At 43.8% G+C, this 143,450-nt stretch overlaps 2 protein-coding genes across 2 annotated transcripts in view; both read left to right on the top strand.

The window, feature by feature from the left end:
- ATP9A (ATPase phospholipid transporting 9A (putative)) overlaps positions 1-44,117 on the top strand; it is a 63,280-nt gene extending 19,163 nt beyond the window's left edge. Inside the window, exons 5-28 of the mRNA XM_065691468.1 lie at positions 2,799-2,857; positions 3,714-3,765; positions 4,335-4,429; positions 5,590-5,670; positions 6,912-6,987; positions 10,049-10,125; positions 10,712-10,872; positions 11,661-11,803; positions 12,528-12,640; positions 15,058-15,270; positions 20,318-20,479; positions 25,880-25,972; positions 26,815-26,898; positions 27,733-27,903; positions 30,425-30,523; positions 30,804-30,893; positions 31,022-31,166; positions 31,791-31,855; positions 32,641-32,796; positions 34,147-34,211; positions 35,005-35,113; positions 36,388-36,445; positions 38,222-38,425; positions 39,244-44,117. Of these exons, the coding sequence (XP_065547540.1) occupies positions 2,799-2,857; positions 3,714-3,765; positions 4,335-4,429; positions 5,590-5,670; positions 6,912-6,987; positions 10,049-10,125; positions 10,712-10,872; positions 11,661-11,803; positions 12,528-12,640; positions 15,058-15,270; positions 20,318-20,479; positions 25,880-25,972; positions 26,815-26,898; positions 27,733-27,903; positions 30,425-30,523; positions 30,804-30,893; positions 31,022-31,166; positions 31,791-31,855; positions 32,641-32,796; positions 34,147-34,211; positions 35,005-35,113; positions 36,388-36,445; positions 38,222-38,425; positions 39,244-39,380 (2,708 nt within the window). The 3' untranslated portion in view covers positions 39,381-44,117. The remainder of the gene's footprint in view (positions 1-2,798; positions 2,858-3,713; positions 3,766-4,334; positions 4,430-5,589; positions 5,671-6,911; positions 6,988-10,048; positions 10,126-10,711; positions 10,873-11,660; positions 11,804-12,527; positions 12,641-15,057; positions 15,271-20,317; positions 20,480-25,879; positions 25,973-26,814; positions 26,899-27,732; positions 27,904-30,424; positions 30,524-30,803; positions 30,894-31,021; positions 31,167-31,790; positions 31,856-32,640; positions 32,797-34,146; positions 34,212-35,004; positions 35,114-36,387; positions 36,446-38,221; positions 38,426-39,243) is intronic.
- Positions 44,118-64,254: 20,137 nt separating this feature from the next.
- NFATC2 (nuclear factor of activated T cells 2) lies at positions 64,255-121,328 on the top strand. Its single transcript, XM_065691241.1, is given in 10 exon segments — positions 64,255-64,737; positions 72,907-73,933; positions 75,470-75,638; positions 90,754-90,956; positions 92,975-93,147; positions 103,422-103,562; positions 117,755-117,810; positions 118,742-118,868; positions 120,314-121,029; positions 121,031-121,328. Coding segments are annotated over 10 exon segments (2,913 nt in total). The 5' UTR covers positions 64,255-64,595; the 3' UTR covers positions 121,190-121,328.
- Positions 121,329-143,450: the final 22,122 nt, after the last annotated feature.

The raw sequence follows: 143,450 nt of genomic DNA, 5'->3' as shown, positions 1-143,450 counted from the left end.
GTGTTTTGATCTGTACCTTAGTGAAGCTCTGCAGAGCTGTTGTGAAATCTGAAGTGTTCACATGGTGGAAAAAGGCATTTCTTCTGGCTGTATTTAAATAATCTGCTTTATGGTACATCCATCACACTGCAGATTTTGTAATCATTTCGAAGGCCAGAGCTGAAGTTGGAACAAACTGTTTGCGTTCTGTTATGTTTACTCTTTTGTTTTCACTGTCAGGATACAGCAAAGAATGAAGCAAATACCAGTCCCGTTTGAAGAGCAGAGGGTTTTTTTCAAATAAGAGATCAAGACTAGTTGCTTTTTAAAACTGTTTTAATTACCAACTTGTATTCTGATTAACTTCAGAAAATATAAACTGGAAGCATTGTAAGTGCTAAATAAACCTGTGTGTATTTAGAGGAAGCTCTTTAGGTGCATATATAAAAGCAGTAATTTATTACTCCAAAAATACTTAATTAGCAGAGCAGTACTGGGAAATGAAGCAGTTGTGTTATTAGCTAATTTCTTAAACATGCATGAGAACATCTAATGTTTAGGAGAGAGTTTACCCCTAGAAAGAAAAAGGAATTACAGAATTCCCAAGATCAAAATAAAACTAATTCGAGTAAGTTGCTTTATGGGAGTCCTGAGTCAAAGGAAACATCTGGTCCCGCGCCTTCTTAGCAGGACGTGTGCTACATACTGCAGAGATGTCATCCATGAGAGGCCAGGAGTATGGCTGGAAAAGCAAAATTAGCTTTGCTACCCAAATAGGGCATCTCATTTATGCAGGAGTTATAAAAATGTGCATTGGTTAGAAAGGTCCTCTCTTTCTTTTACCTTAAAACAGCTGAGGTTGGAAGGGTTATTGAGCAAGACAAATCTGCTCCAGCTGCTTTGATTTTTCTCAAATTGGAAATATTTAAAAGCAGATGATAATTGCTTTAGGAATAATGATCCAAAAAGCCTTTTATGTGCGTAATGATAGGAAATCATCATGTTGTAGCTTTGCCCAGGTGTTAATTTTTCTTTTCCAGCATTAATTTACATCATTAAGGAAAGCACTACAAAAGTAAGTTTCTATTCCTGAACCCTGCAGATAGTGCTTCCTATACTGACAGTCACCAAATAAATCCTTTCTCTTTAAAAGTAATACATAAAACGTGGTTAAACAAATCCACCTCTCCTTCCAAGAGCTTTTTTGCACAGTGGCTTAGGAATTGCTGTTCCTGTGTGGGGAGAGCACATGGGGGCTTTTTCCCTTCTTTGCACAGGAGAATATTCAAAAGCACTTTTTGTTGTTTTGTGAATAACCGTATTAAAAGGGGAGGAAGAGATGTTATCTGTCAGACCCTTTTAGTGTCATAGTACCTAACTTTGTGTAGCCCATACAGAAGACTGCCAGGGATGCTTTTTTTGATCCTCTTGGAGTGCGGCTTTTCTTTTCAAGCCTCTGCGTAATGGACTCTTAATCCCCGGTATGCTTCCTGCCCCGGCAGAGATGTCTTTAGCCCAGCGTTCATTTTGTTTACCTTTTCTTCTAACTAAAAATCTCGCAAGGCAAAACCTAGAATCCATGGAAGACCTATGAGATATTTGTGAAATGGGCCATGACTGCTTATAATTTGTAGGAATAATTACAGCATGTAAGGAAGTCTGCATTTATTAGCAGCAGTGATGAAGCATGTTGTTAAGCACACAGTGTGTCACCAAAGCAGCAGGCTGCTGGGAGCCCAGAATGGCTTTCATTGTTAATTTGGAGCAGAAACACTGAAGCATATCCTGAGAAGGATGCTAATGAAGGGACTGCCAGTAGTAAAATCCTAGTGACCTTTGTGCTTTGTGCTAATTTCTATTCCCCCTCCCTTCCCCCTTCTCCTTTCCCCCTGAGCTGCTATCTGGCCAGTTAGCCCATGAATTTCGAGGTACAGTAGGGGTGTTGTCCATGCTGGGGTGAACTCCACGTGCCTCCCCCACTTCCACTCAAATCACAGTAGATTAAAGAGGCTTTTGTTGAAATAGAACAGGCAGACACATAGAGGCAGGGTTCAAATTAACTGATTATAAATCACTAGTTACACTGAGAAGCCAAATCTCGAGCTGGCTAATGATTTGAAATTACTAGCCAATTGTTAAATTAATCCCCTGTTTTAAAGCAACTGGGAAATGTTTGACAGCTTGCAAAGACATAAATATTTACGTGTTTTCTGTAGGACCTGTACTCTACAGGGCTTGTTCAGGCTGTGTCCATTGAGAGGCGTCGGGGAGCTGATAGAGCTGAGCCAGATACAAGAGCTGTGGTGTGGAAGGAAATGAGCCTATGCTTTAAGATGGGTCCGTTGTACCTTACAGCTTCTAGGTCGTGGCTTGAGTGTTGAGCTTTAAATTTTCAGCTACTTAAGGAAAAGCAGTTGGGAGCGGATGGTGCCCTGCTGTAATTTTCTTATGGTTGCTCTGTTTTCTGCCTGACACTGAAAGTGCTTTTGAATTCTCGGGTTAAGCAGTACAATGTAAGGGCCTGTTTCAGAGTGGTTGCCAGAGAGTGACTGGGGGTTCCTGCAGCCAGGGGTGAGATCTGGAGCTGATAGATGAGAGCTTTCATTACTTTTCACAGATTAAGACCCAGTGCTTTACCCAGTGGGAGCTATGGGCTTGGTGAGTCTTTACAGGGCAGTGTTGCTGAATTCTTGTAATAGAAACATTACCTGTTTTCTCCAGAATAGTGGGGTGGAAGAAAGGGAGGTAAGGAGCACTGCACAGCACCCACAAACCGTGTCCTACTGCTGCTCTAATGCACTGATACCTTTCCTTTGCAGGTACTGTGAAGGTGAAGAGCTCTAACATACAAGTAGGCGACCTCATCATTGTTGAAAAGGTTAGCCTTTATGTGTATTGTTTCTGTGTACTTTTTTTGCAAGACCATAGAAAATGAGATGTTTTGAAGTCGTATTTATTTTATATAAGCTTAGAACATCAAGTGATGAGCACTAGTTAAAATATTTAATAACTTTTCAGGGTTTCTGCTCCCCCACCAGTACAGCCTTGTCATCTTTACAAATGAGTGCAAATCTGTAGACATGCAGCAATAACCTAATTTTTCCACTTACACTATATCAAGACAAAAAGCCTCCCTGATTCTATCTCTGATTGTGGGACACAGGTTAAACACTTGATACCAATGCAAGGTCCAGATTTTGCTTTGGGTGTAAAAAGCACAAGTATTGGGAGATACAGTGGCTTATACAGGTGTATTTCCTCCTTTCTACAAGTTTGTGTGGGTTTTTTTAGCCACTGATTTTTGTTTTCATGCTCTGTGGAAGCAGCTATGACCTCGAAAACCATCAATATGAAAATATTTAGTACAAAGAAGAGGAGAATAGTAGCTGTAGATTTGAGATACGTGCTTTCTTCTAGCATGGGACTTTTTGAAAGGAAATCAGCATTAGTTTAAAATGTCTTCATACTTCTAGAATTACTCACTAGCCCTTTTGTAAACCTAGTAGCTGATTGGTCTGGTCAGTGGGAGCTGGCCCCAGTTATTATTCTGTACTTGGAATTCTTCAGGGAAGTGATTTTAGGATTCAAAACAAAATGAATACCAAGCTTCAGTTTGAGAAAGAAATCCTCTTTCTCTCCCATATCCCTTTTGCTTGTCACAGTGGGGCTGTGGAAGGCGGATGCACACGCGTGGAGGGCTGTATACACAATAATGGCTTTTCTTCTCCTAACAGAACCAGAGAGTCCCTGCTGACATGATCTTCCTGAGGACATCAGAGAAGAATGGTAAACATCTGGAACCAATTGTCAAAATAGCCATTAACCTTTCACTGGTTGTTTAGAGAAAATTATCTTCTGGAAATGTGAAAGAAATAGATAATAGTAAAATTTTAGCGAGACAGAGAATTCAAATGGTTTTATGGGCCACTGCTTCTTGACAAACAAAAACTCTGGTTTTGTTTGCTTGCCAAAGAATGTAGGTAGTTGAATCCAGGGTAAATGAATCTGGTTGCACAACAGTTTGCATTTTAGATATAAATAATTTTACTTGCCCTTCAGGTTTGTTTTGTTAATTGTGGGGTAAGGAAATGTTTGATCAGAAGGATTGGAAAACACAAAGACTAATGAGAACATTTGAAGTGTCTTAAAGATACAGTGCAGAGTCTCACTGTATTCTGGACCAGTGGAAGGAAATGAATGTGTGATGCAAGAGTATCTTATGTTAGTAACAGATATTACTTGAAATCAGGTAGTGTTGGCAAAGAAAGAAGGATGTCATAGATATAAAGCCATTTAATATAGATGTACTTGAGACAGATCTGGAAAGAGCACTGACTGGAGTTGAAAATCCACAGGGTCTTGCTTCCTTCGCACTGACCAGCTGGATGGTGAGACAGACTGGAAACTACGGCTGCCTGTTACCTGTACTCAGAGGCTGCCAACCGCTTCTGTAAGCTGCCTTCGTACAAAACACTGTACTTGGTAAACAAGTGTATCTGTTTGACCTGAAAAATGCTTGGGTGTTTCGCTTAATGGGCCGTTCTGAGAGACGGGTTAGTGTGGCATTGTTCTGCGCAGGCCTCAGTGCATGCTACACTAATATTAGCTTTGGCAACAAACATAAGGCTGAACAAGCCCTTCCCAAGCTCCAGGCAAGATTTCAGGTAAGGTGAAGCTAGGTGTCTCTGTGCTGCATGGCTGTTGCCACAGAGCTCTGCAGATAGGCACCAGGGGTGGCAGCTAGAGAATGACCTTGCAGCAGATGTTGGCTAATGGTAGGATGCTCCTGTTTTCTCTCTCCAGAGACCACTGTGGTAACTTACTGCAGGTCTTGTAGAATAGGCATCCTTGGTGATGGTACTTCTCAGATGCTCCATTTCATTCCTTGCACAGCAAGATGTTCAGAGGCACAGTTCATGGAATGGCTTCAGAGGCAGTTAAGTTTTCATTGCTTGCCTTTATGAAAGGAGTAGTGTCACCATGGAAGCCCTGCTGTATGATCTGAAATAAGCATCTCCATCAATCATGCTGTTCCCCAAAATCTCCTGCTAAAGTAGATGTGTTTGGGTTTTTTAAAAAGAAAACAAGAAAAAGGGGGAATCGGAGTACCTGCATTACTGGTGTTCTATCTGTGCAAGGTTATTTCATACAAAGGCTTTGAAGCAAGGCATCTTCTCCATGGAATTCGTGCATGTGTAGGAGTCAGCAGTGAAAAAACACTAAGAACTGGTGTATCTTCTTGTTGCCACAGAACTGTTCCTAGTGACAACTGTTCCTTGGTTACTTTAGAAGACTAGTCCAAACCTTCTTTGCTATGAAGTAATAAGTGTCCTAGGCTGTCTTGAGTATTTGGGCTGAAATTTCTGTTATGAGGGCACTGACATTTAAATAACTCTCGGGAGTCTCTCAAGTATCAGTTCAAGAAATATTCTTCAGTGAAGCTGATACACCATTTGTATGTTCTCTTAAACAGCTGGGTTCCAGTAAGTAACATGATTTAGTGATTATCTTAACTTGATAAATAACTCTTGCTCAAAGTATTTTGGTAGAAGCATTTGAACATATTAAAATGTGATTGCCTAACTGTCTGCCGAAACATGACTTTCATAGGAACTACTGCAAATCCGATCCTACATATATGCAGAAGAGCCCAACATTGATATACATAACTTCGTGGGGACCTTCACAAGGGTGAGTCTTGTTGACATGCTTGAAATCATATCTATATGTTCACTATGCAAGCTTGTTGAATGCTACCAGGCTGCCAGGTTTTTTTAGGAGAAAGTGAAGTCTGTATTCCCATTCTTTCTTGTTGGTTTTTTTTTTTTGGTCTTTTTGTCTTTTTTTTTTTTTTTTTAAACTTCATAAAATCCATCAAATCTGAAAGAAAAATACGATTATTGAAGCTTTGACTTGGAAACAATGTCATAGGCTGTTTGGAATTGAGGATCTTACTCTGAAGGTATTAGACCTGAACACTGACAGACCTGGACCACCATGGACTCTGTAGGATTAAAATCCTTTAACTGTGAAAAGACAGAGGATCTTAATTAGGTCAGGCAATAGCAGTCTTAATTCTGAATCAGTTGGGTCTTTGCCCTCAATTGCATGCAAGCTATATGAACTCAGTTATGTATCTGTCCCCTATTTCAGGGGGCAGCAGCTCAGAGCCACTGTGAAGTATCGCTATTAAAATACGTATCTCTTGTGTTGCTGGGAAGCTGCATTGGCTTCTGGGGCAAAAGGTTGGGTTTTCTTCTTCTCGGTGGGATTATGAAGATTTAAAAATGCACCTCAATTCAAGGATTTCCCCTGGGGAGCTTTCAGAGGACAAATCATTTTGTGACAAATTGGAGCTTTAGAGAAGTTGTTTGCTGGTATTTTAGTTCAGAATTGTAGGTTTGGTCCTTTTCTCTTCATGTGGCACAGTTTTATCTGCTTTAATAGCGCTGGCATGGAAGAGGAGTTTGAGTGGCTTGGGGAGGCAGTTCTTGTAAAGAAAGCCTGCACAGACATTAATTTCCTTTCTCATGCTAAAGTAAAATTGTGTAGGATTAATCTTTCGGTGCCTAAGAGCAGTTGTGCTTTCTTGTGGGAATGGTTCCTTGTAGTCCCTGGAGAGCTGCTGACAAATCCTTTTCTCATTTATGATTCCTGGGGACATTCAGCAGGCAGAGGTATCTTAATAGATGGAGGGTTTTTTTGGTTGGTTGGTTTTGGTTTCCCAGTCCTTCTGTTCCACTGCAAGAAAGTGGTCATGTGTTAAACCCAACCAGAGATTTACCTGGGTTTGTCAAAGTCCTCCATCCTATCAAGAAGCCCTCTCCCAACTCTCCCAGTAGCCCTCTCCAAACACCTCTGGGTGACTCTGTTATACATTGATCTTTTGCACTGCTGACAAATCTGTTATTTTTCCTTTTATCCTGGTGTAGGAAGACAGTGACCCTCCAGTAAATGAAAGTTTAAGTATAGAAAACACCCTGTGGGCCAGCACAGTGATTGCATCAGGTAAGATGGAGGCATGTGTAAATCTATTTTAAGGGAATATGTTAACAATTTTTAAAGGTCTTTTTGTAATGGAATAATAATCTCTGTCAGTTGGAGAAATTAGCAGTTGGAATGAGGTTTCCCACTTGTCCTAACACCTCTGGGGGGCTGAGCTGACATCTAATTGCCTCTTGGACATTCCTAGATGAGAAAGAATTGGAGTGGCCTTTGGGCACTTTAGCATCTAGGACGAGAATAGCACTTAATTGCTCTCCACATTGACATCCTAATCTGTAACAGAAATGGTGTCAAATAGATTCTGGTAACAGAAGCTAACATGAAAGATTTCCAGGTAAGTGCTTCCATTGAGTTTGTCTTACATACTCTTAAACAGGAAAAAAAATAAATTCTTTGACAGATTTTGGCTTCTATATACAATAAGCTCCCAAGGCTTGAGATTAATCAGTGCCCTTTTGTAGAGGCTTGTCAGAGTAAAAGCCTTGTTCCTCTCCTGTCCAGCATGTTGCAAAGTTTGCAGGGCAATAGCTGGAGGAGAGTGAAATTCTGTGGTATGGTTCTGGAATTAAAGTTGTTGAATGGAGAGACTTGACAGTGCGGTACCAGGGTGTACATAGAAGTGATAATAATAGGTAGGAATTTGAATTTCAGAAGATGTTTTTGATGCACCGAAAAGGCTTTGGTTTGCTCTCTTAAAAGCAGAAAACAGTGAATAAATTTTATTCCTGTATGTTTCCATCTAATCCTGCTCTGACTCTTCTTTGAAGTGTGTTACAGTGTTTTCACAGTGCTGTGAGCAAAGGATTGTAAAAAAAAAATCTAGTTGTCCAAATACAATTTAATCAAGGTCCAAATAAAATTTAACCAAGTAAATTCTGTTTATAGATTAGTAATTGCCATTCACTAGGTACCTTGCCTTCCTCCCACCTGAGTGCAGCCACATGTAGTGAGCCTGGCAGTTTTTGATACCCATCAGACTGCTTAATACACGAGTCTCAGTGCATCCTGCTTTTGAACAAAGTAGATGGAGAAGTGGAAAGCCATTTGTCTTGTGACTGTGTACTATATGGCTCCCCTCCCCACAGCACCCTTTCCAAAGGTGCTTTCTTGCCTCTTGTATCAGAGCTTTAATTTGTATGAGCTCTTGAACTGTTGCAGATATTAAACTGCAATGGCTAAGTTTAACATGGGAATATATTACAGTGAAGAGCCCTACTGAATTCAGAGGGAAATGTTGTCAAAGCTCTTCCTCTACTTTACACTCAGCTGAGTGTATTATACAAGTGGGTGCAGGTGCTTTTCCCCAAAGGAGGGCGCAGTGCACACTCTGCCTTGCCTGGTCACTACTTCAGTGCTGTGTAGAAGTCCTGGGTGGTCTTCGCGTCTGTATCAGGACATGCAACAACCTCCTCTTTGCCCAAATGAACTTCCTGTTGGAATCCAGTCCTCGTTGCTGAATATGAACAATGTTCTTTGTAGGTGGACATCTTTGAGTTTAGTTAATAGGAATAATGCTTGCAAATATTTTCATCATTTCAAATGCTTTCTGCAATTGAGTCTTTCTGAGTGGCCATAAAACAACTAGAAACATTCTTTATATACATACCGGTTTGCCTTCAAGCTTTTCTAGCCCGGGCAGGTTTTTCCTCTCATTTTGATTGACTTGATCAATACAATACTCAGTTTTGTTTCTCCTATGGCAATAATAAATAGCATGTTATAGGTTATTCCAGTTAGGGAAAAAACATGGATATTATTTTTCTTTAAGTGAAAGCTGTCAACTTGTGGTGATGCCATCTCGCTGGGTCAGCCCTTGGTAGTAAGACACGGCAGAGGTATGTGGCTTTCTCCATCTGCTGTAGTAGGAATGGGTCTGACTCTGACTGTTTGCAGTTGGTTTGGAGTAGCTGTGCCATCTGCTGATTTGAATTGTGATGATCTTACCACCACCTGCCATCTGGCTCCGGTGAATTGTTTTGTTTTTCTAAAGGAATGTTTCCCAGTGTATTATTAGAAACCACCTCTTTTGAATCAGTCTTATTTAAAAATAATTCACTTGAAGCTTGTTGAAACTTTGGAAGCAGGGGAATAGCAGAGCATAAAATAGCACTATATTTGCAGGAATGCTTTTTTCAGTGGTGTTTTTCTCCATTTTTAATGACTCCTAAAATTTTCTAGTAAAACACTAGAATCAGACTTTGGCAATAGCAGCTTTTAAACTCTTGATGGTAAACTCCTTTCTTTTAAACTCTTTTCTTTATGGCTTTTTGCAAAGTCTGTGAGAGAAGTCGGTAGAAACCCAGTAATTTATGGTACTAAACTGTATTATGTTTCTTTGAGAAAAGGAAGAACTTTGTTGCTCTCAGCTGTTTAGCAACCGTGGGACATAGTATTAAAATACACTGGTAAGCTCCTAGCAGCTCCATCTGTTACAGTACGGTAGGAGTTGGTATGATTCACCTTTCAGTATGAGCAGCAATTAAACAAATACCAAGTAAATTGTAGATTTTTAAATAAGGTAATTCTGTCTTTGAAAGTTGTTGGAATTAATTGATTTTACTGTGATTGTGGCAACCTTCACCAGTAAAGAACTGTAGCCCAAAGCACTGATTTAATTTTGAAGGACCACTATCTCGTGTAAGGCAAACTTACCCACACCTAAGTGGGATTCTTGCTGGTGGGAGGAAAACCAAGGAATCCTCCACCCTTACCAACTTCTATTTATATCAAGACAAGTGACATCAAAAGGGGGTCAGGGAAGAAAGAGAAAAGCAGTTGACTTCTCTCTTCATGCAGTCTGTGGTGCTGCATCGAGTCCAGCCACATGGGCAGTGTGGTTGAACACTTAACTGAGTCTTTGTAGGGTATCTTCTGTTCAAAGTCTGTGTTTTCATAGGTTTTATATTCTAGGTACCATTTTTAATTTCTGGTTGCTATTGCTTCTATAATTAACCTGCTAAAAAGCCTTCCTAACTGTCAAGCCTTTGGATCCAACAAGTATTTTTATAGTGAAAACTAATGGAGGTTGTTTTTCTTCTGCTGATGCATGCTCTGTTTTGTTTAGGTACTGTTGTGGGAGTTGTCCTCTACACTGGAAGGGAGCTGCGCAGTGTGATGAATACTTCAAACCCAAGAAGTAAGGTATGGTGAGGAAAGAGTTATATAACACATAAAAAGAGGCAGAAACTTCCAATATTTTAAAGGAAATCCTTCCAAATGCTGTATGTACATGTACATGCTGTAGGGACAACTTCACAGGAATAACGATTCATATCTTCCAGCTTGTGATTTAAGATAGGTTCTGCTATGGTGACTATTTCTCCTTATCTTTTTGGTTTGTTATACATGTGTCTTACCACTTCAAGATTGGTAAAACCATTGTTTTATACAGTTATAATGAAATAGTCCCAGTTAGAATAGGAAAGCTTATTTTGCTGCATTCTTCTATTACAGCAAAGCTAAGACAAGGTGCAGGGATGTTTATATAGAGAGCAGGTTTTGGTAGCAGGAGTCCTCTCGCACCTCTTTATGCATTGCTTTGCTTTCAAAGCCTGGAAGTCTTGTTTAAGAAGCTGGCAACAGTATTGTTTGTAAATTTAAATGTTTGTGGTGTTTTGAGATGTCGGCCAGTGGGGAATGGCTCTTTGGCAGTTGATTCCCTTTGTGAATACTGCATTGAGCTGACATCTTCGTTTGTGTGCTTGAAATGTCTCTCTCATTTCTTTAGATTGGTCTTTTTGATTTGGAAGTGAACTGTCTTACCAAGATCCTATTTGGGGCCCTTGTGGTTGTCTCACTTGTCATGGTGGCCCTTCAGCACTTTGCTGGCCGCTGGTATCTTCAGATCATAAGATTTCTCCTTCTGTTCTCAAACATCATTCCCATTAGGTAAGGCGTTCCCTAATTCTACCCACCAAAATACTTCCTGCTTTGTGTCCTCCTCCATGCTTCTTGTGTGAACAAGCACATAAACATGGGGGGGTGGGTACCCATTGATGATCAGGAACCCGTCAGGGGGGTGTTTGACAACTAAGCAAACCTAAAAATAGAAATCAAGTTACTGTTCAAACATAAGAATTGCTTTGTTGTTCCTGCCTAATGTGGTCAGCATATTCACCTGTTCACTAACTCAATCTGCGGATTAGTCATTTAAGGCCCCTTCTTTCAGTGTCTGGGCTACCTGGTACTTTGATAAGAGCAGAGCAGAAAGTGGAAAAGTGTTATTTACGCAGCACGTAGCATAATAAGACCCAGTTGCCTTTTAGAGGAGATTAAAAATTTAGTGTTTAATTGTACTATATTAACAAGTAGACTTACTTTCACTGTAGGTCTGGGAATTCATTTCCGGTTCCATTTTTAACCTGCTGTCTGTGTATCAGTCATGGTGTCCTTACCTGTATGTGTCCATCTTCCACTCAAATGATATCTGTTCTTCTCAATTCTATCATCTATTTTTGAATTACAGTACCACTGCAGCAATGCACAGTCCTCCTTCCCGTTTGCCACCCAGTCACTGACTTTGAATATAATTCTCCAGAGATACCCTCTCTGGCAGCTCAAATTCATCATGGAGGAAGTGTCCTTTCATTTTCCTGTGGCAGTTCATGATGACTTTTTCCAAAGTTTAACTGGCAATACATTTCCTTTTTCTTTTTCCCCCTCTTCTTCCTGCATAGTTTACGTGTGAATCTGGACATGGGGAAGATTGTCTACAGCTGGGTCATCCGCAGAGATTCCAAAATCCCTGGGACTGTGGTTCGGTCCAGCACTATTCCTGAGCAGCTGGGAAGAATATCCTATTTGCTTACAGACAAAACAGGTATTTCATCTGAGGTTTAGAGTCATGGTATGTTGTTGTTTGGATTTTGTTATGGGTTTGGCCAGCCAGAGAGTATAATGTAAGATTTCTTTGGACTAGAAGAAATATGCATTTCCTGTCACTTTGACAGTATGATTTAATCTGTCTTTGAAAAAAAAAATCACTTTTTTTGTGTTCTGAATGCATTATAAGTAGGATAGGGCAGAAATATTATGCTACTTCAAAGACCACTTGAAGTATGCTATTAAACCAAAAGCTCAGGGTATGAATAAAAGCAACTTTTTAGAGTTAGTTTTCAAAGCCAGATGAAGATAGTTTACACGTGTAGGCAAAAACATACCATCCATCTATCTGCTGCAAGACCTAAGCTGTAATGAAAAGCTTGGTCTGACATAAAATCCTGGTCCATCGAAGCTGTTTCTAGTTGTCTTTGGTACCAACAGAACCATAATTATGCCTACAGCCTTTGCTGGCATCGACTTTGGGGTGAATCTCATTTACTGGCACAGTGATGCGCACCACTACTTGTAGGGAGAATCAGCCCTCAGGCTTGTTAATGTTGTCTTTCTTGGTGGCCTCAGCCTTTGCTGAAAGCCTGGTGCAGTGACTGATTCAGTTTCTGGCTTAGTTTCTCTTGAATTTGGGGTGCAGCAGAGATAGGAATGTCTGCTGTGGAATAGGCATGTTGGTTCTCCCTCCATGCCTGGTGCTGCTTCTGTTACAGGAACTCTTACACAGAACGAGATGGTCTTCAAGCGACTTCACCTGGGAACAGTAGCTTACGGCCTGGACTCCATGGATGAAGTGCAGAGCCACATATTCAGTATATACACACAGGTAGAATTAAACTGCATTACTTAAATCATTGTTCACAAGTTTTCCAGGTCACTGGTCTAATGGTGAGTTAATATGGCGTGGATCTGCTTATGCTTCTTGGAAAAGTCTGAAGGACTCAGTAAGCAATAACAGAGAACAGTAGAACAGTGTATCAGTATCACTGCTTTAGGCCCAATGGTTAAAAAAGAAAATGGTAGAAGTGGGATTCTTTCACTAATACACTAACGATCTTCTGTGGTGCATAACTGACATCTGCTTTGATAACTATCTGTGCCTAAAGAAGGCAGCAAAGTCAACATGTAAAGCACAGAACAGGAAAATCCTATTTTGGGAAGTCTCTCCCTGGCATTCCTCTTCTAGTGTCGCAGATGGGCCAGCATCTACAAAGCCTTCATCTCTATTCATAATTTCAGTTTTTTATGATAACCAGGGAATGCCATGTGACTTGTCTGGGTCTGCAAATAGTATTCCTTAGCATGTTACAACGGACAATCAAAACTTCATATAGATGCATATACTTCCTTTGTAAAACAAGGGATGAGGTTTTACTTAAGAATATTACTACCTTGAGGAAAAAAATATTCAGTTGTCAGTGACTGATGTTCCAGCTGCCTCTCTGTGTGGTACTTACAAAACATGTAAGAATTGTCACTAATAATGTAATCGTGGAAGCATTATTTTCCATGTTCAGTTAATAACCATGCTCTCAACTTCAGATAGAAACATTTATCTTGTGACTTACTATTAGATTTTTTTTTTAATCTTGTAAAATGTGATTCCAGAAATGCAATCTGCAGACATTAGTGATGAGTTACTATTCCCATGTCATATGTGAAGCATTCTCATTTCTTAAGAGTTGTGGAATAGCTTCATTCTTATAGAAACTGCAGAAGTAGTTCTTGAAGTGCCTGTGCCTTGATGATGCACACCCAATGCAGTGAACTGGGTTTTTCACATCACATTGATTTTTGCTTTGCTTTAGAGATTTTAGACTCAAGTACACTTTCCATACCCCCCATGAAGTGAGACATGAAGCCAGCATTCTTGCCTGGGGAAAAGGCACCATGTACTGTAAATGGGATTCTTATTTTTGGCTTTTGTTCATGGTGGTAAAGACACAAAGCAGGTTTCCTGGACCTGTGATCTGTTTGGTGGCATAGCTCTTTACTGGGTAAGCTGTTGGGCTGCAGTGTGCTTTTAACTAAGCGTATGATAGTTGATAAAATACCAGGTATTTTGAGTAATTATCTTATTCGCTGTCATGTGTCTCAGGTAACTTGTAACTCTTGCTATTCCTCTCTTCCTCCCCCTCTGTTTTCACAGTCACCTTAGCATCTGGTTCTTCGCTTGGTGTTGAGATCCTTAAGTGACTGAACTGTACTTAAACAACAACAAAACCAGATTTCAAATCTATTTACTCTCATTTTTTACTCAATCTCCAGAGAAAACTTGACTACTTGTTAATTATTTGCCAAAGTATTCAATATTTGTCAAGAATGTTTGGGTGACTGACAAGTCCAGTATGTGACCAGTGCTTTATATCAGTTTAAATGCACCTCAGCTGAATGTTTGCTGTTGTTTGATTTGGTCAAAGCCTGTTGCAAAAGTGCTGATAAGGGGCAATATTAAATTTTCAGCTCTTAAGTGTTGCAATCACTAGCGCATGGAAAATAGCATGTGGAATTAAACTGGTAAAGGTTATGTCTCATAAAATGTTTATAATTACCAAGTGAGATTCCCTATAATGAGAAGCATTTGCTGGCAGTGATTCATTTTGAACTGTAGTTCTTATTCTTTGCTCTTATTTTTACCATGTTGTGGCCTTTGACCTGGAAATGAAACTTTTGTCCTTTTGACACTAAAGGTTAACAGAGCAGGAAACTAGATCACTGTGTGTCCCTTCTTCAACCAGGATAATTTAGTAATTGTGTAATTATCTGAAGACTCCTGTTCTGATACTAAAAATAGTATTAAAAATTAAATGAATGTAATTAATTCTAGGTCCATACAAGTCATCTGTTTTCTGGTTTTGGCAATTATATTCTCTTGTACATGAAATACAATTGACTCTGAGTTTTCAGAGTCACCAGTCTTTTATGGAGCTAAATGTGGTTTCACTGAGTTTTCTGCCAGTTGGTGTTTGGATCTGCAACAAAGGGTCATCTTCACAGGGTACAGTTCCAAAACCTTAGGTATGTCTTTTGGGGCACTTTACCGGTAGCAATGGTTGCATTACACTGGGATGTGTTCCCAGCAATGGTCTGAGTTAAGGTGTATGAAGAGTGCATCTCATTGCTGGGGATATGAACCTGTGCAGCTGATACATGTATGATCTTCACTTAAGTGAAAACTTAATTTGAATCTTCTTTTCTTTTCTTCCTGCAATAAGACTTTATTCCACTTTCCTTTTTTATAAGCAATCTCAGGACCCACCTGCTGTGAAGGGCCTTACCTTGGCCACCAAGGTGCGTAAAACCATGAGCAGCCGAGTACATGAGGCAGTGAAGGCAATTGCGCTGTGCCACAACGTGACACCAGTGTACGAGTCCAACGGGGTGACAGACCAGGCTGAAGCTGAGAGACACTATGAGGACTCCTGCAGGGTGTACCAGGCCTCCAGTCCTGATGAGGTCAGTATCCATTTGGCTGTATAAAAATATAAATATGACCTTGCTTGCCTCTGGGGAAAAAAAACTATTTGTGAAAGTATTCCTGTCTAGTGAAGGGGATAACATTTTAATGCATTTATTGCACTGACAACTGATAGAGCATGAGTGCCCTCTCAGCTGATACACTTAAGCCAAATCTGCCTGTCTGCCTGAAGCTACAGAGCTATATAATGACTATGATCTGGCTGTTCTGCATCACAGTTTTGCTCGTGTTTCTGCACATTTTGTCCAGGGTATATTTTGCAGTTCAGTGCTGTGAATCCCTTTGACAATGTTTGTTAAATTATAGGTAATCTTGTCTTATTTGTGGGATAATGACTTGTGGAAGGGGATTAGAACACTCCCACAAGTCAGGTTGTCCCTGACCTTCAAGGTTCAGATTTCTGGACCAAGTGAAGAGTTGTACATCACACTGGGTAGCACTGCTAATCCAGGATGCATCCCTTCCCATGGGGATGGGACAGACCTAGAGCCCTGGTTAACTCTGCACAGTGAGTTAAGTGCATGAGTTTGTCTCAGGGCAAAGTTCTCTGCTGGCACTCAGTCCAGCCAGGGCTATGCAGGGATGTACAGTATGGATGAACTTTACAGCTCTCCGGAAGCTCTTACTGACCACCTGAGAGATCAAATTCACTACAGGATTTAGGGCTGAAGTATTCTTTTGCCACCCTCTGCAAAGTTTGGAAAATCTAATTAGTGTGTTGTTTCCTTCTGTGATGAAGACAGGAGGAATAAAATAGGGTTTCCTGTATCGGTTGTACTTCTTGGATACTTCTTTAGCACAACCAAGGTACAACAACTTGTTTTCTGTTAATTCGTACAATTACACTTGCTCTGTGCCATTTGAAAGACTGAAGTTTGAAACTTCCCATACGAATCCTAGTGGCAGCATGAGATCTTATCGTCCATTTGACTGCATTCAGAGGGTTCTTCCATCTATTGCCCCAGATAAAACAGGATTGCCCCCTGTAATAACCTTTTCACCTTTGACATCAGAAAGGAAGCTGGCTTTCCTCATTCTTAGAGGTGAGAAATTGTTTGCATAGAAATAAATTTATTCATTAGAAGCCCAGCTGTGTGAGGATTTAGAGATTGTCGCATGTATTACTGAAGGACTGGCACACAGAGTTAGCTTCCGCATTTCATGTGCATTCAAAATACTCCCTGTAGTGTTTCTTCCAAAGTAGACAATTCATTCATTTCACACAGTGTGTTCTTGTCTGTACTATACAAAGCTGCGCCCTTACTTTATTATCTCCTACCTCTATCTGTGTGCCTATAGTGACAAGCGCTTACTCCTCTGTGGCTTTGGAGCCAGTGAGCAGTGTGCATGTATGTCCTTTCCCACCACATAATCTGGGACAGTATTTTGCTTACCTGCTTTTCTCCTCTAATGTGTTGCTGTCCCCTGTACAGCTTACAGAAAGCAACTGCCTTTGGATTGAAATGAGTTCTGAATGATTTCCAGATGGTATTTTTTGTGATCTCCATTTAAGTGGGGTTTTTTGGTTTTGGGTTTTTTTTTCCAAAGCATTTACTGTCTATTTTTGCCCAGATCCTCTGTTTATTTACATGTATGCAGTGGTATATAGTGAAGTCGGTTATTTTTCTTTTCCTTTTTTGCTTTATACTGTTCTGTCTTTAAAATATTTATGCAGCAATTTGTCTCAGATACCCAAGGGATTATTGTTTGTTTGTTTTACTATAGCATGATAACTAACCTGTGTTTATTGTTTAAATTCTTTTTTCCTTTCTTGTGGTGTCTTAAGTGGTGAATTACAGTGGGTTCAGAAATCAGATAGGTTTTGCTGCTCTGAGGAAATCTTGTCTGTATGTCTTGGATATACAAATATTGTTTAGACATGCTCTGTGTATGTCATACGAGATGGTACAAAATGCAGGATCAGCACAAGTTGAGTCCTTTAGAAGAGAGCGATGCTGTTAAATAGCATTCCCTGTAGAGGAATGGCTTTGGACTCCTGTTAAAGCCAGCCTTTGAAATCCTATATCAATAAAATATTGCCATGGCAGGGAAGGTCAGTTTATGAAATGAGTACAAAAACTTGTATTCTCTTTACTTTAACAGCAAGGGTAATTTCTACCAGTTGGCATAGGATTCATTTCCTGTAACAGAAAGCAGGATTTCCTAAATTTGTTTCCTGTGCATGCTACCATTTAGAAGTCTTGAAGTATCTTTATTCAGATATCAGTTACAGCCTTGGGGCTCTGCAAGCCTGCTGTCAGTTGTAGCCATACAGTAACTAACAGGGGAAATGAAATAGATATAATCTGATCAGAGATAAGAGTGCCTGGGATTCCTGGGCAAACAGTCTTTAACCCTGACAACCCACTGCAGCTGCCAGGACATGAAAGGGTGCACCAATCAATTGGTTTCTGCTTGCTGTCTGTCTGCCTAGGCAACCCTAAATGGGACGTTTGTAGAGCAACTCATGGCACAGAAGGATCAATTTGTCTCTTTAGAATGAAATTTATTAGTCGATATCCACTTCAGTGGCAGCTTGGGTAATTCAATTGTCAGAAAGAGCAAAGTTTGGGGGATAGTGTGTAGCTGCTCTGCTTTGTAATGCTCAGATCTGTATCTGACTTGGCCTGAGTGGAGCTGCGGTTAGGAGAGTGTGGTTAGGGGTTATTCATTTCCCTTCGTCAGTGAGTGTGGGCTCTCTTGAAGGTGTTTGAGGGGTTTCAAGCCTGCTTTTAAATCTAATCGGTTTAAGCTGTAAACGTATTTTTGCATTTTGAATGTTTCTTTTTGCCGTGACTGAGAGCACCTCTGGTTATCTGTTTGGATGGCAAAGAGCAAAGCTCTTCTATCTCACAACTGAGCTGGAATGTGCTCCCTGTCTTGGGGTGCCCAGACCCTGCAGAAGAGCCATCAGCACTTCCCAGAGCCTGCGCCCATTGTGCTGCCTGTTGAATGGGGACGGTAATTTCAATGCTTTTAGTACATCTGATGGGAACACTTCAAAATTTTATCACTTTCACTCCCAGTAATTATTCATTAAGCACTATAGAGGCTGGGAAGTGGCATCCTCAAAGGGGTCAGCCCCACTTCCCCTCTGGTACTGAATGCAGTTCACCTGGAGGGCCATTAAGGGTTGACAGGACCCATGCCTTCTCAGGAGCAGAATGGAAAAGGGGGATATCTTTCATTACTCATCCCTTTCCATTGATATATCTTTTTGCGGTCTCAGGGCCATTGGGAGTGGCTGGTGTTTTTCAGTGCAACACAGTTTGAAGCATGTCATGGGCATGACGTAGCACCTCTGACGTGCTGCTCATCCATTTGTTCCTCTGCACAAGGCTTCAATACTTCCTGACACAGGATTTAAATGAGACTCTGTCAGGGGAGGAGGTGCCTGTGAAAGAAAGTAGCAAAGGAGATGCTTTAACCGGCTGAACTGGGAGCAGAGATTTCTATCCCCCGAGATTCGCAGCTTACCACCATGGGCAAATCAACAGTGCTGCGCACACGGAGCATCACATAACTTCATGCTGTGAAAAATTCCTGGTAATTATTTCTTAACCAGAGTATCAGAGACACAAGCCCCATCTGCTCTGGGAGACTGTTAAGAGGGTTATCTGACCGCACACCTTAATGTACCAAGGATGGCTTGAAGAATCTTTTGGAAATGATAAGCTTGAAAGAGCCTTTGATTTGTTGTAATCTTTGTGAATATGCTTCCAAAAACTTGCTAATATTAAACCAAATGCTGATTCAAATTGATTTAAAGGTCTTTATTATAAATGCTTCCATTTTTATCTGTATCTTATGTATAATTTCCCAAAATAAATTCTATTTTTGTCTAAGGCATTTGTGGTCACTTAAGGCATTAAAGGCAGAACCTGAAAGGCACAAGGGATAATAAACCTTCAAGTCAGCAGCAACCATGTGCCCAGCACTCTCATGCCTTTGAAAATGTCACTGTAAAATACTTCCAGTATTGCATGTCTGTTTGGAGAAAGTATCCCTTGATCCTTTCTGGAAGCCAGTGATATATGGGCTCATGTCAGCTGCTGCTCCCATCTGTTACTGCCAAGACAGCTTCTAGAGTTAAACCCCCATATCTCAGCAGGCTGGATCTTAGATGCATGTGTCAGCTGAGGTGAGGATTCTGGTGGAATTGTCAGGGAAGCAAAATAAAGGCTTGGGTCATCTGTCATGACTGGTTGTAATCTAAGTGAAAGCTTATGATGGATTTATTGTTGTAGGTCCTTAAATTCTAGGAGCTGCAATCAAAGTGATACCCACATAAGTTCATTTAAATTAGTTTTGGTGTGTGCCTTGAACACGCTGGGGTCTGGTTTAGGTTTTTTATTTTGGTGGGGTGTTTTTAATGTTTGGGGAGAAGTGTTTCTCTGCTAATAGGTGTCTGAGCCAGCCTTCAGCTGTCTTGCAGTGCACAGGTTGAAAGCTGTTGATGAACTGTTACTACCAGAGTATGTAACACGGAGCTCATTTTGTTCGCCTTTTCTTTAATATGAATTGTTAATGTGTTCTGCGTTAGTGTTTCTGGCTTTGATACTGTAAATCCAGGGTGAATGCACTGTTTTGAATTCTTGATCTCATAAACAGCAAACTGGGAAATAGCACATTCAAGAAGTGTTTGTAAAGAGATGTGCCTGATGTGCCCAAGCACTTCAGGTCTGGGCAAAGGGTGCCGGTGCCTGCCGTGGCTGAAGGGTTGTCCTTTGGGATGTGGTAGTGAAAGGCAGGGATCTGTCCACCTCCTGCTGATAGTCCATCAGCTGAATCAGGCAGGAGCTGGGCTGCCCAAACACCAAAAACACTGGTAGTAAGCGTCTAACCTCAGGAAGAGCCTGCTAGAAAGAGCCATATCGGAGCATGCATGAACTGATCTGTTCTGTAGTGCCATTAATGACTAATGAGCTTCCCTGCAGCCCCCACCCACTACCCCTTCCCCTCTGGTGCTCCTCAGGGGAGGTATGGCTTGGCCTGGCTGCCCTCACTGTGTCCTTCTCCTTTCAGGTGGCCCTGGTACAGTGGACTGAGAGTGTTGGCTTAACACTGGTGGGTAGAGACCAGTCCTCCGTGCAGCTGAGGACACCGGGTGGCCACATCCTGAACTTCACCATCCTCCAGATCTTCCCCTTCACTTACGAGAGCAAGCGCATGGGGATAATCGTTCGGGTAAGTGGCTTCGGGTAAGCTCTCGTGTCTCCGAATCTCTTGCTAACACAGTGTGAAACCTGTAACCCACTTGTTCTCTCCTGTGCTGCTCTTCCTGGCCGAGTTTCGCAGTCTTTTCTAGCTCAGGCTCTAGATTAGTTCTCTGTTTTGAGCTAATGGCATCTCACTGCTGGGTGATACATCCTTTTGTTGTCTGTATTTCGTAGTAAGTGCTGTAATGCCCTGGAATATCTTTAGTGTATTGATCTTGCATCAGCCTTCCAGTCCTTATGGCAGCCATCCAGTACCTAAAGGGGCCTACAAGAAAGCTGGAGAGGGGCTTTTTACAAGGGCAGGTAGGGAGAGGACAAGGGGGAATGGCATTGAAACTTTAATCTGTGACCCTGGGGTTGTCTTTGCATCTGTCCAAAAGCTCCTACCTGTCCTATCGATGCCACAGTTGTGCTGGGAGTACTGTATGATGGACTGGGGCTGTGAGGTGACCCAGGTCACAAGTGCTTTCCCTTCCTCAGGGTCAGCCAGGAGCAGGAACTCAAACAGGTTCGCAGGTCCAGCTTAAACTGCATCTCCAAAGCAGTCGTGGTGGTACATCAGGGGGTGATGGGGATGGCAGCAAGTAGGAAGGAGGGAGGGGATCCTGGCTGATGCCACAACAAACAACTTTTGGTTATTGTTGGCATTTTTTTTTTTAAATGCTCCCCAGATCTCTGCCAGGCATTGAAAGTCCTTTCACATCCCATGGAACTACAGCACCGCAGCAGGAGGCACTTATAGCTGCAGGGAACATTTTCTGAGCTGTATACCAGAGCCTGCAGCCATGCTGAGAGCGTAGTGCCATGAGCAGGGTTTGAAAATAGCTGAGTAAAGGTAAAAGGGTGCATTTGTGCAAGTACCTTTATCAGCAGCTACAGGGACTGCGCACACTAAATACGTGCCCAGTTGAAATTACACGTGTAACTTTATGGTTCTGTATACAGATACAGTAAAAGATTGGACTTTCAGGAAAAAAAAAAAGTGCTTTAAAAGAAAGAAGAAAGTCTGGGTGTTAAAACCAGTTGAGATCAGTTCTCTGTTCTCATCATTAGTTTTCAAGATAGTGCTGGAGAGTCTGTTAGCAAGGTAAACAAGCCCAGCTATGGTAAGACACTTCCATTTGCCTGTGAAGCAAACAAGGTGAAGCAGTCTGAATATTTCTTTTGGAGATAATTACAACATCCTTGTGATTTTCTACTGAGAGTACAGATAGATAAGTGGTACCAGGAATCTAAAACATGAATATGAAACCTGTAACCCAGGGCAAGATATAATTTGTTGAATCATTTCTTGGGAAGTGCAAGTTTGTTATATGTTTGTTAGGGTGGAAAGGATAGGTAGGATTGGTGGATTTGTAACCATCCCCCCCCCCCCCGCATTTACTCTGTGGTAAAACTGGATGTTTGTTTTGGGGTGTCTGGAAATAGGGTAGAAAAATATCTTCTGCCTTGTGTATTTTAAGTTCTAATAGGAGGAGTTGCCTTTGCTTTTAGTTAGAAGCAATCAGGATCAGGATTGCATGCGTGGCTCTCATCGACAGCAGATTAATGTAGTCTGCTTTATTGGCTGATGTTTGGTAGCTTCACAAATCTCAGCTTCCCTGGAGGCCTGGGAGGGCACAGCCACTGTCAGAAATGAAAGGCATCTTGAAGGGATGACGTAAAATGGAGCAATGCAGTGGTTGTGTTCTACAGCAAGAAGTATTAGAGAACTTCAGTATTGCTGCTACCAAGATACCTGGTGATAAAGATGGAACTGTAATAGGTGCATACAGTTATTTCCACAAACCCATGAAGGACAAGATGTGTTTAATGTGGATTGAACATTGTTAAAGCTCATGCAAGTGGCTGTATTTGTGTTATCCTGAGTATTTTGGGTGTGAATCTACTGTTGTTCAAGGAATTGTTTTTGAGTTCTGGATCACACAACACACTACAGTGTATGGGGCACATATTTGTATTTCGAGTTGTTCCAGGCTTTGGAATATTAAAACATGCTCAAGGGCAGGAATGTTAGTTGAAGTGGGCTGATAGGCTGAGCTTGTGCAAAGTAATCAGTGTGTTCAATCTGTGAATCTAGAGTTCAAGCAAATGCCATTGAAAGTACATAGCCACAATGTTAGTGTTCTCACAGAAGTCTCGTGCTGTGTGGGACAGCTGCAGCAAGTGTAGTGCATATCCATTTAAATACATCAAGTGTCGATCCTTCAGGTTATTTATTTTTATAGTGGAAATTATGAGGACACTTCAGGTAACCTTTTCAAGACCTAGAATAAAAACCTTAGCAATAAAAGATGGAGGATTAAACCATCTCCCTCCACACTGCTTATTGAAAGTGCAAACTTCAGATAAGATGCTGTTTTATCAAAGTTGTAAGAAATGGGCTGACCATCGAAGCCAGGGTGCGCTTCATTAAAGTGTGTTCATATGCTCAGCAGAGAAGTGCATGCTCTGAAATTTTCCATCTAAGTGGATGAGAGTCTTTCCCCTCCTCCCCCACTTTGATTTGAAGCTTATTCATTTTAAGTTATCTGTTATCTACATTCTCCCCCATTGGGAAGAAAAGATTTCTATTTTGCATTTCTGTATTCAGAATATTAATGTTACCAAAACCAGCAAAACTCCCACTTGTGGTCAGTGGGAGCAACATCAGGCACTGATCTTAACTGTAAATACTGTTAATAGAAGCACTGGCCCCTCTCTGGTGTGCTTGTTAATTGAGTATCTATTTTGCAGCCATTGAGTTGCTGTTAAGCCACTAAGATCGGCTCCCTATGTACCCTATGTGGAAGTAGGGTGTGAGTAGCACATGTTGGGTGCCTAGGTATTGCTTTGCTATGTTCCTGTGTACTACCAAAATACTACTTTAAGCAGGGTTTTCATTTCTATTAAAAAGAAAAAGGGGAAAAAAAGGGTTTACAAACAGGTAGTTGTCAAGTTAAATTTTTCTTTGATTAAATATACATGTATGCATGTGTAGGCACGCTGTTTGGTTTTGATCCACAACTTGCAAGGTGTTTACCTTTTCAGAGTATCTTCTAAACCTGTTTAAAAAACAGTTTAAAACTTGGTTAAAAATTTGTATCTTTAAAAACTTATTTAAAAAACAGAAATAAAAGGAAGGAAAGTAGCTTGAAGTATCCAAAAGACGACAGAGTAAGCAACCAGGAAGGAGAGGGAGGGAGAACTGCCGACTTGAGACTGCACTCAGAACTGTAGTGAGTAGAATTCAAATGGCAGTATTTTCTGCTCAGCCAAACGGATATTGCTCGTTCTTATAAACTGCATCTTTTTCAGCTGGCAGGAGCCAGTGGGATCATCCTGCCAGGCTTCCTGTATAGTCTGGGTATGGAGTTTCAGTGAGTGATTCATGTGCCCACCCCTACAGTGCTGTTACTGAACCCTTGGCAGAGACACCCATCTCTCTGCTGGTCCTGTCCGCTCTGGCTCCTATAAAAAGATCTCCTTCAACATATAACTTTTGATAAATAAAGTTGTAGTTAATGCTGGAAACAAGTAGCAGATGTTGCCTTGTTTGGGATGTTTTTGTTGTATCTCCATGTTTGCTAGTTATCAACTGTCATTTCTGTAGCTGATTATTTTAGTTCTGAGAAGTCTTGTTTCTACCAAAGCAGCCACTCTTCACCGTCCTGTTTACTGACTTATCTTCTTGAAAGAAGGCCTGTTTTTTTGACCACAATATTTTCCATTCTTCTTTTTCTTTGTGCTTTTTTCCCCTTACCCATGTGGAGTGATCTTTGTTGTAAAGCAAAGATAGTGCTATTGTCATATCTGTAATTGAAAGAAGCCTTTGAACCGTGGCCAGAGTCAGACCACGGTGGAAAAAGATGCCTCTCCAAAACAATATAACTGGCAAATCTCTGTTTAGATTTATAGTGTGATCTTACCATAATATGAGAACGCACTAACCTCCTATTGAACTCGGTGAGAGGAAATGACTAATGCAAGGAGATAGCTGATACAGTATTTATATTGGACAAAAAATCTAAACTATCTTAAGCCAGTTCTGCAGCACGGGAAGTGGAGTCTTTATTCAGTTTCCTACGGAGATGTTGTTAGACCCTTTTTAATCAAATAATTTAATAGATAAACCTTTACCTTTAGCTACTGCCAAAAGTGTTGTTTTATTTAAGCAGATTCTGGTTGTTTTGGTAGGCTGACACGCACTTTGCTTTGGGGATGTGGGGGTATCAGTATACGAAGGTTTCATGTTGGATGTTTCAGGACACTGAAAACTGTGCTTAAGCTGAATTATAAGAATCTTCCTTGTGAATGTCTCTATGAGCTTGGCAAAAATATTCAGTAAAGGAGTTTCGTTAACTTTGGCCACTCCTAATTTCCCTAGCAAAGGCACTTGCTTCTCATCTTTGCTTTTTTATCCACATTAGCTGCTGCTTTTCTTTTAAGCTGTGGTTATAACCTGTTTTGCCGTTGCCACAGGGTGTAAGCCTTCTAGCTACCAACTCAAACTGTTAGTGTATGAGAACCTTCACCTCTATTTTCTGTAATAGTGGAAGAGATTGCCATGTATATTGATAGTGTAAGAAAAAGTGTCCACTGTGCTTTTCTCTAATACCTTTTTTTTCTCCTCCAGTATTTTCCCCCCTTCATTTGCAGCTGTGTATTTCCAGACCTTCCTGGGCTTTTTGTTTTTCTGTGTTAAGTTTATTTTCTTCTTATCCCTGGTGGCTATCTTGGTTTACAGAGCAGTTTGTCCCTCACTCATTATTTTGTCTCCTTTGAGGAAACTGCCAGGGTTTCCATTAGCTTGTAATACTAATAGCTGTGACCTCCTCAGATATCTGCCTGGTTAGAAGGGATTTTTTAATTTGTGGTAATGTAAATATGCTTTGCTTGCAGCCTACAAATTACTTGTATCGGGTAAGGCAGGCAGGAGTCTAACCTTTCTGTGGCAAGTGTAAACTTTAATTATGCTTATGCTGTATAATGTAACAGAGGGGGTAAATTAGGGTGGGTTTTACTCTGTTAAGCTTCATGCATCTGTTTTATTTTTTCAGGTAAGTATGAAATAAATTTTCAAGGTGAGGACCAGAGGTTATTCCAAAGGCACGGACAATCGGGATTGAGAGGTGTCTGCGTGGAAATGCCATGTTGCAGATTAAAAAGATCATCATCCTTGTCTAAACCATTGATTTCTACTCGGAATTAACCGCGTTGCAGTTGAATAGGCATCTGCTTTTGGCCCCCAGACAGGTGGACCTTCAGCCTGAATCAGTGCAGGCATTTTTGTGACTGGTGTGCAGAAAACTCATCACTTAGTTTGCTGAGGCCACTCCAGATATGCTAATAGTGACCCAACTTAGACTCCTCTGTTTCTTATCTGCAGGATGAATCAACAGGAGAGATCACATTCTATATGAAGGGGGCAGATGTAGTGATGGCTGGGATCGTGCAGTACAACGACTGGCTGGAGGAGGAGGTATGGGTCTGTCTCCCCTACGTATGCAGGGTTTCTCATGCGAGTGCTTTTCTCCTTTCAGGGCAATGCATGACAAAGTTTGTCAGCGTGGCAGGGTGTTCATAACTGCTAAAACATCTGTGAGTCAGAAGGTCACTGATGTCTTGGCAGTTCATTGAATTACACTTCAGCCAAATATATATGTAGGAACAAAGAAGTCAGGTGGCGAGTTCAACATACTTAGTGCAGAAAGTCATGTAAGTAAAATGGATTTTGCTCAGAACAGATTGCCACTCAAGGTCACCACATTTGTCCTGGGCTTGATCCTGTGTTTGTGTTTATTGTAGATTGAAAGGTCTAGTTTCAAAACTACATTGGGCAGCTTTATACTGGGATATCTCTGTCAGGTTAGTAGTAATGCTGCTGCAGAGTTCACAGGAGTACCTTCTGTTACTGATTCTCCCCACCTCCAAACCCTGGTGTTTGAAGAAATAGTATTACCTTTGTCTTATTTTAAAGAGTTGATGGCCAAAGATGTGAAGTGTACAAATCAAAGGCTTGTGTCCATTTACTTACACATGGAGGAAGTGAAATCAGTGGAGTTGGTTTCGTCACACTGGTACAGCAGAGAGAACATTTTTTGTTTCTGATCACTGGTATAGATCGCAAACTATTGAGGGTCTCCGTTTTTCCTCTCAGGTTTGTCATGCACTTTATCAGATGCTATAGACTCACTAGGGTTGCTCAAATAGGATAGTTATTTTCTTAACTTGCTATCTTACATTACCATCTCTGCAGTGCTGTGCATAAATCATCTTACGTGTGTGGAGTTTACGGTCTACAATGTGATGTTTCTTTTCCAGTGTGGTAACATGGCTCGGGAAGGCCTGAGGGTTCTTGTTGTAGCCAAGAAGTCTCTGACGGAAGAGCAGTATCAGGACTTTGAAGTAAGTTTTTGTTTGTTTACTTTTCTTTGGTTTTAAACAAACAATCACTGAAGTGATTCTGACAGACCTCTGGTGATAATGCTGCCTCTCATCTCCCTCCTCCTGCTAGCATTGTCATCCTTCAATGTCAAAGTTGCTTTTTAAGTGATACGTACGAAACTGGATCCCAGCCAGGACCCTCCAAAACAGTTCCTGAATCCTGCCTTATAATCTTTTGCAGTAGTAAATTCTGCAAATCTTCATCATTTGTTAGACAAGTTGTGTTTGTGTGGGGAAATGTGTTGACTTTCAGTTTTCATTGTTGCATTCTGACACCCATGGAAACTACAAACAACCACAATATAACCCAGCTGAGCTTCATGGAAACGCAGGCTTCACACGTGAGGTTTATTAGATGTGTCTTTACACACAGTTGCTTACCCCAGACAGGCAAAATGTGAACCGGACCTGTCAAGTTAAATGCAGAGAGGAGATACTGGAAATGCTTAGGATTCTCCATTGCCATTGTTTGTAGATGTGTTAGTTGTGGAAACCATGGTTAGACCTGTGGTACAAGGGAGTTGCTTCCAGGGTTTCTGTAGATGCCACTTCAGCAGCTGCTGTGCGTTGTTGTGCGCATGGATGTGATGTACACTGTGCTGCCCACCTGTAACAGGACAGGGACAAAATGAGACAAACTTCCTGAAATAATTTCCGCCTTATTCTGTAACACACACCTCGTGTTCGCCAGCCATTACAGGTGGCATCCCTGAATGAGAGTTAACAGCAGGAGGTTAACTGGTTAACCTGCAGGCTGGCTGTGTGAGTGAGTGGTTGCGTCTGCTCTGTCCTCAGGCACGCTACGTCCAGGCGAAGCTAAGTGTGCATGACCGCTCCTTGAAGGTAGCCACAGTCATCGAGAGCCTGGAAATGGAGATGGAGCTGCTGTGTCTCACCGGCGTGGAAGATCAGCTCCAGACGGATGTCAGACCCACTCTGGAGACACTGAGGAATGCTGGCATTAAGGTCTGTCCAACATAGTGTTATTCCTAGCTGGAACACTTAGACCCTCTAGACTATGTGGCACTGTCCTACATCCAGTGAGTCATGGCAATGCGGAGGCCCTGTTAAGCTGCATGCTTCGCCAGGTGTCATTTCTAAGTGGGAACAGTAGGGCTGGCCAATGCATTTTAAACATCACTTTGGGAACAGAGCATGCTGGAAACAGTAAATGTTAACTGAACACATGAAAGCATGTCGCCTTTTGTGCTTCTGATGTTGTTTAAACCCTGCTGGTAACTAAGGACCACACAGCCACTTGCTCACTCTCCCCTTTTCACCTCCCTGGACAGGATAGGAGGAGAATCAAAGGAATGTAAAACCCACAGGTTGAGATAAGAACAGTTTAATAATTGAAATAAAGTAAAATATAGTGATAATAGAAATCATAACAACAATAACAATACTCATTATAATAATAGGGAACAACAAAAAAAGAAATGAAAATTGAGAAAACACAAGTGATGTGCTCACCACCCATTCACTGATGCCCAACCTGTCCCTGAGCAGTGGTCAGCCCCTCCTGGCTAACTCCCCCTACTTTATATGCTGTGCATAATGTTCTATGGTATGGAATACCCCTTTGGCTAGTTCAGGTCCTGGCTGTGCTCCCTCTGGCTTCTTGTGCTCCTCACTGGCAGAGCATAGGAAACTGAAAAGTCCTTGATCAGGGCAAGTGCTACTTAGCAACAACTAAAACATTGGTGTGTTATCAGCATTATTCTCAGACTAAAGCCAAAACACAGCACCGCACCAGCTACTAGGAAGAAAACTAACTCTGTTCCAGCTGAAAACAGGATATCTTCCCGTAACATGCTCTGGCTCCATCTGCAGAGAAGCTGAGTGTGTAGGCAGAGACTTTTGGGCAATTGTTTCAGATGTATGAAACAAGCCTGGTTTGGGTGTGTTGGGTCCCTGGTGCATGAACTCCTGTGCGGAGGTTGAAGCTGTGAATATACAGCTTTTCAGTAGCCACTAGAGGGGGTGTGAGCCAAGAGAATCGGTGACTGGACTAATTTCTAGTTTTCGGGGCTTGGAATGTGAGATTCCGGCAGCTATGGCCTGGGCTGTGCTCAGCGGTGGGGGAACCGGTGGTGCCGCTTAGTTCCCATCTAGGAAAACCTGTCAGTCAGAGCCCAAACTTGAAAAAAGGAGTTAAAAAATATATATAAATGGAGTAAATATTCAGATTTGAGTGGAAAAAGTGGGTAAAAGGTTCTGGTTGTGATTTCTCTGCTGTAAGCAGCAATGGGAGCAAAAATCTTGAGCCATGCTGTGAATCCAGAGCAGGGCTGTGTGTTTGGGATTTAGGTAGGAAGTGGAATTCAAGGCTTGGGACAAGCTTCCAAAAGTGTTTTCTGTTTGGAAACATCCCTGTCAACAGCAAGGGCTTGAGCAGAGAATTGAGATGAGTGGAATCAGACAGCTCCTTAGCAGCACTGTAGCTTTCTCCCCCTGCAGTGTAGCCCTGGCCAGTTATTCCAAAGCTGGTTTTGCTTTTTTTCTCTCCACTTTGGCTGGAGTCAGTGTCAGGGTGTGGACTGTGTCATCACACAGCCAGGCCGGCACTTCAGAGCACTCCTTGCAATGGTATGTTCATTAGGGTATTGCATGCAAGAAGTAAATCAAGAGGGAAGGCGGTCTTGTAATTCATTACAGGGACCATCTTGTTAAGATCAAATCTCTTTCCAACCTCAACCTCAGATTATTAAACAAGTGAGTCTTTGTGTGGTTTGGTTTGTTTTGCTTTGTTTTTCTCTTTGTGTTAGGTATAAATATATATATTTTTTAAAGTTCCGTGAAATACTCTTGCGTGGTGTCTTGAAAGAATAAAACATCAGTGGAAAAACAAAAATCCAACCCCAAGACTCTGGTATATTTACACTATTGAGAGAATTTCCTGTCAGATTATAGCCGGGTATTGCTGCTGGGTATAGCTGCTGACATTGCTTTCTAACACCCCCCCCACCACCAGCACAAAATAAAAGGAGCAGTGTATATTTAACAAAAAAAAAATAGAAAAGCAACAACCGAGTCTGTTCCAGACGCACACATCAGCAGTGAGCTAACCCCAGTTGCATCATCCATATTTCAGGCAGGGCCACGAGGGATCTTTCTGTAGCAGGGCCCGTTTGTTTCAGCGTATGAGAAATAGCTGGGGTGGGACACATTAGCACACGCATACACATTCTTTAGCTTGAGTTTTGTGGGTTTATCAGCAGAATCTTGAAATATTGCAGGTGGGAAAAAATGTTATACATAGTTTGTAACTTTTCCTGCATTTCAGCCTCTTTAAAAGCTTTGCTTTCTTTCATCTGTGAGACTTTTCTTGTATGTTTTAAAATAGGGCTTTCTTTTTAGAAGAATAGTTTGTACATGTATTCTAACAACCGTTTTGTATGCCTGAACTGGCAGGTGGTACTTCTAGGTGTTCTGCGGACGTGGTTGTTAAGTTTTGAACTTAAGACATTAAATATTTGCATTTTAGGTGTGGATGCTGACAGGGGATAAGTTGGAGACAGCCACATGTACGGCCAAGAACGCACATTTGGTGACACGGACACAGGACATCCATATATTCAGGCTAGTGAGTAACACCCATGTACCCCTCAGGACTTATTTGTGACCCCAAATTCTGGGACAGGAGGGGTGCTGAGATCACAACTGTTTTCCAGCAGTAGACTCAGAATATTATTATCCTTTTGACACAGCTTTCTATCCCCTGACCTTCTGTTTACCTGACTGTGTGCTCTGAATAATTCCGTGTGCTGCCCATCCATATTGCTTTGGCTCCCTCCGAGACTTGTTTGTTTGGTTTCTCACCCCAATGAAGCAAACCCTTCCTCAGTTGCCATGTTTTTCCCCAGGTGACTAACCGTGGAGAAGCCCATCTCGAGCTGAACGCCTTCCGCCGGAAGCACGACTGTGCTCTTGTTATTTCTGGTGACTCGTTAGAGGTAGGCTCCAAACACCTCGGGCTGCTCAGGAAGAGCCCCAGATCACTGCGGCTGAATTTGGGTTATGTTATTTTAAAGAAACTTTCCCAATACAAACATCGGTGACGCTTCTCATCTCTGTAAATTAGGTGTGTCTGAAATACTATGAGTATGAGTTCATGGAGCTGGCTTGCCAGTGCCCTGCCGTCGTGTGCTGCAGATGTGCTCCAACACAGAAGGCCCAGATTGTGCGATTGCTCCAGGAAAGGACTGGAAAGCTCACCTGTGCAGTAGGTAAGGGGCTAGTTAGGGAGGAGAAATCTTGTAGAGTGGTGTCTTTACTACTACTACTGCATTTGAGTGAAAAGTCCTGTGTTATCTCATAGTACCCTGAAGTGCTGAGTTAAGAAGCAGTTTTTTGTGAGATGGTGGTGAAGATGAAGTTTTACATATGGGAACTTCAATGAGAAAATACTCATAAATATTTAGGGTGATATCTTTGCAAAACAGAGCTTAAACTTGATCGGGTAAAGTGTCATTGTTAATTTGCGAGCTTTATTTCAGCACTGTAGGTACTTAAAATAAGTGCTTACTTGTAGGTGCACTCACATGACATAAACTTCCTAAAAATGAATGCAAGTGCTTGGTGATAGGCAACCAGAAGTCTGATTTTCAGCCAATAAGGGGTGGGGGCTGTCATCCAACTGCCCTTGCACTGCTAAGGCATCCAGCAAAAATAAATGTCAAATTCAAAATTCATTATTTCTATTTACAATCTTGCTTTTGTTGTTTAAAATCCTGCTTATGTTGATAGGGTTAAATGTTTCTTCTAATATGACAGTCTGGTGCAGATGTCTTCAGTGGATTTGCAAGTTGCCCTTGTTGCTTAACTACTGATGTCGTTTGTCTGACCTGCAGGTGATGGAGGGAATGATGTTAGCATGATTCAGGAGGCTGACTGTGGTGTTGGAGTTGAAGGAAAGGTGAGATTACCTCGTGTTTAATAAGACTTCCCATGGCAATTCAGGAGCTAGTTCACAAGTAACTCTTAAATGAATCTTCAGAAATTTATGCAAGAACATGAGGAGTTTCCACAAGAATAATCATCAGACCAATATCCTTATCATGAAAAATAACTTGGCTGCAAAGGAGAATACTGCTTGACAGAGTTCAAGTTTGTTATTTGATTCTTGTCCAAATTCAGGGAATCTGCCCATCTTAGTTAGTTTTGGAGCTTTTGATCATACGTAAGTGCTCCAGGTGCTGGAGTTGAGTTATATTTACCCTGATAACATCTACTCCACATTTACAATAAAAAGCTGTTTATATTTGTTTAGAAAGCAAACTCTAGGTTAGAGCTCTGGTTCCTGCATGTAGAGCTGCTTGGAGTGACAAGACTGGATTGGAGGCAGTGGAAAGACTGTGCTTGGAGTGAGCCAAAACATTAAAATTGATTGAACTTTTGAGACTGAAAATTTGCATTCAGTACTGACTTGATACGAGTGTCACGTTATCATGCACATTGTGAATCATAATCCAGAGGATTGCTTAGAATTGGAGCCCAGGGTTCAGATGGGAATTATTCTCATTTTTGCTCTCTGCTTATAAGCCATGGTGGAAAGCAGAAGTGCTGAGGTAATACTCTCCTCCACCTAATGTATTGCAAATTTTCTTGGAAATTGTGTCAGCCATAACTAAATAATATGATATTTCTTTGTTTCCAATAATGAAATGATCTCCCTCTGCTTTTACTTGCTGTTGTACACAGGAAGGAAAACAGGCATCACTTGCAGCTGATTTCTCTATCACTCAGTTTAAACATCTGGGTCGTTTGCTAATGGTGCATGGAAGGAACAGTTACAAACGGTCTGCAGCTCTCAGTCAGTTTGTCATCCACAGGAGCCTGTGCATCAGTACAATGCAGGTAAATGGACTGTCATGAGGGTTTTTCCAGTGGAGAGGTGAAAAAGCCAAATCAGAAACTAAAGGTTTTTCATTGTACCCTTTCATAAAGGGTAAAAGTGTTTCATTCTGGAGGCAACTATTTATTTTCCTGCAAATTTTCATGGATTGGAACGTAAGGTTGTTACTTTTATTGAAAACACACAAGAAAGTTACTGGTATTGGAAAAACAATATTCTACCTTAGAAAACACGGCTTTCATGCAGCATGACATTGCTGTTGTTTAGTAATGCTGGGAAATACTGAAAGTCTGAAGCAGGGCAATACTCTTAAGGCCTCTGCTGAGTAAGTGCCCTTATTTTCAGGTGTGTTTTAACTTCAGTTCCACTATTTGAAGCCCTTATTTAAGTAACTGAGGAGGACCTGGCTCAGACCTGATGAGGTTACCAACAGCTCAATCTCGTGTGCTGTGAAGTGTTCATCGGAGCTGTGCTCCAAAGGCTGCTGAAGCTCGTATTAAGCTTCCCAAGTACTCAGCAGCTCCCTGCAGCAGCATGGAGGCATTCTCTTCCTCTCTGTTTCAAAGGGAACCCTAGAAACAGATTTGTTATTAGCAAAATTTACATTGCTCGTGTGCAGAGCCTCAGTGTAACAAATACACAATTGCCAGTTGGCAGGGAGAGCTGAAAGAGATTTTAAGAGTTTTAAGAGTCTTAGCTGTGTGACTTGAGTGAAAGTTAGAGTGAAGGACAGAGATTACTCTTTGGGAGCTGCATTGTCATGCCAGAAAGCACTGATACATTCCTGAAAAATACTACATGCTTTTTGAGTAAAATGCGTCATATTTTTGAGGCTGGTTCTGCCTACTCCCCTTTTTTGGAATAAACACGTTGAAGAGGGATGCAGAGACAAAAGGCTCAGGCTCAGGGGGCAGTCTAGCTTACTCTGCAGCTGAAAGCAAGCACAGAAAACAAACCCATAACTTCTGACAAAAAAGAAATCATCGTGAACTCTTTGGAGTTTGTACTGGGGAGTGTTCACTCTTTTTATATTGTGAAGGCATCGTCCAAGCGTAAATAGGTACACACCTGGTCTTCACAACATCTGGATCAAACCAGTGGCCTGTGGAGGAAACTCTTTCTGTTACATTACAAAAAGTTTTCCAAGTCCAGCTCTCCAGTGTTTGCTATTAAACATCACTTTCATGCAAGATTTGCATAGGAATAAAAAGGGTTGATGTTACATTCTTCTGTCTTCATTTCAGGAATTTGGAGACCCTGCTGCAAATATGTTCCAGTTTGAGCAGAGTATATTCTTAAGCTGTTACTGCAACATCTTAACACCTGAAAACCTTATTTCTTTTATTTTCTAGGCTGTTTTCTCATCAGTATTTTACTTTGCTTCAGTTCCTCTCTATCAAGGCTTTCTCATCATTGGGTAAGAGCTCACTTTTTACTACTAGTGTGGAAAGCCTGTGCACAATGAATAGATTTGGGCTAATTAATACACAGAGCATGCACATCTCCACTCTGCATGTTTCACAGCATTCCTTTAGATGATGTACATGATCCTTGTCCCCCTTCTGCTCCTCTGCACTGAGCAAAGCCACTTAGCCAGTTATAGAAAGCTTTCCACAGGGACAGTTTCTCTCATTCAGAACATGAGAAGCAAGCCATCCTCCCTGAGCTGTTGCCTTGATCCTACTAGAAAGCAAAGGGGCAGTCATTGTGCTTTGGTGCCTGCACAGCAGTAAGAACCAGTGCCGAAACCTCACAGTGTCAGAAGCAGGGAACAACCCAAACTTTTCAACAGGAGGAATGAGTTCCTGTCTAAGACGTACTGGGATTACACTAGTAATCCTATGACTCTACATTTTTTAGTACATAATTAAAAAAACAAGCAGCAAATTCATCTCCATTTCCCCTGATGCAAACAGGATCAAGCCTGAAGTGTAGAGCAAACTTTGGGGTTTGGACAGGCCTGTCCTTGGCTCCATTAACACCAATTGCAATACGTGAACCAGTCATCTGTGTATGAGGGTTTCTAATCAAAAGCCATTCAGAAAGTAAATCCTGCAGGTTTTCTTACATGTAAAACTCCATTTGCAAGTTTTTATAACATGTATGTCATTTGGCACTTCAAGAATATGGTATTTCCTTTCTGAAGACTTGCATTTCTGTTTGCTCGTCTACGCCTTAGATAATTTACTGGTCTTCTACCTTCTTGCCAGGTACTCCACAATTTACACGATGTTTCCAGTGTTTTCTCTAGTCCTGGACAAGGATGTTAAATCTGAAGTTGCAATGTTGTACCCAGAGCTCTACAAAGATCTTCTTAAGGTGTGGGAGACTTCTGTTTGTCTGTTTTAGTTTAAGGCAAGATCTTCATCTTGATTTGAAACTCTTTAAATGTGTAAAGTTAAATATATTACCAATAGATACAGAACCTTATCATGTGTTTTCAAGCAAAATTGTTTTAAAGGCAAATTTGAATCAAGAGATACAACCAGATTTCCTGGCAGTTTGTTATTGAATGCTACATGAAATGCAATCTATTAAAAACGGCTGGGGAAATAGAATTTCCATTCTGTGGGAAATTCTAAGGATTTAATATTACTGATTTGTTCCAAAATAAAGGGGAAAGAGAAATTGTTGGGGATTTGGCACTATCCTGAAGCCAGAGGAGGGGGTGGGGAGGAGGGATACACTCACTTGATGGAGGAAGGAGGTTATCACATAGCTTTTTTTGAAAAGAAATTTGTCTTGTGGATGATCTAAAGGGACCTAAAGGTTTGGTTGCTGTGCCATTTTTTGTAGCTTTAGCATGAAAGTCGGGTCCTTCTCATTAAAGAAAGAAAACTTAATTTGATATTTACCATGGAAATAACAGGAAGGTAAATCTTGGCTTAGGTTCCTTTTGTTTTCTTTAAGGTTCTTTTTTTTCTCTCTCTCCTGGAAAACTGTGAATAACTGGGGTGTACAGACTGGCAACATCCTTCTTAACAGAAGGAAAGGGTGGACTGAGTCTTCAACAGATCCTTTCCCTCAAGGATTTTTGTTAAACAGATACTCTCAAAAGCAAAGCCTGTTTTTCCAGCAGCCTGAATAAGTCTCCATCTGGTTTCACTTGTATGTTGTCTCTTATGTCATAAACCACTAATTCTCCAACCATCCTTAGGCCTGGTCTAAACATAGGGGGGTTTTGTGCTGGTATAGCTGTGTTGGCTGGAGATGCTTTTTTTTAAAGAAAAAACCTATCTGCCTTCAAGATGATGGTGATTTGTGTGTGTGTGTCTAGAAATATAATATTAGTATATTCATATATATGTGTATACACACATCCTATATTTCATAGTACAATGACTAAACTCAAAAGACTTTTGACATTGAATTAATTGTGTGTGCAGTAAGGACGAGGTTGTACTGTACTGTGCAAGCAGTGGGCTTCCACAGTCCCAGGCCTCCTTCATCCATCGTGAAAAATGAGAGTAAAGACACAGTACCTCAGGGCTGGTTGGTTCTCTTTTGTCAAATGCTGAGTTAATCTGTCAGTGAATGTTCATAGAAGAAAACCCCAATGGAGCTTTGTCTTTTTTTTCTTCTTTCCCCCCCAGGGACGACCATTATCGTACAAAACTTTTTTAATATGGGTCTTAATAAGCATCTATCAAGGTAAGAAATCAACTTCTGCTTGTGCCTTCAGATGTTTTAATGAGTACAGAATACTTGATTTCTTTGTATTGCAGGAAGTGAAGTGAGGCATGAAGTGAATTCAATTCTTCCTTGGGTTAATGAATATATATTTTTGTCTCAGAAAATCTTGGTAGCATTACCAAAGGAAGGAATTGTCTGAAACTAAATATTGGCAGCAACTGATCTACCCTATCGTAGGCAGCGATGTAGAAGTTTAAAGCATTGTGCCTCTTTCCATTAGGACCATCCTTTGTAATTCTGTGCACATTCCTTTTGGTGCTTTAATTGCTCCATCGGTAGAGTAGAGCCTGTCACTCTTGCTTTCTTTTGGAAAAGGTTTGCAAACCTGTACATTATACAGGTTAAGTCAGCATGCAAAGTACAGAATCTGCAGCTTTGTGTATTTTTATCTAAACCCTGTGTAATAGAAGTGGCAATAGCTCTAGCAGGTCTTTTATCTATTTTTTTTTTTATCAAGTAACGTCAAAGTCAAATACTTCCTATAAGTATTAATCAGGGAATTATGGAAAGCATGTAAATAACATGGAGCTATAAAGCTGAAATGGCGATATGGTTCTATGACAGTATTTCATGTTTTCCAAAACTTCTTTATGAAAAAGAGTCAGAATAAATGTGCCAAAATAAGCAGATAATTCTTACTGATTTAGTGGATACAACCATGCTCAGTAGGGAGTGAATCCAAGAATATGAAACCTCTGTTAGAATTATTTTCTGAAACCTTAATGTGGTAGAACCCTACAACAGGGATGATGGGCTTCTGGTGCTGTATAAATACGATGGCAAAGCCAAGGCATTTATCGAAAACTCACAAGCGGTGGAAAGCTAAAGCCAGAGGGTGATGCATTGAGGGAAAGATTTCTTCTAGAGCTAAGACCACTATCTGGTTACAATATTTGGTTAAAGTGACTTCATTTCTGATGTGCTAAATAACTAGAAAACAGCAGGCCAAACAATTGGGCTAGTTGCTAGCAGAGATGAGCCTGACCAAAAACTTGAGCAGTCCTAAACTTTGGAAAGTTCACAGCTGGATTTGAACTTTGTGGCTCAAACTCTGGTCACTTGCAGGTTTTCCCTTCCGAAACGAGCCTAGTGTGATGGATGTTGGTGCGGATTACTCATGCTGCTAACATGAGTTATTTGTGCAGGTGGCCGTGTGGAGTGTTGTGAGCATTCCCTGGCCAGCCAGAATAGGAGCATGAAACAATGCATCATTAACAGTGCTTTAATATGTACTCCTTTTAGGGGGAAGTGTAAAGAGGAGAGTTCTTGGCCAAAGTAGTGCAAAGAGGCTAACTTGTATCCACTGAGCTTTTCAACACCTTGATTCCATCTGGGCACTGAGGCAATGCTGTAGGTTTTAGAAGTATTTAATACCTTTTAGCTTCTGAGTAGTGACCAACTGCTTTTCTGGGAGAAAGATAGAGTTTTGGGATGTTCGAAATCTGCAGCTGCCAAAACAAGTGTGTATTAATTTCCTATCTCCATGTGTCTGTGAATATGATAGACTGTTATAAAAGTCTGGGCACCTCTGCTGTAACTTTTCCCTGTCTTCTCATCAGTTCTGTCTCCTAAATAGTAACTGATTTGTTGTCATTACATTAATCAGGTTTCGTGAAAAACAGTCTCAAGACATGTCTATGTTTCAGCCTTTCCAAGAGCTAAGGGTTTTACAGAGGGCTTTAGAGCTTAAACTGGTGTTTGAATAAAATACCCAAATGTTCCATTCCCTTGCAGGCAGCATCATCATGTATGGAGCACTCCTCCTCTTTGAATCTGAATTTGTCCATATTGTTGCCATTTCTTTCACTTCCTTGATTCTCACCGAGTTATTGATGGTGGCGTTGACGATCCAAACGTGGCACTGGCTCATGATAGTAGCTGAGCTGCTTAGTCTCTCCTGCTACATAGCTTCTCTGGTCTTCCTACATGAGTTTATTGGTAAGGTTAAATGCCTTTTCTCTAATGAGTTAGTTTATAACCTGAATAGTAACAGGACTGTAAGGAGCTGAATTGAGCTTAAAGGCTGATTATGAAGCCAAAAATAATTACAATGACAGTATTTCAGACCTGAGTAAGCTGCATTATTTGAATGCTCTTTAAAGGCATTTTATGGTTTCTTCCCACAGCAAAATGCTGCAGGAGGTAAAGGTGGTCAGTAGAGTATGTGCTGCCCAGTGAATGTCATCTGTGCTTTCAGAGCTCCACCACTTATCACCTGTCATACATAACAATGTTCTTTAGTTCCGTAAGGGAACTGAACTTGGGACTACAGATTGAAACCTCTGTTGTTGGTTTGCAAGATCTCATTTTGTAAGTGGGTGAAGGAGCTGCCTCCTAAAACTTACTTTGTCTTCTTCACTGGGCCCCCTCTCTTGTGGGTTCAGTTGTTGGCTGGTGGGGCTTTTTTAGTTGCCTGAAACAGAGCTAATCCTTTTCCCTGGCTAAAGGAAAAGGGTGACAAATTCCAGCTTCCCCCAGTAGCTGTCTAGTTGCAAATATCAAATACATAGGGTTTCTTCCAGTGTTCATGCAGAAACCACAAGATGTCACTGCTTCTTCCATAAAGCTCTTTGCTAACACTGAGGACAATGAGGATAACTTTGCATTGGGCTAGATCTGCATCCCTTGCATATGGGTATACCAGCTTTATTTTGAACAATGCTTCAACTATCTTTGCGAAGATTCTGCGGTATTATAACCTGTTCCCAGGATGTACTTCCCATCTTCCTTGACTTTGTGCTCTTTTCTTTATACAGATGTTTACTTCATTGCGACTTTGTCGTTCTTATGGAAAGTCACAGTCATCACTCTGGTGAGCTGTCTTCCCCTCTACGTCCTCAAGTACCTGAGACGAAGGTTTTCTCCCCCCAGCTATTCGAAGCTCACATCTTAGGGCTGCTCTCCTTGCACACCAGAGACAAATATTGCACATGGCTGAGAGACAAAATCATGTCGTTGTTACTATAATGAATACGTCTGATATTTGCATAAGGATCATGTAGTAATCTCTATTACATGCTGCTTATTGAAGAAGACTTCAGAGCTGCTGTGAACGGAAACCTAATGATAAAAGGGAGTTTTCTGAGGGTGGAGGCACTTGTTAGTTCATCCAGTCCTTACTGCTTTTGTTCAACCTAACTGGGGTCAAATGCATGTAACTGCGATGACGATGGGCTTCTCATGCATGGTTAAAAGTATCTGAAAGCTGCTAACTGACCTCGGAATTCACATTTGAGAAACTTGTTCCTTTTTTAAGTATCTGTGCTGTTCCTTGCATTGTGTTATGTTATTTTATATTATTTATCTTTTCGGTTCAAGTAGTTTCATGCTTCTTACATCTTGGAAATCCCTTAATGTAGGTGACACACTATATTGCTGACAGCTGATTCCTGATTTATGGCATGCTGTTTCCATAATGGGGCTCCAGCATGTTGGATCTACACACACTTGAGAATCTGAGCGTGTTTGAGATCTTCCTTCAGTTGAAATGTGGTCACCCTAATGATTTTGGAGGTATACAGGCATTAATAAATACAGAGAAATGCTAGTCCAAAATGAAGAAATTCAGTTTTGTTTAGCTTTTGTGCTTCCTGTTAAAAGGAGCTGGTGATATAATAGCTTTACTTGCTGTTTATTTGTATAGGAGAAAATTATCCAAACTAAGGCAAATCCTCTTTGGGAAAGAAACTTGCAGTTGATCAGACTTGAAATGTGTTGACAACGTGAGAAGAGACTCGTACTGTTCTGCAGACAATGTGGCAGTCGTGTCTTGAATCCTTGGAGACTGAAAGGAGAGGTCACAGAGCTGCTACTCCTCACAGCTACATGAAATCTGTTTCCTGTTAGGGTGAAACTGCGAAGATGAGCTGCAAATAAGCTGAGGCACTCCTAGGTGGATGTTGTTCATGACATACTCCCTGCGGAGAGGCAGTTTTTTACTTGCTTTGCAGTTTTGCACTTGCTTTGCTCTAAAAACTGAACTTGAATCACGGAAGTGGGATTCATACGAAGGTATTAAGCTCATGTACAGAGCAATTTTATGAATTTATTTTTCATTTTCAAAAATTAAACTCGGCGAGTTCTGTTTTTATAATAAGCTTTGGTCCGCACTATAATACTATAATACTATAAAATGAGGAGAGCAGCACGTATGTAGGCTGCTCAGGAGAAGGACAGAGTTATGGGAGCCTTTTGCAGTTGGGCCCATGCATCAAACATGTATGAGCTTTTAGTGGCAGACATCTTCATCTAATGGCTGTTTAGTCTGTGCTAAATTAGTTGCTTGCTGTCTCATTCCCACATCGTTAAAAACACTGTTGGAGCTGGCACTGTTTGGCACCGTTGTTGGTCGACTGCATGGAGGGACCGGGAATGGCAGAGCCCAGGGCCTGAGCTCTCCTCTCCTTTCTCAAGGCAGCTCTTCCAGGCCAGGACAGTCATGCTGGTGTGAGGAGCCGAAGCTTCATGGTCGTCTGTGTGCCATGCTGAACCTCTTTAATGGACTGCCAGCTTCTATTGCTATTGCTACAGGCACTCCACTGTCGCAAGCAGCACAATGCTGCATTAAAAAGTCTGATGTGAAAATCTGTGGAAAATGGGAGTGTTGTTTTAAAAGAGCTGGAGTCTGTGTTGACCCAGAGTGGGTATGGCTTGAATTTTCAGATCTAAGATAGCCGCGGTTTATGTGGTCAATGTGTGGTAATTGCTCCGGGGGATGTTTTGCACAACCTGACCTGCCTTCCTTGATCTCGGACCCTGTGAGTAAATATCAAAGAGGAGGGGAAGCAAGTTCCAGAAGATTTAGAGACAAATTAGATGTGCTGCTTAATGTGTGTGGCTCAGGGTGAGAGGAAGGTACAAGTCCGTATGACCCTGTTGTTGTTTCATGTAGCGGAAGCCTTCCTAATTCAGAAAATTACATTTCAGAATCCTTCAGGAGTAAGAACAGCAAGTGCTCTGTAATCTCAACTCACTGGTTTTTCTTTTGTGCCACTCTTCTGCTAGGTGCTTGTCTGAAGTCCTGATACATAGCAACCACCTTCAGAAACAACCTGCAGGCTAAGGAAAGCTAATTCTTAGTATTGACTTTTGTATAAAATTTGCCTCTTTTCTTGTCTTCTTCCCACTCCTAAAAAATGACAATATGCGTTTCTACTTGACATATGTGTTCATGTGGGCTCCAGAAGTCCAATATTCCCAGTGATTTGTCTCACAGAGGAAGAGCAGTGCCTGGATAGCCTATTTGCTTGGGGAGTTGGGCTAGCAGCCTTCTGCGAATTATGCCACTTTGCCAAAAAGATACTTAATGTTGTCTTTAGTATGACTTGCTCCAGCTCCTGCGTAGTGTCAGCCATGCAGGTGTTCTGGAGTTCCTCAGTCAGCATTTGGTTTAAGCAGATTTAAATACAAGAATCAAGAATTTCTTTTGGCCACTTCTTATGGCTGAGAAGTCAAGTCCCTCTTGGCTGTCAGCAGACACATTGCAGTACACATCTTTGTAAAGCCCTGTCCCTATCCAGTGTGTATTAGGAGTTAAATGTCCTGCAAGAACAACAGTGCCATGCTACTGTATGTAAATATTAGAGACATATATATGGTAGAATTCACTGTTTCCTGAAGTCAATACAGTTTACACTGAGTGGACCATATTTGCAAAATATTAGCTTACACCAAGAAAGGGAGAGAATTGTGATTTCATTTATATTTATTGAATCATAACTATAAAAAGGAATTCATATTTAGTGAATCAGTAGTAATGTATAGCTGTGTTTTGGGGTGTGAATGTTCCTTTGCAGGTAGTTTTTGCACAGGGTTGTAAATCCAGGAGGTAATTTCTGTCTGGGTGTACACTGCATCTTTTTTAAAGCAATTGGAAAATTGAAACTGCCATTTAACAAACAGCAGGAAAGAGGAATGATTGTTGTATTTTTCAAGTTTAGCACTTTATGTCTGCAATCTATTTCTCTTAAGTTATTTAAAAAATGTTTTTAAAAGCAAAGTTTAATACATATGTTCATATTTACTGTACATTTGAATAAATGGATTCTCTGCTGGAAATGTAATCTTTTTCTTCTAGTAAGCTCCTAATTTGTGCTTTTTGGGAGTGAAGCATTGTTTTCTTCTATGTAGTATCTTGTTTGTAGCCTTACTTAGTATTCTTCCTATTCCTTTTTTTGTTCTGGTTTACGTACTGTAGCAGTTCATGTAACCTGTGTGCTTTGGGACTGTGCTCCAAGTGATGCTGTAGGATAGCAGTGTATGTCTCTCTTGCTTCCCGTGGATGCTTGGGGAAGCCCACGCTCCGTGCTGTGCTGCTGCAGTGGTTAGTTATCGTGGAGGTTTTGTGACATGCACTGTTTTCTTCTTGCATCTCAGCAGTAATTCAGATGTCTCGTGACCCTCTTGATTTATTTCTTTTTTCCTTTAACTATATTTGTTTCCTCCATAGATCTTGTCCTGTTTATCTTGCAAACATTCATTTTGCTCGGCTTATGGTGCAACTGAAAGGCAATATTCTTTGTTCAACAGCAGCAGCTTAAATCTCTGCAGGGTCTTACCAGAACTGGGCTGAGGAGTGATAAGTGACATCTCTGGTATCCCCTTGGTGTTGAGAACTACGTGATCAGAGCTGCAGCTGTGGCTGGACCAAACAGCAGCACCAGAGGTGTTGTTTTAATATGGTCTACTGAACTATCACAATTAAACACTATGACAACCTCATCCTCTGCAATTGCTGAGGAAGAATTTGCTATAGTTGAGCTGTTTGTCAGGGAGGCCCAGAACGTTGGAGCTGTGAAGCCCTAAAGCTTGTCTTCTGGGTTTGTCTTTTAGAGAAAGCTGCTGCACCATCTGATGCATCATAAATCTTTGGTTTGCACAAGCAGTGCTCTAAACCAGGTATGTGAGCTGCTACTGCTTGTGGGTCACCATCACAAGTTCTTTGGATGCAACTGAATGGGGTTTGACTCATCTCCACAGTTGCTGTTGCCAGTCCAGTGCCCGTTAAAATCTCCAGTGTGAGCTGAATATGCTTTCATTTATTATTAGTTATTTCATAATTAATAAACTCTGATTTGCATGAAATCCTGGGTTCTACAGCTTTGCCAATATGGTCCATTACTACTGCCTACTACAACCTGTGTACTTATATGCCTTTGAGAACATTTTTAATTGTTACAACTGTAAAAAAATGTTAATTTCATTTTTAATTGGGAAATGGATTATGGTGTCAAAATTATATTTACTGTGATGCCAATGTTTTGTATCTGTCATCTAGTTAAACAATGTGTACATACTCTTGATTCAAGAGAAATATGAATGCCAATTATTTATTGTTCTGTGGAGTTATATGTTGCAGATGTGTAAGATCTTAAAAGGGAATGTTGTAAAACAAGGTGAAAAAATAAATTTTATGCAACTTCTTTACTTCATCCATATGCACCATGTATGATGCACCTAAGTTAGTCCTGGCATGATCAGGCCAAGCTGTGTGTAGACAGAATTGTAAGTACATAGGTCAGGTTGTACTGTGGCCTGTTAACTTCTCTGTGTGGGGAATGTGTATCTGGGAAATGATCAGTGCTTTCTGCTGATCAGTGTAGACCTGCTTCATTAAATTCTTTGCTATAAATAGTTTCCTAAGAGTCGCTGCAGGAGGGGTTTGAGGGTTTCTTTTGGGAGGGGTCAGTTGATTTTTATTTTATTAAGTATTGGTGTAATCTTTTGCTACCCTTGACTTTATTAGTGGCTTCTTGCAAGATATCATTTTGCCACATCATCATTGCAGTTTAATGGTGTGGATTAGCTCTGTGTGGAGCAGAGGCTGCTGCTGGCCCCCCTGTCATCCTGCCACTGCCCCAGCTCACCCCAGTGAGAGGACATGGCTGTTGTGGTCCATGGGCGGACTGAGCCCCAGGCTGCTCGTTTGCTCCTGCCTTTTCTACAGCTAGTTAGTCCCAGAGTACCTGATTGTCTCAAGGACTGTAAGCCTTGTAATTTGTAAACTCAATTTGAAAAGACTCATTCAGGAAGATTCAGGTCAAATCATCCTTGCAATTTTTGGTGCAACCCAAAGTAGGGAGAAGATGGTCATTCTGCTGGTCCCTGTTGCTGGGAACTAGGAGAAAGTCTTTTGTATGAAACATATATAAGCTGCTCTTGGAAAAGCAATGATGCAATAGTGTTAGGAACAACTATTTTTGGAATGTTCTCATCACTTGAATGTCTGATTTAAGTAACTAGCTCAGCACAACAGCAGTCCCATGGCTGGGGTTGGCTGCCTCACTCCTGGGTCAGAAGCGGAAAGAGGCAGGAGTTTTAACACTTGGGTATTCTTCACAGGGGAAACTGCAGTAACATTGACTGAGAGCACAGTACAACAGTTCTCTACCATAAACACTTGGAACAAAAATAGAGTTTGATAAAATAAATCTATAACTAAATAAATCTGTAACTGAATCTATTACTAAGGCAGTGATAAGCTCTCCGTTAGGTCATTAAACATCTATTAAAGCTTTTATTTCAGTTTCTGTAGGATGCTGCATCTTAACTTTTCCCATTATTAACTTTTTGTATAAAATACTTAATGCAAATATTTAAATAAACAACTTTTGTGATGTTTGCACACATCAAATGGATGGTGTAGACTCCAGAAATTACAGTAACAGACTTCACTCCCAAGTGGTACCAATTTCCCACTCTAAATAGGTTACATAAGCCCTAGTTAGTGGTTCTTTTAATTTATGGATGGTTTCTTTTTAATGGTGAAATGTGTAATTAAAAAAAGCTAGAAATAGTTTTTCTGAACTCACTCTGGAAAGGGAAGGAGAATTTCTGCAATATTTTTTTTTCACCCAAATATTGCATAATAGTAGAAATGTCAAAGATTTCCATGGGGTTTAATTTCATTCTTCATGTGGCTGTGGTCATATAAGAAGTTTGAACACTGCAGGGGTTGGCAGATTTTTGGAAGATCATGCATCCTGGGATAAGTTTTCAGCCTAGGCTTTACCAAAGAATGCCAGTGGCCTTATTTTTCGAATTGTGGTTGTATTATGCACTAGTGTGCCTTTTTCTTCTTCATTTTTTTTTTTTGTCTAAACAAAAGCCCCCCAAAAGAATAGGTGCTGGCTGGTAATTGGGTATCTTACACATGGCCCCGAGCATGACCTGTTTGTCGAATCATATCACAGAATGACAGGTTGGAAGGGACCTCAAGGATGATGTAGTCCAATCTTTCTTGCAAAGTGCAGGTATCCCAGCACCCTGTCCAGCTGAATTGTATCCAACACTGGGGGATCCACCACTTCCCTGGGGAGATTATTCCAATGGCTGATTGTTCTCATTGTGAAAAATTTTCCTCTTGTGTCCAATTGGAATGTCACCAGGAGTAACCTATACTCATCACCCCTCTTCTTTTCCATGTGACTCCTTGCAAAAAGGGAGTCTCCATCTTCTTTGTAGCCACCCTTTAAATACTGGAACATGGTGATAAGGTCTTCCCTGAGCCACCTTTTCTCAAGGCTGATCAAACCCAATTCTCAGCCTTTCCTCATACAACAGGCTTGGTCCGTGGATCATGCAGAGCTGGCTCCAGAAACAGCATTGCTGCAACTGCAGAAAGGTAACACAAGGAGAAACTTTTGAGTGTAACAGCAGTTACTAGCAGCACTAAGTCTTGGTCCAGCACCTATTTAAAGTCAGTATCAAAAATGATACGGTGGTTTCTTTGGGTCACAAGCTAGTGTTTCCAGGCCCTAAAACTCTCTGGGTTAGTGTGGGGCTTTCTAGGCTACATGGCGAATGTCTGAATTTCTGCTGCTTGTAATTAAATTTATGGATGATGAGGATCTTGCAGGATCTGGCCTTCCCTCTGCTGCTCTTCCTCCCTTTGTGGCCTAAGACCTAACTGTTACTGGGTGAGAGGGTTACAAAAAAGGGCTGTAAAATCGTGGCATTCCCACTTTAAAGCCTCCCTCTCTTGGCTTGCTGTAATTGTGCACGTAAGGAGGCATATTTTGTGCTGTTCAGATTCTCTCACAGAAAGAAGTAGTAACAAGAACAATCTGTGCAAAAGAATTTAGCGCATTAAAGATGGGGGCAATAGTCATTCTCATTTGTCCTTTTATGTGAAACAGATTTTATTTTAAATGTACACTCTGAGTAGCTTAACCATATCCAGAAACTTGTTTACCAGGGTAAAAGTAGAATTACCCACAGTATAAATTAATAGCATGAGTAGAGGTGAATTGATTGTACTGCGTGATTCTGCTTAGTCAGCTCAGAAGTACTGCTCACCTTGGGCACGTGGGAAGTGGGTTTCTCCTGTGCTTGAGATTTCATCAGGCAGCGTATTTACTCATGTGTTTCACATCTGCTTCAGCAAAGCTTATGCTGTAGCTCTGCTGTAGGCGTATTTCTGTGCCGTTAGACACAGATCTGTCCTGTGCTGGCTCCTCTCTTTTTAAGATCTGTCACTTTGGATTCATTTTGTGCAGTGCCAGATTTCACCAACGTGTGACTTGTCAAAAAATGGTGCAAATTGAGGGTGATTGGGATTCTTACTTAAAATGAGAACAACCCATTTGTCAGTGATACCATTACATGCCATGCCATATTACATGCCATGTAATGGTCTCCATGAAGCATGTTACCTGCTCCTGCCATAAAAAGAAACACTGCTCAGCATGAGCCTATAGGAAAGGCAGGTGATGCTGCCCGCAGGCGCAGAATTCCTCTGCGCTGTTTGTAAATTTGAGATGAAGGTTTTGAATAAAAGGCACATTTATAAGGATTGGTGTTCCCTCGGTCAGACAGCATCTCTGCTCCAGTGCAGCAGTTTCCAGTGAATCATTGCATCCTGCTGTTTGTGCGACTGTCCTGGACCAGCAGAGCCATCACGGTCACTCTAGAGAGGAAGGTCCCACACGGAAGTTGGCTCTCCTGGGCCAGCCAGGGTGCTGGGACCTCCAATGTGTCATGTTTTTATTACCTTTGGCTTTCATCCTGTTCCAGGAGTTAACAAATAGGACCTTTTAGGGGGGACCTCCGGACCGCAGCAGATGGTGGAGCAGCATGTCATCTTGCTGCAAGGGCAGCAGCTCTGCCAGCCATCCTCTCAGCCCTGCGAGGCAGGATCTTTGCCCTGGAGATGTTGCTAGAAATGTTTATTGCTCTCCAGCTGCACCTCTATTAGGCTCCATCCTGTTCTCCTTATGTTTGACAACCAGCACACCACGCGCTGTAACATTTCAGAGCCCTAAGTGAAGAGCAGCCAGCGTTTTAACCACTCCCTTGCCAAGGCGTCCTTGGCATGAGCCTGCAATGTGAGGAGAGCTCTTGCTGTTGGAGCTGTGCTGCTGCTTAACAAGCCCCAGGAAACCCAAGCACCACCCTGCCCAGCCAAGGTTCACCTCCTGAATTCCCCCTGGGCAGCATCATGCCCGATTTCCCTCTGTGTGCATGTTCTCTGTTCACGTAAACGTAGTTACAAATCACTTGATTTGCACATAAGATCCCTTTCTTAATTTGACTTTTAATACGAACTGGAGCAGTTACATCCTGCTGTTTATTAATGCAGCTTTAATTATGTAGTATGTCATCTTGGCTTTTTTCTAGCCTGGAACAGTTATTTCAAGCCCAACGACAAACAGAAAAATGATTTTAATGTTGATAGTGAATAAAATTAAACAAGAGCATTGAGATCTTTTCACTGAAAGTGTGACCTGGAAACTAACACCAGTTCTTCTTAACTCGTTCTGAGTCCAAGGTAAGTGAAATTCCTGGAGAAAGGGAAGGCAAGTTTTAAATAGGATCTACGCTGTTATTGTCTGCTGTGAGCTACTCCAGAGAAGCCTTTATGAACTGTCGTTTCCAGTGTGGCATACGGACTTGGACCTCCTCCACCCTGTCAGCTGGGCTGCAAAGTGACTGAAGTTTCTAAAAGACCAAGGTTAAATGTTATCAATCCTTCTTCTACCTCGCTTTCTGCAGGTATTCCTCTTTACAGTCTTTATTATCCACTTCTTTATTTGTCAGGATGCATTGCTGCCTTTTCGCTGGATCCGGGTAAACTAACCAAAGTGGCAGTTTACGTTTTAGGCTGAAGCTATAGTGCCAGAATTTCTCAAGCAACTGCCTATAGACTAAAGTTTGATTTGAAGCTGCCCAGTTTTGCTTCTAGGAAGTCTCAAGCCTCCTGCTAATCAGATTTTGATATCTGAACTTTCTTATATAAGAGGAGAAATGGGGAAGAAAACAGACTTTCTAAGTGAAATCACTATTTGTGACACTAACCTGTAAGGAGAAAGTATTTCCTAAATCAGGTGGGAAGAAGTGCACCATGTTAAGTGTCTTTGTGGAATACCCGTGGCTGGTGTAAACAGGTTACATTCATCCACACCCTCACCCAACTCTTGGGTTTTGTTCAAGTCCAAGTTGAATTCTTGTGAGTCCTTGTTACTGAAGTGTGGAACTAATTTTTGCAGGTGCAGTGTTCACCATAAATAGCCTTCAACAGAAAGAAACATCTTGTATTTCACATGTGAATGACAGCTATTTCCTTCCACAGCCTAGGTGTCTTTTGTGATCTTTCACCATCAGGATGCTGTGCAGAGCAGTGATTTATACAGGGTCCCACTCGTCTCTCTTTCAGCTCCTGTTGCCATTCCATCTCTGAAGAACATAATGCCACAAAGCCTTCAGTAAAACCAGAGCCTGGAGGAAATATCAGGTGTTAACATCTAATAAAAAACTAACACGCTTGAATGAGCCAGGATTGCAAAGTACCTCTTGTACGGCCCAAGCAAGGACTGACCTAATGCAGAGGTTTTATGATGGTGGCAGGTAAGGACTAATTATAGACCCTGGACTCCATCATGAACTGACTTGTCAAGTTAACTTACTGACTGAAGTACCTACAATTACATTGTGGGGCTTTCTACTCCTTTGTGTAACTGAATGCAGTTGCTCCTGAAGAAATGTAGCAAGTAAATCTGAGGTGCTGAAAGAAATATTGCACTAGGAATTACACTGTAGGGAGCGCTTTATATGCTTTAGGGTAAATTAATGACCAGGTTTTGGGGTTTAGGAAAAAAAATAACACAACAAACTTTGTGCACAAATACATACTTTAAACTATATTTTCTTTCAAATGCCAACTCTTTTAACAACGGTGTAAATCAGATTTTACAGACCATGTATTTCAAGTCTGAAGTTCATTAAATGTGTGAAATTCCAGATTAGCTGCCGGGTGTGGCCAGAGCCCCAGTAATGAATAGTAAATTGTGTTCAGGATATAATATCAGATTCCCTTGCCCTGGCGGTGATATTAAAGGGATAAAACCACCTTTTCAAAACAGTCATAACCTTTCTTTATTATCTTTATTTAGATTTGCCATCACATGATGTAGTGAGTGACTGCATCAGTGTTTCCATCCTGAACCTAATGTACAGGTGTCCAACTGGATTAGTTTGTGGGTTTATTATTAATAAACCATCTTATGTCCTAATATAATGGAAACAAATGCCATTTACTTATACATGCATTTTTGCCAGTGCCCTCATAGTGGGTGATAGTCTGCCTTTAGATACAATATCACTCTAAACTGCAATTCACTCTCAGCTTCTGTGCAATCACTTTGCTGTATCCTCCAGCTGAGCCAGGAGTCAATAGGTGTGGGCATTTGAGTCCAGTGATGGGTTTCATAGCTGTCTTCTTGGTCCAGGTTTGCAAAGTGCTTCCTGAACAAGCTTTGAACCAGCCATCAATGCTTTCCCTTTCCAAAAGCTTTGCCAACACCTCCCAGAGCCCCCCCAGAGAGGTGGTTGCTGCTGTGTGGAGCTGTCTTGTGATGAGAACTGGGAAGCTGCTGGTGTGTGGACATGTAGCCAGGGGCTGTTGAACCCATCCCCTAAATGGAACAGCCAGGGAAAATTGCTCGTAACCACCAGCAGTCAGAAGGATCTCTGTAAATTTCAACCTTGGTTCTCTACAGTAACTCCTCGGAAGCGGCAGGTGAGTTGGATAGCTGGGAATAACAGTTAATGATGCCATTCTCATTCCCAAAAACTCTCTGTGAGCTGGGAGCAATGTGCAAAAGTGACCAGCTATTTCCTTGTACTGTAGTAACAACTAAAATTTAGGGGACAGTTGTACCCAGCTTCCCAGAACAGAGCAGGCCAGAAAGGATTCCTGGTGCTTATCTGCCCTGGGAAGGGCACTGGGGGGAGCAGCTTGAGGGCTGCTGTAGGCTGAGCTGGCTGCTCCACCAGGTCTTGACCAGCAAGTCTAGTTTCCTCTTCTCCCTTTTTTTTTTCCTGTGCTAAGCAAAGGGAGCTTCATCAGCCGTTTCTAATCCCGATATGGCCATTAATGGGAATTTCCCAGGTAGCAACTTTTTATGGGGCTAAACCCCCAGTGTTAAGAAGGAGAAGAATTGGCACTTCTCATGCATGGCTGTTTGTTGGTGATCTCTTCCCCAAGTGTGGCCTGGTGACTGCACTTACTATCCCCTAAGCTCTACAGCACAGAGGTAAATGGAAACATGCTGTTTATTTGCCTTGCCTACACGGGGAAGCATCTCTCCAACTCCCAATGTGACTAATTGTTCCTAATTATTTGAGTAAGTAATTGCTCTGTTTGACTTTCTTCTTCTTTCTGAACCATATCTTAAAATCTTGGATAATGAAAAACCCCAAACACATATGGGTTTACAATCTTAAGGAGAAAATATCTTTGGCAAGAAACTAACTGGAGTATGTAGCACTGTCCCACAGACAGTAAAGTATCCTAGAATGGGTAGGATTAGAAGGGGCCTTAAAGCTCATCCAGTTCCAACGCCCTGCCACAGGCAGGGACACCTTCCACTAGACCAAGTTGCTCCAAACCCCATCCAGCCTGGCTTTGAACACTGGCAGGGATGGGGCAGCCATAGCTTCTCTGTGCCAGTTCCCTTTGTCACTTTAAAGCTGTTTCCTTTGTGCCCTTGTCAAAAGTCCCTCTTCATTCCCCTTTTCCCTGTGATTATGGGGAGTGCATGTAAATGTACAGGTTTTCAGCCAGACGCTGGGATGCTCGGGTTTGCCTTCCGCCCGGAATCCTCGTTTTCCCTCTCGTGCAAATGAATTTCCGTGCCTCTAAAATTCCCGATCCGACAATCAGCGCGGCTCTTGGCGCAATGCCGGGGCCAGGGCAGAGCGGAGTGAAGGTGCCGGAGGCGGGTGTCGCGGCGGAGGCCGGGCCGGGGTGGGCTGGGATGCAGAGGGGCCAGAGGATGCGGCGGGGTCGGGATGCAGAGGGGCCGGAGGATGCGGCGTGTCCGGGGCAGGTGGAGCCGCTTGGCTTTTCCCTGGATAAACCCCAACCAGGTCGGGCTTCTCAGGTGGCTGAGGCTCGGAACAGGTTTCCCTCCAGCCGCAGGTGCAGCCCCGGTAACCCTTTCACACATAACACGACATGAGGGTGTGGGAATTTCCATGCACGAGTGGCGATGAACTTGGGTGACTACCTTGGGAATGCGCTTCACCGCCAGCAGTGCCCCAGGTTCCTGCAATAGGTAAACCGGGAAACTGCAGCCCAGGGTGGTATCACATCATCCCATCTGAATTAATTACATCCCCTAGTCCCATATGAGGACTCTAATTCAGGAGATGCCTTACTGACAACAGGGAGAGTGGGGTCCTATTGTCCTGTGAGCGAGCTGAAATACGGTTTTTTTTTCCTTACAGGAAATTTTCGAGGGGAGAGAGAAGAGAAAGAATGTTCTCTGCACTTTCTTCAGTATCTTTTTGTATTTGTAGTTTTGTTTTCTGGGGTTGCCTTTGTTGGAGGAAAAGGTAAAATGAAAAAAAAATAAATTGCTCTTCAATTACAAAAAAAATCTTTTAATGTTCCCAAATAGAATCCGTTTTAAAAAGCCAGTTCTTAAGGGCAAACAAAAAGAAAAAGAAAAAAGAAAGGGAAAAAAGAAAACCAACCAAAACCCACCCAGCAAACACACACAACCAACCAAATCTCAGCAACAAAATTACTTTAACTAAAAAAATAGCCTTTATTGAGTTTTGTTGGGGAGGGAGGGAAGGAAAAAATTAAAAAAGAAAAAAAAAAAGAAAATTTCGACCAATTTTCATTGTAGATGAAAAGCTATTTCTCATTTGGAAAAAATGTTTTGATGGGAAAAATTCAAGCAGTCCCAGTTCCAATCTCGGCGAGCTCTATGTGGGTGGATTCCCCTGGCCACGTGGAGCTCATTACAAGATCAGACACTCCGTTTGTAACTTAATTAGGGGAGTGAATATGTTATTTAGACAAGTGTATCGTCAGAACTAAGCCTGGGTTGGTGACACGGAGTCGGGATGCTCCAGGACTGTTCATGGGCTGGAGGGAGGTGCCGGCTCGCAGGACTCCAGGAGGCCGAGCTGCAGCTGGGCAGGGATTTGGTCCTTGCTGGGTTCCGGTCGGGAGCTCTGTGAATGTATAAGTGCAGCCGGGTGTGTAACTTGGTGTTTGAGCACCGATCTGCTCAACGGCTTTAACGCGCAGAGGCTGGGCCGGGGAGTGCATTGTACGCGGTGGCAGACTGGGGGAGAACAGTATTTACTTTGGAAGGGTGAGAAGCTTTTGTCAGAGCTACTTATTGTTACTGTGAGTCTGAAATACCTTTTGCAAGTGGAAAACAGAGATGTCTCCATGAAGTCTATGATGATAAACCCCGCCAGCTGCCCCAGTGGCCCGAGAGCACATCCTCAGGAAGCCTCGATGCCTTATCTCCTGGAGACCATGAGAAATTAAAAGCGGTAGTTAAAAATCAGGTTTATTGCCAATTGACAGAGCGGAGCCTCCCTCGCTGCGCTCGTTCTCCAGCGGGAGGGGCAGCGGTCCTGCCCGGCGGCGGGGCGATGCTGCGGGGGGAAGCCGGCAACTCCCTGAGCTGGACCCCAGGGCTCTTCCCGGAGGCCCCGCTGTCCCTGGCCGCCCGGAGCTCTTCTACCCCGGGCAGGGAGCCCTTCGCGCTGGGGACGGGCTGAGCTGCTCCTGAGGACAAGGCCGGTCTCCAAAATTTCCCCGCCCCGGGCCGGGCCGTGCGGCCCCTCCTCTGTCCCCGAAATCTGGGCACCTCGCTAGCAGATACCTGAGGGTGCCATGGGCATGGAGGGGAGAGGTGGGTCGTGTTGGGGGACAGGGATGCGGTCCAGAATGTGCCCCTGAAAGGAAGAGGAAGTATTCTCCTAAAGAGGGAATAAATAGCTAAAAATATTAGCTATTAATAGCTCCGTACCTCCAAAAATAAAATCCCTTAGTGATACCAAAATAAGAAAGCAAAGGAAAGTCGGAGGTATTTGGCCTTCCTTTGAAAAAGGACGCTAAAAATAACTATATATATATAAAAATCTCTCGTTTCTAGGGAAAGTCTCTGCCCCCGCATCCAGCCTGCACAGTTATATAAGACTTGAACCGCATCCCCCGCTCCTCCGCGGCCGCTCACAACGCGCTGAGGGCCGGAGCCAGATGGAGGAAGGTTCCGTCAGGAAAGTTTAACTCAGCGGGGAAGCTGCAGCCAGTGGAGGACACGATTCTCTCGCTGAACTCTCCAAAAGCCTTGGAAATCTTACAGTTGTGTCATATGCTGGTTTGGGGAATGCGAGCAGTCCGGAGGCAGCCGCCAGCCCTCTTTCACTTCTTTATTTATTTTTTTTCTCTTCGCTTTGCACTGAGTTTAATTTGGGTAGCAGGATTCAGCATTTTTAAGTTGGAAAAAACTTGGTGGAAGAAGATATTTTAGGAAAACCCTGTCATGTGAACTAGCGGGAGCCGATCAAACCGAGCTATTAAAAGAAAGATATTGTATTTTTAAACGGTCCAGACTAGGGCAGCCAACCTGTGTGCCATAACCACCGAGCTGGGGCTGCTCCCCCGGCCGTGGGAGGAGGCGAAGCTTTCCGTCGGGGTCGCCCATTCTCCGCTCGCTCGGGGATGCCCTTTGGCAGGGCCCCGTGCCTTAGGGCCCCGTGCCTTGGGGCCCCCCAAGTCGTGTGTGTGTGTGTCCCTCCCCTGCGCCCAGCTGCTCACCATAAGCCCCCAATTCCCAGCTCCGCTTTAGCGCACCCGCTCCTCTAAGCCTCTTCCCCAGTTCCTCCTCCCTGCATCTCTCAATGCAATTGGTGCTGGGGTGACCAGGTACTGCCCCAGTGAGGAGGTTGGGCGGTGGAGCTGGAAGTCGAGCGAGATTACTAATTGCTCTCTCCTGATTAATTAACAATTCCTTTGCTCTGCAAGCAAAGCAGCAACCTTGGTTTCCCTTTAATGATTCTAAATAGAAATCAGTTCGTTCTGACTTCATTTCACCTGATGCCAATAGCGGGTGCAATCAAGCACCCCAATTAGCCTGGACGGGATACTGCTCCAGGTGAGCTGCTAGCCTCCATCCCTCTTGGGACCGGGTTTTTTTTGCATGATCTCTCTCATAAAGGTTGTAGCTTCAAAGCGCCTCATGATGAGAGCTGTTACCGGGTGAAGCCCCGAGTTGGGGGTCGATGTCATGTGCAGCGTTTCGGCGCTTCGCTGCCCGCCTGCGGCTGGAGAAGGAACACCAAACCCCCCCCCCGCGGGGCGATGCTCTCAAGCGGCATCTCTGCTGGGGTTGCGGGGAACCGGTGCTCAGTCTGCACGGTAGCCGAGAGGAACCGGCTCCCCTCGAGCGCCGGCGGAGGGATGCTCGCTGCCGGCAGCTGGGGGGAGCTGCGGGGTTCCCGGGAGGGGCTTCGGGGGGCCGGTGGAGGTCGGTTGCATAATGGGCCCACGGAAGGTATTTCCGCCTCGGCACGTCCAAAAATGACAAGGGTTAGGAAAGTGAGGTGCGCTGAGTTTCCCTGGCCTGCCTGCAGTTGCTAGCCTGCAGGACAACAAACTCGAGAAGCAGAAAGTTTGATTGCGATACCTCCTTCGAGTCGATTTTGGGACTCAGGGAGTGAAAAATGGAAAAGCCGGTGCGGGTGCCAGCCAGCCCTCCGCGCCGGGCCGGCCAAGTCCCGCCGCCGTGACTCACCCCGCTGCTGCCCGGGGCTCCCGCTGACCCCGGGGCCGCCGCCTTCGGGGGCGCAGATCGGCCCCCGGGGGCCGCGGGACTGCGGCAGCCCCGTGTTTTCTACACGTGAATTCCTCACCTCTTCGCAATAACTGCGTGCAAGCTCTATCGCACGGAGGTGCTGAGCCCAGCGCGGCATCACTGGCACGCTGGTAAAGCTATACATTGCAAGGCAGCGCACGGTTCATGACATCTCCGACTTTATTTTCCTGTTTTCTTTTGCTTTATTTTCCTGTTTATACATAGGACGTGTAAACACACGCGGGTTGTCTTGGTTTCGGAGCCTTCCTTGGCTATTTCATTCTTGCTAAGCTCCACGTGTATCAATGGAAATCCATGGGGTTGCTCCTCTCTTCTAAATGGATCTAAAAATAGAAACAGAGAGAGGTCTGTGAAATGGCACTAAACAAATTAACAGGGGTTCTTTTTTTTCTCTCTTTCTTTTCGTCTTCTGTATGAAGAACTGAGCCAGTGGCAATTAGAAGCCAAAACCTCTGCCAGTAACAAGATGGGTATTAATAGGGTGCTGGCGATTTTAAAAGACATAAATATAAGCTGGGGACTTCGGTTTTCTGAATGATTTATTCAAAGGTAAAGGCAGCAGCAGCCCGAGCTTGTCTCTACTGGGAAGAAGGAAAACTTCTGCACAGAAGCCCCGTTGCTTTGAAAGGCTTTGCAGTTCCTGCAAGTTTTGTTTAAAAAGCACACACTGGGATTTTTAACATCATCCATATTTCTTTCTTTCTCGCTCTCTAACTTTCTGCTCAACAATTAAGTGCTTGTGCTGCAGACTGAGAAAGCCGCAGAGCTGCCTTGGCCCGGAGCTGGGAGACGTCATGGATTCCTGAGTGTGAAGTTTGCAGGAAAGCCCTCAGTTTGGGATATGGAGGCGATCCAGGGGTTTCCATGGCACTGGGATAAACAGGAGGAAACAGTGAGGGAATCCCGTTATTTTACAGCATTCAAAGACTATAAACACTCGGAGCAGGGAAGGAAGTGGCCTTTCCCTCTCTAGTAACCCTCATCTCAGAGCAGAGAACTGACTTCACTTCAGGAACAAGCTCAGCCCAGTTCGGATCCCTCTTTGCACCTCCAAACACTTACGGAGGAGGCGAGCAAGAGGGGTTCCCTCTGTCCGGGCGGCACTGGTTGAACATGGTTTAAAGAAGAGTTTTTTCTTCTTTTTTCTTCTTTTTTTTTTTAATTTTATTTTTCCCTGCTACTGATTTTTTTTATATATATATATATATATACATATATTTTAAATTCCTGATGCAGAGAGAAGCTGCCTGCAGGCTGGTACACTACCACCACATCATGAGGTCTATGGATCAAGGTAGGGTCTTCCTTTCGCGCTGTGTGTCTGTGTGCGTACCCCCTGTGCACTCCCCTGCTCCGGGGGTCTCTCTGGGTCGCTCCCCGGGTTATCCCGCCGGCTTCCCGGGGAGGCGGAAAACGCTTGACGAGAAGGTCCCTCGGGAAGGGACTGGCTTTAGGCTTGGTTTTGAAGCGCTCCGCGACGGCGGGTACAAATCCGCCTGGAGAAACCTTTGAACTCCAGCTAGAGGGACTATCCTCTTCCACGCCGTCACCCCGGGGTCTCGCTGACCGGCAGCTTAACCCCTCCGCCGCCCGCCTGGGTGGGGGGCTCGGAGCGTTGCAGGCGGTTTCCCCGGCCGGGCCCGGCGGCTCTGCGGCCCCGCTGGGCTGAGGCCGGCGGCTCCGCGGCTGAGCTACCCGCGGGGATACGGGAGACTCCCGCCGAGGCAGGCACCGTCGCAGGAGGTGCGGGCAAGGCAAACCGTGGAGGGCCTGGCGGGGCTCGCTCCCCTCCCGCCGCGGTGTGCTGGTGCCGGCAAGAGTTAAGCGCGGCGAGAGGAGGAGTCTGCCCCGCTGTCAGCGCTCGGTGCGCGCCCCCGGCGCCCCGCTCCGCGGGTCCGCTCCGACCCAAACCACCCCCCGCCTCTGCAGCGGAGGTCTCCCCGCTGCCAGCCCGGCCCCACCGAGGCGGGGGGCAGCCGTCAGGAGGGGCCGCGGCATCCCCCGTCCTCCTTAGCCGCTGCGAGCGAGGCTGCGGGCCCCAGGGGAGGGCGCGGCGCCGGGAGCGGCCCCGCGTGGGGACGCGGAGGGGCTGCAGGCACGGCAGCGACCGTGCAAGGCCGGAGCGGAGCCGGGGGAAGGGATATCCCCCGGGAGATGCTGGCAGACAGGGCTGAGGGCTCCGGGCGCAGCCGTGCCTGGAGCTCCCGGGGTCGGTGTGGCCGCCAGCGGCGGGTCCTAGCGGAGGATGCTCCGCGGGAGGAACCCCCCTCGCAGCCCGCAGCCCGGCGCTTGTAAAGCACCCGTGGACCAGCGAGCCCGGCTGCTGCCGCCGGGCCCTGCCCGCTCCCCCAGGGTGCCCGGCTCTGAGCCCCGCGGGCCGGGCGGGAACCGCAGGTGAGTTGCGAGTTTGACAGAGCTACCGGTGCGGGGGGCAGGAGGAGGAGCCGGGAAGCGCCTTTCCATCGACTCGCTCCATCTCAGAGTTCCCCCACCCGCCCTCCGGCGCTGGCCCCGCCGCTGAGTCAGAACCGCCCCGGGGCCAGCGGAGGTGGGGGGGCGAGTATCTTCAGGGCTCCGTCTGACCGGCCCTCCGTAGCGGCTGTTTGTTTTCTCCCACCGTAGCAGGCTCCCCAGGCACCTGCCAAAACACACTCGTTAACACGCACACCCGGAGCGGATCACCCGAGAGCTCCGATTCTAGGACAAGCCAATGGAAAGCCTCTGAGCGGCTTTATACCGCCTCAGGATCAGGCCATTGCCGTGCCTCGTCTACCGCGGCTTTCTCCAGACAGAACTCCCTCTCTCCTGAGCGCTTCAGCTGCTTTTAGTCACTCTCATAACACTCTGGAGAAGTTATTTTTCTGCAGAGAAAGCAGGAAAGGGAAAGATAGGAGATTTCTTTCTCAGTGCTGGCAAGGTCCCACTCTCACCTGCTGTAGCATAGCGGTGGATCAAAGCACAAGGCAGCACTCCAGTGCCAACTGCCACAACTCCTTTGACTGCTCTGCAGCTCTGCTTTCCCCAGAGCTGTGCAGTCACACACCAAAGTGAAAGGCACTGATTTATTTGTTTTCAGATCCAATGTTGGAGACCACAGCAGCCAGATGAACAGGGCAGTCAGCTGCACAGCAGAGCCCAGAGATGCTTCACAAAGAATATGTTCCTGGGCCCCAGCATGCCTTTTTCCCTTACATGAAATACGTGCTTCTGTCAGTGGCATAGGGGGAATGGGAGCAGACCCTGCCACCAACTCGGCATGAAGCTGCTAGGAGTTAATAGCACCTGGCTTTAGGAGGATTTCTGCACCCTTGCACAGCAAAGTGCAGGAGTCTCATTAATGTAGGTTGTGGAAATAATGTGTTAATAATTTTAGGTCCTAGCCCCCTTTTATGATTAGAGCAGGCTCAGAATGTGGAGGGAAAACTTTGCATAGCCTAACACCCTGCTAGCAAAAAGATGCTTCAGTAGCTTTGCTCCCTGAGCTGTGCTTCTGCAGGTTCCTGCAAGATGAACCACGGCAGAGATTTTCATTGGGTCTTTCCCATCAGAGATTTTCATGAGTCCCTGTGTCATCTTCTTGTCCCACATCTGTTACTGCTCTGTTACTTGAGGTAGCCCCTCTATCTGTGAGCCTCCCCTGTCACACCAGCTGACAGTCAGCAAATGATTTCAGAGCCTTTTGTACAGGGCAGGAATTGCATTCACAGATGGGATGGTGACATAATTGGAGCACTCTTCTATAACAGCCCAATAGCTATGCTAACTGAGATGTTTCATCATCCATTTTTTTGAAAATAGCCAAGGATAATAATATCCTAGAACTTCTTTTCCACTACTGGCTTAATCTATTTTTTTAAACTATGATATGTGCATTCCTTTGGTTTGCACAGCAGACTTCAGTACTTAATGGGAACATGGCGATATGAGCAATTTTTCCATTGTCCTTTCTTGCCAAACCGCTTTAAGCCTGAAATTGGGGGGTAATATCTGACTCAACCTGACCCCAAAATTGAATAGTATAGTATATTATGTGTGCCTCTCAAAGGAAGTACCAGGATATTTCTTTCCCCCCTTGCTCCTTTTTTTTTTCTCTCTAATAGCACTCCCCACACACCAGACCAAGCAACTAGTCACTCACAGTCTGAGCTCATTTTAAAGAGCTTGGATTGAGTCCATGTGCAAGTTTTAGTTGCCTGTTAAATTTCTAATGCCTGCCACATACACCCTTAGAACACTTATATTTTTCATTGACTCGTATTTTCTTTGGGTTTCAGCTTCTTAGTTTTTAATCCACTTTACCTCTATTTTAAAAAGTTTAATATGGGGGTATTATAGTATTACAGATGCAGTGTAAATTACATGTCATGTAGGCCACATAATAATTAGCAAAGTCACTGAGAAGATCACGCAAAACTGCCTTCAGCTCAGAGCACCATCTGATCCCTTGCATTAGTGAAGTTGTTAGTACAGGGAGTACAATGGGATAGTCTAAGCAGGAACTGAAAATAGTAAATGACAGATTACATTTGCAGTAAGTTTAAACACTGAGAACTATGTTAAGTGCTTTTAAAATCATAGTTTGGATTACACTGGAAGCTACTCTTTCTTTGCTTTGTTTTTGGATTCCTTGTCCCCTAGTACCTAGGTAGCCCAGTATTCACATACTTTTAAAGTTTATTAAAGCAAAGCCCTGCCAAATGCAAGCACTGATCCAACCATGTGGAAAAGGAGTCCTTCCATTCTCCAGTTCCCTGAAATGGCAGCACAATGTATTTCCAGTTCTGCTCTGTGCAGAGCCTGCTGCAAGTATACGTGGCTGCAATTTTTGTTAATGCTGCCAAGGACAGACTTTGCTTAAGTTCTTGAAACACCTTTTTGGCTCATAAAAACAGCTTTAGAGGGAAAAAAAGGGGAGTTAATGCTGACTCCTAGATTTCTTGGGTGGGTGCTGTGAGTCCAAGCGAAGCTGTGACCAGTTGCCGGGGTTGTGGTCGTGTCAGCCTTTTGATAGTGGTAATGAGAAACAAATGGGGGATCCTTGTAGAAAGGAAGTGTTTCTGATTTGAAAAAGATTGAGATTTAGGGAAAGTAGCTAGTATTTCTAGTCTGTGGACACTGTATTCCAGCCTTTCACTTGAGCCCTAATGGAAAATGTGCATTGAGAAGTGTTTATCACATTATTTGGGTTCTTCCTTTGATTTGGAGTGGTTTGATGCTTTTTCTGAGTGTATGTATTGAGCTGAAGAGTCCACAGTCTGTTCAAGTCTAAGTAGCTTCCCTGCCTTTTCTTCATTGCTAATTATTAATGACAGACTGTGGGCAGTATTTCTCAGTTATGTAGTTATAACAGCTTAAACTTGAACCATTTATAATGTTCCAGTCTCATTGTGGAATCAAGAGCATGTTTTGGGTCTGAACTATGCTCAGCCCTTGGAGGGCTCCAAAATCTACAGCTGTCACTTCAGCTGAATTCTGCAGCTGCTTGCACCTAGTAATGGGTTCATGCATCTCTACTATTTAGGCCAGATCCATATTTTGTGAATTTGAAGCATTTCTGCTTGACATAACACACTGGTAGATTCCAACACCGCCCACAGTGCATTATAACTCACACCTCTGTGCACTCAAAGCATGTGGAAATGGTTATGCCTATACATTATGCCATAGTGGTCATAAGGGACCGATGTCCTTATGTGCCCTGAATGCTGCAGAAGGGAGCAGGGGGAACCCAGTGGATGGTATGCCTGGTGGCTATTGCTGCTTGCATCTGTCAAGTTGTTGCTGGGCAAAAGTGTTGAATCCTATAAGCTGAGCTAATTCCTACATTTCTCTAACACTTTTCTCATTGCTGTCTTGTCAACCTAATTCCTCTCCAGTGTCAGAATTTATGATTATATGTATTAGCAGTGAAACTATTTCAGATGACATGGTCATCTTGGAAAGCAAAAGGTACATTTTCCATTTGTGGAGTATTACTAATTCTAGGAGTAGCTGAGGATAAGTTTGAAACTTCACATGCTTAATGGATTGCAGGCGAGCTAGGAAATAAAGGATTGGATAAAGATTTAGCAGAAGTTGGGGTCATTTCCCCATGCTTTCCTGCCAGTCACCCATTTCTTACTTAAAAAGGCCAATGTTATTGTTCATGTCTTTTCTTTTTCTGGCTAATACAAATGATGCTACCCAATCGTGCTCCATGTGTTGTTAGCTGCAAGGATGACAGCTCTCTTTAGTGCTAAGCCAAGATCAGCAAGTATATTTGGGTTTTCTAATGAATTTTAAATAGAAGGGCCAATGATAAAAGGCTAGCACTCCGGCAAACAGTAAGCATCATTTTAGAACAGATATAAAAATAGGCTGATTTAATATATGTTTTCTTCACATTTAAATAATTCAGAAGGAGTCGAGCTCGCAGACGGAGCAGGATGTGCTCTCCAAGGGGCCAGCAGCCTCCATTTCCTACTCACACTCCTGAGGGTAAGAGCTCAATCCCATCTGCAGCTTTCTGGGGTGGCCTTATTTCTGAATGCTGGTAGCCAAGACCGCTACTCACTGGGTGCTCTGACTTCCTTGTCTGTGCCTGGTGGCAGCAGAGCCCTGTCTCTGGCTGAACCAGACACTATGAAACTACAGAGAGCAAGTGCCTTGTGTAGTATTAAGAATTGCTGCAGCAGATGAGATAGGCTCTAACTGTGGTCTCCAGCTCAATCACAGAGCGAGCACTGGAAACGTTTCATAACAGGCTTCCGCAGTCCCTGCACCGTTGCCACATCAGGTCTGGAAGCAGCATCTCTGAGAGATGATTCTCTGCGAGGAAGAGCATCATCTGAGCCCATGATCTTCTCATGCCACTTCCACACATGTGTGTGTGCACATGCCCACAGGGCCCATGTGGAAACCCAGCAAAGCATGTTTGTTTTTGCAGTGTGTGCAGGAGAAAATTCAAACACTTTGGTCCAAGGAAGCTATTGTGTTACTATGAATATTATGCATTAAAGAGAAAAAAAATTGTCCTTTTAGTTTCTGCCAAGTTAAAGCATGGCATCAATTGCAGTGCAATCACTCATTAATCTAGTGGCTAGGGATAGGGAATAGAGGCTTTTCCCTCTTCATTTAAATTGCATTTCTCTTCAGTGGGAAATGTATAGAGTAAATATACCAGTAGGGCTCATGCTATTTCCTGGCACATCCCATCTGCAGGATCACCTGCCCTTTCTGAAAGACAGGTTTCCTTATCCCTTGGCACTTCCCAGCAACAAGTGAATGCTATAAAGGCCTCATTCTGGTCTGATAGTTCTGCATCTGCCTTCATGCAGCTGCAACAGTGGTTTTTGCAGTCCCCCTACTCCTCTTTCAAAGCACTGTGCACTGTTCCCGCTCACCTACAGGTGACTCTAACATCTCCTGGCAGCTGCTGCAGGGTAATGGCCAGTACAAGGGTTGCTGTTGGGATTCTTCAGAAGCTCAGTATAGAAACGATTTCAAAGCATAGGAAAAGTCTGAATTCTTGCACACTGGACTCGCAAAGGATGGTGTAAAAGGGTGTGATTTCTCATTACTTGGCTGGCCACATCAATGTTAAGGGTGACAGGGTATGAGCCTAAATGTAGATTCTGGTTCGTGTGCGCTGTAAAAGACATTGTGTGACCTTAGACAAGTAACACAGAGTTAGATATGTAACATGGTTAATGCTGTTGCGCTAACAGGCTTAGCAAATATAAACAAATTGAAGTAAACACCAAAATACTTCTTTAATGCTCTTGGTCCATCTGCCTTTGCCTTTCTTCCCTGTGTACAGACTAAAAGCATTTTTCAAACTCAGAGACCCGCTGACAGCCATCAGTACACTAATAAAGGGGACCATACAAGCAGGTAAGCGAGGGAACAGAGTTTTCTGACCACAGATGCTCTAAACACACAAATTTAGGATCTCCAGTTACCCGTGAGTGAAATCATTGCTGGTTGAACAGCCACTGGAGGGGTAGAAGGCTGCTGGGAGGCAGTGACCAGCACTCTGTGTAGAGCCTGGGGTAGATGTTGATGAACAGAACCAATGTGGCTGAAGGTACCTGGGGAAGCTGGCAGGACTGGCACTGTGGTCAGCACGGAGCATGGCAAGAGCCCATTCTATGAAACGCTGTTTGTTAGCAAGGCAGGAGAACAGAGACCTTGTACTCGACGGACTTCATGCTTCTCAAGGTGCTTCGATTAAGAGAGGTTGGCTTGCGGTTGCAGAAGGAGACACACCCAGAAATCTGCCCTCTGCTGCCTTTGCAGCAGCCTGTGCTGGGGTGCAGGAGCACATGGCGTGAGACACATGAAGTCTGGAGAGGTCAAGGGCAGCGCCCGGGCTGCCTGGAGTTTCTGGAGCCCCTGGAAACCTCAACAGAAAGGGGCCCGACTGCTGGGGAGGAGGCGGCTGCATGGAAGACAGCAAGTCATGCTGGCCCTAGGGTAGCAGCGCAGAGATGCTTCCCGAACGGGGGATGATCTGGAGGTTCCCATCCCCATGCAGTCCCGCTCTTCCCCTGTCCCTTCCACCCCAGGCCCTATCCTCCGCTTTGCCCACCAAGACCCCTGCAGGCATTCCCCGGGCACGCTGCGGGGCCGCCACAGGGCCGGTGCGGCCCGGGCCGGGCTCCTCCTCCCGGGGGCGGCCCCGGCAGCAGGTGGCTGCTCGGGAGCAGGAAGCTGCCCGCGCTCGTCGCGCCGGTCCCCTCGCGTGTCGCCGCCGGGCCTCCCCGCCCGCAGCCCAGCCGTCGGGGGCAGCCGCGCCCGCTTCGGCCACCCCCGGGAGATCTTCTCGCTTGTTTCCCCGCTTTGTTCCCTCTTTCTGCCTGCCCTCTAACTCCTCTCCACTTGCACTGGGAAGGATACCAGCGGGCTTCGCGGCGCCGGTCGCACTTCGGGCTCCTTTCGCAGCCGGCCGGCCCCGGGCGAGACCTCGCTCCTGCCCTGCCGCTGCCGGGCAGGCTGAGGCCGGCATGAGCGCCGCCCAGGCCCCGGAGCCCGACCCTCAAGAGGGGGGCCTCGGGCATGGCCCCGATGCGGCCCCGGAGGGCAGCCCGCAGGAGGAGTTTGACTTCTCCATCCTCTTCGACTACGACTACCTGAAGCCGATCGAAGGTTGGTGAGGAGCCGCCGCAGAAGCGGCCGCTGCTGCGCCCCGACGGGGCGGCAGGGCCGCCTCTGCCGGACCGAGCAGCTCCTGGGGCCGAGCGCTGCCTGAGCCCTCCGGCGGCCCTTCAGAGGGCGGTGGAGAGCCGGGGTGCTGCCGTGCCCCGGGCCGGCGCCGCCGAGTCTGCAGCCGGGCCTGTGCCTCGGCCTGGCTGCCGAGGGTCCCGGCTGCGGTGTGGTGCAGGGCCGAGCGCCGGCGTGGCGGGGCCGTGGTAGCCTGCAGGTGCTTGAGAACGGGCAGCAGCACTGTCGGCAAGGGGCCCCTTCGGGCGATGGAGTATGTGAAAGGGGGCATTGCTGTGATGTACAGCGCCGTGCGCACGGGTGTGAGAGAGCTGCTCTGGTCACCTTGTGATTGTCTCCGTGATGGTGGAGAGTGTTCTGGAAGCTCAGAAAGGCAAAGTGAGGGTCGGGGTTGGGAGCCCCAAGGGGTTAGCTACCTGCAGTGTGTCTGACCATCCTGCTTACATGGCAGGGAGCTGCAGAGACCTAGTCTCCAGTTTGGTACCCAATACCATAAGCTTAAGTTAAATTAAAAAGAGAAAGATTTGCTGACTGTTCTCCTCGTTTCTGAGTTTATGCAAGTCTGTGATACCAAAACCACCGCGACAAGTGTTCCCAGACTTCCTAAATGATAATTCTTTTGATACCGAAAAGCGATACTTTCTATTCTGCAAAATACATATTTGTGTAAACCAAGCAAAGCTAAAAGACAGAACATAGAGGAAGGAATTGCTGGGATACTGTTTCCAAGTTACATTGGTTTTGATTCTGCACAGTCAGGAGGTGGCATTTCTCTAGGGCATTTGAAGGAAGAGATATTGTGTTCCTAAGGGACAGTGCAGGAGGGAACCTATTAGGCCTGAATCATGGCATCATTAGTGAAATGGAGAGTTATTACTGAGTTTTATTCTTTGTATACTTTTTTAAATATACAGGATGTGTACCAGCATCAAAGCTGAGTGAGGATGGTTAATGTCATCAAATGTAGAGAGCTCAATTTTCTTTCAAGGTTTAATGTAGCTCAAGCCATGCTGAAATAAATCCATGATGGGGAGCGGTCAATGATTTGTAATGAAAATACATTAAATCTTAGTGAAAGCTGCAGATACTGGGTTGGGTTTTGTTGGGTTTTTTTTTTCACATCTTCATAGTAGAGACTACTACTGTGAAGCCTTAAGTGGGAGGTTCTACAGAATGTAATAGTACGTAGGTGGGGGGTAGAAAGTTTAATCTTCAAACCACATAAATGCAGAGCAGTATATGCTTGTTGTAGAAGTAACTTCCTTCTTGAGCCTGCTTTCTCCACATTTGAGTGACTGGAAACCATAATTAGTAGTAATTTTGTTTGTTCCAAAGATGGAAATCATTAGCATAAAAAAAAAGATCACAACCATATATACTAGCATTGTAATCTGGAGAGCATTCTCCCTCACTTTGAAAAGGCACCAGCTAGAGTCTGTAAGCAATCCAGCATACATCCGTGACCTTTAATGTACAAAAGATTAAAGCATGTTTACATGAGAACAGAAAATGTTCAAATTTTGAGAAAGGGCTTTATCCACATGCCGGTGGTAAATGATGCTTATTGTTCATGTGCAATTCTGGCCTCATCTGAACTGCAGTTGAGCAAACAAGTCCTTTTCAATGGAGGATTCAAAATGGAACCAAAACCATTGGAGTGTCTGTGGATCCCAGCACTTAAGTCTGGTTCCTATATTCAAAGCCCGTTTGAAAGAGGCTCTGGTTTCCTCCACCCACTGCTCACAGCAAGTCCTATAATAACAAATCTTTATAAACATGCTGAAAGTGAGGGTTTTTTTTAATTAGTTTTTTTTTTTTTAAGAAAAAGCAAATTCTGGGAATGAATTGGGATGAAAGTTTATTTCTGATAAACAGTTTTTTAAAAGGTTGGGATTTGGCACTACCCACCTAAGCTTGTATATTAAAAGTAGGATCTATATCACAACTTGTTGCCATGGAAATGCCAGAAATATCCTTACTGAAAGCAGTTGGCATTCAGTAGTGCTTATGTGTGCCTGAGACAACAGGAAGATGGACTGCCATAAAAGCAGCAGGGGAAAAAAAGAGTAAATAAAAATCCTACAGTCAATATTATTAATATTAGATATTCCTCTCAAAGCCAGCCGTTTTCAAAAGGAGGAGTGCTGTACAAAGTGCCATTTTCCATGTGCCTTTTACCCTCACTAGCCAGACTTCAGTTAGCTATGATCATTTTAACATTTGCAAATGAGAAACATCTGCCTTGAACAGAGTAAACTCAAAGCATGCCCAGGTGAACAAGCTTTGGGAGGCTTGGGAAAAGCAGGTGTCCTGTGTTGTTAGTGTGAAGCTGTGATTTTACATGGACACTGAGGATGCTTTCTGTCTCCTTTGGAAAAGAAAAGGGTTAGAGGCATTCCCTAGAGATATGTGTGGAGGTTTTGCTGGTGGTATCCCAAGTTTTAGCTCATTTCAAACTTGACAGGTGCTGAATACCCTTGTTCATCAGTGGAAAAGATTGATAGACAGTTAATGAACATTTGAACTAGCTTCTACAAATATGACTCCCAGATGAGTGAGTTCTGATAACTGCTTTTGTGTACCATAATACTTGTTGGCCACTATGAGAGACAAAATACTGAAAAGCCAGACAACTGCTCTACTTCAGCAGCTGTCTCCATGTATTTTTGTGTTTGCTGTGGGATGATCCACTGACAGGTAAAGCTGCCACACAGTTTTTAATATTTGAGGTTAGCCCTTCTGAGAACTGATCCTCTGAGGTGTATTTTGAAACCTGAAGTCTATACAAAACCCATCTTTAAACAAGAATCCAGACACCCTCCTGCCCTAAGACAGCAGGTGAGAACGGAGATGGGAAAGAGCATTTTCTTGGAGGTTCAAGCCTTTGCTGTAGATCAGCAGACCCTTACATTGCATCTGGTGATATGAATCTGCAAGGTCTATGTATGTATAATAGAGGGGGAGCAGCCATAAATATTAATATTCCTTTAGATGCTTGTTTGTACATAGACAAGCTCCCAGGGATGTTGCCACGTCTTATAGGTGTCAAGCCCTGTATAATTTGCTTCGTTCCTTCTTTTCCTTCCCAATGCAAAGCTATTAAAAGGAAAAAATAAATGCTCGCAGCCCAGTCCTGGTGACTGGCTCGCTAACACAGGAGGCAGTGTTCAGCGGTAGCACTGCAGTGAAGGAACAAATATGCACATGTAACAGAGAATACCAGATTTCACTCAGGAAACCAACTTTCACTTTGAGCTTCCAAGCAGCTAGTGTAAATACCAGACGACTTGGCTCTTGAAAAATGCAAAAAGCTCTGGACTGGTCCCTTCAAGTGACAATAAGCAAATTCATTAAAAACCATTGACTTTTATGCAAATAAGGAACTCCGTTCAGATCCCAGGAGCCGCACTGCAGCAAACGGATGTGAAGTCAAACCCAAACTTCTCCCCCTGCCCTCCCTTGGCTATCTTGAGCTTTTCCTAGATGGTGATTTGTTTAAACCCATTGGGGAATGCAGTGCTCCGGGTGATCTCTTGTTCCCTAATTTCATGCTAATTGGCAAGGTCACATTTGGTTAACTGAAGGGCTTTGAAGTTACTGCCTAGTTTAACAAACAGCAGAGGGTGGGCCCTTGCAGAGCCATGTGCGCACACACTGGTGTGTGTCCTGTCCTGCTTGGGGAGTCTCTGGAGCCTGGCAGGACCTGGCATGGGTTTTCCTCTCTGCCTTTCAGAGCTGTGTGAAAAGGAGCTTTTGAATCGAGGGTGAAGTCCTTTGAAACTTAAATCCCTTGATCCTTCTCACCTGAGTCTTGTCTCTTCTTACTTAGGGGCACTTAGGGCAGCCCTGAAAGCAGGTACCCACCTGGGGAGGCTACCCAGTGAGCAGATAGATGGTTGGCAGAGCTGCCTGTGGTTTTCACGAGCCTGTCTGTAGGAGCTGGTTTGCTATTAGTTTACAACATGGTAGCGTGCAGAGCCCTGCCTCCCTGCCCTGTTGTAGGGAGAGATGGTTTTGTGAACTAGTTACTGGTTAAGGCTGTGGAAAAAGCAGGGAATAAGAGTTGGCTTGGGTAGGATGCTGGGGGGCTTCAGTAGTTGTGGGACTTGGGTGACACAGGGGAAACAGGCTGTTTGCTGAGTGAGAACATGAAGAGATGCCAGTGTTGTCTGGGTGTGAAACTCACTTTCTTTTAACCCCCTGTCAAACAAGAAGGATCTTTTGGTACTGAATCAGAGGATGATTCAGCAGTGAAACCTCAGGCTGGGAAATGCCTGGTTGAAAGGAGGCGTGGAAGCACTGTACTGCTTGTGCAGAAGGGTGTTTGGAGGAGCCATGCTGGAATTGCTGTGCTGCTCACTGAGAAAAGCAGTGGAGCGGATGGTCCTTTGCCAGAGTATTTCAGTCTGTGTTTCGGGATGCGATATGTAGGAATGCATGAACCCTTGAAGGTGGTGCGCCTCAGCCGTGTGGATGCTCAGAGGTACAAAGGTTTCAAAGCAGATTCAGTTCTTAAAAAACACCTTTACTAGGGTGATCTGTCACATGATTATTCTCTTGTAAGGGGGTGCAATGGCCTCTCATCTCCCTGGGGAGCCCAGCTAGTGAGTAACTGGGCTGCTCCCTGCTGTCCCCAGATGTGTAGCAGAGGGCCAGCAGTGTGTGGTCTGCTGCCCTCAGCTCTTGCCACCCTAACCATGCTCCCTTTAGCAACTCAGAGAGAGGCATGGTTATTGCTGGAGCCATCTGCCTGGAGCCATTCCTGTGCCCTGGGCTGCTCCACATTCCCACTGGTATCTGCAGAGGGAAAGCAGCTGGGCTTCAGGGGAGCAACCTCTCCTTGTCCTGTGTGTGTGTCCCACCTCACAAGGGCAGGAGCTTGATGTTTACAAAACCAAACTCCTGTGGTGCTCACCTGGGGAAGCTGGGGTGTTGGCTGTGGTCTGCTCCTTTCTCAAGCAGATTCCAAACACCAGCCTGCCTTAGCCAAGTTGGCTTGGAATGGGGTAGCCGGTCCCCTCCTATTGAAGCAAAAAGCAGAATTTCTCCCGATTTTGATGGAAGAACTGTTTATTTCTGGAGAGCAACATGCGCCCCTTTTCCCTTCCCCGGTGAGGTCAGAGCCTTGGTCGTAGCATCACCGGCATTTCCATGGCTACAGACCTTGACGTTGCAGGCGTAGGCAATAGCGCGCGGGACAGTGATTTCATTGTACCTCGAGCTCTGCAGGGCTGGGACTCTGTCAGGAGATCTCCCCAAACCCCTCAAGCCCCAGGTCCTGACGAAGCCGTGCCGATGAGTCAGGGCTGGCAGCCTCTCCCCTGCCTGAGACGCAGCCTCAGCCTCTGGGCATCTCTACCTGGCGCGGTTCCCCCGGCTCTCTTCAAACGAGCCGAGGTTTTCTTGTCTGCAGTCTTGCCCACATTCCTGTGCTGATGCCTGCTCTATTGATAACTTGCCATGGAGGGGGGGAAACTAAATATTTTTGCTCTGCAGAAGGCTGTGGGTGTTGTCTGCTTGGCACAGGGTGCCTGCCTTGCTTGCTGCCTGTGAGCGCTCAGCTCTGCACAGCCCATAGAGCACTGCCCAGGAGTGCCGTGTGAAGGCAAGGGCACGTTGCAGCTTGTTGTTGTGCGTGAACATGGATCCTTCAGGAGGGTGAATGCCAGGGATGAAAGTGCTCCTTTAAACACAGTATTTCAGGGAAAAACAAAGGAGATTTAGGTTATCTAAACCCCAGTTTTTAGTGGGCAGGAAGTATGGGTGGTGGCATCTGTTGTTATTCAGACTTTTAAAATTGCATGTGCACAATACAAGTATGTGTTTGCTTTTCCCATACCCCTCAATACCAATTTACACATGCTAGCTTTGCTGTGCAGTGTGGTGTGAGGAGTTTCAATTCTTTATGTGTTGTCTGTGTATCATAGATGATGTGGTCTAACGTGTATAGTGAGAGCCGCTTTTACTTAGGTGTGTTGAATGGGGAAGTGAAACAGTCACCTGTTGCTTGATGTGAAGCTGTTCAGAGCTTTCCTGCAGTTGCTGGTCACTGTACAAACCCTGCTTCAAGTCCTGGCATCAAGCCCTGCTTGGCGTGATGCTGATTTTGCTCCTTTGCATCAGCTTAAATCGGAGTGTTTCTTCTGAAGGCAGTGGGAGTGATGTTGTGTGCGGAGGGGTGTGCTGCTCTGTTGAGTCTGAAAGAGTGATGAGTTTAATTCACAGTGAATCGTAGCTTCAGTATCTAGGCTTGATGCGTCAGAGTTTGAGTGATGTGAATGACGCACTGTTCCTTTGAATGCCAAAGCTCTGATATCCGAGATCAACGATGCTAAAAATACGTTCGGCTCAGAACTCAAGTTCCTTGTTGCTGTTTTCCCATCCCCAGAACAGCTGTGTGCTGGGATTAAAAGCCAGAGGGAACCTTAAGAAAACTGCAAGCTGGACTCTCCCATTCATCTCCCATCCCGTCACATAGACACTCTGTGTGTTGGTTTGTTTGGTCGGCTGTCAGGGATTCCTGCTAAAAAAGGCTCAGCAGTTCCTGTTACCTTTTTCTTTTAGTGGAGTTTTCTCCAGGTTGTGCAAAACATTGAGCACAAAAAAGTAGTTGTCAGAAATCATTGAAGAATTTTGCTTTCACACTAGGAAGCATTTCAAACTGAAAATGAAGAGACCCCCCCTGAAATTAAATCACGATCTCTCTGTGTGTAAAAGTTTTACTACAAACTTTGGCTACCTTTGCAGAAAGCACAGTCAGCTACTTCCTGGCTTTATGTACCATATTATTTGCTCATGGGAAGTTCTGCCTCACCTAGTATAGGAGTTAGAGAAATGCTGGAGCAGTTAGTTAAATATTTAAATGAATCTCTGCCTATGACACTTACTGATGTGTGCCCAGGAGCAAGCAGTCTGAATTAATCTCAAACTGCAGAGCTGTTTCAGGTATTCCCTGCTGAATACATTGAAATCTTTCAAACCATATAAAAATCCTAATAACATTTTGCATGCTTTTGTGTAATGACAAATATTATTCAGCTCCCTGGCTGGGAAGCTACAGGAACTGATACGCATCAAAGGCTCTCTTCCAGGGATTATAATACCTGGCATTACCCTGCTTTCTCAGATGCTGCTGGCATTAAGCACCCAATAGGGTGCTGGGATGAGATCAGTGATGCTGGTGGGAATTCTGTGTTGCTTAGATGCGTCCCTGTACTCTACAACCTGGGGATAGTTTGCAAGACTGAGAATCTCTGAAAAATTGAGTATTTTCTGCACCAGGAGAAAATGCTGCGCTGAACACGTACCTGTTACTGTGTAGTTTATAATCCATCTCTGGCCAAAATGTTCCTTGAGCTGAAATTGCAAAGTGATTGCCTGTAACTGTGGGGCTGGATCCTTTCTACTTCTACCTTTTCTAACATACATTTGTGAATGTGTTTTCTGATCATCTGGTGCTTACTTACGTGAAACCTATCACCAAAACTCATTGACACGGAGCCAAACAAATCATCACACAGAGCTGACTTCTTAATTTAATAGTTTGAGCTCAGCTTTGGTTTAGTGAAGCCTTTTCTGGCTGCAATTTACTGTGTAAGAAAGGGTTTTCTCCCTTCACCAAAAGCTGTTGCTCAACTTTTTGATTTTGTATAGACCTCTTTGGAAATGGTTTTGTGATGTGATGGTCTCAGTCCAGCTCCTACTTGGCAAAAGCTGACCAAAGTCACAACGCCCTAATTGGCACTAAGTAGTATATTTAGCAGGAGTAGGAAAGGCAGCATTGGAATGGGCACAGAGGCCCAGTCCTTCGGGATCATTGCTCTAGCTAGGGCTCAGGTAGTGGGAGCCCAGCTGGGCGGTGTGGAGGTATTTACAGTGCTTCTATCCATGCTGCATCTACTCTGAGCACTTGAGCTTCCCTGGCTGTTTAATCCAGTACTTTTCACAGGCATTAATTGCAGTTAAAGGGAATTAAACAAATATTTACCTAATATCAGATCACAACCAGGTTATAAATATGCATTATTTTTAATCCATGATTGCTCGGCTTCTGTAATAATATTTATAGTCTTAAAGAGACCCTTCTTTTTCCAGAAGAACCGACTCCACATAAAACCAACAGCCCACCCTCTGGAGTTACATACGCTCATGATGTCCTGGACTGTGGCCTCAAGCCATGCCCCCTGCCTTTTTCTAGCCTTTCTGCAGATCCCATGGGCAGATATGGACAGCCAGATAGCATAGGGACAACACCTACACACCCTGCCAACGCTGCAGGGGCCTCTGCTCCGAGCCCTAGGATTGAAATTACTCCATATCATGAACTGATTCATTCAGGGGGTCCCTTCCGCAGCAGAGACACAGATGTTCTTTTGGTAGAACATCAGTCAAACTCAGCTACCACTAGCCCAAGGGTTACCCTGCCTGTCCCTGGCTTTGAGGGCTACAGAGAACCACTGTGTTTGAGCCCAGCTAGTAGCGGCTCCTCTGCAAGTTTCATTTCAGAGACAAATGTATCTCCTTGCACATCACCATGTGTTTCACCAAATAATGGTCCTAGTGATGACCTTTGTCCACAGTTTCAAAACATCCATACTCATTATTCTCCTAGAACCTCTCCAATAATGTCACCACGAACAAGCATCACGGAGGAAACCTGCTTGGGACGCCATTCACCATCACCCTGTCCCAACTCAAGGTCTTCATCACCAGGTGCAAAACGGAGGTATTCTTGCACTGAGCTCTACAGTACTCAGCTGCCTTCCACTTCTCCACGACAGTCAAGGACCCCCTCTCCACAATCCTCTCCTCGCGTCCCCTTGAGAGAAGACAACTCTTCAGTTACTTACACACAGTTGCCCAGCGCTCCTCTTTCCATGGATGCTATGAGCAGCCTTCCTGCGGATCCTTCCTGCGGTGTTCCCACGAAAATTTGGAAAACCAGCCCTGATCCTTCATCAATGCCTTCCCACAAAAACAGCATTCCATGTCACGTCTTTCAGACTGTTGACTTCCATGGGCCTTGCGAGCAGGAAGACAGGAGAAACTCAGCCCCAGAATCAATTTTGCTGGTACCTCCATCCTGGACAAAGCAACTCGTGCCTGCAATACCCATCTGCAGGTATGTAATGCTTCTTGTGGCTGTGTGTTTTCTCATGGTGTGATGTCCTCTGTCATGCATGATGATCCCTAGGGAGTGTTTCCTTGGGCAGGACCTGCTGCAGACCAAAGCTAAGTGCTCAGGGACAGCACTGGTTATTGTAAGCCAAATCCATTATGATTCCAAGAAATGAAAGAATCTGAGTTTGGAAGAAATATCATCAAAATGTTCATATATAACGCAGCAAATGATAAATTCAAATTTCCAGGTTATTTGTCTAAAAAGCAGATTGCAAACAGCCTCTGACAAAGGCTGAATGCTCTCATTCCATCTTGCTGCTTTTAAAGAAGATAGTTTGATCGCTTTTCTAAAGTCAGAGAATGTCTCACTTGCAAATTTCAATCAAGGATGAAAATACTTTAAGTGTTTCCTGATTCAAAATAGAGCATGCTGCTCCCAGTCAGACTGAGCATTTTGTCAACCCCAAGTGACTTACTGTTGGTTGTTAATTTGTTAATTGTCGGTTAACCCAAATCTCAGTTGGCACTACCCTCATCAGCTCCCTGCATTGTCCGCCACTGATGGCTGGACCCTGTGCTGTGTGGATCTGCCAGGATGGCGGTTGCCAAATGGGTGACTCCACTTGCAGTCACCGCTGGCACCCTGTCAGCCCTGCCATCCTGCTCGGCAGCAAGGTTGTCCCCATGCTGATGTTATCCTGTGCTGCTCCTGACCCACTAAACACAAATTGTGAGTAAAACAGCATGGCCTGTGACTGTCCTTGGCCTGTTAGATGGGTCCTGGCAGCAGTTTGTACTCACAAAATAGGAGTTGTTTAAAATCCAGTGCAGGCTCTTAGTTGTACATGTCAGTGTATGAATTTCATGTTATAAACTTTTATGTATTTTGGTGACAGGAAAACTAGTAACAGGTAAGAATATTCAGCATTTCATTTGTGTGTATTTTAGTATTTATGGAAATCATAAGGATTATTAATTTACATAGCTCGTAAGGAGAAACGGAGTTACTGTTTCAGGACATATATGAAATGTGATCTTCTTCCAGAAGAAAAGCTGTAAATATAGAGAGAACATGTTTTATCAGTGCTGTAATGCTATAGAGAAAGGGTAAGTGAGTAGTTTAGGCAGGAGCTCTCTCAAGTTTTGGGCTGATATCACTACAGAAATAGAATGTTACATCTCTTTTGAAGTATCAGAAATTCTGTGATCAAAGTTTAAGATGCACAGTGAAAGCTAGATGAGAGGGGGATCTTTGGAAAAATATAACTGCTACAGATATTTCTATGGAAGAGATAGAAATATTCTGTTCTCTTCTAGAAGGATATGGGCCCACAGAAATTATTGTATTCATCCTGAATTTCAGCAGAATTTGTAATCAAGTATGAGCAGGATATCATGTTCTCATTGTAATTAATAGCAGACCCCTAAACATTTCAGTGAGGGCAGCCCCGCTGGGGCAGTTGGAGGAAGGAGGGGTCAGGGCAGTGAGAAATCAAGTGCTAAAGCATCTCAGCTGATGTGGTCTCTCTCTGCCCAGCCTGCCCGTTCAGTCGCTCCCGCCGCTCGAGTGGCCCCTCTCCAGCCAGTCCGGCTCCTATGAGCTGCGGATCGAGGTGCAGCCGAAGCCCCATCACCGGGCGCACTATGAGACGGAGGGAAGCAGAGGGGCCGTAAAGGCACCGACCGGAGGCCATCCTGTCGTGCAGGTAAGGGCTTGGAGAACAGCTCCATAGAGGAACAGTGGGAGGGTGAGTTGTTTTCTGAAAGCTGGGGCCCGAGCATGAAAGAGGAGGACCATGTGAACCTGGGTGTGTTTGTAGATGTGCATAAAGTGTCTGAAGTTGGACTGTGGTGAAGTCCTAGGTGTTTGGAAAGCTGGTTTGGATTGATTAGCTTGCAAAGGCTCAGAAATTTAGGCAAAGTATTTGCCACCTTTTCTGGACTGTATGTTAAACCTCTGGTGACCCAACCCTATTGTAAGATGCCCAGCTGTCCTGAATTCCAGCTGAGCCCATTTTACCTTGATGAGACTCTTCTGTGTAAACTGGGGCTTTTTGTGAGGTTAAAAATGTACAAATGTCAACCCTGGCATTCAGACTTGGTGTTTGCAGTAACCTGCCAAACTCAGACTAACTAGCAGACGGTGTCAGGTCTGAGATACCACATCCTCCTGCTGGGGATGAAGGAGGGGTTTGGAGCTATGCATCCTACAGAGCAATTCCATGCAGCAGAATTGCTACTTGTGTTTCTGTATGTATCTAGCCCCTCCTGCTCTCCAGTCTGTAGAGCCAAGTGGTACAAGGCTCAAATGCATTCTCTTGAAGTTTAAAGAAAGGCAAAGCAGCCTTCATTGCCCTGTATAGGAGCTGCATTAGGAAGGTATGGGTATTAAACTGGAGTTTCTCTAGAGTTAACCGCTGCATTTTGCTAGAAATATCTTTCATGCATTTGCTTTTTCCTTTGCAATTTTCCTCTTTTTTTTTTAACTCTGTCCTCTGGTTACGTGGTAGCACTTCTAATTTTAAGCCCATTAAAGTTTAGGTCAGAGAATTTCACCCACATGTAATTCAAGCTCTCAGTACATCCATTTCGGTCTAGTGCCTGGTTTATATGTAACTTGCTGACATTGTGTCCTACCTTGCATGAAGTCCTGCTTGTCATCTGTGGTAATGCTGCCTTTTTGTCATGGATATATACCACCAAAGGGAAACCTGTACTAGTGATAGTAGCCATGTGATAAGGAGACAGACAGCAGGACAAGGCAGTTATATAGCAGTGGGGGTGATCTCAAGAATGGCCTCTCAAAAGCTGTAAATATAGAGAGGACATGTTTTTTCAATGCTGTAATGCTAGAGAAAGGGTGAATGAGTAGTTTAGGCAGGAGCTCTCTTGTGATTCGGGCTGATGTCACGACAGAAACAGAATTTTTCGTCTATTTTGAAGTATTATTTATATTGCTCTAAAGGGTCCAATTCTGGTCCTAGCTATGCTGGTGAGAAGGGAAGTCATCCTGCTGAAACCAGTGAACATAACCCAAGCTCACAGTGATGGAGGTAACAAGCTTTGGCCCTTTGCTGAGCTGAGGGATGGATGAGCTAAACCCTTATTCTGTTGTGGAGGGTGAATTTTCTTTCACCTTTCAAAGGGTAGTGTAAAACAATGGCTGAGTAGCTGCACTGTGGCCACGTGGGGCCACATCAGTCTTTTCACTCATTTCCTCCTCATTTCCTCCTCATTTCAGCCAGTGCCATTCAGGAAGGAAAGTTAGGGTTTTGGTTGGGATTGCAAGGTGTCAGTGTGATACTGCTGTTAATGATGTATGGCAGCTGTACAAATCAGCTACAGCTACACCTTTCACTAAGCAAAGTTAGGGTGCATCCTACAGATGTTCTGTCACTCAGGACTTGCTAAAGTAAGCATGAACCAGGGAAATGTTAAAGTTTATGCTTGATTTTAAGCAGGTGATCAATACCACTAGTTTCACTGGGTTGATTTGTACTTAACTTCAAACATATGTTAGATATTCCCCTGCAGCCTCACTCCCTTATAAAAATCAAGCCATAAACCGTTAAATCAATGAATTTGTTTACTTTGGTTGAGCTGGACTTACATGTATGGACTGGATATTTGAGTAAAGGGTGCAGGATTATAATAAATAGCAATCACATTTGACATACAAACTTTAACATATGCAGTCTCTTTGGTTTATGAATCTGACAAACTCATAGCCTGCTGTGGTGTGTTTGACACTACATGGGTGTATGAACTGCATGGCTAATCAGCACTTGTTCTTTTCTCAGTTTGCTTACAAGTATAGTATCATTTACCTTCCCAAGATACTCCTATCAACCGGATGTTTATTGCACTGGAGGAGTTCCTCGTGACATGAGGAAATATAAGTGCTTTGTTTCCTTCCTGTAATCAGTATCAATCAAAGAAGGATTTATATTTTCTGTTGGGGACAGGAACTGATATCCCTACTTTGTCATAATTTGCCATCAAGCTAAGGATCTTAAACTATAAATTCAATGATCCACGTTAGTTTCCCAAGCAGATGTGTCTCTGCACAGCTGTGCCTGCATCTGGGGAGAATATGGATAGTTTCTTTATGAAGGCTTATTATAAACCTGGAAGTATTTGTTGGATTTGTATTCACTTTAACAAGGTTCATATGGGTGCCGAGCAATGAGATAGTTGCACCTGTATGGTTTATGACATCTGAAACTTGGGAAGGCTTGTAAAATCCAAAGCTTTCATGTCATAAGTCATTTGGCTTCAAGTTTTCTTTTTTTTCCCCTTCTTTCCCCTCAAGAAATTTAACAAACTTTTGTTAACTTTCTTGAATCCAGTGTTATCTCTTAGACATTTGGAGTTAAATATTGAGAAGCCAAGCTTGCCCTGAGTGGGAGAAGCCCACCAAAGCGGTGGGATTTAAACTGAGGCTGAATGTCCCATTCATGTCCCACACATTTTACACCCACTTCCGATATGCTGCTTTTCCACTATTTTGATTACCTTTTCTAAAATAGAATCTTGTAAAAAAAGAAAACCAAACAAAAAACAACCCTCCATATGAGTAGTTACCCAGCTGAACCTTCTGGAGGAAGAGATGCTGGCTAGTTGTTGCTGTGCAGTGTTGGCCTGCACTACTTACTTTTTGTAAGCTGCATTTTGCATGCAAGTTTCTTCTTTTGGGTGCTCTGAAGCCAAAGACCAGCAGATCTCATATCCTCCAGGCCTTATCTTGTGGTTTATCTTTCTGATGCTGCTTCCCCTTCTTCACGTGTCTAGCCCCGAGAGTTTGTGCTGGAGACTGCACCAGTTGTGCACTCCAAGTATGACAGGAGAAGAGTATGGTTAATCAAAACCTCTGGCTAGATGGGACACACAGCAGAGGGCATTTACTTTGTTTGCCTGGGGGAGAAAGAGAGGAGTCCTGCGTGCCATCTAAATCATAAACCATCTAGAGTCGCTTGGAGAAGCTTAGGCTCCCAGTTTAGGTGTTCTGAGTCACTCTGCAGAGGAAACCAGCTTGCTGTTGACTACAGAGAAACTCAAGCTTCTATTTTAGGGATGCAAGTTGAATACCACTGTGAGTACCCCTGAGATGTTAAGTCATTGAGAACAGCAAGGAAATGCTGCATAGCAAGGACAAAGCTGAAGTTTGTATGCACCTACCATCTTGCAGGTCCACCTGGTCACTGAGACCACAGAGGAAGGATAGGCATGATTGGATTCCAGCTCTTATTCATCAAAGTTGAGGCACAGCTGCTTATTTATACCCAACTGCTCCAATGAAGTTTCTGAGAGAGACTGTTCATTAGGAAAGGCAGTGACTGCTCCTATGAGAAGAGCTTATGGATGTGATTGGAATACAGGTGGCAATCCAAATACAGATCTTTCTTTGTTCCAGTTCAGCCTGCGGCAGCATGCCCTGCCAAGAGGAGTAAAAATCTCCATCTTTGCATGCTTTTAGGCAAAGAGCTGCTAGGAAGAAATTGATATATTTGAATTCCGTTTGGGACAGGAGAGATGAACTAGATGGTTCCTTGAGATCTCTCCCAGCATTATTTTCAGTAATCCTTCTAGGAGCTCCTACCTCTTAAAATGAAAGTAAATTGGGGTTGTTGGCATTGCTCAGTATCCTGTTGTCCAGGGGAAACAGGGCATGTGGTAGCACTTGAGTAACACTCAATGTCTCTCACCTACTGCCCACAGGAAAATGTGGTGATAAGAACCTCTGCTGCAAGGGGAGACAGATTTTCAGTTCTTCAGCAAAGGTTCTCCTATCTTTAAGACAGTGATGAGAAGGAAAAACCTTCAGTAGCAAAGGTTGGGTCTAGATGAGCTTCACCCCATGGTCAAGCAGAATCTGTGCTGCCTTAAAAGTCATAAAAACACTATTTTGAATATATTCATTAAACCTAGTGGTTCTGGTTTTGACCTACTGCTTTGCATGAAGCCTTCTTTGCACAGTTGTGTGGTATTTCAGGGAGTTCTAAGCAGAGCTCTTGTCCTTCCTTCAAGGAGAGTGGAGGGGGAAGGAGAAGCTTTTAGGGAAGATGAGCAGTTCATTTATGGAAATGACTGTCCAGCTGTACTCTGGCTAGTTGATCTGTATTCATTTTATTAGAAGTGGTTGCTTTTACTCATGTTGCAGCCCATGGGTATAAATGAGGCAAGCCCATTTCACATCACAGTCTTCCCACATTCTGAAGTCATCAGGGGTCCTTAGAGGTGATCAGTGTGAGATAAAAGTGTAATTTACTGCTGTCTTCACCTCATGTAATTGAGAGCAGTGACACAGGGCATCAGTTTCAGACGTGCATCTGTCACGGGCTGTAAAGAGACGGAGGTATACTTGTTAAAACTCTGTTTATGAGAACTCAGCCAAGTCTCAGGGTCAGAGGGTAAATATATGCTTTTTTACTCTTTGTTTTTCTTATTTCTGGTTTTTTTTTTCCCCAGGCATCTGGGTTTTGGCCTCACCTTGCTGTAAACAATCCTTGCGGAAGCTGCTGTTTTACACAGCTCTTCAGCACAGTAATTTCTAGGCATATTCTCAAAGGACTGTGCCTAACTGGCATTTTTTTATTGCCATCTTAGCAAGTCTTTCTCCTGATGTATTGATTTCCTAACTTATCTTTACAAAAGGCTCAAATGCTTCTGAATGAATACCATGCCCAGAGGACATCCTGCATCAGTGGTCCCTGACTTGGGGTGGGGAGAAACTCACTCCTGAGCCAGAAAGGTTGCACCTCCCTGCAGGTAGAGGTTCAGGTGCTCAGGCAGCCCTGAACTGAGTCAGTTGAGCCTGTGTCTGGGGTATTATTCATGACCTGTAAGTCTTGGTGGCTGGCGGAGCCACTGCCTTCTGCCTTTAGGTGTCAGCTCAGTGGTCTGGGGACTTCTCCAGGAAGCATTCCTGTGACCTGCTTCAGCTGCTGCTGCATTCTGGGGTCTTTGTTTAGTCAGATGTGGCGGGCTAAACTGAGTAACAGGGCTGGGAGAAAGAAGGGAATGTTTCCTTCAAGTCAGAGCATCAGGGACTCCTCCTTCCACATTTCTGCCCTGCAGCAGGAGGAGGGGATACCACAAGTGGACTGAGACTTCAGGCCCTGCCTGTTGCTGCTATCTTAAAATCACCTGGGAGTTGTATTTAGTCAAGAAAAGCCCTGCCAATGCAGATGTCATGGACATCACTGTCTTCTTCAGTCTCTTCTATTCTTTGCACACACAACATCAAAAGCTGTTGACAGTTCCTCTAACAGAGGTTCAGGAACCTTCAGCATGGCAGTAATGGGCAAACTGGACGCAGCTGGCCTTCCATTGGCATCAGTGAACAGCGAAAAGGATGTCCTCCCATGGGCTTAATTTCAGAAGGAAAGGGGAGGAGGTAATTCTTCTATGAGCTATCATCCTACTGCCAGAATTGAATCTCCTTTACTGGCTTCATTGTAGTGGTAAAAATTAAATACATTACCCAGCTGTTAACTTAGTACAACATCCAAACATAGACCAGGTCTACAAAAACCTGGTGCTCAAGTGGACGACAGTGGAGGGCACAGGGTACCCCAACCCATCACATGCCTGTGTGTGCTAGTCTGCTCACTTCTCTTTGAAACAGGAGAGGTGTATGGAGGGGGGCTCCTGTCCAGCACAGCCACCCCAACTGTTTCCATTGGTTTTAACTTTTAAAATTGTGGTGACTTCCACTGCCTTTGTTTTTTTTTTTTTTTTTTTTTTTTTTTTTTGTTAAAAAGAAGCTGCAATAATAGAGTTGTCAATGGAGCACACAGGAGCTGCTTCACAATAACAAGCGTATGTTCTACTTTCCTTTTAGATTTGAATTCTGCCATGTGTGTTTTCTTGTGGTTTTGAAGTCAAAAGAGACATTGTTTTCTAGCCTAGGCTTCCCATGGGGCCCTGATTTCTAACTGTATGTGACTTCCAACATTCAACTAATTCCTTTGCGTGTTAGTGAAACCAGAACCTTTGATGGAAACTCAAAACCAAATCACAGCTTGATACCGTGATTCACACTCTCACAAGTTGGGCTGGGCTGGAGATGTGCTTCTACTGCAACTCAGACCAGCCTGCCTGGGAAGGTTACTGTTGATACATCAACATCAAGGGAGTTGAACTGGTTCTTTTCTGCCCATCTTCAGCAGAGGGGAAGTCCAAGGGATAAAGCCCTGTGCGTTTGCATTTCCATGGGCAGACTGTGCTGGACTTGCATGATGGAGGCAGCCTGTGCTGTGCAACTAAGGTGCAAGAGAACTGCTGGGTAACAGTGAGGATAATTAATTACTGGGAGATTTTAACCAGAGATAAGTAGCATCCTCTCTTGCTTGAAGTCTTTAAACTGGGTCTGCATCCTTCTGTGTGAAAGGGGTGCTGTCACCCAGATGTTATGGCTGAGTGAGTGCAGCTTGCTCTTAAGGGAAGAACAGGCAGGATCGCGCTAGGGTGCTGGGCAGATGAGCAGTGAACCAAGTACCTCTGGGATCTTCCCATGTGCCAAGCTGCTTTGGGTGAGAGGTGAGTGATAAGTTCTCACTGAAAGTTTTGAGCCCATTTCAGAGTATGATACTTTTGACAAAAAGTAATTTTGGCAGAGGTATGAGGAAGGAGGATTTACCAACTGGTTTGAGGATGATGCCTGTGCTATGCAGAACGCTTGGGTTATTCCTTGGATTAGAAAGGATTAGAAATATGCCTGGATTAGGCAGATGTAAGATTTAGGCTACTTTTTCGTGTATGCTGTCAGTGCAGGAGTGTACATGGGGGGGGTCTGTGTAGTAAACCCAAGTTGGAATTTGTGGCTGTTTGCCATGAATGTGGATGCTTCCAGCGCAGCAGTAACACTGACATAACTCATCCTGTTCAGGATGCACTTGAGTATCCACAGAACTTCATGCAGGGTAGATAGTGTCCTGTAAGCTCACATCTGAGCTGTCTGTTCATGGGCTTTACCACGCAGCTAAACTGCCAGTGCCTCCCTCCCTCTCTCAAGACTAGTGTTTGTTGAATTGGAAGTGGCTCATGCAAGTGGTGACTCGTGCCTGGGTCTCCTGTGTTTTGGGCAGTGTTGTGCTCATCGGGCTGATCGCTGTTCAGGGGAAAGGGACTGGACTCCTCCTGCTGCTGCTCCTCAGTGAAAATTTTCTAGGGTCTCTATTTCATTCTGAAGCAACTGTTGAAACCCTAATGCTTCCAGCAGACCTGAGTTATTCTCCCTCTTGAGCTTGCCTTGTGTTATGGGTTTCAACATGAGGAAGAAATTGGGGAGGAGAGAGATTCCTGGGGCTTGCTTTTTTTGATTCCTCTTTCTTTCTTTCTTTTCTCTCTAAAATGCTTTTTGGGCTAGATTCTTTCCAAAATCTGGCTGACATTCAGTCAAATAGCCAGTGCTTGGCTATGGTTCCTGGACCCAAACCCGCCTCTCAGGATGCCCAGCACTAAGTCCTGGCAGAGGACTCGGCTCAGGGGATCTGATTCAGTGCAGCCATATAAATTATCTCAGGCTGAACTGAATAACTGCAAGATGCTCTTGCTGCTGTCCCATCTTGTCCATTGTCAGCGTGGTTGCTCTCAAACTTTGTGCCACATCTTGGTTGCGCAGTGTGATGCTCCTGGGGCTGCATCACACCCAGCTATGCAGACTTGATCTCTGAATCCCTATATATGTACATATGCAGCAGTCAGATGCATAGTGTTTCTTTTAAACTTTCAGCCAAGGTAGTCAAAGCATCTATTAAACAGGATCAGCTCTTCACAGGGGTAGAGAAACTGAGGCACAGAGAGGAAACAACTTGTTTATGTTGCAATGAGGTCAGTATCAGGACAGTTGGGAACAAGCCCCCAACTGCTTTCTCCCAAGAGCTGCCATCAAAGCTTGAGTCCTGCATTTTAACCCCATCTGAAAGCAGAAATCCCAGTTAGGCGCTGGGAGTCTGATTGTCATTTACAGTAAGGAGCAGCAGAGCAAATGAGATTCAGTCCTTGGAATTTTGACAAAATTGTCACCAAAATAAGAAACACTTAAAATTGAGTATAATAAAAACTCATCATTTAGCAGAATCAGATGTTCAAAGAATTATCTTTGGAGGCCTTCTTAGACTGCTTTGGTAAGGAGCAAAAAGAACCAAGGCAGAGATTTCCTTCTGGTTTGCGTTCTTTTGCTATGTCCCAAGTACATTAAATTGAACAAAAACATGTGACAAGATTCAACTTTGTTGCTCAATGTCAGCTCTAACTGAAGCAGGCAGGCAAGCTGCTACATGATATGGTGTCTGGATGAAGTCTTTCTCTTAATTACTGACAGCTATTGATATACCAGTCTTCCTGAGACAATACAGTGAAATTTTCCATCTTGGTAGGAATATTGTTGTCCCCCCAAAATGCTTGAAATTGCTGCAATCAAAGGGTACTAATAATGAGAATTAATGATCAAATCCGAGATGCAAAGCTGCTTCCACCAGGAAGGGAGTAGAGGGGCACGACAGCAGCACTGTCCTAAGCTGGGGCACATCTTCCTCTTGTCTGCTGTCTGAAAATGCTTTTTGGCTCGGAAAACAGCCTTAGGGCTGATGAAGAGTCTGAGCAGGGCAATAGTTTGTGGTGTCAAAAGCTTTGAGACACAGGTTTAACTCTGTAACCTCTCGCTGTTTGTAGAGGAAGGTGGGCGTTGGGTGAGCTGGGGCTCCTTGCTAGGGCAATGGTGCCGCAACCACATGCCGCTCCTGGTGAGCTGTTCAGTGCTTTCTTATCTCCTTGTGTACAGCAGGAAAAGGGAAGCAGTAGGAGGAAGTGATTTCTCACGCGGCTTTGTATTTGCTTCTAATTAAACGTTGCTGGTCGAACTCTGTTTTCCCACTTTTCACTACTGGCCTGGGATGGTCCATCTGAATCACCCCGGTGCTGTTCTCAAAGCTGACCACACACATGCACGCCCAGTCTGGGGGCAAGCTGGAGTGACTTCCACAGGGAGATAGCAAGTAATATGCAGCAGTTAATGGAGTAAGCCTCATGTTACAGTGAGCTGAAGCAAGCAAGAGGGCTGATTACTTTCAAGCAAATAAAATCACCAAGACTAGAGAATTCATTCTCCAGTTTTATACTTTCCTTCTGGCTGTAGCTTGCGTTGTCTAGACAGGAAGATGTGTGCAATCAACTTTAAAGATGCAGCTTTATACCTCCCAGGGGAGAAAAAACTAAATTCCTGACAGACAAAGCTCTTTTGGGATGAATGGGAACCAAGTTCCTCTCTTCTTCTCTCTAAGGAAATCAGCCTCTGTGTTACACAGGTTCTTGTTGAGGCTTTTCTGAAACCTGTCTATTGAAGAGGCAAAGGCAGAAGCTTGCAGTACCAGTGGAAGCTGAGGTACTATGGCTGGTGAGATGTGTTACCATGCGCTCGTGCTGTTTGCAGAACGAGGTCAGCAATACCTGCAGGAAGACAGAGCACAGGGGGACAGAGACTTCTGGTTTCTCAATGCACTTTGGCTGCCCATCCCCTGTGGGGACAAATCACTGCGCCTTTCTGCCCTTGCTTCCCCATGTAAGAATAAGGGGTTATCTCCTGTGAATCCTTCTTTCTCTTGCTAATAATATAATTTGGTATAAAATATTATTTAAATTCAACTAAATGTGTCCAAGATTCAAAGATCTAAATTCTGCATGTTTTACTAAATTCACTCTGTATATACATATGTTGTATCTGTAGGTGACTACCTATGGAATCTTTAAGGAATTAGCATCTCTTTCTGCCTGTGCTGTCAATTTATGACTTGATTATAACTAAGCAGTGTTGCAGGCTTCACTTGTGCAAAGGGATTTGCTGTTCTTGCAGCCCTGTGTTTTTAAACCTCATAGCCAGAGGCAGTGCCAGCTGCATGGGTGCAGGGTTTAGTTCATCTGAACGCTGAAGTAGGGAATGATTTAGATGTGAATTTTAAACTCTGGCTTTAAGTGCTTGTGCGTTTTGAGCTGGGGTCTTAGTTTGTAAGAACTCAGTTTTGAAATAGCACAGGGTTAAAAAAAAAGTGTTGTTTCATATGCCTAATGTGTGGTCTCGATGGCTGCGGTTGCTGATACTGTCACAGGAGCTGTGTTCAGGGGGGTAACTGAGCTGCCAATACACAGGAGCTAAATTTTTTGCATGCAGAATTACACACGTGCCATTCCTGAAAATGGCACTTCAATACCCCCCTCTCCCAAATTTGACTGGTATTGATCCACAGAGGGAGTACAGAATGAATGAATTTTATTTATGCAGAGGTGAGCCAATGATTTTAATCATGCCACACATTTCCATTTTGTTTAGAAACCAAATCGTAGCAGCAAACCAAACAAGAAAAGTCTTGTTTTCTGAATGATGTTATTTGTTTATCTGCCAAAGTGCTTTGCATTTCCTCAGGTCACAGACCAGCCCATGTCTGGCTATGCTAATATTATAAGAGTTATGCAAAAGCAAAGTTTAAGAAAAATCTTTCAACTGAAAGAAATAGGATCTTAAAATCCCAAAATAGAGTATGGAAAGGTACACATCATGTCTGGCTTCTCTTTCCCCTTGTGGCAAATGTGACTCAAAGGAGTTGGGTTTTTTCCAGCTCGATCTGTGTACAGTTTGGGGGAGTTTTATTGTGAATAGGTCACCTTATAATACACAAAAATATTTCCTCCCAGAGTTCTCTATTCATAAATCTCTCTCAATTCTCACTCTCTAGAAACTGAAATCCGGATGGTTTTGTTTTCTTCATGGAAAGAAGAGTGAAAAAGAGTGAAGGAACACCTTGGTGTGGGGCTGGTCCCCTGTTCTTGTCTGTGCTGCATCTCCTGCTGCAGCTCCCCTCAGGCAGCTGCAGGGCAAGCTGCTGTCCCCCTTCTGTCAGATGAGCAGAAGAGTAGGGCTGAAAACCTGAGACTTTAGAGCACTGTGGTTGTTGCTAAAGAAGGAAAGAAAACGAATGTCAAAGTAGTTATTTAAAAAATGTTTTCAGTCTTCACTTCTCTGTAGGATTCTTTAAGGGCCACTTTTACTTCTTTGCTCTGCCAAAGAACAGATTGTCATTATGGTTAAATACTAAAGCAGCTGCCTAGCATAGTGGAGGTGTTTATCGAGAGTACCAGTCTCTCATAGTTCCGTTTTGAGGAGGGGCATAGATCTGAAACCTGCCTTTAATGTGTTCTTTCATTCTAGCTCATGATGATTTTTTTCTATATAAAAATACATCACAAAACACTAACTAATTTCTGTCTCTGCACAGTAGGGTTAGCGTCACTGTAACACTGATAAACAGAGAGGTTGCATGACATGACTGAAGCTGTGTAGTAAATTGGTTGCAGAGCTGGATGAAAAACTGATTTTAAAGTTCCTGGAGCATTTCTGTGGGTTGTCTATCTTTGTCTTTTGTTCCTAAGTCATCCTGATGAGTTCTTAGCAAGTGAAAGGTAGATGGAAATGTTTATGGTTAAATGATCATCTATAATATCCTTTAAAACTTAATCAATTAACTGAAGATAAGGACACACCCTTTTCTTATGGGGATGCTTGTCACTTTTATATATATTTTTCTCTTTGTATTTCTTTTTATAAAGCTCTTTTCATTTGACAGTGAAGTCATCCCAAAGCATAGCCATAATGCCATAAATTACCAAATAATTATATTACTTTCTTCCACTGATCAAACAATTTATTTCAAATCTGGTCCTGTGGAGGACCAGAAATCCTTTTACTCCGTGTTTTATACCCCTTTGTCCAGCAGATGAAACAAACATTGCCATATGAACATGCAATCAATTCCTCTCTTCATTAAGTATGTATACATTTATACAGACACACACTCATGCACATATGTATTATTAGAAGACCATGAGTATTTTTGCCTTGGGAACTCATTCTATACATGAGCAAACACCACTCAAAATTACTTTTAAAGGTGGCCAGTATTAAAAACTGTGTATGTAGCCAGTTCTGTTACAGCTGCTACTGACTGTGCTCACTGGGGGCAGATTTTCCTTTGTAATTTATTATCTGTTTTCCTCCATTCCAGTCTCTCACCTAGAACTCTGGGATTTTGCTCTGCCAGGAGGGAGGGTAGAGTGAAAGCTGCTTTGCTGTCACTGTAGTAACTGCTCCAGCCCAAAGGATCCTCTCGTCATCTTAGCTGGATCCACAAAGAATTACTCTGTCAGGCATGACAATAAACATGCTCAGTACTTAAAAAATGCTCTTCTCTCCTCCCTCTCCCCTTGTAAAGACAAAATGGCTTTTGCTCATACAATGGCTTTTTATTGAAGGCCAGGAAATCTTGGATTTTGAAAGCACCATGCTTAGGATGAGTTTCAGTATGGCTCCCAGAGGACCTGGGCTTAATGTGCCTCCATGGATAAATAGGGGGTGATTCTTGCATTCATGCCTATTCCAAGTAGGTCTGTCATTTTGACCTCTGTTGCCTTTAATCTTCCATACACTCTATACATTTTTAAATCTCCCCATGGCTGGCATTGTGTACATCACATTCTTGGCAGTGCTGCTTCTCCAGTACCAGCCCTTGTGCTTGCTGTCCGACTCCGCTCCTCCAGCTACCTCCCAGAGCCAAGTGGCATGTCTGCACAAAGCCTTGTACCCTGTTTTCCCTCCTCACCATCTCCTGAAGCTCTGTGCGAGTGAGTTATCGTAGGTGTCTGAGCTGCGGCCGGGCTGGATTCTGTAATTCTTTCTTGCACAACTCTCACTTAAGGCCTGTTGACTTCAATGGGGCTATTCATGTAAGTGGAGGCTACAGATTCAGGCCCTTGGGTTGTAAGGTCTCTGGGGCATAGGCCCTGTCTTTGTATGCCTTGCAAATATGTGCTAGATGAGTAATGATAGCTCAGAAGAGTGAGTGTTGCTTTACATTTGCCATACTGGAGGAAGGTTGCCAGGGTTGCACTGATGCTGCTTGTGGTCCCCTTCCAGGGGGGAATTAATCCTTCTATGCAAAGATACCTCCTGCTGACTGGTGAAAAGAAAAAAAACCTGGTTTAGCCATGAATACCATTAGCTTAATCTTCTTTTCTCTGATCTTCCAGTGCTATTTGTTTTGTATGGCTTCATCAAGGTTTTGTATGTGGACAGAATAATTGAAAACAAATATAGCATGTCTCAGACCATAAAGTTCCCTTTCAGCTGGATCACTGGCTGTGCGGTAGATAAATGTCTGGGTTTCATTTTTGGTTATGTGAGAATGGTTTGATTTGTAATTTTGAATGTTAATATAGAAGAGGAAATTTCCTCGTCTCCTGGCCTATGGAGGCATTCTGGCTTTCTTGCTTCTCTTGCAGCAAATGCTGTTTATAAAAAGGTTATTTAGTACAGAAGAGTATGTTTATGTCCTTGAACCCTAGAGGCCCCAGTCTCTAAGGTCAACTAAGACGACCTTGTGCTGTACAGTCACAGAGCGAAAATGCCATCTCTACCTATACAGATGGTATTTCAGTGCAGTGCAAGAGGGATGGCTGGGGGTAAATCAACAACTGGAGGAAGGGTGAGTTTCTCAGAGCAGTGAATCAAGACCAGTCCATCTAAGTGATTTCAGGAGAACAAGAACGTATTTGCTGTTAATACCACTTAAGAATTCTGCAGACAGGGAGATTTTGTAGGGTGGAGATGTAGGTACTAAAAACGAGCATCTTCCCTGGGCAAAGAGGCTGATGAGCAGAGCATGCAATGCTGTGAGTGTTGGAGAAGTTGATGCTGGTGTTTGGGGCTTGATTTAGGAAGTTTGGGCATAGGTGTTGATAACTGGGTAGAAAATGAGACAACAGAGGGCAAAGAGAACTTTGAAGATGAAGGCAGGCAGCTTATGTCTGCTATGAGGGGGATGGAAAGCAGGAGAGATGGGAAGCTTGGTGATATGAGCGAAGTGGGAGGTTGGAAGCACAATCCTTCTGGCTGGGTTTGAAATGGATGTGAGCTGGGGCAAGACTGCTCGTGCCAAAGCCAGAGAAGGGGATGTGGCAGGGATCATTAGTTTCTGAAATGTTTATACATGGTTTAACTTTTCAGTTCTCAAACTCACAGGCACATTCACTAGATACTTCCTGTTTAAGGGGGAAAAGAATGTTACTTGTTCTAACTGCAGCTGAAGTAGGAATCAGAAGCTGAGCTGAGGCAAGGACATTTTACTGAATGTTAGGCTGGACAGAAAGTAGGGTTTGCAAGTTGAGTGTCACATAGGGACTGATTTAAAGCCCCCTGGGTCAATGGGCATCTTCCATTAGCTTTGACAATGTCTGGAGAGGGCGCATATGAGAGTACTATGCGTATAAATGCAAGCCGGAGACTTCTGTCCTTACCGTGTTTCCTGCTGACAGGAAGCAGGAATCACTGCCCAAGGCTGCAGGTGCAGGGAATCAACATGGCTTTGCAGTTTTATCCACCCAACAGAGAAAAATCCTATGAACCTCATTTAGGAATCAGTCACTGCAAATGACACAAGTGTACTCAAAAGTGTATCTTTTGAGGGGATTTATCAGTCTGTTTTGGAGACAAGAAATTTCTGGTAATCAAGAGCTTGTCTGGTACTTTTTTATCTTGATATATTTAGTATAATAACTATTAATTGCATGGTTTCCATTATCTCCCCTCCCTATGTATTGGACTCCAACAAATACTTTTAAGAGAATGTCTGTCTCTGAGAGTAGGAGAGTCTGTACTACAGATAGCTTTATGTTTATCTCCATATCTGTATATATGCCTGTAGATAATTTGGTTTCCTGACATGAAGGCGTTGCAAGTCCTGTGTGATAACAGATTTTTTAATGTCTTGCCAGCTTCACGGTTACATGGAGAACAAACCCTTGGGCCTTCAGATCTTCATTGGGACAGCGGATGAACGGATACTTAAACCTCATGCTTTCTATCAAGTCCATCGTATAACGGGAAAAACCGTCACCACCACCAGCTATGAAAAAATCATTGGCAACACCAAAGTTTTAGAGATCCCACTGGAACCCAAAAACAACATGAAAGCAACGTAAGCACTTTTCTTTTTACTAGCAAAGTTGAGGAGGATTAAATTGTCATTTGAAGTTCCTTCTCCTTGGAAGGAGTCACTTAAATGAATAATGATGCCTGCTCTGGAGGTACTCCCCTTTCCAAAGCATTGGAATGATATGCGAGTGTAAGACCCTTTTTAAGAGCACATGAGCAGCAGTTACAAGCACCTAGGTAAAAGCTGCTTAAAGAGTTACCAGTCATCAGCTGACGATGCAGGTATTTTTTACTCTTAACACCAACTGACTGTATTGCAGTCATGTGTCATCTTCAAAGTTAGAATGGGGCACCAAGGAAAACAAGATTCTGATCTAAAGTCCTTTTGCTGCAGGGACACAGTGAGTAGCAAGGAGCAGTAGGCAGTGGAGGAAAGGTGTACAATTCATTTTGGATTTGAAGAAACAGAAAACATCTCTTCTGAGCTCAGCCAAGTGCTCTGGCCATGAAATCGCAGTCTCCTGTTGTAATAAGTTAACAGAAAAGCAAGTACAGGCACATCTTTTCTGTATTACTCCCTCCAGTTTTATGGAGGCAGAGGGATGAGGCGGGCACCAGACTGAAACTTCAGGCTTGAACGTGTGCCAGGCAGTAAGAGAGTGATTGCTCTGCAGAGGGAAGAGCTGTATCTCCATCCTTCAGAGGATACTGACAAAATTGGCTGAGCAGCTATGTTTTTAAGCCCCCTGTTCCATCACAAAATGCACATTCTTTCTTTATACATAACCTTTTTTTGGTCAGAAAATATACCTCATTCCTAACAAGTAACCCTGGAGTAATAAACCCCTGCACACATGCAATGGTGAGGAACAATGTGGGTGTAGGCAACAGCTTGGGGTTTATGCCTCCCAAAATGTGATTTTAATTCATATCAAAAGAAGAAAAATGGTCTGTCTTTAAAATTGATATCAAAATGGGTTGTCAGTGCCTGTTTAATAACAGTGCTCACTGCATCCTCTGAGGAGTGTTGCTGAGCTTAGATTCTCTAAATATTAATTGCCACATTCTCTTAACATAGGCAAGTGTGTTTGCTGGGTTACACTGGACTCTTAAGAACTTAACCTGCACTTACACCAACTTTAAGTTGCAATGCTGGTTCAAGCAAACCTAATCTCTTTATTGCTGCTCAGCCCCATTCCGCTCCCTACACCCTCCCTTTCTGCAGGGACTTGGTGAATGGGAGCAGAGAACCATTTTCTGCTCTGCCAAGCTATTCTTTGGCTGGGAACAACATTCTTGGGCTCTGGAGGATGACCCAGTGACCTGGGCCAGGGCTGGAGAGCCCAGCTCTAGTGGTAGCTCCTACTTTGTTCCAGAGAAGGAGAGAGCGGTTTGGTTGCTGCTTTGGAGCTGAGTTCAGTGCTTGCATTACAAACTGAGGCAAGATGTGCCTGGGTGGTACGTGCAATTAGCTGGTTCAACTGCTGTGATTCCCATGGAGCTGAACTAATTTGCCCAGGTGCAGGCAATAGCTGCTGTGCAGTCTCTAGACACTGAGCTGTTTGGAGAGTTGGTGGTGGAGGCTTTCATGCTCTCTAGCTCACAGGGGACTGCAGCACAGGCTCAGCTTATTGCCTGCCTCAGTGTGCACTTCTGGTTCTGATTCACCCTCCCTGTCCCAGTGCGCTGGGATGAGCTCTGCCATGTTTTCCCTCCTGAAGGAGGGAAACAAGACTTGAGGGTTTAATGTTTGGAGAGTGGCTTCTGCTGTCGCCAGGGTAAAGGCCACCCCTAGCCCTCAGCTGGGACATGCTTGGGACACACTGAGCCACCAGGCCCATATCCCTTGGGGAGGGATCCAGCAGCATCCCTCACTCACCGTATGTCTGGGATTTCTTCCTCTGGAATTGCTGAAATGGCAGTATCTAGATCCTAAGTTGAGCAATATTTGGAGCTGCTCTTAACACAGGGATCAAACCAGCTTAATCCTCTTGACTGTCACCTATTTCCAAACTGTTTGAGAGCAGCAGAGTTAAGCTAAACAGCATGTGTGTTTGGCAGCATTGACTGCGCAGGGATTTTGAAGCTGAGGAATGCAGACATCGAGCTGCGCAAGGGAGAGACAGACATTGGCAGGAAGAACACCCGTGTCCGGCTTGTCTTCCGTGTGCACATCCCTGAGTCCAATGGCAGGATCATCTCTCTGCAAGCAGCATCAAACCCCATCGAATGCTGTAAGTATCTCCTGAGATTTGATCCTTCTCTGTCTTTGTAACAACGAATGTCTTGTCCCTCTGCCTCAGGCTGATGCAGTGGAAAAAACCCAGTGTGTTCAGATAGACTCAAAGTGCTCTGCTTTTCCTGCACGCTGGGTCTGTGCCACCATTTGAGTGACCTGCAGCTCCTACCTATATGCCCTCACTTGCCTGAAACAAGCTTTGGTGGCAGGTGGCTCTTCATGGTACTTAGAGTTTGTGAGGACGACAAGGGACTTTGGGGCTTTGCAGAGTTTGTGTTGCTGGCTAGCGGGTCTTTTCTCCCTTTGAGAGCAGGAGGCCAGTGTGAGTATGTATATAGGGGCATATATACATTCCCCTTGTTTGCGTATGAGCATGCAAGCTGTCTGCCTTCCTGGGAGGGGATTCATTTTGAGTGGAGGCACAACCAGCACTTATTATCCGCAAGCTGGCAGGTGGTTGAGGGCTTTGAATTCAAACCTGGGCCAGATCCCAGCACTGTGGCCAGTCCTGCCTGCCGAAGGGGTGACCTTTGATATGAGCTATGGCAGGAATGCAACTGAAATGGAGAAACAGGTTTGATGTAGAGGCTCAAGAGCATCCATCCCAGTTATTGTTTTGTGTAGATGTCGGTGCTAAGGGGTGTACAGCTCAGGAGGCTGCAGCTGAAGCAGGGAAAGCCTGGGTTGTTCTGGTATTCCCCTGAGGGATAGAAGAAACTCCGAGGTTTGATTTGAGGGGCAAATCCTATCAGTATGTAAGCTGAGAAACCTGCACCTCCCACTCATTTCAATGTACAGGATCCTGAGAAAGAGGCCTCTGATAAGGTGCCACCTGTGTCACAGTCATTTCTGGAAGGGCTCTACCCGCTTTGCTGGTTCATGTGCATCCTGTGATGCTTTTTGTTGGTAAATGGCAAATTTTCAGTGGTTTGGGGATTTCACAAATACACAATGAACAGTTTTCCTCTCCCTTTGCTAAATGACTCACCCCTTTAGCAGAACCTATCTTGCTGTAAGTCATGTGAAGAAAGTCATTGAAGAGTTTCTTGTGTGAGTTCTATTTATTGAGATGCAGGCTTTACTTAAATAACTGCTTAGAATAAGAGAGGAGCCAATTTTGGATGGGAAATTGAGAGAAATTGTGGTTAGTGAATTACTGATGGCAGCTTCTTAAAAATCAGTATAAATGAACAAAACAAGGCAAGGCTAAGGAGAGGATGATGGGTGTGTATGATCTTCTGGCAATGTTTATGAGAAGATACTGTCAGACCATTTTAGCAGCTGAGTGAAGTCTCTGGGCACTGTGATGGGGAAAGGAGTGGGAGTAGCCACCACCTTTCTCCATAGGAAACAGTTATGATCCTGTATGGGACCAGATGGCTTAAACAATAGTGGCCTCCACCCCAAACGTGTCCCTGCTGAAACAAAGGCCCATTTGCTAAAGGAAACACTCAACAGACTGCAGCTTCTGTGGATGGGAAGGCAACTGCGGCAAAGGATCACCTGGTTTCTCCCTCAGTTTCTTTTCTGAGTGGAAACAGCCCATTCCTGCCTGAAATGGGGAGCTACTTGGGTGGGGAAACTCAAGGTGTAACTCAGACATACAGGAAAACAGCACAAGCCCAGAGCAGAGGGTGGGTGGTCCCTGGCTCATGCAGGGAGCCCTGCAGATCACACCCCAAATTTGAGTTAGCCAGGCATTTCTAAGACCCTTCCACAACTGCGCTTGCTATTTGTGCCCATCACCAAAGATTATTCAAGCAGAAATCTGGTCATGGTTTACAGAATAAGATCACATTTTTCTGAACTGTATGCGCACACCTCATTTGCTGTGCAATGACTGCTATTTGTGGTGGCTTGGTTAAGGTGTCCAGGCATTTATTCTGAGTTGCGTTTGCTTTCATGAGTCTCAGGGGCATAAAAGAGCCAAGTGTGGAGATACCAGGATAAGTGGCTTGGTTTTCTATTTTTTATAATTGGAATATGAAAATGTTGGTTGCACAGAGGACAGCAAAGCTCCTATAGGAAAAAAGCGTTTGTTCCCCAAGTTAAAAAAGCAGTTTTATTTGTGTGGTACTGGGTATAGTGGCAGTTTGGAGAGATAAGTTAAGGACTGTTAATTTCTGAGCTCATGGAAGCAGAGTATAAAGTGATCTGGAGTAATAAGCTGCTTCCATTCAGTGTGTATGTTGCATATTTAGCCACATTTTTGCTTTTCAGTATGACTTCCTGGTCTCAGCCCAGTTCTGGGAAGTTGGTTAAAAACATCAGTTGGTTCAGACAGCATTAGTAATGCAGGCTAAGTCACCCTAGAGATGATAATCTGTTTCTTCCAGAGAATCCGCACATGTTGCGGAGCTGAGACTCAGGTATGCTCGGGTGCTCTGCCAAGAAGGGGCTTTCTCCTTGTGTCCCACTTCCCACCTTTGTGTGCTGCTAGGATTCTCCTTTGTTGCCTTTGTTTGCTTTTCCTTTTGGCCACCTGGGAATCCCTTATCTTCAGGGACTCTCCCGTAAGATCTCTCCTGTCTGGTACTTGTTAATAATATCCCGCTGGGAAAGCCCTAGTAAGTAGCAGATTTAAGATAACCGGCCATTTCCCTACCAGTGGGGCTCCCCTGAGAGCACTGTTGCTACCAACAGAATATCTGAGTGTTCTCCTCAGCAGAAGCTGATCCTGGCTAAAAACTCCCAGTGGTGTCAGCAGATCATTAGCTGCAATGAAGCAAGAACTGTGAAGTATCTGCTTTTCACAGGGCGATTTGGTTCCACCTCATCTGTGTCACATTCAGCACTTGACAGGTTTTAGGAGGGGATTTCACAGGTTCAAAGCATCATCCGGAGCCAGTTCCTCCCCAGGCAGCTGTGTGGGAGGACCGAGGAGGTGATACGTTGTTAAACGATCAGTTACGCCTTAAAACGGACCTCATATCCAGGCAAGCCTGCACATTCAGCAGCTCGCAGCTTTTTTCTCCTGTTGCCTGTCGATCCATTCTGAAGTCACTGAGGAGGCAAAGGCATTTGAAAGCCCTCCGATAATTGTAGCAACAGGTCATCTATTAGTTAGGGACAAAAAGCCACAGTCTTGTAGGTGTGGTGCTGGAAAGGTGAGAAGAATCCCTTCTCCTGGGTGTTGCTCCATACTGAAACGGCAGCAAGCCCTATAGGCACTGTGTGAGATGTCCCTGGGATGCAGAGCTGATGGGTCTGTGCAGCAGCGTGTTGCTCCTCTGCACACTTTGGTGCTATTAGTCACAGTGCAGTTGTGCCTGGCTGGGCTTTAGGCGTAAGCCAGCCTGTGTAGGTGAGCTGCTATCACAGAAGGTGTTGAAATCACATGTGTTCAAATACAGCCCTAATAACAACAAGCCACTTAGCAAATCACCCAAGGAGGGGTTTGCTGTTTGCAGACCTTATCATTGCTTTCAAACCATTAAGGAAATTTCTGTAACTACTAATTTGCTCTGATTTGCACTATGACCTGAAACTTATTTCTCAATGAGTGATTCTCTGGAGTTTCTGTTTCTCCAGAGGAGGAGAGTGTTTCTGCTCCTCAGCTGAAGTACCCATGGACCAGAGAAGGAGCAGTATTGAAGGGAGTTCAGAGTAGCCACATAAGCACCAGGAAGGTAGCTTGGTTTACTCCATGCTGTCAGCAACCAAAAACTGCTTTATGTGTCTGGTGTAAGGCTTAGGAGCTGTCATCCGCACTCTGTGATGGTTTTTATTCTAACGGATCCTGGTTAACTCTTCCCTTGTTTAGTGTAAGCTATGTTTGCTGATACTAAGCTGTGCTCATAAATCTCTTAAAATGCAAACAATTGCACTTGGCACGAGAGATGGAGTCTAAAATCTTGTTCTTATAATAGAATCCCAAGGTGGTAAAAAAACAAAACAAATAAACCTCATTGCTAAAGAACTGTGTGTCCATCTGAGGAATTTAAATAGTTTCTATTATTGACCATATTTTGTTCCACTAAATTGGGTCAAATATCTTATTTCCCTTTAATCAATTTCCCTGGAAGTTTCCTTTATTTTTCTCTCCTTCTAGTAGATTTTCCCATAATATTAGACAATCTAACCCTATGATATGTGACACATTAATAACTACAGAGGAAAGAGCTAGTCATGTAGAAGAATGTTGTCTTGGCAAACCAGCGAGTGCTTTTCCTTGGCTGGGAGTTGTGCTGGTTGGAATACAATGGCAGGCGAGAAAGAGCCCTAGTTTATTGAGACAAAAAAATAGAAACGAATGGTCTCTTTGCACTTGCGAGAGACCCATTTGCAAGTTTAATCATAACCACCATTATTATGTGATTAGAATGGTTTCCAGCTGAACTAAAGGAATTTCTTTTGCCTCTTTTATTTCAACTGCCAGGCAGTCACACAGTTTGCCCTAAATACAGCTGACACAAAACCCGGTGCTTTTCCAAGAGTGAAAATATTGTCTCTTACAGCACAGAATTTGAAAGCTAATTCCGACAGCATGTGCCACTTTTAATGTGCACCCAAAATATTTCAGTCTGGAAGGGCTGAGTCAGACAGAAGGAAAATGCCTGCCCTTTTTGCAGGCTGCAAGCCTTGCTATGAGGATGAGCTCCTGTTTACTTCTTGTCTTTGCAGTACCACAGTTGGTAAAAGCAAGCACCCCAGCATAATACGCAGAGCATGGATTTCTGAGCATAACTGAAGCTCATCAGATCTCCTCTGCAAGGGATTAAGGGGAAATGCTGTGTGTACCCACAGAGATGATTGACAGAGAAGTGAACCGAGGCCATGGTTTTCCTGTCATTAATCACACGCTGGTTTGGTGAGCTGGCTGCAGTTCATAGAAAGTATCATAGTTATCTGACACTGCTGCCATTAATGGTTGTCACTCCTCCTTTGCAAGGGCATCCTAAATTATGTGCAGAGAGAGATGGAGAAAAGCCCTCTATTTTTTGTGCTTTTTTTCTTAGATGGCTCTACACAAACTGCTGAATAAGTCTTGCTGGCAACAAATCGGAAACTGTTGTCATTCATCCTGGGTTCTTCTTTTCATAGTGTTTAGGTTTTCAAGGTTCCCCATCTAATCACAAGGGTTGGAAATTTGCTTTATTTACTTGATTCTCACCTAAGCGTTCCACTGCTCCATATGCCTACCAGGAGGTAAATCATCCCATCCCTCCGATTAGAAGATTGCTGCCCTCGAGGGTGCATTACCAATGTCTGTCTGCCTGCTGGAGATGTCTTCTGTCCTTGGTCCTCCCCTGGCTCTCTTACTGCAGCTCCCCAGCCTTTGCCTCTCATCCCACAAGAGAGCTCAGAGTGCTTCTGCATGTGATGCATGGGATCAAAGTCTCTCAGGACATTAATGTGTTGGATAAGCATTGGCCACACGAGCTCTCCTCCTGTCAGTCCTACCCCAGGCAGGCAGGTTGTGGTAATTAAACACAGTGTGACAGGAGGAATGAAATATTTACTTTGGCTCATTCAGGTTTGCACTGAGGTGGAAGAATTAATCCCACTACAAATTACACCTCTGCTATTGCTTCTAGGGTTTGGGGGGGGGGGGGGGGGGGGGATGGTGTTAGCAGTAGACATCCAGCTCTATCTGCTCGTCCCAGATCCAACAGAAATCAGTGGCTGGAGCCAAGAGCCTTTGGGGGTTTGGAAAGATAAGTCAGGAGTGGTGAGTCACGGCTTGAGGGCTTCCAGCAAGCTGGGATGAGCTGGGGCTGGCCTGGGCAGTGTAAGGGCAGGGAGTGGGTCCAAAGAGGGAACTGGGCATGTGGCCTGGGGAGACCGCTGCACTGGGGTGCAAGCCTGCACCTCTTTTAGGTAGCCACATTTTTGGGTTTACTTGGCTTGTGATGACAGTTTGAGGTAATGAGAGGTGATGCTAGCTTTGATCCCACTGAGCTGCAGGTGGGCCTCAGTCCTCCTTGTGATTGCCCAGGGTAAGTTCCCTCCTGAACTCTAGTCAGCTACGGGAATAACAGGTAAACCTAAGCTCTGGATTCAGTGTTGCAGCTGTCAGAGACTGTGTGGAGCATATTTCATTCTTGCAGCTATTCTTTGGCTTCTGTTTACACAGAGGTTTGCATGGAGGCTTTAAGCCGCTCTGCACAAGGTGGCATGGAGATAGTGCACTGATAGATGGAGGCTGTAGAGTATCTCTGCTCTGGAAGTGTTGGTCAGACGGTGCAGAGTTCACAAGCCTGTTCCTCCCGAGAGGAAGATCACATTAGTGTTTTTGCTTTGCCTTCATTACCCGATCCATCGTTCCTATTGCACATGTGGGGAGAGAGATTGCCGAGACGGTTCCTCTCTGGAGGCTGTTAAGAGACATTTAGCTTCAGCTAAGACTCCTCATAAAACGAGTCAGCTTTTGGGCAAGACAAGGCAGTGCCTGGAAGCCCTCCAAGCCGGTAGGAAGAAACACACTGCTCAGGCAGGACTAGAACTGCTCGTCCCAGGAGATGTGTGCAGGAGGAGCACTGATGGGGAGAGCTGGGCAGCACAGGGGGAAAGGGGCTCTCAGGTGGAGCTGGGATTACCTAAGGAGTACATTAGGGAATACAACCAAGGTTGTCACTCGGAACCTGGTAGCAGCAATGGATAACACTGTCCTGGGGGAGATGTGGAGCTGCAACAGACTTACCCAGGTAATCAGTTGTTTCAAGAGATCCCTTCTTTTCCCTAGAAGCCGAATAGTCTCTCTGCTGAAAAAGGAGCAGTTATGGATGCTGCAGGCAGGTGAGAAGCAAGAAATACTTTCACCCTGCTGTGGCACACTTCCTTACGGTCAGCCTATAGGTTTATGTGTCGCGTGTGAAGAGTTCAGCCTGCTGACCCAGAGGTTTAGGCCATCTTAACTTTTTCCCCACATGCTGGCATAGGGAAAGGGGACAAAGGCTTAACCTTTGGGTTAAGGTGAGCCTGGGTGGGCTGTGGGCAGTGGCTGGGGATGTGGGCAGGGGCAGCAGGGCAAGGGGCTGTTTCCATCCTGGGTTGAGGGTCTCTGGAGGTGGGCAGTGCTCTGAGACAGCAGCTCCCTTTCTTTTGTGTCGCTGCATGCATTGTATTTCTTGGCACCAAGTATCCATGACATTGATTTGCAGACAGTCAAATAAAATAGAAGAATAATGTCCCCTGTTAATAGATCGACACACTGCTTCAGGCCAAGTGTGAGTATTTCTATAGCATTTGCTCTGCTGCCTTATGTCAGTAACTGTTGCCATTGAAAGTAAACACCCCGACTGGTTAAATCAACAGGGTTTTGTTTATTCAATGCTCATAAACTCCAGTAGCTGTAGGTCCCTTTATGAAGTGCCAACCCCTGGGGGAAGAGAAGGAATAGTGTGAAATTACTGCATGCAGTCCACCCATCATGAGCCTTAGAGGAAGGGGATTTATTGGCAATTAATATTTCTTGCAGAGGGCAAAAAAAGTAATCCTATTGAGGCAACTCCATGTTGAACCTTGAGCCTCCTTACTGGTAGAAATGGGATGAAGCCTTCTTATAGGCCTGGGTAAATAAAAAAAGATCTTGGAAAATGAAAAGTGGGTTTGTTTTTTTTTGTTTTTTTTGGGTTTTTTGAGGAAAGGGTTTGCAAAACTGCCTAGTGGGAGAAGATTGCAGGTAAAATGGGCAAAGAAAACCTGGCGCTCAGTAGGTACCCGAGTTCTCCCACCTTTCCCTTTAGCATGCTATCTGCATTGAGAAACTCAGCTGAAACACTTCCAAATGGTATTATTCTGCAGCACATATAAAGCACACGTGGGTTTTTGACACCCACAAGCACAACCAAATTTATGTCAGGGCAGAAGCAGTTTTGGAGATGCCCATAGCCTGCTTGTGCTGTAGCCAAGCTGCTGGCCATGGGGCCGTGGAAGCCCGGAGCCGCACCAGGGAACCCATAGAACGCTTCTGCCCATCACAGGCTTCCAGGCAGCGCTGCTGAGGCTGCCCCAGCTTGGCTGAGGGGCACAGAAGGGTATTTGGCATTTCCTAAGAGCCAGGATGCATGTTCCCGGTGAACCAGCTGTCCTCCCAGCTCCCTGGTAGGTCGCAGTGTACACAAACACTGTGCTCTATGGAAGTTGGACAGAGGCTTGATCTTCAGCAGTCATTTCCAACTTGCTGAGATCCAAAAGTAATTAAGATGAGTCAGACGGTTATTTCCAGGCTAAAATTTGTCCTTCCTCATCCTGAAGAAGCCTTGAGAACCACTGATCTGTGGGATGTCAGCACAAAGCTCTCTATTAAGACACTGAAATCTGAAGGAGACATAAATTAACCTGGAATTTTGATGATTTGGGATGCTTTGGAAGTGAAATTTGGGGACTGAGTAGGAATAAACAGTGTCCGGGGCAAAGCTGAAATACATTTTCTCTTGACTATTGTAGACATGGTTTTGATTATTGCTATTTACTCTTAAACTTTTGAGGTTACAAATCTCTCTTTGTGATAAATCCAATTATGAACTCATCAAAAATTTGAGGACTTAGGGAAAGGAATTAATCAGAGTCCATGTGAAAGAAATTAGCAGCTTCTGTGAAAATAATCTGAATATATATTCTTAATTGTCAGTATCTTAGCCCAGCTGCTGTTATGTATTTGAAGGAAACAACGAGTCACAAGGTTGTCTTAAATAGATTTTTTAAACTGCCTCTCAAATGTCACAAGAAAGTTACAAATACCAAATTATCGATATTTTTAATAAGAGCAACATTTCTGTGTCACGACTGGCAGAAGGAGTTCAGCTGAGCTTGTCCGTGCTAGAAGAGTTGCTCCCCACTTCTACAGACGCCTGTCTGACAGCTTTAATGCTTGTGCTTTCCTACCATATACGCTAGCATTTTCTTCACATGGTGAGAGAATTTGTACAGCTCTCACTGTGGCCAAGACCTGTTGGGTTTCTGGCCTTCTGAAGGTTGCACAGCAGTAAAACAGAGCTGGGCTCAGGTCACAGAAAGCACAGCCTTGTCTGTGTGTGAGTGGAGGGCTAACATATAGGATAACGTTTAATTCTTTTTGGCTCAGCAGCCAACGGTGTTCAGCGAAGGAAGACACAAGTGCTGAGTCTCTCTTGGGAGCAGGCTCTTTGTCAAAGAAAGTTAAAATGCAGCCAAGGCAGCTGTTAAATAGATGAGTGGCATCCTCCAGAGGCTTTTCCAGTTGGGGTGGATGAATCTGGAGGAGTTTGAGTGCAGGTCATGAACTCGCAGCTCACCAGACCCAAACTGCTGCCCACCTGGTCTCGTTACAGGGAAGCTCATGATATCTTCCAGCTGTCTGCATTGCAGGGAGCGATTCTTGCGTCTTCACTTTGGTCTTCTCCTGCCGCTTCTTAGCAAACAGTTGGAAATGGGCTTGCAGGGATGGTGAACAGGACTCTCCAAAGCTTTTCTGACCATGCAGATGGCTGTTTTAATGGGATGAGAAGGTGGAGAGATGGTGCTGTCCTGGTGTTCTGGCTAGGGAAATGGAGGATAACTTGGTGAAATCACACTTCAAGTTTGTGGCCAAGAACAGTAAAGACCCTAGAAAGCCTTGATCACATACATGCCTATCTGGCTTCCACCCTACCTTTTCTTTCTTTGCCTTTTATAATCATACTCAGTCTGTAGCACAGGCCCTGCTCCCCAGATGTTCAGGCCTCTGCATAATATGCTTGAAAAAGCCCTGGCTGCAGCAGTCCTGATGTGACCCCTTCTGCTTGCAAATACAGCTTTGTGATTGCCTCTCTTGTTGTGTGCACAAGGCTCGATGCCTGCACATGGAGACAGTGATTTTGTTGGCAAACATGCTGTTCCAGGCCGAGGGTAGTCCCTGCTCTGTAGGAGGCAGTGGACTTTTGTAGAAAAGGGTTATTTTTACTTTTTTTCTGAAGGAATTCAGTGTTATTCAGTGGAATCCTCTCTGCAGGTGGAATTTTTGGGCTCCAGGGCTGCAGTGTGCCTGCACTTGAAAATTTGGCCATTTATTTGGAAACAGACATGGGCAAGTTCCAGCTCATTCATCCAAGCTGTCCTTTCTCAAGGACAAGGAGTAAGGCCAGCACAGCTGAAACGCTGCAGCCAGCTCCTGAATGTTTCCAAATAAAATGCCTTGAGTAAGTTTATTTTTCCCTCTCAAACCTAAATTTAGCATCCTGGAGAAGCTGCTTTGGCAGTCAGTGGATGGTAACGATGACAAGATCGATCTGTGGATAGTTCTGGGAAGATTTGGAAAGTCCTGGTAAAACAAAGTTGGTTTCATTCATGTCTGCAATTTGTCCACAGCCCAAAGGTCTGCTCATGAACTTCCAATGGTTGAAAGACAAGATATTGATAGCTGCCTCGTTTATGGAGGACAACAGATGATCCTGACTGGACAGAATTTCACAGCAGAGTCCAAGGTGGTGTTCACAGAAAAAACATCAGGTAAGGCAGGGTTTTTTCCTAACTTTCCTTAGTAGGATAAGGAAAATCTGTAGTGCTGATGCATCCCATGGTCTCATCCTAAGGTTTGTGCTCGTGAGTAACTCTACTTGAGTGAGTAATCCCGTTCAGGTTTGTGTAAGTAAAACCAAATCGCTTGACCTAACCATGTGAGTAAAATTAGACCTGGGAGCAAGTATTTGTATTATTGGTTCACAAGAATACAGACACTGGGAATCAGCAGGAACAGGATATGTTATCAAAGAAATTAAATGACCATTGCATGTTTCTCTGTGCTTGTTCAGTCTCGTGTTTAGTGAATGCTGCTGCAGAAATCATAACTGGAGCTAATATTTTTTATTGATGTGAACTCCAGGCAAAGACTGTGTTTTCTTCCATTTAGATGTCTGTGGTGAAAAATGTACATCATGTGTATTTTTATATCAAAGTGCAATTATTTTTTACACATACTGAGATACAAGAACACATCACTTCATCTTCCATGGTGTTTTCAGGTATTTTTATAGAGGCTCAGACTGTAGCAAAACAAATCAAATTCAATTCAAAGAGAACGGCCAAAGGCTTCCTGTTACAGCCTAGTGCTGCTTTTTTCCCAGTAGAGCTGCTTCTTTTGAAACATGTTTTGCCAAAGTTTTCAGGTAACCTTGCAAGCTTTTGAGTAATCATAAAGGGGAAATGAGTGGCAGACTGTAGATTCTCTCTCTTTTTCCCTTTCATATGAGCCTACTTATTTGCTTGACTTACAGAGAGCCAGTACGTGATGGTTCCAAGCCCTGACTGGTGTTGGATGAATGTAAATAAATAATAGGAATGGTTACCAGAAGTTATTTAGTTGCCTAGCGTCACCTTTACTGCCTTTCCTGAGCTCTCTATGTTGTATTTTCATAATGGCATGCTATAATAAACATTACTTGATCTCTAACTAAAAAAGTAACTGACCCCAGAAAAAATACTTAGCATGATCTAATGGTTAAGGTGGGCAGCAGAAATCCAGGTTCTTTTGTTTACAGGAGGAACAAATAAGTCCATTCTGCTGAAGTTACCTGTTTCTTCAGAGCTGAATTGTTTGTAATATCATATGCATGCAGGCATTTCATTTCAGCTCACTAAGCAGTATGTGTATTTTATTGGATTTTCTAAGGCTTTTGCTAAAGGACATTGTTTCTTTGTAAATGGTCTGGACTTGTTTAACTTACCCTTCATTAGGCTTGATTTTTGTATTCTAAATACTGTGCTCTGCAAGGATAATAACAGTGTCCAGGGATCCAAAAAGCATTTTGCAAATATGAAGTGCTGGGCTCTGCCATCCTTTACTCCTGTTGATTCTAGTGAGACAAAGGACTCTGCAGTACAAAAAGCATCAGCCTGTTTTATGTAGACATTGTGTTCCCTTTGTGCTGTTAAAAAACCATGTTGCTCCTAAGTTTTTTTGTCAGTAAACTGAGGTAGAGGCAGCTTCAGTGATAGATCTCATGACTTGCAAGGGATTAAAAAAATTGCATTGCCCAAGTGAACAGCAGCTGTATGATTTATAGGGTAATGCCTTTGGCGAAAAAGTAAGAATTGATCCAAAATTAACATAGGTGGACATCAGCTGGTGACGTGGGGTGGGGCAGGAAGAAGCAAGTTGTGAGTCCCTGTTTCTTCCCACACCACCAGCAAGCCATGCTGTTTTACAGCAAGAATGAAAGGCTCTGGGCCTCTGAATCGTGGAGGTTCAGATGAGCCTGTGCAGTCAGAGCAATTTTCTTGGCACCCTGTATTTCCTTTTAAGCCCGTGTGTTAATTCCTTCCCACTGTGCTGCCACTGTTCCGTCGATGTCAGTGAGTTGTGAAGGTGCATGGGAACATGCTTGGCATCCCGTGACAGTACCTGTCCCAAGAATGTTTTGCAGTAACTAAAGGAGATGATACACTAAAAGGAGGTAGCTTTTAATGCCATTTCGAGGAAACATCCAAAATGCCCTGCCCCTATTTCCATATAAGAGCAGAGGAGGCTCTGGCTGGAATAGATGTTAGAAAGTAAAAAGAACAACAATATTTTCCGCACTAAATCTAAAGCTTTTCTTCACTGCTGGGGAAACTACATTTTTGTTGTTCTTTTTTTACCTCCTGGTAGCGGAGAGCCAGGACTTATCCCAGCGGCAGTGCCCAGTCTGGAGCAGGGATTTGCATGCTGGTGTTCCATATCCGGCTTCCCCACCACCCTTCGGTCTCTGCAGGCAGTCTTAGTCTGCTGGACTTTGAATGAATGACCGGCAGAGAGGGAATTTACAACATGGGAGGCCCAGAGTCAAAACTTTGCTCTGAATCAGAAGTCTGTGTAGTTTGCAGTGGGTTATCTGGGGACTCTCCTGAAGGCAAGCTAATCCTCTGTGTATACATGCACTGTGTTATGCTGCAGCGATACCTCTTACAGATACACTCTGAGGGGCTTTTAAGTGAAGATTGCTTTCTTTAATAGGTATATCTTAAGGTGAGGAAGGTTAAGAAGCTGAGCTGGATATGCAAATTGTGCAGGGACTGATCAGACCCTGGCTGCAGCATAAGCCTTTGTATTTGGGTTGTCCAAGATTAATGAGAGTCCCAGGCTTGCATGAAAATGAAGGTCTTACGCACCTGCAACTTTCAGGTTCCCTTACTGTACATTGCAGGCCATTTTAATTATCACTACCAAGGCCATGCTTCATTGTAATTGCATGAGGCTGCAAGAACACAGAACAAAAGGCCCCGTTTCATCAGCCCAATTTTACAATGAGAAATGTCACTGGGTGGAAGGAGGAGGTGGATCCTGCGCTCGCCTCGGGGAGCTCACTCGCTGCAGATCCAGGCTGCACAGCACCTTGCAAAAAGCGCTGATAAGCTGCTCAGAAGCAAAGCAAGCCACAGTAAACATCCCGGTGGGTGGATAGTGCCTCGCTAGTGTGACCCTGCCATTGTTGCGCTCTCTTCCAGAGCATGACACGGCCCTGGGGAGCCTGTGAAACAATCGCACCTTCGCGAAGGCAGGAAGATGCCCCAAGCTTGCATGGTTTTCTTTGAGTTTCATTTTAACAGCACATAAGCTTTGTCTGTGCTAGCAAGTGGTACTTGATTTCCCACTTCTGCCACCAGTTTTAGCTCTACTGGTAATGACAAGGGTGAGAGCTTGATAACCATCTAATAGCTTTTGGTATGCTGTACTCCACAGAGCTCCTTGACTTGTTTGTCAAGTGTTTAAAGTGAGAGAAGCAAGACTCTTTTCCCCAGAGAACTTTTGTGCAGGTATCTTTGTGCAGTGAGATACTCTCCTGTTAATAGTTTCACAGACTCCAGAACCTGGGTGCACCTTGAACCCCGGGTCTGTATCAGTGCCTGCAATGAAGCAGGTGCTGAGGTGGCAGCAGTCAGCAAAACGGGGGACGCTGCTGTTGGGCCTCACAATTGTAAATTAAGTTTTATCCCTCAGGCGGATGCTCAAAACCTGTTTCAGTTTCCTGTGGATCTTGTAGGCAATTCTTCACTCACTGCTAGCAACACAGAGAAATGTAGAACTGTTCATGTCTCACCAAAATACAGCATGCTTCCATAGATAGGTATATTTTCCCCTAGAAATACTTGGAAAACAAATATGCCCCAAATTTTCCTGGGATGTCATTATAAAAATAACTGTCTTGTATTACATGTACTACAAATTATTGCAATGAGCTCGCCAGTGAGAAGTCTGAAAAAGTCTCTCATTTTAGGCTTGTGACAGGAAATGGCAGCAGGAAGCGAACTGAAGGGGCTGGATCTCAGTGCTCAGTTGTGAGCAAGGGGATAAAGTACTTGCATGTGAAATGCTGATGCATAAATAGGGTTCATTTTCTCAATGCTAAAGTTTACCAACATGCAAGCATTATAGTTTTGAGTTCTCTTTAAGGTTATCTCTTCCTGCTGAACAACTGTAACTTGTAGCTCCTGTAAGCCAGGAGAACTCATGAATTCAGTACAGTCAGCCCAGCACCCAAAGCAGAGTTTGGCTGGAGCAGTTTAAGATCTGAACTCAGAAACACGTAAGCAAGCCCAGCTAAATAGAAATAGGTCAGGGGATGCAACTAAATTGGATTGTACAAACAGAAAATATTGAAGTGCATTTATTCTTTTAGTTTTAATCTGGATGAGAGAGTTTGAAAAGTAGTCTTATGCCTATCAAGGATTTGGAATATGTTAAAGGTCAAGGGTGTTAGTGTTTGGTTGGGGCCCAGATCTTATAATGTAGTTAAAAAAAGAAAAGGTTTGGAATTCCCCTTTTTGTTTTAATTGTTATGTAATAATTTGCAAGTCAGCTGTTGGTGGTTGCATTGTGTTTACTCCCATTTGTGTACTGGTTACTGCTGCTGTGCTGTAAGTGATAGAGGAGTCTCATGTTTCTCTGGGAGAAAAGTGCAACTGGACTGTGCTTTCCTCTGCCAAACTCTTATGGTGGCCACAAGGACATCATGAATCATCGCTAGGGCAATGTGGGTGGTGGAGGAGCAACCCAAACAGAAAGCGCACATCTTTGGAGGAGATCCACCATAAATCTTTCGACCATAGAGTGTAAAGAGAGGAGGTGGTGCTCTCTGTGCCGTTTGAACTGATGCAGTTGTCAAGGCCTCTAAAGAATGGACACTCAAAGTCTGTTTGACAAAATAAATCTTACCAGCTCTAGATTCAAGCAATGGACTTGTAGTTCCTTTTTCCTGTGAGTTTCTGCATGTCTCTCACCTCGGTGGTCTTCTTGTGGTAATGGTTTCCTAGGGTGCTGATAGCTAGGGCAAGTGAGCTTGGACATACTTGAGTATCTACTGATTCCAGGAGAGCCCATCACAGAGCAAGATCAGGACCATTGTGTTCGGTGTCTTGGTAATGAGTTGAGGTTTTCAGCTGCATGGTGCCCAAAATGCCATGTCTAAATGAGGCGCTTGCCTCTATGCCCTAGAAATGAACCACAAAGCCTGTGCCAGGATACCACAGGCACAAGCCTTTCCTCTTCCCTCCCTCTCATTCCATCTTGTACCTCCTCTGGCTCCATCCTGTACCGCCTTTGGAATACATGGCAGCTTTACTAACATATCTGAAATATGATTTATAGAGTTTGTTGCTCCAGGTTGGGCGGTAGCATTCATTCTTCATGCACAGCAGGAGCAGAATCATGCTGCTTGAGGTGTGCATCAGGTGTCCAACCTTTGCCAAACCTCTTTGAAGCTGGGAACTCTGCTTCTTTTTATGTGTTGCTGTCTGTTGGGAACTGCTGTAGGAGATGGACTGTCACTGCACATCCAGCTGTGCTAAGTATAGTGACTCACATGCTCAGAAGCACCCATGGCCACATGTACCCGCAGTATCCCACTATATTCATTTACATTCTTTGCACTGGCTTGCCTATCACTAGAATAGCAATAATGATAACTATTCTGATGATAGCTGTATTACTTCACAGTGTCTCTCTGATTTCCAGCACTTCTGTACATCTCTAATTGCAGAGATGCTTTATTTTAACTCTGAGCAAATCATTTCACGTCTTTGAAACTTACTACTTTCTCTTTTAGAAGCAAACAAGCAGGCTCTAGAGAGATTTAGTTCTCAAGCTTGCACTTTTCAGTATTCCTGCTGTACCACAAGCTAGCAAATAAACACACCAGTGCTTTCTGGTTTTAGAATTTCCGCTTTCTAGAAGAAGTATTGTTTATAAAGCCCAATAAGTTGGACCCAGTGATGCTATCAGTCTTCTTGTACCTCTTCTGCAAAAGTTAAAAGCAAAATCACAGCTCCTAGGAAAGATGCTTCAGCACCTGAAAATCTTGTAATGAAGGGCCCAAAACTGAACATAGTATCTGAGGTCCTTTGTGGGATATGTGAAAGGGAATTGTTAAGACAGTCCACAGCAAAGTTCCCCTTTTCTGCTGTGTCAAGTCTGAAATTTCTCACCGTGCCCCAAAGAGGGAACTTAAAGCCTGTTAGTAATCTGACAGTTTCATGAATGATCCAGAAATTCCCAGGGAATGCAAAAAATGGCAAACTATTTTCAACAATTCTCTCTTTGAACTTAATGATGCAAAATTAAAGATGCAGTTTTCTCAGGCAAAGATAAAAATGATACCAAAAAACACTAAAAACTTTTTTTTCCCAGATCCTTCCCAAAGATGTTTGCTATTTGACCCCAGTCCAATAGCAAGTTTCAAATATTTAATTCAAGCTCCAGTTCCCTCACTGAATTTCTAAATTAATGATCTGAAATAGAAGGCTGCGTGGAGACCTTATAGCAGCTTTCCAGTATCTGAAGGGGGCCTATAGGGATGCTGGGGAGGGACTCTTCGTCAGGGACTGTAGTGACAGGACAAGGGGTAATGGTTCCAAATTTAAACAGGGGAAGTTCAGGTTAGATATAAGGAAGAAGTTCTTTACTGTGAGAGTGGTGAGGCACTGGCACAGGTTGTCCAAGGAAGTTGTGAATGCTCCACCTGTGGGAGTGTTCAAGGCCAGGCTGGACAGAGCCTTGGGTGACATGGTTTAGTGTGAGGTGTCCCTGACCATGGCAGGGGGTTGGGACTGGATGATCTTAATGTCCTTTCCATCGATTCTATGATTCTATGATTAAGCTATGGAGGATTAAGAGGAATGAGACATATCTTAAAACTAGGATCATAACTTAGTCACAGATGCAGTGTACTGCTGAACATGCATTTCAGTATAGTTTTTGAAGTCATTTTAACCTGAGACAAAAGCTCAGCATCTGCGGAAAAGAAGCTATTGTGTGTTTCTTTTAATGGGAAAGGGTAAATTAAAAAACAATAGTTGGGAATAGTTATAGAGTTAGCAGAAACAGGAGTGGTACTGTAATCCTAAGTGATTCAATTTGTTTGCAATTCAGGTTTTTTGCTCTACAGAAAGTATATGAAATAAATTTGCTATCTGGCTATTTTCTTGGTAGTTTAGTTTTCTCTGCTCCACACAGCCTTTGGCTGGAGTGCAGCCTTTCAAGCTGGATGCGTGTCTTCTCTACTGAAAAATTGGACAGCAACGGGATGAACCAGGGGATAAATTACAGCTATCACTGTCAGGAGGCCCACCTGATTTTCACATTAGCTAAAGGTGCTCACTTTCCAGGTTAATCTTCCCTCCTCGTGCCTTGCAGTGCACCAAACTAAAGCGGCTGCAGTGTGGAGCACAGGGCCTGCTTGATAGTTCTCTTTGCAAAAAGATACCAGAACTGGGGCAATCAGAGGTTGTGTTCTCTCAGAGTTTTTCTTTCTAAGCAAAAGAGGAAGGTGTCTCAGCAAATCCCTCTGTGAACCACTGAAGAGTAACAAATATTAATCAAGAGGATTAGAGTTTGCCCTTTTCTGCTGTGCAAATGACAAAGTTTCAGGGTAAATGGGATAACTTCTGCTTTTCCTTGCTGTTATAACTGCTGAAAACCCAGCAAACCTTTGTGCCCCCAGGTTTATCCCATGGCTGAAGTGTGCTGTCTGCCCCAGGTGTTCTTGTAGTCCCATGGGGCAATTGTCTGACATTAAATGGGGGATCCCAGAAAAACACTGCAAAACAGGAAAAAATCTAAGGATCACACACACAAAAATGCAAAAGTGTGTGGCTGCAGAAACGGAGTTGCCATAGCTGTTAGAGACTCAGTGAGACAGGGCGGAATCCAGTGTTTTGGAAGGTTTCCCCGTATGACACAAGATTTTGGAATTTTACAGCTGGTAAATCCTTATTAACACAGGCAGCCACTACTGGCCTGGATTCCCTGGCTCGCTGTTTACTATGGGGGCGCCTTGTGGAAGTATGCCTGGTGCTGATTATTCAACTTTGACTCTTAATTGTTTAAAGGGAATATTAAAAAATAATAACTCTTGGAATAAACAAAAGGCAGAGAGACAAGCTCCCATCACCTGTTGACAGAAAATTGATCATGTAGAAAGCTGGCATGGGGAGTGGAATTCCCTGTTCTCCCACTTAGTCATCGCATCCTGGTGTGACTCATTTTATTACATGGAGGTTCCCAGTGGTTTTATTTTGAGAGGAGCTTTTGTTTGAGAATTTATACACACACACACACACACAAACACACGTATAATCTTGAAAAAACAACATCTATTTTGATGAATTAGTGTAAGGAATCATTTGGAAGAGCTCTGGAATGACAGACTGCCCCTGCTGCTTCACTACTCAACTACTGTGTTTATGTTTTATTTTAGTGTGAATTGAATTCCTCAACAATAGATGGGGAGAAATCTCCTCTAGACTTGTTCTCACTGTGCAAAATGTCAGATTTGGGGCTGGGCTGGGTAGCGGATGACTAATCCATTGGCCTTTTACCTCCCAGACCTTGACTTGTATCTTTGGCCTTGGTGACTCAAACTTGTGTCCGCAGTGAAATGAAGGCACTGGCTTCTGCTCACCATAAACAGAGTTTCATTAGCTGCAGTGGGCAGTCTTGTTTCAGAAAGAAAAAGAAATCCGTGCAAGTCAAGCTTAGTGAAAAACTCAATAGCTCTGCTTTTCTTGAGTTTTAAATTCATTCATGCTGTGTTTGCTGTAAGGTTTGAAGTAAATACTTTGGAAGACACAACTGCTTAGGACTAAATGCTGAGCAACCTTGCAGTGACAATGAAGCACAATAACTTCCCAGCTGAAATCAGACTTTGACCCTCAAAAAAGCAGCAGAGACTGTGTGAGCATTCCCCTCCCCATCAGGTTTCCACATCCCAGAGGTGGTGTCTGTTCTGCTGGAAAGCATTCATAACAGTACTTTGTTCTTGGGGTGGTTTTAAAAACCCTTGACTGTTTTCCAGAGATGCTATTATCTCCTGATAAAAGCTGACAGAGATAATCATCATGGTTTTTTGGAAGTCCTTCCAGGAAACACTGTGAATAGGGACAGTTCATTGCAAGCCCAAAGGGAACTCTGCAGAAATGTGTCGTCAGAGCAGCTGTCCCACTAACTACCAGGCTCAATTTCTTTGGTGAACTAGCATGGTTTGCTGCCTGGGAAAAAGGTAACAGGTTGTTCATTGAGTAATTTGTGTAATGCTTGACTGAAAAGCAATGCATATTTTCAAGCATAAAATCACATCCAGGCACAGAATTGGCACAATTGTGTGCTTAGTCTTCAACTGGAGAGAACTGCAAAGAAAATTTCCTGAACCTCTCAGTCCATCAGTCATGCTTGTTCAAATAAAGTAGTAAGTTTGTTTCTCTGCTAGTTACTGACCCCAAAGTCATGAGTAAGGGACCATGAATAATGTGTAAAGGCTGTAACTGGTTCAGAAAACCTTTAATTGGCTAATTAAAAAAAGCCCTATAAGGGGCTGCAGAGAATCACCCAAAACGTTCCTAATGCAGACTGACGTTTTGATTTTCCCCAAAGTTTGAAGCAAGACTTTTGGTATGATCACAGTTTGAGTTAGGGAGGGTAGAATTACTTTCTTCCAACAACTCATTCATTCCTCCAAAGAGTGCTGACACAATCAGATCTCTCATCAGGGTTTAATGCTAAGTCTCATAGTCCTGAAGCAGCACAAAAATCTCTATTTCCTGAACATTTCACTGACCTGTGGTGTTAAAGACTTGCCAACTAAGACAAACCATTAAATGAGCAGGGAACCACAACAGTAAAAATATTTCATGAGGCAGCCATAGCTGGTAAGACCTCACGGTCTAAATCCAAAAATATTTTACCATCTTTAGTGGAACTACTACTCTTTTCAGAGGCACAGATTGAATTCCCCATAGCGGAGGTAGAATTTAAGACACACCACACACATGGACCTGGCACTAAGTTCCCATGTGATCCACACATGTAATGGGACATCCCTGCAGTGCTCTGGCTGGCGTGTATCACTGTCAGGACAGCGCAGCACTGGATGTGACTTGTAGAGCACACGTCCTCTGCTTCTCTATGCTCACACTTTTACTGTACTTCAGCAAAAATGATGCTGGTCCTTTTTTGCAGTTCTCTTACCTCTCCACTGTTGAAGCAGGTTTAATTATATGCAATAAACAGCTTTCTGGACTTGCAGACTTTAGATTAAGTTATTAGTCAAGTTGGAGCTTAATCTTCTTGGTTTGCAAGCAGGGAGGGGACCAGGCGTTTGTCCCACTTGTGGCATGACAGAATTACAGGGTAGCGAAGGCTGGGAAGGGACCTCAGGAGGTTGTTGAGCACAACCTCCTGTTCAAAGCAAAATGCATCTCCAGTGTTAAAGCACCATCTGGGCTGCAGCACTGGCACTGGAGAAAAAGGCCTACTTTAGTATACCCAACTTGTGACACATGTACTGGGGGCTATTCTCTACCATCATATTAGCATTATGACTTTTAACATATCCTTACAATAAATACCCATTTTTCTTGATGGCTTTCTTGAAACATCCGCTTTAATTTCTTCCTATAAAAAAACCCCCACCAAAATCTAATTTATGCACATTCTAAAGATGGTAATTGTGTTGACAGCTTGGTACAAGTTTCCTCCGTTCAAAATTTCTTTGAATTGTCCCACAAACGGGCTTTAAACTTCTCAGTTTGTTCCTCCTGTTCTTTATTAACTCTGACTGTGCGTAATCAAATTATTTCATTACCAGCAAAAAGGATAGGTTAAAATAGGGATTTCTGAACACAGTTTGTATTTTTGATTTTATTCACAGCCTCCCTTATCCTTGTGCCTGAAGCTCACTGTAATGTCCATATCAAGAGGGGTTAAAGGAGAAGCAAATATGATTGTCTCAAGTTAAAGTGAGTCAGTGAGACAGATGGAGCCACATCATGATATTTAAGCATAAAGGTCAGGGAGTGAGCTGCAGAGTGGCTATATTCAACAGGGCTTTCGTGCTTAAAGAACAGGGATTGCTGCTGCTGACAGATTTGTTAGAAACCTGTTTAGCTGCCCCAAGCATGAATATATCCAAACATGCATCTATCATCATTAGAATGATAACCCTAAATACATTTATTTCTTGTTTGTTTGGGCTTATTCTCATTCGTACTCTTAATCCCCACAGACTTTGGACTGAGTCTAAACATCATTTGATTTTTATGGTTGGCTTCATTAGCTTTTAGTGCAAATTCAGTGGCTCTGTTACTAAATCAAATCCACTGTGATTGTGGCTGCATCTGCTTCACAGGCCTCTTGGATACAGCAGATGACTTTGTCCTTTATTTCGTGCATTTTGGACCAACAAATACTTTTGATTTCTACCTTCTTTGTGAAGTTAGTGCTGTTGTATCTGCACAGACTGTTTGAATTTAGCAATACAGAAACAAAGATGAAAACATTCTGTCTGGAGGAAAACCAGTGTCAAATACTCCTGCTTGGCTGTCCTTGTTGTCAGGACATCTTCATATTGCATTGCTTAGGCAGTTTCTGATGTGTATCTCTATCAGAGCTCTTACTTTATGACATGTTATTTTGTTTCCTTTTTCTTCCTCTTTTCCAAAATCATCTTTTGGGGTTATTTTGGGGATATGGGGAAGTTCCTTAACACACACTATGATGGTTTCTTTTCACAAAGATCACCTAGAAGAGGACTCTCCCTATTAAGTGTGTAATGCCTTGTCATCAGACAATGTATTTAGTACTTGCTGGATTAAACACCCAGTATTTGCTGGCTTCCCCCTTCTCCGAGGTGTTCTGAAAGTGTTGTCAAGCACTGGAATAGGCTGCCCAGGGAAATGGTAGTCACCATCCCTGTAGTTATTTAAAAGGCTTGTAGATGTGATGCTTAGGACATGGTTTACTGGTGGACTTGGCAGTGCTGGGTTAACAGTTGGACTCAATGATCTTAAAGATCATCTGCAACCTACATGATTCTGTGTTTACCTTTTCAACAACGGTGAAGAGTTTGCTGCATCAATAGAGGTATAGATGTAACCTTCAGCAGTCCAGAGCCATGGCCAGAGTGAATACTTACTGTTGAACAAGTGTTCTCTATTCCTTTCCACAGCAGTCCTTTCGGACGCGAGGGCTAAACAGCATGTCTTCTTGCTGGCTCTATCTGCACAGCTTGGTTAGGCAGTCTCTGCTCTGGCAGTGTGTCACAAATTCACGTGTGAGTGTAGAAAAGACAACTGACTGACTGTGGGAAACTTGAAGCACTTAAAGAAAGAGAAGGCAGAATTATTTGGCTTGTCCTTCCTGCACTAGAATACCGTGGCAGTAGAAATGTGAGGTGTTGGAGGCTCAGATGCTCTCTCCCTCTGAAGTTTTTCCTCCCAGGTAACTGATGGATGGAGCCAGACTTCGAGTCATTCCTCAGTTGCCTCCACATGCCCAGCGGGCTGGATTGGGGGTGAGGAGGTCCAGCCAGTGCTGTGTGCCCACTTCTGCCCCACCACAAGCCAGGCACCCTGCCCAAACACCCTGGGGAGCTGAGCCATCCTAATGGAGGAAGGGGCTTGCTGTTGGTGATGGCTTCAGGCAGACGACTTCTCTTCCTTGTGTGTATTTGAGGCCCAGAATATAGCAGAGGTGTCTAAGGTGTGGGGTGCTCGGGAGGCAGTGGGCACACTGGGAGGGATCCCCGGGCTGAAGGGATGTGGAGCTGGGGCATCTTGAGTCCCTGGTAGGAAGAGGCACCCTAGGGAGCTGAGCACATCTGTCAGTTCATTGTCTGTGTGGAGTGGAGAACAAAGAGGAAAACAACAGAAAAAATGCAAAATGCATTTAAAAATACTCTTTCATTTCCCTTTTCGCCAGAAGCAGAAGTACTTAAATAACTGAGGACAAAAGCAGCTCTTGCAGAATTTCCAAGAACTGGGAAAAATACAAAGTCCTGTGAGAAGCACTGGTTTTAGGAGACTTCTCCCTCTATCCTGGGTGTGCAGTTGGGATCCCCTGCAGAAACGTGCCCAAGAGCTGCCTCCCCCTCTCTAAAGCAAACACCAGCCTTTGCGGCTGCAGTATTTCAAGTCAGATTGGTTCGTTTGGATATGTGTCCCCTATTCATTTTGAAACCAAGCTTTCAGAAAGGTATGAGGCAGGGTTTTCTTCCCCATCAGTATTTTTATTCTGCAGATTTCTTGGCTAAAAGGCTCAGTGGAATATAAAAATCAAAGGGGTAGAGATTAAAACCTATATATAGAGAAAAAAAGCAATAAGGAAGGCATTGCTAAAAGATGTTTCTGGAAGTATAGGTGACAGTAGATATAAGAAAGTATTTGTAGCTAGATGAAGTACCCACTCTGTGTACAAACACCCTGTCACTACTGATGTACTGTTATAGCACGGTGTTACTTGGGTTGCATTCCATACAAGAGGATCAAATTTTATTTTCCTCTATAAATGAGGTGCTTTTATGCTGAGTACGGTGAATGTTTGGTGCTTTATTGTGACTTTAGGAGAGCCGGTGGCACTCTGTCACAGCCTGCAGTGGTGGCAGTGCTGAGGCATGGATTCACTGTTGGAGATGTTGGGCATGTTCCTTGACCAGAGGAGATGTTAGTTATCATGTGCTGATGTTTATTATTGCACATATAAAAGCATACCTAGTAAGAGGGCACACACAACAGACATCAAGCACTGTATCTAGCAGGTTTCCCAATTACCCATAAGGATATGTCCCTGTTGAACTACTTCTGGGAAAAAACTATGCTCCTGTAAGAATTCAGAGTAGTTTCACTGTGCAGCACCTCTAAAAGTCAGCCCTGAAGTAACGCGCTTTATTTGCTTCCATCTCCATGCATCCTGTACAAGATCTGGATTTTTAGCTAATCCTTCCTTCACCTCCTTACCCATTCCACCACTTACGCACTGGTGGGGAGCCATGTGGTCTTAGCTTAAAATAGCAGATAGTTTGCTGAGCTGCTGACCAAAGGGGATCATTAACAAGTTATCTGACCTTCTGATGCCCTCCATCAGTCAAGCTGGCTGAAGTAAAATCTGGTAAAAAGCAGATGTTGCACCTGTGCTAAGTATTTCATTCCTTGGTTTGGCTAATTTCTACATAAACATTTAATTTTAATATGTATGTAAGCTTTTTCTTGGCAAAAGAAGTGTTCAGTGATGTGTTTAAATTAAATGCTATTGGTTTTAGTTAGGACTGGGAAGGTGCTTGAAATTAAGTCCATTTTGAGCGTTTTTCTAACTTGATGCCCTTAATTTGTTTCCTTTTTTAAAGTCAAGCTTTATGATTTAATAAAAGTGCAGTGAGTTTAATATTGTAATATTCTTCTAGATGGGCAGCAGATCTGGGAAATGGAGGCAACAGTGGACAAAGATAAGAGCCAGCCTGTAAGTATGCAAAATATTGGATGTCCTCTCCTTGAGCTTCTCAGACAGCAAGTTGTATTGAGGGAGTAGTTTCCAAAGAGCTTCTCAAAAGCAGAAAGAGCAGCTATCTTATTGCTGTGATGAACAAATGTCAAAAGCTTCAGCAGTAAATGTATTGCAAAAAGAAACTATTCATTTAGCAGTAACCCACAGCAGACTGAATAACTGCTAGATTTTGTGTTCTTGCAGAAGACTCTATTGTATCAGCCCAGTCCTCTGCAGGATGCTGGCTGTCCTGACTTCCTTTTGCCTGCATGGAAGTCTTGGGTGCTCTGTACTTTGCAGGACAGGATTTGGACTATAGTATTTAAAATGAACATTAATCTTTCAAGGGAATGAGCTTCTTTGTTCACTTTGCTTAATGGGACCTTACTGTAGTTGTTCAGTGTATTTAGGAGCTAGCACTTACATTGCCATCGGCCATGCCTGCCCTTGCGGAAGAGAATGGGAGATTCACTGTTAATTTCCATGGAAGCAGGATATGTCTGTGTATAAGTAAAAAGCCTATAGAATAATGAAGTTTATTCTAACAAGAAGAGGGACCTCAGCAATACAGACTTGTTCATCAAGCATAGTACGATTAACAGTGTTCCCACTTTTATCTCCATTCTGTGTGTTTTATTTGTAGCTGAGACTTCTCTCTCCAAGTTCAGGACAACATCCAAGTACAAGAGAGGATACAGTACATAGAAACCAGCTTCATAGTACCAAAAATCTTCAAGTCTTTTACCATCAGCCCTTTTTTCCTTCCTTCTTCTCGTACCCTACTTTATAGTGATGAATAGCAAGGTTTCTCTTCCTTTGTGCCTGAATACATAACAGGGGAGATGTGCACAAAATCTCCTGTCAGCTTCAGTTACTAATCCTGCATTGTCACCTTTTGTTGTTTCAGAGCATGCTTTTTGTAGAAATACCAGAGTACCGTAACAAGCACATTCGCACAGCTGTGAAGGTGAATTTCTATGTCATCAATGGGAAACGAAAAAGAAGCCAACCCCAGCATTTTACCTATCACCCAGGTAACTCTCAAGGACAGAGCAAGTTGTTGCCTAGTTCTCAGGAGCAAGATTATGTTTTCTGCCACGTTGTTTTCTTGCTGTTATTTCAGGATCTGAATTTTACTAATTTAATTCAACTGAGTGCAGATGAGCACTCAGCAACTCTTTGGTTTAAATGATGCATGTGATTTATGATCATGAATTTCCATAAATTTAAGGGGACAGTTATCTTGGTAATAGCCTGATGCTGCCCCATTCACTTGGTGGCAGTTTGCCAACAGCCTCAATGGGAACAGACTCAGTCTGTGACATGACATGACCCTGTGAAAACCATAAGCATTGCCTTCCCCAGCTGACGTGTACGGCAGTAAGATAATATCAGATCTGGGAAAGTAGCAAGGGCTTGGTATGGAGGAGGACGAGCAGTATGTGTTCTTCAAAATGAGGCTGGTTGAGAAAAATATGAATGCTTTTCTGATGTTCTTCCTCTTGGGAATTGGTGAGCCATGTCACAATAAATGCAACAGAATTACTAATGAGATTCCCAGAATTTCTCAGCTTTGGCTGGGAGAAAAATATTGTGAGAAAATCAGAGTATTGTGTTTGCGGAAACCAGAAAGCATAAAATAACAGTACCAGACTTTATGCAAGCTTCAAAAGATGCCTTGACTAGTTTCTAAGGACAGGCATTTATCTTTATTTTAGTCTCCTCCTGCCTCAAAATCTCTGGTCCTCTTCCTGAATTTATGAACTGTATATAGGGTGTCACCAGTGTGACGGTTTTGTATAGGTGTTAAATTGTTCTGCTATGGGATAGTATTGAAAAGTACGAAACTACCTCCACAAGATGTCTGAAATAGACCACTTCAGAGAAGCAATCCTTATACTTCCAAAAAAGAACCCTGTTGCATGACAACACAATTCTTAGTAAATCATGATCTTTTAAAATGACGGTGTCAGAAAGGTCTTCATCTCTCAGTATGGAGGAAGTTATGTGCAGGAACTAAAAGAAAAGCTCTAAAATAGTTAAGACTCTGCCTTTGGTCACTACTTAAATGTTTGACAGAAAAATTAGGAGTTGTATATGTCATGGGGTTTCTATTTATCCAGTCTTCCTTTGAGATGGAAGTACTACATGAAACACCCATTTATGGCTCTTGCTTATGTTTTGCTTATTTAGTTCCTTAAATGAATTAAAATATGAGCTAAAGTACTGAATTTTTCAGCTTCAGAAATTTGTGGTTAAATAGTTCATTAAAGATTTTCAAGAACCTCTTAGTACAGAGTGCTTTCAAGAGAGACTCTGCCATGATTGCATGTACGTGATTTATTAAACTCAATGCCTGGGAGATAAGAGCTTGCACATACAAATCTTGTAAACAGCTTATATCTCTTACTACTTCAAGGAAAACCTCTGTTTCTTATCAGCTTGTTACGAATAATATCCTTTGCATGCTTTGTTCTAGTACCATCAATCAAAACAGAGCCCATTGATGACTATGATCCAGCTTTAATCTGCAATACAGTACACAGTGGTCTGGGAACAGTAACACAGCCTTACTATTCACAGCATACAATGGTCACCGAATCCCCTTCCTGTCTTGTGGCCACTATGGCTCCTTGCCAGCAGTTGCGCTCAGGCCTTTCTTCTCCTGATTCTCGATATCATCAGCAGAATCCAGCCGCTGTAATATACCAAAGAAGCAAGAGCCTTAGCCCAAGCCAACTGGGCTACCAACAATCCAATCTGATGGCTACACCAGTTGCTATTTCAGATGCCCATAGGTCAGTGCTGGTGCATGCTGGTTCTCCAGGCCAGACTTCAGCGGTGCTCCACCACTCTCCAAGCAACCAGCAGTCTTCTCCAGTGATTCACTATTCTCCAACCAACCAGCAGCTGAGGTGTGGAAGTCACCAAGAATTTCAGCACATCATGTGCTGTGAAAATTTTACATCCAACGTTGCAAGATCCAGCCAGCCCCAGGTCAGTCAAGCACAAAGGTTAAGTCCAAGTTCATATCCTACCGTGATCCAGCAGCAGACAGCCTCAGGCCAGCGAGCAGCAAAAAATGGACCACCGGTTAGCGACCAGAAAGAAGTGTTACCAGCTGGAGTCACCATTAAACAGGAACAGAATCTGGACCAGGCATATCTGGATGATGGTATGCAATTGTCTTTTCTTCGTATGGGTCGGTTTGTTGGAGGGAGGGGGGAGGTTTAGGACTTACAAATCCCACCTATTCCTTGTCACAAAACTAGTGTGGCCTCCTTTTGATGGTTGTGAATATCTGCTGTTCGGTCATGCTGCAGTTTGGTGTTTTCATCAGCTGCATCTTTGGTAGATGGCAGTGCACTTCGGCAACCAAGCAAAAAACACAGTGTTCTGCAGAAACCCTACTGTCGTGCTTCATGCTATGGAGTGAACTGTCAGGTTTTAAGGTGTTCCATTTTGTCAGTTTGGAAAATGGAGAATCTGAAGCAAAATGCACTTTAAAATTATTTTTTTATTATTCATATTATGGCATATTCATATTTTTTTTTATTATTCATATTATTCATATTATGGCAAAGTCCACTTTGTTAGATGCTTTTGTACATTTTGTACCCCCAGAAAAAAAAAAGCCCATTGAACAGTCTATCAAGGCCTGTAATGAATGGGGTAGTGCTGCAGGCAAAACTATTGCAGATGTTCTAGATGAACAGTAGGACATTGATAAGTAAAACAATGCTGTTTCTTTGCTGTGAGCCAGCAGATTTAGCCTTTAGGAATTAATATAAGTTAGAGTAAAGCTTTCTTTGAACTTATCCTGCTTATTCTTAGGTAGGTAGCTATTGGCAATCAGGTTGGTTGGTTCTTTTATTAAAGTACGTTCCTTGCAAGAGGAAATCTATGCAAAGTTATTCATGCAGCTGGATGCTGAAATCATAAAGGCCAGTAGCAAACCCAACACCAGTTTTCATGGGAGCAGAGTGATGTTGCTGGGTATATTGCTGCAAACATGGAGTGTTCTTATGCATGAACTACAGACCTGATTTTCATATATATTCACTGCTGCTGTCCTCTCAGTCTAGGCAACTGAATACATGGTTTGATCTTGTCAATGTGTACTGGTATGTGCTTTGTAAGCTCCTAGTAGTCTGGAATTTTTACTGCAGTTACTCACCTAGAGCTGTGAAATTATGCCCATGAAAGCTTTACTTTCTTCAACTTAGGTACCGGGTGCCCTGTGGTTGTATCATAATCAGTCTTTATTGCTGGTTTTGTGGGCAGAGTAGAGTTTGGATGGTTTTCTTCTTTAGTCTGTGTTTGGGATGTGGTTGATGTAGCTTTGGTGCCATCACAGTAGAATCTAGAGAGTTTTTACTGGTCCCCTTGCCTCTGAAGAGCAATGTCAAATCTGGTTTTAGCAGTGGCTGATTTAGGAGATTTGCAAGAATATAGCTAAGTAAAAGCCACTTCCCATTCAAGGAATGGAGCACGGTAACAAAGCAAGATAGTGTTTCTAATAGTAAAATTGAACACTGTGTTTTAAGGCAATTTTAATATGAGAAGCTAAGAGATTCTTTCCTGTTTCTAAAAATATTTGGTACAAACCTTGTAAAATAAATAAAAAGAAAGAAACTTCAGGTAAAAGCTAGCAAACTTCAAAGTCAAGCCTGTGTCCATTTAAATGAACTCCCAGAATGGACTGCAAAATCAATTTCATTGGGTTTTGAATCAAGCCAGTAACATCTAACTCTAGCATAGCTCACAAGGGATGTACTTGACCTCTGTGCTAAGAGAAGCCATTAGGCAAAATGGCATCAAGTTAATAATGAAATTCCAGGCTTCTCCTGGGGTGACTGGACCATCTTGAATTGATTTCAACTGGAGATTAATTTATCAATTATGCCACCCAAGTCAGACCAGGAAAGATTGGTCTCATGCAGTCTCTTTACTGACCTCAGTGAGTTTACATTAGCTAGAAATGTGACTTGGAGAATTGTGATTTACTTTAGGACTTCACAAAACGTTTCATTCTGAAATGTTCAGGACTTGAATTGAAAAGCCACTTTGTTTGCTGCTGGGGAAGAGTGACTCAGAACATAACAAAAGCCATATTTTTCCTGACTAGAAAGTTTATTTTTGTGCTTTATAGCATTAAAGGAAAGCAACCCCAAAGGCTTATGGAGGCTTTACCCTCAAATCCCTTTTATCCAGAAAGCTCTTCTGAGATAAAGTGAGCTGTTAGGTCTTGCCGCAATTTTTCACGGGTAGATACTGAGATGATAGGTCCCCAGCCAAGCTTGGCGTGAGTGCACAGCACTGCTGCTGGTGCACAGGCTTAGGTAATCACCATTTCAGTGTCTTTCACTTCCCTTCGCTCTTCTTCCCTTTCCCCATCTTCCTCCGCATTCCGTGTTCTCATTTCTCTGTATTTTCTGCTGACTGTCCACCTTTCGTCCCTTTCTATGGTTGTGACCTCTGCTCGTCAACTCTTGTCCTCTGCCTTCATGCTCAACAAGGCTGCAGCCTTGGAGTTCTGGACTTTGCTTCTATTCTGAGCTTGGCCACAAACTTCTTGAATGACCTGGGACAAGCCCTGCTCTGTCGGTTCCTCATTCCTGAAGCTATTGCCTCTCAGAGTGGGTATGCTCATCCAATCTTTGTGCTGTTCTGGAAGTGACCAGAGAACACCTCATAGCTAACACAATAGCTATTTCTCTTTACCTCGCCCAGCTTCCTGCTGCCACTGCTGACAAGACCCTGCATTATTTTCTTACTTTCCCTTCTGTATAAAGAAGGTATTTGTCCTTCCTGAGACCATGGTTTCTTCTTCACTCAGAGCCTTCACTGGTTCATAGGGTGCGCAATACTGGGGACTTGGCACACTTAACCTGTCTTTACCTCCTGCCTTGTGAAGATAGGAGCTGATTCCACCTCCACAGAGGATTAACAGTCAAATGTGTCACCATAGCTCACAAAGCTGTAACCTCTCAAGGCTGAATAGCACCAACAGTCAGGCCAAAACAGCATGGACCTTAAGGGAGGTATTGGCAAATACCTACCCATCTTCTCAGGTGGATTTCGCCACGTGTGAGGACCCCTTTGTGCAGAAGCCGCACAATTGGCACAATCCATACTGGCTACCTTAATGGTAACTTTAGCATATCTGTAGCTCATTTCTGACCGTACTGCAGATGTAGAGACCTGCCATGTGCTTTCTTGAAAGGAGACATTTGCCCCTGTTCTCCTCTTGCCGGTGCTGCCTTAGAGCAAGAGGTGCCTAGCCCAGCCTATGCAGCCCATTTTCCAGCTTTCTGCTCACAGACAGAATTACAGAGTGTGTGGTTGCTGAAGGAAGGCTTTGGAAATCCAGAGGCTGCCTTTGGAAATGCAGTCATTAGGGAGACTGATGCAGGTTAGACATTGCCACACATATGTGTATCTTCATGTACATGTTCCTCCATATGTCTCCATATTTCTTCATCAAAAAAATATATCCATCTGCAACTATATCAAATAGTAGTGAGATGAATGCCTAGAGGAAGGGACTATTCATTAAAAATTAACAGAGAAACCTTTGTTCCCCGCCTCTGCCTTGGAGATTCATTCCTTTTGGAAATACTCTGGAAGTCAAGATAGCCATGGTCAGGAGATCCTTCAGGGTGTCCAGGCCAATGCTGGCAAGCAGTGATTAGCTTCAAATGCAAGTGAAAGCCATAGTCTCTCTGAGAGAGTGCTCAGCATGTTTCAGCCGAGGCCTCATCTTAATATTATTCATAACCAAAACCAAAACCACCCACAATGGTAAAAGTTACACAAACAACCACAGAAATATGCTGACAAATAGAACTTAGTTCTTCCAGGACTTTCAGAGCAACCAGATTAGCACTTTAAAGTACAAATCTAGTTAGAAATTTAGTTACTTGCAGCACAGCCCAAAATCCTTTGGTGGGGCAGGATGGGGAGGGCTTGGGGTACTGGCCATGCCCTGGCCTGCTCATGCTTGTGCTGCAGGGTCAGAGGTTTCCTGTGTAGCTCTGGGGAAGCCACTCAGCTGCCTTGTGCCACAGTTCCGCATCTGCAACACAGAGATACAAGGCTCTTTCCATATACAAATAATGGTTGTGTAGCTGTTGTCTTGAGTGTTATCAATGTTATGTGTTATGTCGTATGCTTTTTACTTTACAGAGAAAACCGACCATCAGTATTCAAACAGTAACTAACCACATCTGACACTCAGAACTGTCTGCTTGGTACAGCAGCTCTAAATTATTTTTGGTGCACCAGCAGTCTTTAATGGGGAGGAGAAAAGCAAGGCAGCTGCTTGTGTAGTGGTTTATCAGTCTGCCGATCAGCAGAGATGCTTCATAGTGAACTCGTGTATTTCACAGAAAATGTCAGACACAGCAGATAGTTCTTTAGGAAATGGATCTGCAGGGTGCCCAGTGTGATGCTCATAAATCACCCATGGCTTTCAATCACCTTCACTAAGAGCCCTTTGTTAATTTCTGCAGTTCTGCTCACCGCAGCAACCATTGCCCTAACCATGGGTCTCATCCCAGACCATTTGGAGTGTGCTACGTCCTTGTATTATTTTTTGTGTGTTCTTTCATTCAACAACAAGAAAATCCAAAGTGTGTCCCCAGAGTGGTGTAAAATGAAATTCAGTCTCTTGTTTCCTCCGTGTTCAGGAAGAATCTTTCTTTTCTGATCAGCTCTTTTTTCGTTAGGCCGGTAGCTGTTAGGCACAAGCCCGAGCAGGGTGTACCTCCAGGAAACCCTGGGTCTCCTGGGGACCCAGGAATCAAAGCTACTGTGTCAGCCTTGAGTAAGCAGCAGTCAGGGACTGAGCTCTTTCCTGCCGGCTTTGGTCTCTTGCTGCCCTCCCCATTCACCCGTGCTGGTCCCGTGTGTTCCCTGGGGAGACCAGCGTGCGTGTGTGCATGACAGGAGAGGGTCAGTACAGCCAGGGGGGAAGGCAGGACGCAGGCCGGGACGTGGTCCTCGTGGCTTTGGCTCGGGTGCTAGCACGTTGTGAGCATCCTGCTCGCCCTCTGCAGCCCCTGCACAGCGGATGGAGGAGGGGATGGCACGAAGCCAGCTCTGTCAGCTTGCTGCCAGCTGGGGATTTCCCTGTGCGGGGGGACCTTGGCTGCGCCATAAAGGCAGTTTGAAGCCCTTTGTGCATTGAGCAGCGGAGCAGCACTTGCAGGGACCAGGGGTCTGGCCTCCCCCCGGCCATAGAGAAGTCACTTTTCTCTCTTAACGCTGGGTTGATTTCATCCCCAGAAAGCACAGAAGATGGTGGCTTAAGAGCATGTTTTAGTTTGGTTTGTAGTTGTTATCATCATGTGTCCGTGCAAAGTAAACCAGCAATACGGGGGGGGGGAATGTTCCTGTTTCCTGGCATTTTAGACAGGAGTGAATTTGAATGTTGCAAATGGGCTGTGGTTCAGCTAGAGCAATAATTTACATCAAAAAGAGCCGCGCTCTGCTTTTAATTAGAACTGCTTTTCATAGAAGGTGTGGTCATTTCTGCTCAGAGTTTGACTAAGAGTGAAGCACATACGTTCTCTACAGCATTTTGCTCAAGTGCTCTAGCAAATCTCTGTATTCATCAGAGTAATTCTTGAAGCTCTGACTCATATTATTCCAGATTTTCTTTTCTCTACTGGGACCTTACAGCACTCCATGCTTTACTTTTGGATCACTGCTATTGCGGGTTTGTGTCGCGTTAGGATCTGACTGCTCCATCATATGTCTTGCTTTTCTGGAGGCAGTATTTAAAGAGAAGAAAAAAGTGGTTCTGCTCCCAAAAACCTGTAGTATGTTGGCAGGAAGCTGGAAGAGCTGTGTATCAGGAGGAAGGTCTCCTGGGTTGTGCCTGAGCAGAGTATTTAACTTCCCTGTACCTCAGTTTGCCATTACTAAAAAGTATCTTGTTATCGCTAGTACAGTTCAGCATTTAAGTCATTTGTGTTACTAAAACTCCCATGGATTCTCAGAAATAAAAGCATCTGTATACCTGAATAAAAACTAAGTATTTGTATTGCTGTGGCAGTCTGGCATCTGCTGTTCTTCTTCACCTCTAGAAACAATTTGCTATTCAAAACCTCAGATGCATCCAGCCCCTTTTCAAGATTGCTTTCCCCAGCAGTGTTTCTGAGCGCCTGTCCTGCTGCCTAAAAACATGCAAACCAAAACAAAGCGAGAAAAAGAAATCAGTGGAGGAAGGAAGAAAATGAATCAAGTGATTAAAACCATAGTTTCACTGGCACCTCTTTGTTCTCGAGCTCAGGAATCTTTAATTGGTGCAGTAAGTGCCCACAGGCAAGTTATGTTACAAAGCGTTTCCTGTTCAAAAGAACATGCAGACTCCATTAGGAGACCACGGGCACAGCCGCCAAGAACTGACACTGCAGAATGGGTACGTGGTGCCTCAGTGAGCTGGGTCTCACCACGAACTGATGCTCCAAGTCAGTAATCCCCAATTCTAGCCATTTGCTGGTGGGAGGCATGCCACTGTTTGAAGGCTACACCAGTGGACTGTTATCAGCAGAAAGCGCTCAGTTTTCAGAAGGCATCAAGTGCTTTTTAGTGATAGTTTTGAAATACTGGCAAAGAGTTACTTAAAATAAAGAACTTGTTCATGGAGTTGGGAGTTGAAAGCTTCTAAACCACAATAAAGTCCTTTCCCAGACTTGCTGTCCATTTACTCCATGCTCATGGCATTCCTTAGGCGGTCTGAATCACAGACAGCAGACAGCTCTTATAAAGAAGACCATAGACACCCATGTGTTGGAAGACATCTGCCAAAATAGGCCATATATTTACTTTTATTCCTTCAATCCACTTTCAGTTTAAAGGGATAAAAACAATAACATTTTTCAGTCCAGTGGGTTTATGCATCCAGTGACACTGTTCCTCCAGTGCAGAGAAATGGTAGTGAATTAAAATAATTCCACTGCAGAAAGAAGCAGACAGGCTATTCCCCAGCTCTTACACATGGGTGAAGGAGGGCACAGAGCCTCTAAGTGACTTGCAACAGCTGATGAAAAAAGTCAACTGCTAAAACTGTAACTTGCCTGGGGGCATCCTAGGCTGCTACGTCTCCCCACCTGCATCCCTCATGCAGAGGTGGGGGTACCAGAAGTGTGTGAAGCTGTTGTCCAGATGTGCAGGAGCTGGGACAGCACTGGTCATGCTGAGAACAGGAACACCTTATTAAGAACACCCTCATTTCTTAGGGCAAAGACTGGAGACAGAGCAAAGCTGCTGTATAAGCAAGTACAGGCTGTAAGGAAAAGGAATCAGTGGTCTTCCTGCCAGGTAGGGGTGACACTGGGTGCTTTATGCAGAAGTTCTTTCAGTCCAACCAAAACCACACCTGTTTTGACAACATCTTTTGGAAATGGGGGCTTTGGAGATGAGAAGCAAGAAGTGTGCCGATAGGAAATGGCTTATAACAGAACTGTGCAAAGCAGGAAAGGGGGTTAACTCCTTCTAGTGCTAAACTCACTATTTCACAATGAACCAGAGAAGTGTTCCCTGGAAACCTTTAACAAGGCTTGTTTCACACTTGAGGATCTTACCACATAACTGTGCTGGTTAAGGTGGTTGATTTCTTTTTTTATGTTATTTTGCTAACACAGCTAATATGGTAAAAGCCCTTGTATAGACACAGCTCTGTTGGTGTAAAAACACTGGAATCAGCACAGCTTATGCCAAGTCAGGGAACCACCACCGGCTGTTTCACTGAAAGGCTTTTGTACTGGGATGACTGCGTCTGCATTGGAAGGAGGGTTTCCACCAGCAATGCCAGTGCTTCTAGTCTGGCTAAACTTGGGGGGGTAGCTCCAGCCTGTGTGATAGAAGGGGTTTTCACATGGGCAATAACTGCACAAGCTTAGCCTGCTTGCTTTGGATGTTAACCACCTCAGAATGAATCCTAGTGTTAGTAACTTCCAGCAAAGATGATGCAATGGGCTGAATTCACTGACTAGAAAGAAGCTTTGCTGAGGGGAGTTGTACCCTCCCTCAAACTGTATAAGGAACACGTATCCAAGTATGTCTTTGTCCTTACAGTTTATCCTGTTATCTCCCCTTTAAAATGTGCACGATGTAATTGAGTAACAGTGAACTGGCAGCTCAAAGCTTTTGCTAATTCTTTGCAATTTCAGTGTGAGTCTTGGAATATCTATAGTGACTTAAAAGTCCACGTGCAGGTGACTGCTACAAAATGCAAGAGTTACTTTTTTTTTCTTAGTTATCTTTTAAAGTCTGGTCCAAGAAAACCCAAACCATTAAAAATATGAACCTTGTTGTTTTGGTCTTTCAAAATCCAGGCAGACAAAAATGATGCAACTTAAGGGGGTGGGGGACTGATTGCATGATTTTAAAACCAATCTCATGATTATTAGAGGCCTGAGTCATGAATGCTGAACGCTTGGATTTGGCATTGCTGCTCCTCGCAGTTTGATTTGTTACAAACTGTGCTAATGCGAAGGATGTGCAAATGTGGGAAAAGGGTAGGGGTCTTTTCTCCCCTTAAAGCTCAATATAATACACTGGGAGGATTTGGCTCCTCCTGTGATGGACAGTGAAAAGGCATCTTGGGCCACTTTTGAGCTGCACTTCTGAAATCTTGTGAGCAGCTGCAAAAGAGCCCTGCTGCTTTGAAAAGTTTGGACAACATCTGCACATTTCTCTAACTATTGTGAAATAAAATGCTTGGCAAGGATAACCATCTTAAAGATGTACAGTCTGGTTATGGTGCAAACTGAAAGCCAGTTAGAAAGTCTTCCACTACAGAAGAATGGCTGGATTCTCAGCATTATTCACACAAGCAGAACTTTTCCAGTTAAGGCCACATCCTTCCAAGCAGCATGGATAGTTAATGGGGACGTGTTGTCTCTATAGATCTTTTCTCTCACAAGTATGAAGACCTATAGGTGATTCATTTAAGATCCATTTTTCTTCTGCTTGGTTTTCATACTTTGTTTCTTATGAAAATATTATTAATATTATTTATAAATTCCTGGCCACTTTTAAATAAGAAAATAATGATGATGAATCATATGAATTTCTCATCAAAGTTAGTGTGCTTATGAGAACTCTTAGTAGTGAGAGCTTTTCTGTCAAGCAGAAGCTGGTATGGCCTTATGCTCCCCAGTCATTTTGCAGTGCTGCTTACTCACCAGTTCCAAGAGACTTCTGAGCTCTGATTTGGATGCAGTATGTTTTTGGAGGAATTTTAAAAGCAGACTGGACAAATGTACACGAAGACAATCCTGCACTGGCTGTGAGAGGTACTAGATGACCTAATAGGTCATTCCTACTTCTCTGATTTGAAAAACAAGCAGCACATCTGTAGTCGTGCCAATAGGAGAGTCAGAGACAGGGGGAAAGAAGAGCAAATACTTGAAGACCACAGAACTCCCTTCCCAGTATATTACCTCTGAGCCTGAATTTTCAACCAGCTGCTGCTTTCACACTTTTTCTCATTCTGTAATGTATTTTCTTCTGCTTTTACCAAGAAGAAACCAGAGGAAGGTAAAAGCCAACCTAAAATGTATAAACAATGCAGTTGTATCTGAGTCATCACTCCAAGTCCCCATGCTTCAATTTGGGAAGCGCAGAAATCTGGGCGTACATCCAGCTGTGAATTTCACAGATGGATCCTCTCTCTGAAAGGGGTCTGCACAAAAATCCCTAAATGCAAATACTCCCAACTTTGCAAACATCCACGTTCTCCATTTTAGGTGCACATCTACTAGAAATGCTGCCTTCTGTTTGGCAATTAAAACTCTGATCTCTGTATACTGGCATGACTCATGGCCTGATAGCAATGACTTTGAAAACTTGGTCTTGAGTTGGATTTAACCAGTGTTAGGTATAAAAGGGTTAAATCTTCAGCTACAGTTAACTAGAGAAAAACCACTGAGGATCAAAGGGCTTCAACAGCATGTCTGTGTGACTCAGCAGGGCAACTCTATTTCACTCAGTGAGAAACTGGTCTAATACTCTCCGTCTTCCCGCAGGTTATCCTAATCCACACAGTTCCCATTTTAATCGGGCCGTGTCCTTTTGTGGGTTTTTAATTTGGAAACTTTGCCCTCCAAAACAGGCTGAACTCTGCCCTCAGCTGAACAAGCACAGTTTCTTTAGAGTGAAACCATAGTTGAACTAGATGTAGTGAGAACAGTGCTATTGACTTCTGCCTTTGGATGTTGGAGAGACTGATAGGTTTGCATCCAAGGGAGAATGTTTCCGCATGGATAATTGTCAGGTGTGGAAGTAAAGGTCAAAGCGGACTGTCCCTTGCTTCCACCCAGCTGTGCATCTGGGCACGTTTTGAATGATGGGTGGTGGGAGGGTGCTGGCAGTGTGGTGCTTGTGTGCCAGACCTGCCTGTGCACCCAGGCAATGCACACTGCATGACCAGGAAACCTTGGGGCCCTGCAGAAGGAGCCAGATGATGTCACAGCAAACTGACAGCACAGTGTAATCCTTTTTCAATGCTTATGTGTTGACTTGCTCTGCCTTTTTGCAAGGACCCTGAACCTTCCCTTTTAATGCACAAACAATAATTTGGGCTGGGGCAAAAGCAGCAATAAATTAGAGGAGTGTGAGTTTACAATCATCCCCTCTTGATCATCTCTGCCAGAGGAGACCAGTCAAAGATTCCCAAATTGTGGTGTGGTTTGGTTTGGTTTCTTAATGATGTATGACTTCATCATCTGTGAATGAATTGAGTCAAATGTAGGACAAATAGTGAGACACATGAATGACTCTTATGACATTTGCAGTGTCTCAATGGGTGCTGGTTTATTTAGGTGGTTTCTAAGTTTCTTTGGAAAGAGTGAGAATGACTAAATGAAGGGGGAGCCACTTCAGAAGTATGGGAGTCAATGGTGAAAGTATTGTGACAGTTAAACCTCCCTGGGCTAAATATCTGTCATTATGAGCAACACAGCATTGGTTATTTTGTAAGAGCTTGGTTCCAGGAGGCTGTAGCCACAAGGCCAGGGGAAGCAGGATGATGTATCAGACATTGCAATCCCTTTATGATCACATACCTCCTGGTGCTCATGCTGGGTCTTCACCAGCTGCTTTGGGGTTTCTTATTCTTACCAGGAGGTAGCAGGGCTGTTCTCTGCAAGTGTGGAGCTCCCGACTTTGAAAGGCACCTGCTCTCAGATGCACTGTGTGGTTTCAGTACACCCAGCTTGCCCCCAGGCGGTGCCTTCGACTGCTGCTTTTCAGGGGAGGGGGTACTGCAGGGGTCACTCAGGGCAGTGCTGTACCTGTGCTTAAACCTCGTGTTTCATGGGTCTGTCAAAGCCATGTAAAAATAAGGCCCAGAATTTTTGTAGATAAATGGTCACCAAGCTAGGAACCTGTCCTTAGGACTTGGGGAAGTCCCTCAATTCAAGTTACTGGATAGGAAGTAATTATAATTTTGTACAAATTAATGTTTGCAAAGGCTGGCAATAGTCTACGAACACTAGCCATTCTAGACATTGGATACATACAGTGAACAGACTGACTTGGTTTAAACCAGAGCTGAGGCAAATCAAATGCAAAGCTGCATTTTTTAATTACATTGTGTTTTGTGGGTCTTTTTCCTTAAAATTACATTAAAATTTTTCTTGTCTGGGTTCTCCTCCACACATTTTCATTTGCTTTAAAAGCAGTGCTGTCTTCTTCCCTGGAAAGCACCCTAAGATCCTAATTTCCAGCAGGCAAACAGTAGGGTGAGATTTTCAGATATGTAGGCTGAGAACTCTTCTCCTGAGGTCATCCTGCAGCTTCATGTCTTCAAATAGCTTTTACTGTGTTTTCAGATATGTTTCCTTTTTAAAAAAGTGCCATTGATTTTAATACAAATTTGAGCTCAGTATAAAAGTTATTAAAGCAAAAAGCACACTAAACTGTTATGTGTGTTTTAGAAATTAATATCCATGTGTTTTATACTTGGTTACATTTCATAGCTCTTCCCATCTTCAAAGCTAGTGCAAGTTTTAGATCAAGATTAAGAATTGCCAGACCTTCAGGCTGTTCTGGTAATGGTCTTGGTTGAGATGTGGCATTGAATCTCCACCAGCTTTTCCTGTCATGCCAAAAAGCATCTCTGCCTTTCAAAACCCAATGCTGAGCGTGAGTGTCTCTGCGGAAAGGCTGGATGAAACCTTTCCTGCATGTGACATTCCAGTGCAGCTATCGGGCCATGCAAATAATCTAGCCCTTAATCACAGCTAGACTGTAATATTTACTAGCATTTCAACAGATTGTGGTCAGTATAACAAGACATTCATTTCCTTCTGTGTATGCAACAAGAGATGCACACAGTTGACGGCTGGTTTATTACAGGAAGCTTGTGTTGCCGCACACAGGCACACTCTGCTGAGGCCAGCTCAGTTTGGGAGGATCAGAGGCTGAGAACGAGAGTGGTTAGCTGAGGGCAGCCTCTCCCCCAGCACTGTAGCAGAGGTAACTCTCGCCGTGCCACACAGACCAAAACCTCTCGAGGATTTTTCTCTTCACGCTGCATTCAGCCAACAGGCAGATGCACTGGTTATCTGGGGAGTCCCTGTCTGTGGCACCTGGACAAAAATGCTTTGGCAGACGTATAAGCAAGGAAATTAATTTTCTTGTCTTTAGAAAACAGTGCGCGCCATCACGCCTGGATAGATCGAATTTGTTATGATAGCAAAACAAGTTCTATGGAAACCATTGTGAACCCTGGAGTGAGGCTGCCCAGGAGAGTTGGGGAAAGCCGCTTTTGTTTGTTGTGCTTGGCATCATTTTGCTCTGGATGAAGATGCTTTAATTTTGTGGGGAGACCCAAGAGAGCATTCCTCTTTTTCCATACCAGAACGCCTTCCAAGCTGGCATAAACGTCCCCTCTTTCCAGCTGCTCCTTTCCAAACACACTGTGCCTCCTAAAGATAGTCTTTACAGTGGCTGGGGCTGGTGGAAAACATGAAGCCTGCATGGATTAGCACAGGAATTCATTTGGGCTGACGAATTGGGTTTCCCTCTATAAACAGCAGTAGTGTTTTCATCTTCTGGACAGCACAGCAAACTTCACGTCCTCTTACTCCTCGCCCCGTCTCTCCCACTGCATGCAGGCCAGCCGTGGTAAAAAGACACACTAAGGCCTGCTTATGGGGGATGGAAAACAGCACACATTTCAGCGAGGTGTTTTCAACTATCTCCCTTCTCAGATGGGTTTTTTTTCCAACCCTTAAAAGAGATGATAGGGTTATTATTTTTTTTTTTCAGGTTGTTTTTCTTTCTGGATAAAAGGGAAATTCAAGTAATCCCCTCTCCACTGGTTTAGTGACTCTACAAGCAGCTCACATGAAATACTTTCTTTTCTTCTTTAACTTCTGCTACAATGTGCTTATCATTTTGCAGGAGTTAGGGATTCCCAAAAGAGGATTTCTGTCTACCCCTTTCCCCTGGAGGTTTGGGCACATAGAGGCAGGGTGGCAGGAGCACAGCCCTGCACTGCATCACTGCCTCCAGGGCCTGTCCTAACCCTGCCAGTGAAGCACTCTCCCCAGCACACCACTGAACACCTCTGCTGCAGCAAATACGCTTTTGTGTCACTTATACTTTGTTTTATAGCTTACTTGGTAAATATAATCATTATGGGTTATTAATCATCTGATGTGGCTTCCATTATTGCTTGAGAGGGAAAGACACATAAAGGGCAATTACATGATCAGGCTACATTTAGTGGTGGTTTGATTTACCTGACTATTCAGTCATGGTCCATGTCATTGAGTAACTGAGCATGGGATTAGAATTGTGTGGATGGAAATGGGGGTTTGGGCTTCTGCTGTCAAATGGAAGAATTATTTAAATAATAAAACCATATCACTTAACTTTCCCTTTTCACGTGTATAACACACACCTCATTCAAAGTTTGTTCCTTGGAAATAAGTCTCAGCAAGCCCCCACCTCCTCCTAACACACTGCAGTCTCTCTTGTAGGCACTCTGGATCCAACCGTTCTCCACCTCTAGCAGGAGTGTCTGCTCTGGGATAAGGGGAAAGAAGAGAGGAATATTGTGGCTTTGAGAGAGAGCAAGCAACTGAAATAGGCATGGGAGAAGCATACTGGAAGGAAAAGGTGCAAGGGTAGAAGGCATTACCCTCCTTCATGTATACCTGCCCTGCTGCTGAATCATGATTTTTTTATACAAAACACAGATTATACTCATGACAATATGTGATTTAAAAAAACGAACTGCAAAAAAGCAGGAAATATATAGAAAAACACTATAGCAATGCTGTAGCATTTTGGAAGTTTATCGATTCACAGTATATTTATTATGCTGCAGTTCACAGTATGAGCATTGCCAAGCATTCAGAAGTCAGGGTCGGGATTCTGTTGGCTGCAACTAAAATATATTCTTTGCCACATCATTTGATGTAGATCCTTATTTGTGCAGTTCTGATGTGCACTCTCATCTGATGTGGTTGTGACGGAGTTAAGCACCGTTCCCATTACGGCAATGAGGAGGCTGCCCAAGGGGAGCCCCTGGGTGCTCCCAGGAGAGGAGGTGATAGCCAGAACATGGCTTTTCATGTACAGTTGCTTTAAGCAGGCGCAGTGGCTGCCAAGAGTTTTGCAGCTGGAGCATCAGCCACACTGAGCCCACGAGGAAAACAAAACCCAGCAGATTTCCAAAATACTAACAGCTGGATGCAGATGACATTTCTTAATCCACAAAAAATAAGAAAGAAGCCCAACCCAAACCAGCCGCTCTCACATTACTCTCTGTCCCCCTTCTGATGTTGCCCCAGTGCAGTGGCAGGACCAGGCTAGTACGTCGCACAAGAAGAAATGCAACTAGGGGATGTTTTTGGGGCACCTATCACAAATGATGAGAGGGGCAAGAGTTCCTACTGGAGACAGTCACTGTCTTGAACTGTACAAATTGCCTCTTTGTGGCCAACTGCAGCCATCTGTATTCTGATCATCCTTCAGATCTCCACCAGGGTCACAGTGACCAAATTCTCTCTGGAGACTCTGCTAGCTGTTGCTATTAACAGTGGTGAATTCCAGCCCAAATATAAACTGTGCTATTATTTTTAGGGTTGATTTCAGTCATGTCGAGGGGACCCACTGAGAGGAAAGCCCTGTTGTGTGACCTGTGGCATAGCTAGGATGGATCATGTTTCCCCCTCACTTTCTGTGTTGACGGGCCCCACAGGGATCTTGGCTGCTGGCTTGGCCATGAGGCATAAATGATCTCTGCTTGATGGGACTCTTCCAATGTTAATGGTTGCTCCCAGCTCACAATGGGGAGGTTCTCAGTTTCATGATGCTCCTTCAGCCCTCTCCTAGCACTCACTGCAGCATAAACCTGCTCTGAAGTCACTATGGCTTAGCCGCCTGCTTAAACTCAAGCGCATTTTTACCTTAGCAGAAAAAGGAAAGCTTCTGGGGTAGTTTATTCTTTCCCACCAGTAAATTACTTTCATTTTTTATGTGGCATTTTCGTAGTACCTAGAATATTCCTTCCCCTTTACCAGGCACCAGCCTGTTTTGCTGCTGCTGGGCTCAGCAATGTTGTGGCCAGCAGGTAATGCCAGTGTGAAGTGCAGCAGATGCATTTGCTGCCAGGCAGTCCTGCAGTGCTGAGGAACATCATGGGAACCAGTGCTGGCTGGGACAGGCTCTACAGCACATGCTACAGCCCACAGCAAGTTCTCTAAGCCTCATGGGTTATGGGGGAGCACAGGTTAGGATGGACAACTGTCCCGTTGCTTCAACTGGGTTTCTCCTCACCATGGTTATCACCACTGTCCTTCACCTTCACATTGAGCAAAGCATAGCAGCTGGTGGTAGTCAGCCATCAGAACTGTTCCCTAGAGAAGAGATTATAGCAGTGCTGTGCAGCGTTGCTCCATGATGGTGGTGATGGTGAAGTCACATGGTGCTGCATGCACACACTGTGAGCCTTCCTCGTGATGATGCTGTAAAGAGTGTGTGAGGAGTCAGCATTACATGCCCTCCCATGAATCAGCCCTTACTACTGCAAAAATCGTCCCATCTGCACTCGGCATCCTAAAGGACAGCCCCCAGTTCCTATCATAGGACATCCTCTGTTGGTGTTCCCAGGCACTTGTACCATCTCATCTGCTAGGAAATGTTGGGTACACCCTAGGCCAGATTCTGAGAGGTGATGCATGCTTATCTCTTTGTGTATTTGATTTTTTACAAAATGGATAGATGTATAATTCACAGTGATTTAGTTGAGAGTTATCTACCAAAATCTGCCCTTGTGGAAGATGTCTGGTGGCTTTATACGGTTTCATTATGCTGTGTGTGTGTGTTAGCTGGGGCATTTCATTGCTGTTGGCAGTCACTCTCCTTCCAGGACCACTCAGAAAGAGTTATGGTGATCTTGGCCTTTAGCTTTGCTACTACTGTGTCTTCCAGCTGTCTGTGGCTAGTTCCCCAACTTCAGGACAAACAGTATTCCCATTCAGTCTGTGTTCAGAGCGGATGGCCTGCCAATTGCTTCCGAATGTGTTCTGTAGTCAGATGAGATCATATCAAACATAAGCAAGTTTTATCTTTATTTTAGGCAAGAGGGTGTTTTATCATGATGTGGTTCCAAAGCCTTCATTGTTTGGTTGGAATTCACCCAGGAAGTGTAGCAATGGATGGTTAAATGCAAACTAATAGGTTCAATATGAGCTGCAAATGCAGAGTTTGTGAGCTGGCTGTGCAAACTTGTGTAGGAGAAAGAATGTTGTCATACAGCTGATGAGAACTTGGGAGTGATTAGGATGGTCTTTCCAGGTACTTACAGTGTCTTGCAGCATGCCCTTGAGACACTGCAAGGAGCACAATATTTCACCTCCTGCTTGGGTTGCATGGGGATACACACAGCTCTCAGACCTCACAGTTGGAAAATTTGGGATGGCTCATCATTAAATCCTGGGAAGGATTCCTTGGGGCAGTCTCTTTGGGTGGTTGTTCCTATGTCTTGATCTGGAATTGCGATGTGAGGTCTGGAAATAATTGAGGGCTAATTTTTGAACAAATGTAGGTTATTGCTGTTGTGGTGAGGTTGGGAATTGCCCAACTTCAATAGCGCCAGCTGCACTTCAGCTAAAGATAGTCACCTCGGCAGCTATTGGAGATCAAGGAGCTCAGTTCTATTTCTGGTAATTAAATCCTTTTTTTTCTTTCTTTTTCTTTTCCTTTTATCTTCTTTTTGAGAACAATAGTTTTCTCGTTTGTGCCATTGAGTCAAATTGAAAGTGTGAAGTCTCTGGATGATGCATATACCTTTTTCTTATTCTCTCAAGCTATTTACTGTCAGACGTTCCTGGCCTTTTTGAGGTGAGATGCAAAGTCCGTTACAGTATCTGCTCCCATAGTCTTTTGCACTCCTTTTTCTAGTTACAGGTATCTCTTACAATTAGTTTGCTCTCTCCGTTCATAATGGTCTCTGATTTGTACATATACTCCATAGTATTATGTGTTACTTTCATTACTACATTATTTTCTGTTAGAAACCCTGCATAAATGAGAACTCTGTTGTGGCAGATGCTGTGTTGACTCCAAAGGAAAAAAAAAAAGCAGTTCCTGCCTCTGAGGACTGGCAGTCAAAGTGCAAAATAAAAGTTAACAGATGGATGTGGGCAGACACAGAGTATCTTGTATGTGGCACCTCCTTGACATTGTTATATGTGAATTATAACACTCTGTCAATAATCACTTAAATATTTAATTGTCTGGATTCTTTCCAGCTAAATTGGGACTCATAACTGTAGCCCCAAAGTTAGGGCTTGGCTGTCCTGGACTCCCGTTGCCAAGACCCGCAGGCCTCTCTAGCGGTGCCCATTGCTTCCATTGCCTGCGGAGGCAACCAGGGCTCCTAAAACAGTGCTCACCATTCAGTGCCTAGCAGAAAGGGGGGATGAATCTTACCCCAAACACTCATTTGCTGAAGGATGTGGAGTCATGATAGAAAAATAATCTGTGTAGAAAAGTGATTTCATGTGTTTTTCACTAGGAACAGTGTGCCTACTGCCCACAGTCCTCTTTAAAATAAAGCACATAAGAAACATATGCCTTCTTCGCACTCATCGTTGTTTGTGAAAGCAGCGTAATTGCAAGCAGAAGGTTATTTGCATGCTGGTTCCAGAGGAGAGTTTGGTTTGTCTGGCAGAATTGTTCATAGCCACTTGCGCATCTGCCTTGTTACCTTGGACAGTGATTTTCTGCTGGCTGTTTTCTCCTGAGAGCCAGGCTCAAAATTCAGTTCAGACACGTTTGGAGGGAAACCCAGTTTGCTGGAGAGGCCCAGATTCTGCAAGAATGCACAAGCCCTTCAGTGGGGATGCTTGCAAAGTTAAGACACAGCAGAAGATAAGATGCCAGAGAGTTAGAGCCAATAAATAGTTTTGTGGATTAATAGACATATAAGCGCTAGTGCTTAAGGGAGGAAAATAGATTATATTATGGACTGTTCATCCCCTGCAAAACTGCCTAAAGGGAAGGGTGATATGGTTTGTTTCCCCTTAATTAAATATTTGTTAAATGGTTTGTTTCCCCTCAATTAAATATTTGTTCTGGTAGTTCCTTTGTGACAGAAATAAAAAAGCAGCAGCATTGCCTATTCTTGTTTCTTTCAGCTAATCCTGAACATGCTCTAACTCTTCTTCAGTTCCTACCCCCCAATTATTTCCTGTAAAAAATAGCTTTCTCCCATTTATTCTCTTTCTCTTCTTTATTGAAGCATTTTGCTGAATGACTCATATCTCCTCTTAGTAAATAGGTTAAGTCTAGGAGAATGATGAAACTGCAAAGTGACATGTGAATAAATAGTGCCACTGCTTGCGTGCTTTTCCTGCCGGCAGTTCCTGTTTCAGAGGCATTGCGGTATCTATTATCAATTACATTAGCTTTTAAACCCTGAGGTACAAGCTACTGTAGGAAAAAGTCATCACCAACCTCCTTTGGTTTTACTGTTTCTAATCTAAAAGAAATATGTCTTAATGCCAAATGCCACTGCTTATCTCAGCATTTATGTAGCAAATTCGTAAGGTCCACACCGTGCACACAAAAGTAAATGTGAGAGCAGTTCACCCCTGTACTTTGCAGCAGCAGCAGTAGCTGCTGCAGAGTTAAATCAAGAGTCAGGAGTGGCAAAATGAAGACTTTCTTCAGCTTCAGTCCTTCAGCCTAATACTCCTGTATTGGTTTAGCCAAGTAATGTGGTTTAAGAAGATGAACTCCTTCCCCTTCTGGTATAAGTTTTGTATATTTATTTATTATGTACGTATTCTACTTGGGATATTTCACTTGATTAACTAAAACTAAATACAAGCTTCATCTCTTCTCAGTAACTCGCTACCTATCAACTAGAGAGAGCCAACTGCATGACTCAAACACATGTCCCTTCCCTTGCAATTTCAGCCAAAACTATCTGGCATCCGAGCACTGCAGAATGAAAGTCATATCTAAATATATGTGAGCAGAAAGAAAGTCAGTTAAAAAAAGACTTTGTTATGGAAAGCTACTACAAACCGAATCCACGGTGGCCTGGAGTTCCTCATCACACCCAGGCTGATCTAGTTTTCCACTTTCAAGGTACGCTTCCCAAAGCAGCTGCTGACACTCGTAAAAGAACTGCACATATTGTTGCAGTTCCTTTATGCCTTGCATGTAGTGACTAAACAGATTTAAAGGGTTTATCTAGTAAATAAACAGGTTATTTATCATCATCTTAGCAAATTTAATAATACAAGAGTTTTTGCTTCGTATTCATGTGGTTCCCAGCAGTGTCAACGTTAATATTCAGAGCCAGTTCCTTGTCAGGTAACCCATGAATAAGATTGGCAGTGCCTGGCACTGGGTGCCACCCTGAATGTGTTCACTTTTAGTATGTGCAGCACAGTGGACCAGGCAGAAAGAAGGTTCTGAGAATGAGATTTAAAGAAACACCCCAGTTTGATGGCGTGCCTCTTCCCATTGTACTTACGCAGTGACTAAGATGCAACTTCTCCAAATTAGGGTTTTTACACCAGGGGGACTGAGCCTACAGATGGGCTCCAAGGGCTTCTCACAGTGATATGCTGCAGCCTAAGGGGGCAAGAGTGAAAAAGCATGAAATTGTGCCTAAAGGTGCACTTTCCTGCTTGCCAGCTGATGCGGCTTCCATCTCCAGTCAATGTGTAGGCAGGGTTTGCACCTACCTCAGAATCTTCTGATAAAAAAATTGATGACTCAATACTGAAATCTACCAAACAAACAGGAAATCACACTCTGGAGCAAAAAATTGCTCTTTCTCTTGCTGTTCCAGCCAACAGCCCAGGATGAGAAAGCTCGTGCATGTGCGCGTGTGTGTCCTACAAGTGCCACATAACCCCAGCTTCCTGGTTCATGAAGAAGGTGCCTAGAAAAGTTAACTTACTGATTTCCAGTAGACTCAAACAGGGATCAAATGGATTAAATAACTGAAAGCACAAGTGGCACCAGCTCAGCCTTAGAAGTCTTCCATTCAGCTCATTTTAGAGCAACGTTTGGCACCTCTTTCTCCAGGAGAGTATATGAATTGTAAGCTATGTAGTTCTCCCGTGTATTCCTTGCACTTCAGATTTCAGTCCTCTTGCTACAGGGTCTCAGTAAACTGGTTTTCCAGGGAACTAAACAACCAGTTAACACCCAATTCTTTTCTTAACTGATTAACTGTGTGAAAGTCCTCTGGCCATGGAAGTGTAATGATTTTTTGCTAATCACTTACAGGTTCAGGTGCAACTTATTACTGATTTACAAGATCATGGCCACTTGTGTAACAAGCTGAAGTGAAGCATGGCAAACTAGGACAGGCACCCAACAGCTCTGTGTGCAGCAAGCAGTACAGGGAGAGCAGCACACATTTCACCTATCTCCAGTGCTGCAAACTGCTTTGTTTCCCTTCCCTTGTAACTGGTCACTTTGCTTTGTGTTGCTGAGGAGGACTTGGCTGGAGGGAACTGCCGAGTAAGAACTTCTGTCTGAGGATAATGCATGAGTAAACAAAAGCAAAGGGTTAGTTGTAGAAGAGAGGTTATTCAGGCTACCAACTGTCTGGGGATACCAGTCCCAGACTTCTTGAACAATCAGTGGAGAGAACATCTGTGAAGCTTCTCACAAGTGATACCCCAGCATCTCCCAGGACAAGGCATCCAGGGCTGAGGGATGCTCCTTAGTCTCCTGACTTTAGATGTCATACAGCAAAGTCGGAACAGGTCACTGTCTCCAAAGCTCTGTTACCTACGTTGGCTCAATTTCCTAATAGAAATACTTATGACCTAATTTTTAGAGGTGAGGACTGCAACATTGACTGGCATTTATAGGTTTAAAGGTTTTAGGCTGGAAACTTAAACTGTTGCCTATTAGTATTTTTTAGAGTGCCTAGGTCAGCTCAGCACCTCATGCCTTTGGTAGTTTGAGATCTAGGCTACTTAAGGACTTTAAAACATCCCTGTAGGGACTTCAGAAAATGATTGCTCTCTACTACATCCACACATTAAGTATAGGCTTATTCAATGCACATCATCATTTGGGGCTTTTTTCTGTTATCTAGGCATGTATTGTTGAAGTTTCCTGAGTGTGACCTTCACAATCTTTCTGCGTTTTTCAGACCAAAGCAAACCAATAATAAATGTGGTCCTTCAGGGCTACCATGGACTTGGCCAGGGCCATATAGCAAGATGATGATACAGGAGAGGTCCAGGCCCTGGGGTCCAACTGTCCAGTCTTCTGCTTTAACCACTAGGTCTTGCTTTTTTTTTTCAGTGCAGGCTGTTGAACTTTACTGGAATTGCACTGGTAATAGTGAAAGTACTTAGAAAATCCTTGCAGTTTCTGGGGTAGTGTCACAGACAGATTTGTGTGTTATTTCCGTGATAGTTTTGCTGTGTAGTGCATTTAGGACACTGATCATTTTTAATTTGTTTTTAGCAGAAATGCTATCTTTATTTTCTGCTCTTTTCTTACAGGCACACACAGCTTCCTGTTAAAGATTTTGGGTAGGATAGTACCATAGATACTGATAATTTTATCTGTGCAGCTTACTCTGTAACTAGATTGAAATATAAGGGAAGGATATGTAAACGTCAACAGTGAAATCCAGATCCTGTGAATCACAAGGAACTTAGATATTGATTTCAGTTGGGACAGGCTTCAGCCAAAAATATGCATTTTATTTAGATCCTATTTTCCATCAGATATCTATGTTATGCTGTTAAATTCATGGAAAGATGCCGATGGGTTTTGAGTCTATTGAAACTATTATAGCAAAAATGCATCATGGGACTTGAATTGCCACTTAGTTTGAGATCAGGAACATCTTCCAAGAGTTTGCTTAATTCATGGAGATGACCCGGTTGCTGTTGGGCTGGATGGTGTAGAAGAGGTGTATAGTTTACACAGACCTCATAGATTAGAAGCAGCACAAGGAAGGAAGGATGTGGGGTGCATCTATGCACATTATTTCAATAGGAGTAAAATTCTTTTTGATGTAAAGAAAAGTAAATGTAAAGCTTTACAGCCAAGTGCCTCTTAGTTGTTCGATGTCCTCATTTACCAGAAAA

The sequence above is a fragment of the Lathamus discolor genome, chromosome 11 (genome assembly GCF_037157495.1).
Source record: "Lathamus discolor isolate bLatDis1 chromosome 11, bLatDis1.hap1, whole genome shotgun sequence".
In the NCBI taxonomy this organism is placed as follows: Eukaryota; Metazoa; Chordata; class Aves; order Psittaciformes; family Psittacidae; genus Lathamus; species Lathamus discolor.
This window is presented reverse-complemented; position numbering and strand designations above follow the sequence as displayed.